Genomic DNA, 144,179 nt, shown 5'->3' with positions numbered 1-144,179 from the left:
AATGTTGTGATTATCTTCTTCCAAATAGCATTATTTTGGTAGCAATTCATTTTATTTTTAAAGCAGATATTTGATGCTCTAAATGTATCATTTTCAAACCACCGTATTCTATATAACATGTTATTAAGGGATCTAAAATGAGCGTTTATTGCGTTTCGACAGTATTTTTTGTGGGACATGAGAGCACCTCAGACCTATCGAATTGCATTCTGAATACGAAGCATGTCTTTCTGATATCAAATAATTTTCATTTTTGAAAATCACAATATAATACAAATTTTATGACAAATTATAAAAATTTGATATTTTTCAAATTTTGATATATAACAGTCCTCGAAGTAAATTATATAAATCTAATGACATATTCTTAAAGTGTATGTAGCAGGGAGGAAAAGCCGACGGTCAATTGAAAATTTTGACCTTTCATATTGAAGATATGGATTTTTTTCCCAAAAATACTTAATTTTTTTTTGGTGTTTTGGAAAAAAAATCCATATCTTCAATACGAAAGGTCAAAATTTTCAATTGATCGTCGGCTTTTCATCCCACCTACATACACTTTAAGTATAAATCGTCAGATTTATAAAGTTTACTTCAAGTACTGTTAAATATCAAAAATATCAATTTTAATGATTTGCCATAAAATGTGTATTGAATTGCGAATTTCAAAAAATCAAAATTATTTGATATCAGAATGACATTCTTCGTATTCAGAATGCAATTCGATATGTCTGATGTGCTCTAATGTCCCACAATAAATACTGTCCAAGCGTTCATACCCCAGCCCTTAACAAAATGGACTGTAAATAGTCCACTTTATTTTCATTTGAGCCTTATTATGGTAGTTGATTTTTTTGGCGGCAAACTAGGCTCGAAGTTTTAAAAAAATTAAGAAATATATTCCTTTGACAATGGTAGTGATGATGATTATGGTGATGATGATTATGGTGATGATGATGATGATGATGATGATGATGATGATGATGATGATGATGATGGTGATGATGATGATGATGATGATTATGATGATAATGATAATGATGATGATGATGATGACGATGACGACTAGAACGACGATGAGGATGATGATGATGACGATGATGATGATGATAACGACGTCGGTTGTAATCGCCTTGATCAAACTACATCAATTGTTGTATGTATGTACATGTAAAACTAATTAATAATAAAGAACGAACATTCTCCAGCAAGCCTATTTAGTTTTTCGCTATGCCATGTTTACATCTGATTTTTTTTTAAACCGTTACGATTGACAAGCATTGAAAAGCATGCTGCTAGACGATTTATCGTGCAATAATAAATATATTTTATTCGTTTCTATTAAGCGGTAAACCGTGCAAGATGTGTGCAGTTCCTTGAAAGTAAATCGAGTGTAAATCGTACAGGGTTAAACATCATGCAATAACCACCTTGAGTTTATATTTTGTAAAAGTGCGCGCATAGATACCGAATTCCTTGGTGGCGCAGTCGGTAAAGCGCTGGGCTAATACTCTTGAGATCCCTTGATTGGTTAATAGCACGTAAAAGGAAGGCCGGTTTATCTGGTGCCGATCGGAGAAAAGAAATAGCAGAAAATGGCTAAACATGACGTACTTCTACAAGGCAAAAAGCAACTTTTCTAGGCATTGTTGACATGGTGCCTTCGCGAAAGAAAGTTTCCTACTATAAAGACCTAACTTGTTAGATGGTTTATATGTTTGAAGGTGCAAAATGAACAATAAGGCGCCCGGTTATACCGCCGCGTTCAGCAAATTATCATCACAATACTTTTTATCTCTGTCTTTCATTATAGTAGTTGCTAGTGGCCAGCATACAACTCGACGCGGTGACGAGCTAACGGCGAAGGGCTCGTGGTCACCACAAAAGTGGGCGGCGATAATGTGCAGACTCGCATTATTGTTGGAATAAAAGGTATGATAATAAACAAATCACTACATATAATCTTTTAAAAATGTACCTACCAATAAGACAGCTTTTCTTCTTCGCTAAGTCAACGATTTTACGGGCTCATTATTTGAAAGGTCTCCACGCTCCCGGTCCACGCTTTATAGTATATAGCCAGACGGGATGCTCCGTTCTGTCGGTACAACACATTGCTGATCAATATCATTTTCTACTGCATGACATCAATTTTAATCGCCCCTAACTTTAACATGGATTTTTCTTTTTAACCATTAGGAATAATTCGCTGGTCCCGATTTATTGTCGACATACTAGTCAAAAGTGAATAAAAGTTGACATTGAAAACAAACATTTCAAAATGTTACCAACAAATCTTGTCAGATCCGAGGTCCACTAGAAAATATTCTCTCATGACATCTATGAGCCATATATTTTTTTATCAAATGAATAATAATTTAAAAAAAAACCCGGATCTCTAAATTAATCGGACAGACAGGAGCACCGTTAATTTATGATATAACTAAGTCACCATGATCGATTACCTACCAACGCCAGCTAAATTGGAGGCACGCGTGTACCGGGCGCGTGTGTTTTTATATTCATTTGGAATTTCATCTGCCATCTGTCACGTTTCATCTGATGTGCCAAGTGAAAACATTTTGTTCGGAATAATTTGAACTTTTGAAATATAACACTTTGAGTTTTTCAAGAAATTGGTATGTACCTTGTTGTATGGATTTAAAATATCAGTAGTTGTCTATCGACCACTCGCGAAAGGCATTGTTATCTTTTTGTTTGAGGGTTTGCAATTATTACTATTGGATTTTTACTTTTTCATTCAAATTGCGGGAAAGAAGTCGTATATCGTACCGAATGAGGAATAAAATACGCAGAACAAATTTGTTCATCTATCGACAACTTTATTTCGTAATTTAGTTTTAGTGTCTTTAAGAATTTTGTTTTGTTACAAGTGTACGGACACTATTTGTTATGCTTTTTCAGGCTACCGTTGATTAAGACATGAACGCGGCTACTCGCAAGCAGTTTGCGGAGGCGGAACATGCAACTGTTTACACCAAATACAGGCCTAAAGCAGATCCGAAGGTACTTGCAACAGTCATCAAATACCTCAAAGAAAAGGTTAGTTTCACAAATTACCCATAGTTTTTAATTTGATGCGATGGACTTGTCAAATAATTTGTGTTCTTTTTGTGGTTTCGTTTGTTTGTGTTTTAAGTTTGTTTGTTTTTCTTTTTTTTTTTTTTTTTTTTTTGGTTACTTGACCATTCGGAAGCTTTCCTGTAATTAATTGGTCTAAATTGAAAACTCTTCATTATTTTCACTGAACAAAACAGGATGCGCGCGCATATTTCCGGGGAAGGAACAAGGGGCATAATACAGACAAATTGTATGACAATTACGTGACATGCCAATCCAATCAATAGTGTGATCAGAATAGTACAGTCTGATCAGATCATCTACAGTATGATCAGTACAAGAAGTTCGATTTTTAATTTATTTTCTAAAATTAAAAGAACCACTTTTTAGTGGGAATTTGTGTTAGTTACACAGCTGAAGTTGTTAAAGGGTTAAAATAATTATTATGGCATAAGCAATAATATGAAGACCTGAGCGCATGAGGACCGTAAGTCCACTTGGCCCTTCAACATGTATAGACTAAAGTTACGTATAGTTTCTTAGGGTTTCATAATGTTTAATACATGTTCCAGGGTGACAATATCATGAAAGGTTGTGAATGATTTGCTTTGGCCACTGAACAATGTATAAAACATTACCAAGTTATACTAAACTATACGCAACTTTAGCGTATACGTGTTGATGAACCAAGTGGACTTACGGTCTTCTTGCGCTCAGGTCTTCATATGCTCTTTTGGTCTTTATTTCTATAAGCTGTACCCTTTACACGTCTGAGTGAATTGGTGTACCTTGCTCTCTTTTCTGATAAGCAAACATTAACTGGTGATTTGAGTAGCGTTCGAAAAGTCATTTTTTGGTTTATAACATTAATTTCTTAAAGATATGTTTATAATTATAACTAGGCAATTTTAAAGCTGCTTGCATTTTGTTCACAGAAACAAACACCTCTGAACCTGGCGGTAGATGTTGCTTGCGGATCGGGACAGAGCACGGTTGGTCTGGCGCCGTACTTCAAAAAAGTTATAGGCTATGACATCAGCACGGCGCAAATCAACGAGGGAAAACGCGTGAATACGGTGGAAAATATTGAATATGGGTAAGTCAATTCAGGGACAGTGGAATTTTTGGGATATAGATCATTTTGCTTGTACCTCAACCCGTTTGATGACGTGTAGGCCTCGATCACGTTGCTTTGTGAGCAAATCCCTTCATGACATTATTCTCGTGTTGTTACTATATACTAACTTCTGTTTTAACATTATTGCGACAGTCGCAACCCATAGTAGCGTACGTGAAGGACAAATATGTTAAAAAAAAAAAAAAAAAAAAAAAAAAAACCTCTCAATTTCCATCGCATTCGCTAAGGACGCTGTGTACGGGAGGGGTGGGATAACCAGTAAATCATTTAACAATATTCAATGTTTACACATTAAGGCCTAGTACGCAACCGAGAAAACTGCATATTTTGACAAAGTGACCATAAAAACGAATAAAAACATCCGTCTCTCACCACGCGATATTCAAAATTCCCGGGCGCTGAAAGTGTCCAGTGCACTGGACGTCCAAGTATACAATGAAAGCTGACGACAATTGAGCACAAATAACTATTACGTCATTGCACTTAGACAATATATATATTTTTCTTTAATTTATTCATTGATTGGTGAATGATCATTTTGTTACCTATATCAGATATATTGCGTTGTGGAGTAGCAATTTTTTTTAATAATATGGCCTCTTTTGCTCCTGACTTGTTATATTGATTTTATCTATAATGAGGTGTCACCGAACTTGGAACAGATGTGGTTTATCAATAATGAATATAATATTGTCCGTTGCATCAACATGATCAAGGATGGTCGTGTGTTTTGAGCTCGCCACCAAAAAAAGGTGGCGACGTTACATTTTGCCAAAGTCGACTCAAAACAAATGATGATATCTCTGTCAAGCAAGAAGGTATTGTCATGCTTGTGGTCTCATTTTATTGCTGAATAAAATGCACTTTCAACCCTGTAAAAAGAAATACTTGAACTTTTTTAATACTGACACTGTGCTTCATAGAAAATCAAAATCTTTTTTATTCCACCCTGTATAACGTGCAGGTCACCTTGTATAATGAGTTGAAATGTATATATTTGAATTGCTTATGCCTTCAGCTTTCCAAAAATGTATAATTTTGCTAGTTTAGGGTTGTTGATTGTCGAGATAATCTAATTAGAAACCCGGTTGGTGTAAAAAATTCATAATATTTGTCATGTAACGCTAAGGGTGGCGAGTTCAGGACACACGGCCGGATATCGTATAATTGTCCTTATTTATCGCTATATCACCATTACCAGATTATTGACCAGCTGGGTCAGTTTTTTACAACATGTTTAATGAGATTTGATATCAAAAAATGCACCTGTTGAAATTTTAATTAGAATAATCAATTGTTTTTACTCTCACGTATGTTACAACCAGGTCTGACTATTATACTAGACTAAAAACATAAACTTCTACAAGTAAAAATACAATGAGATAAAAAGAGTTCAAATAATTATTGTTTAGGCTACCAGAAGCGCTTGGTTGTGATTATTTCATGTTTTGTTAGAAGGTCAATATCACATAGTAGGCATGTCCACCAGAAATTGAAGTATTTTAAAATTGATTCAGACCTAACTTATTCAGGCCTATTGTGAGTGCCCCTGTGTTGTGTGCATACATGTAGTTAACAATAACTGCATGATGGTTTTATTTTAATATTCAATACCAACCAATTTCTTCCAGTACTGCAGATGCAGAGAATATTCCTCTGGCCGATAATTCAGTAGCTCGGGTAACATGTTCTCAAGCAGTTCATTGGTTCAACTTTGATGCTTTTTTCCGCGAGGTTGATCGCATCCTGACCCCAAATGGTGTGTTAGCTGTCTACTCCCGTGGTGACTATGTATTGGTACATGAAGATGCTGATATAGCCAAGGAACTGACAAAGATATATAAGGATGTAGGTATAGCGCTAGGAAAGCAGCAAGTTTAAAAAATCCCCCCTCTCCTAACTTTATGAGTTAATTTTTTTCTGCAGTGAAATCTTTACACCTGAAAAGTGATTTAAATGTACTTGTAAGTACATCCATAGTGATAAGACTTAATGCTTGCAATATCTTGTTTACATTGATTCATTGATTCTTTCTGTTAATTTATTATTTTATTCATTATTTCAGTGCACATGGAAAACATTGGCTGCTCATTGGAACGACCCAGTCCATGCCACCAGACAAAATGGTTATGTAGATCTTGCTATACCATATCCAGATTTTGAAAGGTATATATAACTAGTCATGACCAGTTAAGTTTTATACCATGCATACTTGTTCATTTACAATATATATGACTCATAGCATCAGACATTGATGCCAACGACATTGGATAAATCGAGTATCAAAATGCGCGTAAGTAAATCACCCTTCTTTCTATGTTGAAATATTGTGAAAACAATTATTAGTTCTGAGCTATAGGCGTATTTATAACAGCTGCGTTACTTTTTGTGCAGACTTTGTTATAAGTGTGACCCACTGTATAGGGGAACAAATTGAGCGACATGAACTATTCGTCCTTAGTGCCGCAGTATATATTTATTAATATGTCCACAGTATACTGGCAAACCCACAGCTACGTGAACAACGTGAAGATTATACATTTGCAGTAAGGTTTCTTCGCTCAAGTTATATCCTCTGTAATAATGAAATTTATTGAGTACATAATGGTAAAAATCTCAAAAGAAACTATACGTAACTTTAGTGTATACATGTTGAGGGGCCAAGTGGACTTACGGTCTTCAATTATATTTTACACAGAGTGACAATGGAATCCCAGATGGACTTAACTCTAACAAGTTTGACAGGATTTATTAGCAGCTTTACTGCCTATCAGCGTTTTCACAGGGAGAACCCTCACGATGACATATTAACTCCCTTACATACAAGGTAGGCTAAACATGAGTTAGGTTTATTTCGTCATCTATACTTGTTAGGCGGATTCTGTCAGTGGATCAGTCTATCCAATGGTCCAATGATGTCATCGCTCAGAACTTACAGAAAACGATTGCTTTGAACTAAGAATCTGGGCCAAGATATATTCAAATTTAGACCTGTCTATAATTATAACATAGCTTCCCAAGGCTGTTAACTGTTAATTGTTTGGCGTGAGACACTGTGGCACAGTTGAACAGTGGCGTACCAGAATTTGTCGTCTAGATTTTAAAAGCGAGTGGTTAATCACTCGCTAGCAAGTAGAGGATCGGCCTCAAAACGGTATTTACGTAGAATTTGTGATTATTTGAGCACGGACGCTCGAGAATCAAAAAGGTATGTGGGTGGTAGGGGGTGTAGGGGTGGGGATGTGTTTGTAGTTTGCAATGTTAAACTGCGCTATAGTGAGTGGCTGTGTATCCTGTGGAACACCTTCCTATAATGCATTGGCTGTACCCTGTAGTGGAAGCTTTCCCATAATGCATTGTTGAAATTATGCTACAGCTCATTTGAAAATAATAACCTGCAGTGAATTTAATAATGCATTGTTGACATTTTGCTATGCTATAGCTTCCAACCACGCCTTATCATGCCACAAACCCTATAAAGAAAGCTGATATACCCTGTAGTAGTTCACCGAGGGGACCTGTAGATTCCATCAGATTCCGAATTTAGAGCAGTGAATATTTGTTTTATATCCTTCATTAATATATTCATTGATTAGTTAAAGTATATTTTATCATAGACATATCGTCGGCAGAGTGCTACACTATCGGAAGTTCATTAGAATGTAACAGCTGCCTTTTGTAAAACACCTAGTATTATTGCAGCACATCCCCTCATTGTAAAGTGTTGATGTTCTGTATTACTTGCCTGATGGCCACTAAGCTAACCCAAGATATCACATCATTTACATGTAGTTACGGTAGGTGTTTTAATTCTACTGCACTTACGATAGTGTAGCACTCTGCTGACGATATGCTTAGGCATACACATAGGCTAGGCTGGATTTGCTTTGTTTTGTACATGTAGTCACGCAGCACGCACACAGTTGAGGTGAGTGGCTAAAGCTTACCATGAAAATGTTGTAACCTCGGCAATACCGCCGTGAGACGAGTAACCCTGTTCTCAATTTCGCCGTCAATATTAAGATACTGATTCTGATGTAACTCAGATTAAATGCCTGATGAAACCGCAATATTTTAGCTGCAGTTCTGTCTCGGAGTTCTTTGATGTTTGTGTGCTTCGCAAGACAACATGACTTTCTACACATTAATACCCCTGAACCGGTACTGAAATCTTTCGTATGTGGCGAGTTGCACTGACCACTAGCAACTGCGACGCGAAATGTGGTTATACGCGCTCAGCGGGAAATGGTAGTACTATTTCCAGGGGAAAAAGTACTTCCAAAAGTACCCCATTCCCTCATTAATCGGCCTTTTGACTGGTTATTTTGGTCACATGATACTCGTTTAACCAAATGAATAAGCATAATATTAATGAAGGATATAGGATATCTTGAATGGAACTTTAATATCTCTACTGTGTGATTTGCTCACAATAACGCCCACAATTTAATTCGAATTTCTACTTTTGCACGATTGTTCACAATCCAGGGAGTTTTGAACCTTAAATTATCAGCATGATCAGGATAGTTGGAGGTGTACTTACAATTCAAAATGATATCCTAACCACGAGAGTTACGCACATGTAATGTCTGCACCCACTTCGCACCATACACTTTGTCTCATCGGGAGATAGGATTCACGTCAGTGCTTTTACGCTTTTGCGCCGTTGGCTGACTGCACAACGTCAGTTTTAACTGCCTTTGAGACAAAGTAAATCATGTGTACACCAATCTTGCATGTGCATTGCATCTTTTGACATTTAATTATTGCCCTTGCATGCAGGTTTCTGCAAGCCTTAAATGTCCAAACTTTACCCGAGGAGACAACAGTGACAACAAGCTGCCCTATATATGCTGATTGGACGCAAAGCTGGCACCAATTGAAAACTGAAGATGCATGGCGATTATTCATTTCGTTCATTTTTGTGCCATTCTATTATTGTATAATTTATCTTTCTGCAGTCATGTAAAAATTTACTAGTTTAAGAACAAAGACAAAGACAAAGACAAAAAAAATTATATAGAAGTAACCAGAGTATTAGAGTGCATGCACAAATATATTGTCGTTAAAAACGAGCAAAAGAGATCGGGGAGGAAAATTAGGATAATTAACTGGGATTTGCCTTCAAATTTACCTCATTGGCAACTGTAATTAATGGCATCCAGGCGTTTCCATTTCCGAAATGTAGACCTATTTGGAAAGTTCGGCTTCGATGCAAAAAGTGGACTCCACCACCCCCAACCTAAATGAACCTTTGGTGGCTCTTTTATCATATCTTTTCAAGGAATATAACTTTGTGACTTTTCCCAAGTTTTGATCTTTTGCAGATATTTTTTCCCTGTTCACTAAGAACCATAACAGTTTTGAAGTAATGTCTCATATAATAGCCCTAAGTTGTGAATAAATGGAAGCTTCAAATATTATGATAAGCATTAACCCAAACACCGGCCGTGGTCTTTGCTCTAGGAAATTAAAAAAAAAGAAGACAAAGGAGAGAAGATGAACAAAGAAGTCACTTTGTACCCCCAGAATTCGAACCTTAGACCCCTCACGTGCCCTGCAAACACAACGTGTTTTACAGGAAACGTTTATATGTCGTGTATAAAAGGGTATAAAAACGTTTTAATAACATTCCAAAAACATGTTTGAAAACTTGACACAAAACATGTTATGTTGGGGTTGAGAAAATATTTTGCAAAAATGCTTGCCCAAAATATTTGCAATAACGTTTTAAAAACGTTTTCACGACATTTATATAACCGACATTTTAAATGTTATCAAAACGTTTTGCAAAAAAACATTTTAAGAACATTAAGAACATAGGCCTCAACGTAAGTAATATAGACGCATCCCAAAAAGAAAGTATCCAGTTTGATTTTAACCATAAATCAAAGAAGGGTGTCTTAAATGAAGACCTACCAAAAGTATGTTACAGATGAATTTATTCTACACAGTTTGATACCTCATTTGTCCAAATCGATGCAGAATTAATGACACAGTGATCTTTTCAATGCAGTCACTTCAATTTTTAAAGTTGCAGTAAATCCTTTTGATGTTGTTCGCCTGCTTCTCAAGATTCTTCATTAAAGGTGCACAATAACAGAGACGGTCTAAAGGCTGTTTGACTCCACTTCATGTGTTTTATACTCTTCCTTCCTCAATGTTTTCCCGTTCACTCTTCACAGTCCATACCTGGTATGTTTCCTTCTGCATCAATGATTGCCAGACATCTGCGGCCTATGCTCTTAGCGAGACTTCTGATGCGCCCTGGCCTTGATCTATCGCTTCCCATATTGAGTAGCACTACCAAATCAATAGGAATTTACTGCAACTTTTGAAATTGAGGTGACTGCATTCAAAATGTCATTGTGTCATCATTTCTGCATCGATTTGGACAAAGGAGGTATCAAACTCTGCGGAATAAATTGATCTGTAACATAATTTTGGTAGATCTTGATTTAAGACCACATCTATATATATATCTTTGAATTATGGACCAAAATCAAACTGGATACTTTCTTTTTGGGATGCGTTTAGTTAGATAATATAGCAACTGTCTAGAATAATGCATTTTCTAGCAATACCGGTTTTTGCAGGGCAGGACTTGTCCCCAGCCTCAAAGTGTTGCTTTCGTTGCAGTTATGGGTCTAATCATGTATGCAAAGGTACATGAGTAAATATGTGTAAAATGCATTATTTCGAAAAATGCATTTTAGATTTTGACTCATCACCGCATAATAAAGACAGGATTATTACTTTTTATGTGTGTGGGGGGTGTGTGTGTGTGTGTGTTTTAATATAAGACATTAATCCTTTGATGAAGGTAAAACAATTAGATATGAATATTAATCTATCATTTATCAAAAATGAGACCATGCCAGCTTGTTTAATAACATGTACACGTATATTTTATAACGTGACATAAATTCAATTTTATTGAAGTGACATAATAATCGGATTAACTACACGCGGTATCTATGCATTGATGTACTTGCAAACAAAAGGACTATGTATGAATAGATGCGACGGGATTACCTGCGGAAGTATCACATTATATATATTATTAGCTATTATTCTATTAACCCTCCTCGTCCTTGCATCTTCTCTAGGTGTTAGGCGGCTTTTATTTGCACAATTGCATGGACGCTCAAAACACCAGGTTGGTGCTAGCGGCTACCCAAAGATGTCCGACCAAATCCTGACCATGACATGGCTCGTTGGATTCAATGCATCCAAAATGTGACATGATTCGGCCTTGGCGGAAATGTTAAACTGCATTCCATCACCCGTTTTACACCTTCCGCGAAAACACAGGCAGACAAAAGAAGTTTACAACACAATACTATCCCTCATTTCAAATAATTAGTTTTGGTTTCTCTTTTGTTTAGAAACCAAAAATCAAGGGATTAAAAAGTAGAGCTGATCTGGTTTGCAATCATAACACTATTATGCTGGAAGGACACAGTATAGGGTATATAACCAGAAGTATACAATAGCCTATTGTGCTAACATTAGAGTCACGCGGTAGCTTGACCAGCAAGTTTAAAAAAACGACTGATAAAGAAGAATAAACAGATGCACCGCGGGACTATATTTACACGAAACAAAACGCTATTGTTCTATGATATTTTCGCTGGGTACAAAATATATCTAAAACCATGCTAAATCTTATTTACTGTCCAAAGTGTAATATTTTAATAACTCATTAATTCAAAATGTTACACCAATCTTACAGTCAATCCGATTGTTTGATAATAAACAAACATTCTTGCTTCATTTCACGCGGTATTTTATAGCCAAAATTAGTGGCAAATCATAGCTAATCATACTGAATATCCAGAATCTTTCGACACTGCTACAGCCATACATGGCTGTCACTGTCGCACTACCTTTTGAGATTCACTTCCAAATATACCCTAGCATTTTCCTGGATATCCTCCATACAAATTCTGGATCCCATTCGCCAAAAAATCAAGTTTTTCACAATTCTTTTATTCTTTCCGGACCACAGCATACATTCATATTAATAAATACTCCAATTTAAAAGTCGTTATATCGACACGTCCCCGTGGTGAAGCGGTTAAGGCCATGGACTTCTAATCCATTTATGACTTTTTGCTCAAGTTCGAAACTTCCCACCACCTTTTTTTTCAATGTTTTATTAACCAATTTATTGTCATAAATCAAGAATAACACCATTTTGAACACCCATTGGTATGGTGATATTATTTTTTTTTCATCAAACAAACAATTTATCAGTGGCTCTGTTCACAGCTCAGACTGAAATTATATTTGGAATAAATATTATAAATTGTCACAAATTAAAATCACAAACCGCGAAAAATCGCCAACAACTGCCGCTAAATATTGATATCCAACTAGATTTCCCCACAGGGCTATAAAGAACCACAAACCGCGAAATTTGGATATCCAACTACATTGCCCCGCAGGGCTACAAAGAATCACACACCACGAAATATGGATATATCCAACAAGCTTACATTATAAATTAGCTCCCGATAGAGGGCAGGGCTTGATAAGGGAAATTCAAATCACAAACCGCGAAAGATCGCCGACAACCGCCTTTTAATAGGGATATCCAACTAGATTGCCCCACAGGGCTACAAAGAACCACAAACCGCGAAATTTGGATATCCAACCAGATTGCCCGTAGGCCTATCTATTATAAAGAACCACAAACCGCGAAATATGGATATCCAACAAATTAAGACCACAAACCGCGAAAGATCGCCAACAACTGCCGCTCAATATTGATATCCAACTAGATTGCCCCGCAGGGCTACAAAGAACCACAAACCGCGAAATTTGGATATCCAACCAGATTGCCCGTAGGCCTATCTATTATAAAGAACCACAAACCGCGAAATATGGATATCCAACAAATTAAGACCACAAACCGCGAAAGATCGCCAACAACTGCCGCTCAATATTGATATCCAACGAGGTTGCCCCGCAGGGCTATAATGAACCACAAACCGCGAAATTTGGGTATGCAACTATTGCCCCACAGGGCTTCAAAGAACCACAAACCACGAAATATGGATATCCAACAAGCTTAAACTATAAATTAGCTTCCGATAGAGGGCAGGGCTTGATGAGGTAAATTAAAACCACAAACCACAAAAGATCGCCGATAACAGCCGCTTAATAGGGATATCACACTAGATTGCCCCGCAGGGCTACAAAGAACCACAAACCGCGAAATTTGGATATCCAAGTAGATTGCCCGCAGGCCTATCGATTATAAAGAACCACAAGCCATGAAATATGGATATCCAACAAATTAAGACCACAAACCGCGAAAGATCAACAACAACTGCCGCTCAATATTGATATCCAACTAGATTGCCCGCAGGGCTATAAAGAACCACAAACCGCGAAAGTTGGATATGCAACTAGATTGCCCCGCAGGGCTACAAAGAACCACAAACCGCGAAATTTGGATATCCAAGTAGATTGCCCGCAGGCCTATCGATTATAAAGAACCACAAGCCATGAAATATGGATATCCAACAAATTAAGACCACAAACCGCGAAAGATCAACAACAACTGCCGCTCAATATTGATATCCAACTAGATTGCCCGCAGGGCTATAAAGAACCACAAACCGCGAAAGTTGGATATGCAACTAGATTGCCCCGCAGGGCTACAAAGAACCACAACCGCGAAATTTGGATATCCAACAAGCTTAAACTATAAATTAGCTCCCGATAGAGGGCAGGGCTTACTGAAAACAACAAACCACGAAAGATCGCCGACAACCGCCGCTTAATAGGAATATCCAACTAGGTTGCCCTGAAGGTCTATACAAAGAACCACAAACCGCGAAATTCGGATAGCCAACTAAATTGCCCCGCAGGGCTACAAAGAACCACAAACATCGGAATTACTCTCTGTGTCTCTCTGGCATTGTCAACATTGGGTGTGTGTTGTTCATATTTACATTTTCTTTACATATTTACCTGTATTAAAATGTATATTAACATTACAGTCACGCGTGACGAGCAAGTTTTAAAACAAACGACTGATAAAGTTTTGTTTAATTTATTTTTATTGTCATGAATCAAGAATAGCAATCTCAAACATCTATTTTTCGTTTTATTCGTTTTATGGAGCACTTCGTAACTTGATGACTTTCCAAGCTTGGAGCTGATTGACTACATTCATAAAAAGAAAAGAAATCTACCAAAAAACGTTGACAACGTAAAGAAATCAGCAAGTTTAAAAAAACCCACCTCGGCTCACTTTTTGAAACTTGGTCCCATTTTGAACACCAACACCAAATCACTGTTTTTATTTTATTTCAACAGAATACAGCGTTTCCAACAAGATTACAAGCCTACTTGTTATTCGTTTAATTCAATCATTAATCATTATTATAAAACAAAACACAATAGGATATTGGTTTACCATGCAAGAACAAGATAATAACCTTTCAGGTCGTTTCATTTGCACATTAAAGATACATATAACACTACTGGAAATGTTTTAAATTTATATAAATATGATAAAGTTTAAATCAGTATCTTTTACAAATGGGACCAAGTTTCAAAAAGTGAGCCGAGGTGGGTTTTTTAAACTTGCTGATTTCTTTACGTTGTCAACGTTTTTTGGTAGATAAATATTATCATGATTGATATCGGAAATATATCCCGCGGACGACAGTTGATGCTCTCTGTCGAAGGTAGGTGGCATATTACACTCACGAGTTCTAGGCCTAGAAATCATATACATGCGCGTATATTGAAGGATGGGGCGGGGTGGGGGATTTGTTTGTTTGTATGAAACATAAACGATGCATGGAGATGATTTGATTATGAATTAGTTTATTATCCCCGGGAAGCACAACCCATACCTCTTTAAGAGGGGGCTCCCCTCCCTATATAACCACCTCTTCCCTAAATTACCCCTTTCCCCCTCCTCCTCCCCTACATTCGATATCTTCATCTCGAGTTCTCCTCCCCCTTCTCTTTCACTTCCAATGCTCTCTCTCATCTGTTTCTCTCTCCCGGCCCATATCCCCTTGCCCTCCAACCACCCCCCCACACACACACCACAATCTATTTTCCCCTCTATCTTCTACTTTTTGCAGTAAAAATTGCTTCAGTAAAAGTCATTAGGTTATTAGAGGTCATATAATGGCCTTCCATCGATTCTGGTACATGGGATTAAGGACATGAATCGATTTTGTTTATAGCACCTATACAATTACAATAGTGACCCCTTTTGTAATGTCGAATGCAAATATTTCGATGGTCTATATTTTTCACAGGTGAATTAGCCTAGACTTATTCGGTTTTGTAAACCACGTCTTTCAATGTAGATTACCATGCTCGATTTCTCTCCTCGTGAATATTGCACTGCGAAATTTAAACATTTCTTTTGTATACTTAGAGTAGGTAACTTCAAATCAAATAATTTTACCATCCACACCACTTATAAGAAACTGAAACCAAAACCGAAACTGACTGACACAAATGTTCGGTTTTAAACAAAAGGTAGAAACAATGAGTTCGATATCTTATGATTCAAGTGTTAGACAGGACAATAGGAAACCACGTGACCAAAACCAAAACCAAAACTAAAACTATATATTTGAAATGAGGCACCTCATTTCAAATGTTTAGTTTTAGTTTTGGTTTTGGCTTTGGTCAAGTGGTTTCCTATTGTCCTGCCTAACCACTTGAGCTCGAGATGAAGATATCGAATGTAGGGGAGGAGGAGGGGGAAAGGGGTAATTTAGGGAAGAGGTGGTTATATAGGAGGGAGCCCCTCTTAAAGAGGTATGGGTTGTGCTTCCCGGGGATAATAAAATAATTCATTATCAAATCATCTCCATGCATCGTTTATGTTTCATACAAACAAACAAATCCCTCACCCTGCCCCATCCTTCAATATACGCGCATGTATATGATTTCTAGGCCTAGAACTCGTGAGTGTAATATGCCACCTACCTTCGACAGAGAGCATCAACTGTCGTTCGCGGGATAGATTTCCGATATCAATCATGATAATAATTATGTTAGCACATTAGGCTATTGTATACTTCTGGTTATATACCCTATACTGTGTCCTCCCAGCATGTTGGTATGTCACAGTGGCTGCACAATAATTCTGCTACACTGTGCATGCAAGCATAACAGTGAATTGAAAAGGGCGCGCTTCAAATTTGGCCAATTTTAGAAAACATCCATGTCGATAAATGAATTTCTTCATATGCTTCATTTATCCAAATGGTTTAAATTTTTAATATATGATGTGTGAAGCCTTTCCGAGGCTAACATCGGGTCCTCAAAAATTAAAAATTGTTTTATTTAAGAGCTACTGCCTATTTTTATGGATTTTTGAAGATCGCTCATAAATCAGTAAATATAGACCTATTGAAGTAAAGGAACTACCACCATTTAGCTGAAATACTAATCTTTCTTAGCATGTAAATTAATTCCGTCGACAACAAATGAAACACTTCCCTAAAACTAGTTGAAGCAAAACATTAATCAATGTTTTTTAGGGAGTAATTTTCCAAACCACAATAGCTCTAAGCCATTGTGTGTGTCCAAGGCCATACTGTTTTTGTATACGCGGTACAGTAAAATTGCTGTTCATTTTACCGATTGTCCTCCCATGTTAATCCAGATGACAAAATGTGAATTTAAAGTCTCATTGCAACTGAATTTTAATTTTTACTTTTCGGACTTGGCTTTGAGTAATGGTGACACATACCATATTTACAGTAAAATGAAAATTATATTCCAGACACCGTCAAAATGTCAAACTTTTTATTTTTTTTGTATTGTTTTTAAATAATTAACTGCAGTTCATTTATTCAACCTTATAACAGGATCATACTTAACAAATTTATGATGAATGAACAGATGTTCATTAAATATTGAAAAAAACCTAAAAATTACTCATGCCTAATTTGCATAATAATATCATAAATACATTATTAGCTGTAATTACCTAATTTGCATAATTAATTACTTTTTGTGTATTTTTTGTTATCAATTGAAAGAACGTTGTATACATATGTGTGCAAACAATCCCGCACCTTTATATCATGTACGGTTTTCTATTGGCATCAATTTTGCATATTAATTAGCTGAACTTAGTCATTTTTGAGATTTAATTTGTCTGCAGATTGGCCGAAATGGCTAAAATAGTATATTTGGTTAATTTATTATGATTATTCAATGATAGATTTTTAAATTTTGTTTTCTGTAACGAAGTCAGGAAAGATAGGCATTTAACATGTGATATTTAAATTAACGCTGCTTTTTCAAGCAAGCGTCCAAATATACCTTCAAAATCTCGAAATGTGACAATTTTGTCATTACAGCCATTTGTGGCAGGATTTCATTCCATCTACGAGCATCTTTAAATTGACACTACATCACAATGCATTGACCGATTTCAATTCTGTTTTTTGATTTTTGATGCTTTAATAAAGCTCAATAATGTAGGAACGTTAAATAACGTGTTTCTGCTGCGATTATTTTTGAGGTGATATGCCTAATAAAAGTGTTATGATTGCAGACCAGATCAGCTCTACTTTTTAATCCCTTGATTTTTGGTTTCTGAACAAAAGAGAAGCCAAAACTAAAGATTTGAAATGAGGGAGTTCCAACAGTTGTGCAAATAAAAGCCGCCTTACACCTAGAGAAGGTCGAGGAATATTAGAATAATACAATAGAGATAGTTCCGCAGGTAATCCCGTCGTATCTATTCATAGATGTACAAATGGATGAACAAAAGGACTATGTATGAATAGATGCGACAGGATTACCTCTATTGTATATTATTATTCTATTAACCCGCCTTGTCTTTGCATCTTCTCTAGGTGTTAGGCGGCTTTTATTTGCACAATCGGGTGCTCAAAACCCCATGTTGGTGCTAGCGGGAAACCAAAGATGGCTGACGAAATCCTGACCATGACTTGGCTCGTTGGATTCGTCTATAACATACACTGTTTGTAGAGGTCACGCGTCAATGGTGAGAGTGCTGTGTATTATGTATAGAAAAATGGACAGTAACTGCAGCATGTAACAAACCAAATTATGCAGTGAGTAAAGGTTCAAAAAGAAATAAAGAGGCAGTGGACAGCCAGGACTAATCGTGGTTCCCCACACAAAATATTTATTGGTAGGAGTTATCCACATTCCATATGCAATGAGGAACATAGACGCTAGTCCACCCCGCCGGCAACGGCCAATAGGCGCTAGCCAGCAAATCTCCAAGTCGGTGAGCCCTGTCATATTTTTTCCTCGGTACGTATTTTTGTCCCGCTGATTTTGTCATCAAATAGCAATAACCGGTTATACATGAAGATGCAGTTCATTCTTGTATTGGACTGTTATTATGGGTTTGAGGGCCAATTTTATTTTTTTAAGAAGCCGTGACGTCACACCATTGCTGAAGAGACTGCAATTATTTGACTTGAAGATATCATTTTTTAAATTCCCGTATTTGGTCAACTTTTCTTGTGGTCCAGTGGTAGAATTCTCGCCTGCCACGCGGGAGGCCCGCGTTCGATTCCCGGTGGAGTAATTTCGGTAATTTTTTTTCACATCCATTTTAACTCCTAAATGTGACACGATCTGGTCCATGGGGGCCAAAGGAGGCATTTTTGACAATTGAGTTACAGTAATTATTACATCATACATACAATTGGTTATCATTTACTGAAAACACCAAAGGCCTACTGGGTTCCAAAGTTATGAATTTTTGATGCCTATTTTCTTATGTATTCTATTGTTTTTTACTCCATATTTTTACCTTTATTTCAGTTTCAAATTTGCCGCCTTTGGCCCCATGGACCAGATCGTGTCACAAATTATTTTTTTTATGTGAAATTGTATACATTGCATAGGGAAATATATTTTGTGCACTTTTTTTTCTGTAACGGGGCCAATAACAGCTAAAATCACACCTCGGCCCGGCTCGGGAAATAAATTACTTCCAACATATTATAGAGGGCGCTGTAAAACAAGACCTGATCTTCTCAAGCATGTTACGAAATATAAGAAAAATGTCCCCCTCTACAAAATTAATTAATTAATTAAAACTACAAGAATGAACACTTAATTTACAAAAATCATAAAATATGTTTAATGTACATAATGATATACAAAATTAAAAAAAATAAAAAAATCAGGGTCGAATTAAAACAAAACGAATGAGATTGTCAAGAATGATGGGCGTAGTGGTATGGTGACGGGGATACGGCAACTGTGCTGTATGTTTCTGGATGCCGATGCTGGACCATATGCAATTCACGCAATGATTGGCATGCTGATTGTGCTAATTATTCACGCTGAAAATATTCTCGTTTTCTCATATAGATCCATAAAGGGACGATATTTGATATTGTATGTAAGTTTGGAGACAATCCATATCATAAACCAATAGAGTGCTTGCTACTTTCTGCAAGGTCAAATATTGATCCATGCTTTGGCGATTTTGCTGGAGGACAACAATGCACTGAACACTGCACTGAGCAATAGGAGAAACTCAGGTTCATCACAAACTGGCTCTGGCTCTGGAAATATATTTTGTGCACTTTTTTTCTGTAACGGGGCCAATAACAGCTAAAATCACACCTCGGCCCGGCTCGGGAAATAAATTACTTCCAACATATTATAGAGGGCGCTGTAAAACAAGACCTGATCTTCTCAAGCATGTTACGAAATATAAGAAAAAATGTCCCCCTCTACAAAATTAATTAATTAATTAAAACTACAAGAATGAACACTTAATTTACAAAAATCATAAAATATGTTTAATGTACATAATGATATACAAAATAAAAAAAAATAAAAAAATCAGGGTCGAATTAAAACAAAACGAATGAGATTGTCAAGAATGATGGGCGTAGTGGTATGGTGACGGGGATACGGCAACTGTGCTGTATGTTTCTGGATGCCGATGCTGGACCATATGCAATTCACGCAATGATTGGCATGCTGATTGTGCTAATTATTCACGCTGAAAATATTCTCGTTTTCTCATATAGATCCATAAAGGGGACGATATTTGATATTGTATGTAAGTTTGGAGACAATCCATATCATAAACCAATAGAGTGCTTGCTACTTTCTGCAAGGTCAAATATTGATCCATGCTTTGGCGATTTTGCTGGAGGACAAACAATGCACTGAAATTGGCCCTGAGCAATAGGAGAAACTCAGGTTCATCACAAACTGGCTCTGGAAATGTTCAATTATCTCCAATTTATATTATTTTCTCACCAGAGGAATTTTTCAGAACTATTTCTTTAATTTTACTACAAAAAATTAAGATTTTAATGATGAAATTGTGTTTCAGAGACAAGATTTCCTGTCTCAGAGCATGACTTTGCATTGAACTAGTGTAGAAAACTTTACTTGCTTGGCCTCCACCACGCTTGACTGGCTTCAGCATATGTCACTTAGTTTGACCTATTGCCATAGATGAACTCCTGGATGGGGCAGCTTTAATTAGCATGAGGCCGCATTGATATGTAAATAGCGTATTGTTATTTAAATTTGTGCCCAGACGTATTGAGGGCGACAGTCATGTAATCCAGACGGAGAATGGCTGCATATGCCGGGCATGTCAATTTGCTGAGTGAAGGCTGATAATCACCTTTCTGTATAGGTAATAAGCTAGTTTATTTCGTGTACCAGTTGGTTATAACAAAAAATTAGTATCATATTAAAAATATTAAATGTAAACTTTGAAAGTTACATGAATTTGAAGAGCAGAGCTTCGAAATCTAGCTAAGTCAGGTGATGTGAAATTCTGCTGCGTGACCCCTCTGCGTGGTAGAATTATATTCATAAAACATTGAATTTAACAGATATCATGGGCAGCCAACCACGATTTATCAGCATTTAAAATATACGTTAATTAACAAAGATAAATAATAAAGAGCACAAATGGCAATTAACTAGTAAACAAGCCTGCAATCTTAAAATGTTGCCACGTGATTTCCCGAACACATGATATGTCACCATGTGACCACTATTCAGATTTACCGTAAATATTTGGAGTATGCTTGCACATCATGCTCATACACTGTGCATTTCTTTACCTCCGTATAAAATCAATAATTCATGCTGGGAGCCAAGTAACATTGTCTGCTCAGCGCAGATTGGTATTTTATTTTACTTGAGAGCATAATAGAAATACATGAAACGAATCATGGCGCCATGATGGAAGGTCAGGTCGGGTATCAAAGGTTATTATAACTTAAATACTACTTGTATTTCCCACCTTGCCTCTGTCACATATTTCCTTCATATTATTGACAGCAAGTCCTAATTTTGACTTTGCTACTGCAAAATGTCATTTCATATCAAATTAGTAGACTTTCTTTGAAAAAAACATATCACTGGTGCCTGATGGGAATACCCGTCCGCCATTTCATTAAACTGGATCGTTTTCGCCTGGTTTGTGCCCAGATGTATTGGGGGCGTGCTATACTCTCATTGAACAGGCAAAGTTCGCAAAACTAACAACGTTGTTATTTGCCAAACTCAATTAACATGATCCAAGGGGTCGAACATGAATTATTCATAACGAGCTATAACGGATCTATAACTGGCCTCACTTTCTAGCTAGTAAACCAGCTGAATTTTTCATAGATTTTGCGTTGCTAATAGAACAACCGTGAATTTAGTGTCACCCCTTGCTATTGCTGTGCAAGGGCCATTCACTCCCTTTAAAAGATCGACCACCCATGTCTGCCAAACATAATACCCTTAAACATAGGCGCCATGGCTACAGAGCGCATAGCTCTGTAGCCATGGCGCACCTACACATCCTAATCCGAAACCACCGCTGCTCACCACAACCCCAAAAACCATTGCTCATCTGGGTGTTTGAGTTTACTCGTTATCCGTGTTCTATAAGCTGCATATCCTACCAGCGACTCCTATACCTTGTTTAGGACTTTCAAAGGAAGTACATGCATGTGCAACCATGACTATTTTAAAATAGCCCGCCAAAGTCATGCAGGTAACTCCGAGGTCGTGCATTGAATTAGTTTTAATGAGGAATACTACGGGAACCATCGTCTTTTGTTAGAAGTCACGATAACCTCCATTGAAACATGGCACGCGTGCACCTTGAGAACAACAGAAACAAAAGGTTATTGTGACGTTTGCGCTGGACAATGACACGGGAGAGTGATTTCTAACTCGGAGTGAATTACACTATAATTTTGATAATAATGAATACATCGCAATTCCGCGCTAAAAGGAATAAAACGTTGACCTTATAAAAGTAAAATAAACGTTTAACGTGCAGCACATATGAAAGAGAACAAATAAATGTTTTGATTTCTTTTGAAAATGTAGTATTTAGTTTATACTATATCACATAGTCTATAGCGCAGTCGCAACTTGTTTCTAAATACATTAATCTATTTCTTCATATTTGGCAGTATATTCCACATTCCATCCGGCTTTGTCATCAATTTGAATAAACACTAAAAGGAATATCATATCACCAGGGTTAATCTTTACACGACACGGCAATGGCAACGAAGTGAAAACATTCACAAGAGTACCTGCATCAACTTCCAAGAAATGGGACTTCTTTGAACACTCCGATGAGGCTTCCAAGATCATACCAGACTCTGTTCTCCGTTCATATACGTAAAGACAGCTGCTGCTATCCAACGCTTTAGTGGTTCTGTTTTGCTGAAATCCACCTGTAAACTCTAAATGCCACGATGGGATGACCATGTAATCTGGTCTGCTGATTGGTTCAGTCAAAGAACAAATGCAAAGTTTGACGTCAACGCCTTCATCTGCGCATACTTTGTATTGATTGTAGCTGGATATGCGGTGGTAGTTGAGCAGACTCATATGGTTGGTTTTTGAAATAAGAACGGTAATAAAGAAAACATCTTCCCCAAGTACGTGAATATCTAGCTTCGTGGTTACCTCGTCCTGTGTGATGTTAAAAAAGTGAAGATTTTTCAATGAGGATTACCAGATTGGTAGCCGAATCCCAACTCCCGCCGCGCCGTTCCCATCCCAGCCTTTAATACGGAGCTTCTCGTACAAGAGGGCCCAGTTTTGATTTTCTTATGATTTCCATGTGAAATAATATGTTTGGAATTAGTCTGGGAGCAAGGGGTTTGAAAAATGGTCGAGTTCAAAACCCTTGTCTACCAATATTTGTTACCATAAGGTATAGACCCTCTAAATTACTGCTAGGGGGTAGTGGACTCCAATTATGGGTACGTTTTTTGCTAGAGGTAGAGGTAAAAAATTGAAAATGCTTCGATCTTGTTGAGAGATATATCAAATTACTCGACTGATGACAAGGATTAAAAAATGTATTGTCTGTGCTTCTATTGAGCAATAACCTCATTTTTAGGCTAAAGAACGTGTTTTACACGGTGAATAGAACCAGAAGAATAGTTTTGCCTATCTACTATATTCACTTACTGAGATAGAGTGCATACAATGTCAAAGGCCATCGGGTGAACATAGTTTTTCTCCTAAAATAGCTTCTGCTCATACATGTAAGGTCATCTAGTATGCAGCCCTCCCATCACAAAAGGGCATAACTTACATTGATCTTTTTGAGATAATTGACAAAAACTGTTGATTGCGCCCATAGACTTGTACATGTAAAACAATTTCGGAAAGCTAGAATGTATGGTTTTGGACCCCGCCCAGTTACGGCTTCTCGGCCCGACACACATAATGCACGCATTTGAACCAGTGGTGTGTCTGACGGGAGCAGGACCCCCCCGACAACTAAAAGCAGACAAATAAAAAGCAAAGAAAAACAAATATTCCTTGTTCTTGTACTGTTTAAATGCATTACGCACCTATTCTGTATACCCTGATTTGGGTATAAAAATAGCGTAAAATTACCAATTCCAACTTTTATTTCAAATAGTATGAAACGACGATTTTTGAGGTCTGATATCTCAGCAAAATTGGGGCAAACTAATGCGAACAAACGAAGGATGTGCATGTGATAAAATAGATGAAAAAGGATCTTATAATTTCAAGTTTAATTCATATGGGTTATCTTACCTTCTCATAGGTTTCGCCCACATTACCAAACCATGATGCTACTAGTCTCTGACACGAACCAAACCCAGTCGCTGCATCAGGATGTGCAGCTCGGAACTGACTCAGTATTGCATTGTTTATCTCTCCTAAAGCAAATTCTGCCACCATCATCTGCCTTGTGCCATTGACAACATATTTAGTATTATAGCTTTCACATATACATACATTAGGTTGAATCATTGGGATTGAATCACATGTTCTATTGACATCAATTGGTGCTAACAATCCCATCGGTTCAACATTATACTGAGCATGCTCCGCTGCCACTTCAATGCTGCCCCCTGGAGCTAGTGTATGGAAAGCGTAATGAAGATCAAGTATGCTGACGAGCCGATCCTGGTTAAGTAACAATGCCTTCATTTTATCCTCTCCAATTATTTGAGGCAAGTTCTTTGAGGCATGGATAATTAACATTGGATGGTGCATTTCAACTCGAGCTTCACCTGTTTTCTCAAATAATTCTCCATAATTATTGCCATGATCTGCAAGCAATATCGTCAACATATTATCGCGAGTTGATACTGAGTTTAAGTAATTAGCAAGGTCTTCATCAAGAGTTTGTATCCGTCGACCGGTACCTTCGTGCCCGACGTTCGTTTCCGTATAGTGAAAAAATGGCTTACCAGCTTTTTGTAACTGTTTTTGTAATTCATCTAGATGCGATAAGATGTAACTATGCTGGTATTTTCCGTTGTAACATTTTGCCTCATTAGTTTGAAAATAGAATCGACCTCTAAGAGCTTCACAACTAGATAATGTCATATCAATTCTATCAATACCAACTTCTGCGAGAGCTTTCTGTACACTTTGCCATGTCCTATTGGTTTCAAGTTTACTTACAAGTCCCCATACATTTTTCCGACATAAATCGCACGACCAATATATCTCATAACCCCCACTTTTATATCTTCTCATCATCCTTTTACTCTGGATGTTCCCTTCTTCTCCTTTGCTTATAACGCCTGAGAACAGCGCCCTCGCCGTTTGAATAGTATGGGAATACAACGCTTGGTATAAGTTGTAGCTAAACACATAACCAGTCTCCTGCCTCCTAATATTTTTTAACGATTTAATCGTAGCTGGCATAGAACGCATAAAATGGCTATGAGAAGTTGAATCTAACCAAATCAGATTGATGTTAACTCCATTGTGTGTTTTTGCGCTCGACAAGTTCGACGTGACTATCTGTGGTGGGAGTAGTAACAGCTGCGTCGCATAAGTTTGAATGTAATTATCTTCCTCTCGTGTGCCATTCACTACTTTTCCCTTTTCCTCGCCAATGCATTTGATAAAGCAAAACCCAAAGTGTGGTTTCTCTGGTGGCTGTTCCACAAGGCTCTGGATGCGGGCCTCCAAGTTGGTGGTGTTAGTAATCTGGCTCCATTCTAAATCTCCTGTGTTCCAATAGATGATGCCGAAGAGAATGGTGCTCTTACACATCGTATGGGAACATTTTGCTAATGGCGCACCCTTCGCATCCTGAGATTAGAAGAATGTGAAAACAAACAGTTAAATGGACAAAAAAATGAAAACCGTTCTAAAAAGCTTTTGGCACTAGGTCTTCATCAGAATTGTAAAAGACTAGAGAAATGAACAAGAAAAAAGAAAACAATGCAAAAATGAAAACCGTTCTAAAAAGTTTAGAAAGACGATGCAAACGGGAGACTGCAATAACGACATGACCAACCAAATAATTAGAACGGATACACTTACTGGTATTAAAGGAACTGTGATGTCAAACAAACTAGAACAAGCCTAAACAATGTATAGTACATGGCGCTATGGGGCGATATTTGAGTTAGCATCTAGCTTTCCTTCATTAGTGGAACCAATGTTTTAGCAACCTTACACCTCAAACAAATGATAAAATTAATAATAATATTAATTAGTAATAATATCAAAATGTTAATCGCATTGCTAGGAATAAAAAAAAGTCATTGTCATACTGCATTAGGGTGCTTAGGAGCTCTAGAGTAAATAAAGTGAAATGTCAAAATATCTCATGCACAGAAGCCAATTTTTTCCGATGCACCGATTCAATCGAAATTTGTAGAAAATGGGACAAAGTAAGTGAGTTTCGTTTGAGAATCTGTTATGCGCAGAGTAGCATAACTTAATATATTTGCAAAACTCAAGCGAGCATGCAAAAGAGATTCCAGTATACATGCGTTCTCGCCCTGAGAGGAAATTATATATTAGAACTTCATTAATTGGAAGTCTTTACTATGTTTTTATGCTAGCCTGGTGCCTGCATAACTATAATATAAAGTTCCGAAAGGTTATCATAGTATTTATATTATGTAATTTATAAAAATGTATACAGCATCACTGGATCCTATCGGGGAATGTTTCAGCTACCAGCCAAGTAATTCACGATCCAACATCTTTAAGGGATGGGGTATGAACGTTTGGACAGTATTTATTGTGGTACATTAGAGCACATCAGACATGTCGAATTGCATTCTGAATACGAAGAATGTCCTTCTGATATCAAATAATTTTGATTTTTTGAAATTCGCAATGTAATACACATTTTATGACAAATGATTAAAAATCGATATTTTTGATATTTAAAGGTACTCGAAGTAAACTTTATAAATCTGATGATTTATACTTAAAGGGTATGTAGGTGGGATGAAACGCCGACGATCAATTGAAAATTTTGACCTTTCGTATTGAAGATATGGATTTTTTCCCAAAACACCAACAAAAAAATAGGTATTTTTGGAAAAAAATCCATATCTTCAATATGAAAGGTCAAAATTTTCAATTGATCGTCGGCTTTTCCTCCCAGCTACATACACTTTAAGAATATATCATTGGATTTATAAAATTTACTTCGAGGACTGTTTTATATCAAAAATGTGAAAAATATCAAATTTTAATAATTTGTCATAAAATTTGTATTATATCATGAATTTCAAAAAAATACAATTATTTGATATCAGAAAGACATTCTTCGTATTCCGAATGCAATTCGATATGTCTGATGTGCTCTCATGTCCCACAAAAAATACTGTCGAAACGCTCAAGAGGCTCATTCCACATCCCTTAATATAACTTATACTTTTGTTGATGTCCCATACTTTTTCCTATGTAATGACATAGTTCCGAAAGGTTAACATAGTACTTCGGAATAAACAATACTGTTAAGATCTAAAAATAGTATTAATGGAATAACAATACTATAAAGATCCGGAAGGTTATCATAGTATTAGATCATGGAATTGGGTAATTCCCGTTTTCAAGGGTCCATAATGACAAAAAATTCAACATTGATTGTTAATCTTGAAATGTTTCTGCAACAGGGAGAAAGACTCATATTTTTTTAATCAGAAAGAATTTTTCATCTAAGAGTATTCAAACAGCATAGGATGCCAGCAACGACTAACCTGGACACGAAATGAGCATATATAACTCCCACTAAGGAGAAATAATAAGAAAAAACCTTAAAATAGTTTAACATGCATATTTGAATAAGATTGTGGACCCTTTATAATCATGATAATACAAAAAGCAGAAAATCTGGAAGAAATTTTTGACAACTGCAAAAATTAAATGTTAAAATCTGTCAGACAAAATCGGGAGACGAAATCTTTCAAAATTGACAAAAAGTTAATTTGTAAGCATATTTAGCTCTCAAATCCACCTATTTATACTTGAGAAATATTATCTGTCCTATTTTTCATGTGGAAATAGCCAAGGTATACACAAATTTCTATTTGATGGTCATTTCTTAATGATTTAATAAAGTATATATATGACCTACACAGCCTTTAGGATTGGTTTAGGTCCGTCATCTTACTAGAATGTCATCGTTTGCCAAGTTACTCAAGCAATATGCTTGATATACTCACCTTTATTACCTCACAAATGTTATTCGTTTTTTTTTGTGAACATGTTTCTGTGGGTTCGGAAAAAAATAAATCATCTGCTATCTTGCAAGAACCATTCATTGGCTTCAGGCGTTTGCATTGTACTTGTGGGTCTGGTTTGGTAGATGGGTCAAAACGTGGCACATTGCATTCTTGGTCAAGTTGATTAGTTGACACGCCCTGATGGAAAAGAAATGGCAAATTCGAAATTAATTTTCTGAGAATATTATAACTAATTTTAGAGACTTATTATATTTTATTTTAGAGAATCGCAATATTGCAATATTACAATTATGCAATTGCTTAATTATTTCACGTTAAATAAAATGATGTTTTTATGTTTTAACATCCGCTATGGAAACAGTAATCAGTAACAAAGTAAATAATAGCATTAGTCACGGCTGTGTCTTTTCATACTTCTTCTTCTTCTTCTCCTGCTACGAATAACATAGCAGAGTGACGCCACCTATACACATGCATCGAACTTAGCCAGTGTCTATTGTATGTTCACAGATTAGGTCATTAAGGGGTCACTGAATAAATAAATAAATAAACTACATTGTATTATATTTAGGTGTGTTTTTTTTTGTGTTTTTTTGTTGTTTTTTTGGTTTTTTTGATGCTAGTGTCAAAGAATAATACTGACTTACTGGATAACTCGAAATCGACTTCAATTCCGACTCCCTGAAATTAACGAAAATACCACTTTGATATATCTCGGTTGGTACTGTTGGTCTCAATGTATACCAGTGATAACTGCCTATAAACTTGACAAATAGGATGCCGCTAATGACGCTCAGGATCACCAGTAAATTGAGCATTCTCTTTTCTTCATAACCCTCATCTTCTCAGGAAAGACAATAGCGGTTGCAGCAGATTCTGTAAGAAGGAAAAGGTAACTATATATCGTTCATTCTAAGAGGTCTCATCTCATTTTTGAGAGCATGAAAGTACTAAAAGAGTCCCAACAATAATGTTATGTAATCTTAACCCCTTAGTGCGCGCAAGTGATCACAATAAAATGCCAATTTAGATTGAGAAAATAATAATGTTTATTTTGAACTCAGCGGGGATTAGCAATTCTCACCAGTTTTAATAAGACAATAATTATTGACACACACACCAGGAAGTTTCTCATGCAAAAGAATGAGAAAATTTAAATTCTTTCCATTTTGGCCGTTTCTCATCAAAATGTCCGTTTTCTCATCCAAAACTTCCTCTAGTGTAGGAGTTCGTGATCACAATCTTTATTTAACACGCCACGCTGGTAGATGCCATTGTTAAGCAGTGTTTGAGTTGGTGGTGGTGGTGGGAGGGGAGGGGAGGGGAAGGGGTGGTAATAGACAGTCAGTCGACAACCGACATCAATGATCAATTAGTTGCCAATATTCAATTAGATTGTAAAACCTAACACACAAATGATGTTCACAGACTCTAATGTTCAATCGCAGTCGCTAAGGATGATTGGGGGGGTAATATGTATATACTTGAGGGTGGTAGGGAAAAATCGATAATCGATAATCGACTATCGATTAACGATAATCAATCAATCATTTATCAATATTCAATGTTTACAAATGTATAGGCCTACGCAATCAAAAAAACTATATATCAGTAATATATGCAGTAATTTGCAAAATATGATATCTCTAAATCTAATGAAAGGTCTAAGCGCCATTACAAACTACATCCAAGGCTGGAATAAAACAAACAAAATACAAAATTACATATTACATATTTACAAAAAATGGTGGGTTTTAACAGTCTTTTTTAAAACAATAAAAGAAACAGCTTCTCTGATGGAGAGAGGGAGCCTGTTTCACAGCCGCGGTTCAATAACGGAAAAGGCTTTGTCACCTGTTGAACGATGAGTTTTGAAAATATGGAGCCTAGTATGATCAACCGATGAACAAATGTAATGATGAGAAATGCTTTGAGTGTTGTATAAATCAATATCAGAGGAGAGGTATGTTGGTAGAGAGAATATTGGTACATATAAACAAGCAACTGAAAATTAACACGTTGGTGGCAGGTGACCAATGAAGCTTTTCGCCAGGTGATACAGGGTGTCCCAGAAAAAAATACCGAGTGAATAAAATTGAACGTAAGTCGAGAAATATACATCAGATTCACACAACTTAAAATGTATCGCATAGCCTGTTTTATTGTGCATCACCTACGAAAATTTCATTTGATTCGATTGACTGGTTGCGAGAAATTAACGATTACACAATGCGCGCATCAATGCAGTTCATTCAAAGTTTGATCAACATTCGCTTTTTTTTTTTTCGCTTACCGCTGTTTAAAGTTAATTCATACATACTCACGATATAACGACGTTTCTAATGGGATTTGGGCCCTTTTTTGCTGGTTATAAATTCCGTTTATGACAAGTACGCAGGGCATAAACATGCTGCGTCACGCAGCGTTGGAACCCAATTAACGTGATCCACGGTCATTGACCTCATGAGCCGAACTGCTTACTCATTTTCTTCCAATTTTTGAAGGAAAATGGTATGGAAATGTTATTTAAACTTGTAAACCCTTATTATTTTCATTTGTATTGAATTGCTAACAATGTTCAGAATGTTGGGTATGTATGAACGGGGTTCATTCATAGGATTTCGGGCATGATCGTTGATGTTGTTATGTTATTCATGCTTTCATGCTTTCACTGAAGATGCATAAAAGTTTGTCCGAGAAAACTTAAATTACTGCAATTCGAAGCTTTCAACTTTTAAAATTCTTTAGGTTGTGCAAACATGTTATACTTTAACTTTCCAAAGAACATTTGAGCCAAGAATGACAATGACTAAGTGCTTATAGCTTTACGTGTGATTTTTGATACCATGCAACATTAATGTTGAAGTTTTAAAAGTTTTAAACTTTGTCGTCCGGCCAAAGCGTTTTTAAAATGCGTAAAAACAACTTGGTTTTAATGCTAATTATTGCATGTTCTAGGGAAGTCTGATTATCTTTACAAAATAGCAGAGTGGGCGGGTTTTCGCTGAAATATTTTTATTTAAAAAGTGAAGCATTCTATGTATAAAAGAATATATGAATATTAACTGCACAACATGCAGAACAATTCGTGATACCCAATTGTGATACAGTTGGTGTTAGGAGGGGAGAATTTTATTTCAATTTTATATACGTCAAAATATTTTTTGAATTTACTGAAAATAGACGCTCAAAAATGATGAAATATCTATGTAATTTTTACATAGAACCCCGATAAAGATTACTGTATCGTTTTTATGATAATCTAATCTTCCATTTTCTAAAAACATCTTGGGGGTTCTATGTGGAAATCTTGAATAAACTGGGGGGAAACCCAACGTCTATACTCCGGGGACTATACGCCGTAGAAGTGACGTAGTTAATCGGATTAGCTACCATAGCAATAGATGAATACAATTTTGACTATACCGCCCTGCACTACAACGTTAACGCGGTACCGATGCATTGAACCATATATATCAAAGAAAGACTTGCACCTTGCACCTGTAAGATAAGCTTCTTTAAAAAGAGTGGTATTGTATTCAATCTGTGTGTGCTGACCTACACAGGTGATTAGGTGTAATCTGCGTGTAGTGCGGAGCGATCTATTCAAAAATTGTATTCATCTATTGCTATGGTAGTTAATCCGATTATGACGTCACTTCTACGGCGTATAGGCCTACAAGAAAATAACAATACCCGAGAAATGTTGGAGTTGCCTATTGTCAAACCCGCGATTTGGTAGCCCAATTGGGCGACTTTTGAAGATATTCCCCGCGACTTTTGACAATTTCCTGATGTCCCATAGAAACCAATGGTTAAGAAAAAATTTGAGTGACTTTTCAACATTGGCTCCCGCGACTTCCGATAGTTTCCTGCCCCATAGAAACCAATGGTTAAAGAGAAAATTGGGCGACTTTTCGATTATTTGACCCGCGATTCGGGATGGAATCTTTTGGCAAATTCAATATGGCTACCAACAACTCATGTGGTCCAATGGATTAGCGCGCTGGACTTGGAGATTCTGTATGCAGCTGCGGCGTGGGTTCGAGGCCCACCTCTGCTAAACTGAAATTCACTTTTTTTTTAAATTTCATATTTGGGAAATGGGACTGGGAGAATTTATGTATGGCGAAGAGTGGTGTGCACTGGATCCTTGAATTTCCTAAATCAATAGATTGAGATATACCAAATTCTAATGCCGTGTAACTCGTGATATCCCAGCAAACACAAACGTTTTCGACATCATTCGCAAAAGGTTATAAAAGGTTGTCAGAAAACGTTTAAATGTTGGGTTATATAGAGGGTATCTGGGGGGTATAAAACGATTTCATAACATTAAAAATCATTTTTTGCTACTCTACTGCTCAGCAAACAAAATATGTTTTAGAGAAAACGTTTAAATGTCGGGTTATATAAAGGGTATAAAACGTTTTGATAACATTCCAAAAACATTTTTGAAAACTTGATACAAAACATTCTAAACAGAATGTTATTTGGGGGTTGAGAAAATATTTTGGGAAAAATGTTTGCCCAAAATATTTGCAATAACGTTTTAAAAAACGTTTCCATGACCTTTATATAACCCGACATTTAAATATTATTAAAACGTTTTGAAAAAATAACATTTCTGTATTCCTTGAGTGCAAATATTTTAACATAATATTATTTAAGTGCTGACAAAATATTTGGCAAAAAATGTTTGCAAAAATAGTTTACAATAACATTTTTGAAAACATTTTAAAAATATTGTTGTAGTGTGTTTTCATACAAAACGTTTTAAAACGTTTTCGTGACATTTATATAACCCGACATTTTAATGTTATTAAAACGTTTTTATGTAAACCAAAAGCCAAAACATAACTTATTAAAACGGGTTTAAAACGTTTTTGTGTTTGCTGGGATCATGTTTATCTATTTTGCAAAAACAGTGTTCACATAAAGTTACAATATCATTTTATTTTTGAAAGATACAATATCATTTTATTGTATGATTCTATCTTCTTTTCCTTTTTAATTTAACATTGTAAAGTACATTTCAGGTATAACATGACAGGGTGCACAGTGTCATCGCCCCGATATCTTCATGGCAGAAATCGCCATGGTAGGTTGAATCCACAGCCACGCATGGCCATTTTGTTCAGACCTGTTTAATAGTTTTGAGACGCATAATGAGCCGAGGGACATCCGACTAAGGCTACTGACAATAGCCTGATAATTAACCTCTATGTGTGTGAGTGAGCATGTATACGCCATGGGGTCATCTGCTTTTAGACTGCCTCCACGAGTGAGTGCAGCTAGCTACGCTGTGCTATAGTTCGGTACATATAAAATCAGAATTTTTGTCAGTTTTTGAGCTCAATTCGCACGCTTCTTTCTCAATACGCAAGCTAACGACTATCATATCCTTTCAACACATATGTTCAAGTGCAAGGAAAAAATATGGCTTCTTTAGAATAAAACAATTACGGGAGATATTCACCATTTTCTACCACGGTATCCAAACATGCGATGCCACTTGAGAAGGTCTGATGTAGAGACTTATCTGTTCGTTCATAGTTCGCATTATTTAGGTTTTTCCCTATAAATATTATAATTATTTGATATTACCTCATAAAATAATTCAGTTCCGGTGCTTTGCAATTGAGTACCTGTCTCAGACTACGTGACTCTTTCTGTACGGGTGCGAGTCATGGGTAATTACCAAGGACATGGAAAACAAGATCAATGCATTTGCAACAGAATCATGTTAAACATCAAGCGTGTGGATCGGATTCCAAATGAAACCATCTACAACCTGACCAACGCCACTCCACTGGTTGCCAGAGTCAAGATTCATCAGCTCAAATTTCTCGGCCATATACTGCGTCTTGAAGATGGCGAGCCTGTGAAAGAATATGCGCTTTATATTCCACCACATGGGAAGAGGAAACCGGGACGGCCACGCACACTGTACTTACAGTATGTCCAGCACCTCCTGGGAGATACTGAAGGGATGCTGCAGCCAACTGATGTTGATGACCTGGACAACTCACCCAAGTCCATACTTTGGCCAAAGATAAGCATAGAAAATTGTTGCGTATACATAGACCTACTTATAAAAGAACAACACTAAACCACCTTATACGAGGGTCTATTGATATCCAGGACTTGGGTGGTTTTTCTCACATATTATAGTGCAAACAGGGCAATATGGCTGACGTGCTAAATTGAGGTTTTTGCATCAGTAATGACGAAATAAGTGGTAAAAAAAAGCAGAACTGAAGCTGAATGGGCACAGAACAGAACAAGAAAAAAGAATGAGAGCAAAGAGTAAAGAATACACTAAATATGTGATTCAAAAAACAACCCATGTCCGGCATACAAAAATGACCCCCACGAAGTCCCCCAAATGCTAATCGTCAAACCTAATACAGTTTAACGCACTCATTTGCATGTAGAACACTTGCCCTATATACAAGGTAAAGGTAATTGAAGAAATTTAAATGAATTCTATGGGTTTAGTCTTTAACATGAAAATAGACTCTGAAATATTAAACACTGTGATTTATACTGCACACAAAGAGTATCCGAACACTTGAATTTTAATAGATGTTTGATCTCAATCTGCATATTTTGACACCTCTTTTGATCTACCTCGACCGTTGGAAGTAAAGTTACAAGCATTTTAGGATAAAGGTGTGATTTCAAAAGTAACAAACAGGCCTATAAAGAAGCGGGACAAAACGACTTGACATTTTCTTCAGAAAATAGTTATTGAAGTATTTATTAAATATTAATTTTCTCATGCACTGTATGCCGACTTCTTACCAGAGTAATATAATTTAAGAACATAAACCTTTATATAATTATTTCAGCATAATAATTATATAATATTGAATGGCTTTAAGTGTGATACAAGAATATTTTTCTATCTCGTGCAATGTATTCTTGTATCACACGAAAATAAGCCATTCAATATTATTATTATTATTATTATTATATAAACCAGGCTTTTGCTATGCGGTAAAATGAAAATTTAAGCTTACCTATCTACCGGGTTTAACCAATGTGTATTATAATGTAAGCTTACCTTTTGACCTTCTTGTTTTCTGCTCTTTACTCTCCAAAGACAATTTCGGAATAATTATATAATTATAGGTTTATTTGTAGATGTGGATTATGTTTCCTGAGGTTATGATCATCCAGAATTACCGCGAATTAAGTTTGTGATTTTACTTGTTTATACAGTACGAAATATCCAGTGAGCCGTTACGGTGTCTGTAGTGTATTGTTGTGCTGTTGTATCATGACGCGTGTTGGTGCTGTCACCCTGGTAACGCGCGACGCGTACGCGAACAATATTTTAAAAATATTGTATTGCATCCGGGTATTTTGCAAATATTGTACAATATACAGATTTATTGTATCGCTCAAAAGCCTGATATAAATAATAATATTGGTTATTACAATACCCGTTATAACCAAGTACTGTAAGCATTGTAAGCATAATGCCACAATCAATATAAACTCAACAGCACGGATCTTTAACACGTTTATCATCGAATATCGAAGTATTTAATTGATCAATTGTATATACTATTTTCTACACGCAACAATTGTTTGAAATGATATAATTTTTGTGAGCAATCTTTTCAACTATCTGTATCGTAATAGTTTATTACATTATTACTATATTTTTTGATGTATATCATCATAAATAACAATTAAAATAAAATTGTCAGAAATATATCAAATTTCGAATAAGTGGCTAAACAACCATAGAATTTAATTTTCTGACGTACTGTATACCGACTTCTCACCAGAGTTATATAATTTAAAAACATAAAGCTTTATATAAATATTTCAGCATAATAATAATTGTTAACTAGTGTGTTGTATTAAATATTGATTTTTTTAATCTTTGACAATAAATTGTTTAGCTTACGTATTTATTTTATATATTCAGACTTTCTCTATTTTTTTTGTTACGTAGCGTTAGTATGAATATTTTATCTTCACTTAAGGGTTCTAAAATGAGCGTTTATTGCGTTTCGATAGTATTTTTGTGGCACATGAGAGCACCTCAGACCTATCGAATTGTATTCTGAATACGAAGCATGTCTTTCTGATATCAAATAATTTTCATTTTTGAAAATCACAATATAATACAAATTTTATGACAAATTATAAAAATTTGATATTTTTCGAATTTTTGATATATAACAGTCCTCGAAGTAAATTATATAAATCTAATGATATATTCTTAAAGTGTATGTAGCAGGGAGGAAAAGCCGACGGTCAATTGAAAATTTTGACCTTTCATATTGAAGATATGGATTTTTTCCGAAAAAGACCTCATTTTTTTGGTGTTTTGGGAAAAAATCCATATCTTCAATACGAAAGGTCAAAATTTTCAATTGATCATCGGCTTTTCAACCCACCTACATACACTTTAAGTATAAATCATCAGATTTATAAAGTTTACTTCAAGTACTGTTAAATATCAAAAATATCAATTTTTAATTATTTGCCATAAAATGTGTATTAAATTGCGAATTTCAAAAATTCAAAATTATTTGATATCAGAATGACATTCTTCGTATTCAGAATGCAATACGATATGTCTGATGTGCTCTAATGTCCCAAAATAAATACTGTCCAAACGTTCATACCCCAGCCCTTAATAATCCAATATATTTTACAGTAATTCCTTTTTTTTATCTTTATTTATTCTCAGTTTGTTTTCGTTTTGCATTCAACATATTTGATCCATTCTTTTTTATTTCGTGAATAAATAACATCAATATAGGTATAGATTTTTCAATATCATTATTATTTTTGATTTGTAAATAGCAAAACATGACAAAACAATTACAAATGTTTTCCATTACTTTCAATATCCTACCCACATATTTTTTCAGGTTTATTTTAAACAAGTCGCAATTTTCTATTAATTTTGACAGATAAAGTTTGAAAATTTAATCCTGTATGCGTTGTTATTTGAACACATAAAGAAATGTTCCAAATTATATGTACTATTACAAATATCACACGTTTCTGAATTACTAAGAATTACTTATTCTGAAATTCAAAAATAGTAGACTATTTTTCTTTACAGGAGGACATCTTCACCTCTTTTTCCAGGTTTTCAGAAGCGCATGAATTAATTTGTGAAATTAAAAAAGCCTTTTGCATTTCAATTAAGCCAACGAATTAAACACAAACCAACAAGCTGTTTGAACCAATGTTGTGATTATCTTCTTCTATATAGCATTATTATTATTATTATTATTATTATTATTATTATTATTATTATTATTATTATTATTATTATTATTATTATTATTACCATCTAATATTCTAGCAATTCATTTTATTTTTAAAGCAGATATTTGATGCTCTAAATTTATCATTTTCAAACCACCGTATTCTACATAACCTGTTATCATGGTTATTAACAAAATGTCCACTTTATTTTCATTTGAGCCTTATATGGTAGTTGATTTTTTGGCGGCAAACTAGGCTCGAAGTTTAAAAAATTTAAGAAATATATTCCTTTGGCAATGGTAGTGATGATTATTTATTTATTTATTAATTTGATTAATTATGGTGATGATGATTATGGTGATGATGATGATGATGATGATGATGATGATGATGATGATGATGATGATGATGATGATTATGATAATGATGGTGATGATGATGATAATGATAATGATGATGATGATGATGATGATGACGATGACGACTAGAACGACGATGAGGATGATGATGATGACGATGATGATGATGATAACGACGTCGGTTGTAATCGCCTTGATCAAACTTATAAGAAATTGTTGTATGTATGTACATGTAAAACTAATAAAGAACGAACATTCTCCAGCAAGCCTATTTAGTTTTTCGCTATGTCATGTATACATCTGAAATATTTTTAAACCGTTACGATTGGCAAGCATTGAAAAGCATGCTGCTAGACGATTTACCGTGCAATAATAAATATATTTTATTCGTTTCTATTAAGCGGTAAACCGTGACAGATGTGTGCAATTCCTTGAAAGTAAATCGAGTGTAAATCGTACAGGGTTAAACGTCATGCAATAACCACCTTGAGTTTATATTTTGTAAAAGTGCACGCATAGATACCGAATTTCTTGGTAGCGCAGTCGGTAAAGCGCCGGGCTAATAATCTTGAGATTCCCTGATTGGTTAATAGCGCGTAAAAGGAAGGCCGGTTTATCTGGTGCCAATCGGAGAAAAAATAGCAGAAAATGGCTAAACATTACGTACTTTTACAAGAAAGTGTCCTACTATATATAAAGAATTTTTAGATGGTTTATATGTTTGAAGGTGCAAAATGAACAATAAGGCGCCCGGTTATACCACCGCGTTCATCAAGTTATCATCACGAGACTTGTAAACAAACCGTTCTCGAGTTTGATTGACAGATGACGTCAGACGCGATAAAATCTTTTTATCTCTGTCTTTCATTATTATAGTAGTTGCTAGTGGCCAAGCATACAACTCGACGCGGTGACGAGCTAACGGCGAAGGGCTCGTGGTCACCACAAAAGTGGGCGGCGGCGATAATGTGCAGACTCGTATTATTATTGAAATAAAAGGTATGATAATAAACAAATCACTACATAAAATCTTTAAAAAATGTACCTACTAATAAGACAGGTTTTCTTCTTCGCTAAGTCAACGATACGGGCTCATTATTTGAAAGGTCTCCACGCTCCCGGTCCACGCTTTATTGCATATAGCCAGGCGGGATGCTCCGTTCTGTCGGTACAACACATTGCTGATCAATATCATTTTCCACTGCATGACATCAATTTTAATCGCCCCTAACTTTGAAATGGATTTTTCTTTTTAACCATTAGGAATAATTCGCTGGTCCCGATTTATTGTCGACATACTAGTCAAAAGTGAATAAAAAGACAAACATTTCAAAATGTTACCAACAAATCTTGTCAAATCTGAGGTCCACTAGAATATTCTCTCATGGCATCTATGAGCCATATATTTTTTTTAAATGAATAATAATAAAAAAAAAAACCGGATCTCTAAATTAATCGGACAGACAGTAACACCGTTAATTTATGATATAACTACGTCACCATGATCGATTACCTACCAACGCCAGCTAAATTGGAGGCACGCGTGTACCGGGCGCGTGTATTTTTATATTCATTTGGAATTTCATCTGCCATCTGTCAAGTTTCATCTGATGTGCCATGTGAAAACATTTTGCTCGGAACAATTTGAACTTTTGAAACATAACACTTTGAGTTTTTGAAGAAATTGGTATGTACCTTGTTGTATGGATGTAAAATATCAGTAGTTGTCTATCGACCCCTCGCTAAAGGCATTATTATCTTTTTGTTTGAGGGTTTGCAATTTTTACTATTGGATTTTGCATAAACTATTTGACACAGGAACCAGGCGGTGATGGAAGCGATATCGCCAGTTTTGAGGTCGCCATTGGATTAACACATAATCATGAAATCTTCATAAACAATTCTAAATTTGTTATGTGGGGTCAAAGCAAAATTCTCTTACTCTAAAACCGTCGGGGTACGACCGTGTACCACACTGCAAGTATGTTAATTTTCCATTTGTAATTGCTAACCGTGTATTTTGAATGGGGCTGTCAGCCCTGTATCTTCGCCAGCCTCGTACGTCACGTGTTGCGCTTCCTATGCCGCCTGACAGGAACGCAATTTACGATGTAAATGGAAGAAGAACATTTGCAGGTTATAATTTTAGCAATTCTTAAGATATACTTGTATTATTATTAATGATTCAATTTGGTTCAAGGTCTTTTTATGTGATGTCATGCAATTCTTTTTCATTCAAATTGCCGAAAAGAAGTCGTATCGTACCGAATGAGGAATAAAATACGCAGAACAAATTTGTTCATCTATCGACAACTTTATTTCGTAATTTAGTTTTAGTGTATTTAAGAATGTTGTTTTATTACAAGTGGATTACGACATGAACGCGGCTACTCGCAGCTGGCATGATTCTGCCTGTAAAATAGGCAATTCCCGGACATCGTAGACTTCGAGGGCCAGTCGTAAAAAATAATGACGGTCAACCTATATATTTTCCCAGCCAGAGGGATCAGGCAAGGGCTGATTTCAACCATCATAGCTGTCGCTTAAAACTGAGTCGCTCCTGTGAAGAAGAAATGACGTTTTCTTAAGGCAAATTTAGCACATCTCTATAGGACTCTGATTTGGTGGTGTGAGATCTGCATTGGGCTGTTAAATGTAGGCCTATAAAGGGGGGTGAGAGATGGCGACCTTGGAGATTTGCTCAAAAATGGCTTGCTTTAGACTGAAGTGTTGACTTTATTTTTACCCTGAGCTGAGCTTGATCATGCTAAAGTACATGTAGACAGCTAGTCTAGAAAATTCAACTTGCACATGACATTAAGGCCTATAAACTGAAAAATCAGGGTTTTGTCGAGTAGGCTTGACTGCGTATGACTGAGTTCTGTTAGGTCTGTGTAGTTGCAGAAATCTGTCTGATTTCAATTTTGTTTTAGTTCAGGTGTGTGACAATCATGGCATCAGGGATAAAGTGGAAAAAAAATATCCTTTTAAGCTTTTGTGACTATTTACCAGCAAGATTAACAAAGAAAACCCTGAATAAAAAAGCCTTTAAAAAGGGATGTTGGTGTCCATGAGTAAGTTTAATTATGGTGCTGCCTACTTTAAAAATAAATCTGGATATATTAACATTTGTTTCAACTTTTACATGTGCCCTGTGACTCAATTGAAAACATCTAAAAGATTGAGATGTAAAGAATTAGGCCCTGCCTAATTATCATATCTTAATGTTGCTATCTTCAGTAGATAGCATGTGGTTAGCAATGTACATGCTGTATTGATTTGAGTCAGCAGCATACTTAAACTTGAATTATTTAACTTTTAATGGTCAAGATATGTTGAGATAGGCTGAAGATGATGTAAAATAATCCTTTTGACAAATATTTGCTCCCTTCAGATTTCACACCACCAAATAGAATTATATGGTTGTGCGCCCTTAATTTTACTTCTCAGAAAAAACCATGCGTTCCCAATTTATGCCTTAAAATGACCAGAAATTTGCATAATTTTGGTAAAATTTGGATTGGTCATGATTATTAATGTTAAATACTGCAAGTGTACCACAGATGGGAGAGATCGAATAACTTTTAATGATTTTAAGCAGCCTTTTCTTTACAGAAACACTGGCATGATTTTGCCTGTAAAATAGGCAATTCCCGGACATCGTAGACTTCGAGGGCCAGTCGTAAAAAATAATGACGGTCAACCTATATATTTTCCCAGCCAGAGGGATCAGGCAAGGGCTGATTTCAACCATCATAGCTGTCGCTTAAAACTGAGTCGCTCCTGTGAAGAAAAAATGATGTTTTCTTAAGGCAAATTTAGCACATATCTCTATGGGACTCTGATTTGGTGGTGTGAGATCTGCATGCGTTTGCGCCGTTGACATGCTGACTCGGTGTACTGCACAACGTCAGTTTTAAGTGCCGACGAGACTAAGTAAAGCCTGTGTAAACTAACCTTACATGTGCATTGCATCTTTTGACATTAATTATTGCCCTTCCATGCAGGTTCCTGCAAGCCTTTAATGTCCAAATTTTACCGGAGGAGACAAAAGTGACAACAAGCTGCCCTATATAATTATATGCTGATTGGACGCAAACCTGGCATCAATTGAAAACTGAAGATGTGTGACTATTAATGTTAATTTCGCTCATTTTTGTGCAATTATTTTATTGCTGAACCATGAAATGGTACTAGCATATATAAGTGTATGTTACTAGCTTACTAACTGACTAACCTTTTGGTCTGAAATGGACATATCTCGAAATACCACGCAGGTATGACCATCCGAGTGGTCATACCTGTCTATTGACCTTTTTCCCTCTATCCTACAATGCACTATTCCAGGGGGGTATGACGTAGTTCATCTCATCAACCTCATAGAACGTGTGTATCCGATGGTCTTGGCAATTATTTTGTCTTAATATGGGCATACTGATTCCATATAGGATTTTCGTAAAGGCCATAGATGTTACTAATTATGTTATCAATAAATGCACGATCGATGTAGTTATAGAGCGATGTAGAACATCTGTGTAAGAGATTGTTGTTTACGGTTTTGTTTGTTTTTCATCTCTGAAAAAAATGAAACGGACGCCGGCCGTATATCACTGCGTGTCCTGTTTAGTTTTTCACCTCCAGGTCTATAAAATGTGTAAAAAGTTAGGTTTCAATAACAGGAGACTTTTTATCCTGACGACTCAATATCAATAACGCATATAAATGTTGTTTTTTTGGACCCGGAACGTACGAGTAATCGTGCACCATTATTCGTGATTCTTTTTTCCGATGACGGCACAGGCCTAAATGTCCGCATTCCAGAATGTAATGAACATAACTCTGTACACACCCGGGGAGATGATGTGTTTTGCGACACTCGGCAGGCGGAAGTACCCTGGAATAGTGCATGATGGGAAATTGGTAAAAGGTCTATTTACAGACACACAAGGCGTTCTACTCCTAACAGTTTTAAAGTTGTTGCCTATTTTGGTTTCAATATAGAATTAACCAGAGTATCAGAGTGTACGCACAAATAAGATAGGGGAGGTAAATTAAGATAATATACTGGACGAAATGCAATTATAACTTACTATTCCTCATTAAAAGAAATAGCTGGTTTGTGGCTCTATGCAATAAAAAATTCATAGCTGATTTATTCGTTGAGATATTGATCTCTACCCAATAACCTTTATACGTTTAAAGGTCCGTAACTCGATCGACGGCAATATCTCCTAATTTTTTTTTTCTCATTGTTGATGAGTTTATTTGTCTCCAGAGGACGATTTAAGGAAGCCCCATCATGCACTGTAAAAGTGTTATCACGCGAGTTTCAACTGCCACTTAACTTCTCAAATCCCATTGAAGTCTGTGCAAAAGATGTTGTTTTAGAATTGCCCGTGTGTCATTATTACTTAGTCGATTTCAGATCTAAAGTGATGTATGCATGAAGGATAATTCACACCTTCTGTAGATAACATAAAATGTGAAATCGACCGACATTTTGAATGTGTTTTAATTGTAAATATATCAGTCCAAATTCAAATTTAACCATACATGTTTATGCAGTGGTCCCGGGCTGTGGTGTCATGTTCACTCACACAGCTGCTAACCGCAAGTTGACGCCAGTGGAGTGCTGGGAAGTGCTTAAATCATCCTCTGATTTGTCTCATTACAATCCTGAAATTTGACGATCCAATTCGATGTATTTCCGTAGAAATCATGAAAAAACAGGCTAATATTGGTATAGCACCTTCAACATCTGGGTAGGAAAAATTAATCCGTGAATTCGAGCCGTTTTACTCCCATACTACTAATTCACACCAACTGAAATAGGTCAAAAATAATAGAGGGTGCTCTTAAAACAAATATAAAGAAATACATAAGGGCGAAATAAATAAAAAGCAAGCCCTTATCTTGTCAAGCATGATTAGAGGAACATGAAAAAAAACATATAAGAAAGCATGCCCCTACTACAGAATGAATGAATGAATGAATGAATTATTAATGAATGAATGGATGAATGAATGAATGATTGAATGAATGAATGAATGAATGAATGAATGAATGAATGAATGAATTATTTAATTAATTAATTCATTCATTCATTCATTCATTCATTAATTTTGTATTAATTAATTAATTTATTTATTAACTCATTCATTAATTCATTAATTCATTAATTCATTAATTCATTAATTCATTAATTCATTAATTCATTAATGCATTAATTCATTAATTCATTAATTCATTAATTTATTAATTAGTTAATAAATCAATCAATCAAATAATTCATTCATTCATTCATTTATTAATTCATTAGAAATACAATTTTAAAAACATCATAAAATAAAATAAAAGTGTGAAATGTACATGATGATACACACAATTAAAAGCAAATATATCAGGGTCGAATTAAAATAAAAAGAATGGCTCGAGATATTTTTTTCACAAGAATGACAATACAAGCACCTAAAAAAGTAACTCCTCCCTAAAATTACATAACATTTCTTTACATAACTTGACATACACATTTTTAAAAACCTGTGAATAGAGGAATCTTTTTGCTACCTTCCCAAAGTTCTCTTTTTTTATTAAAAAAAAAAAAATCACATTTTTCAAAACTGATGCTTTCAGAAAAGTCACGATATAAATGTTTCAGTATAAAAGAATGATTCATTGACATGAATCTGACATGAATGGGATTTTCTTGAAGTTTTTAGTAAGGGATGGGTATGAACGCTTGGACAGTATTTATTGTGGGACATTAGAGGACATAAGACACATCGAATTGCATTCTGAATACGAAAAATATGCTTCTTATTTAACAGTACTCGAAGTAAACTTTATAAATCTGATGATTTATACTTAAAGTGTATGTAGATGGGATGAAAAGCCGACGATCAATTGAAAATATTGACCTTTCGTATTGAAGATAAATTATGGATTTTTTTCCCAAAACACCAACAAAAAAATTGGTCTTTTGGGAAAAAAATCCATATCTTCAATATGAAAGGTCAAAATTTTCAATTGATCGTCCCAGCTACATACACTTTAAGAATATATCATTAGATTGATAAAATTTACTTCGAGGACTGTTATATATCAAAAAGGTGAAAAATATCAATTTTGTATAATTTATCATAACATTTGTATTATATCGTGAATTTCAAAAAATGAAAATTATTTGATATCAGAAAGACATTCTTCGTATTCAGAATGCAATTCGATATGTTTGATGTGCTCTCATGTTCCACAAAAAATACTGTCGAAACGCCCAAAACGCTCATTCCAGATCCCTTAAGCCGGTGTTTCAAAAAATTAATGTTAATCCACTATAGGAGTAGAAATTAGGTGTGTAGTCTGATACTTAGTTCTTTCGTTGACACTTGTAAATGGTGGACTGACACAAACAGTTGTAAAGATCTAGAGCAACGATTCTCTTGGATAAAGACGTACAAGTCAAAGAACAGATGGTCATATAAAGAGTTCGGTTGAATTAAGAGGTTTCCTCCCTAGTGATTTTAACATTTTCAAACAACTGCTGCACACCGTCATCATCCCTATATCTTTGTGTCAAAAATTGCCTTGATAGTACGGCGAATCCTCTCGTTTTTCAATAGCTACGCATGGCGATTTTGTTCGAGATAGGCCGAACGACTCAGGCTAAGCACAGTACGACTATCATATGAGATACCATCAAGTTCTATTCTACACATTATTACGATTTGCGCATGCTCTAGTATCCCATATGGTGTTTCTATAACAAGGAAATTCGATTTGTTTTGAGGTAAACCAATGTTTTGTTTTAAATACACTAACTTGAAATTAAATACACTAATTAGCGGCCATCACTGTTTGCTCTGGATACATTTTTACTGCATTTTTGGCGTAACGATTTTTAAATCGAAAGTTAAAATTGTGATATATTTAATTTTGAGAATTACAATTATATAAAGGAACACATTTATGATCCAGGTGCGTGTATAATAGAAAATTCGATCACACGTGTACATCACAATGCATATGTAAACTGTCTTTATCTGTGTCAACAATAGAATATTGATCACCAACGGAGTATGGGGCTTTATGAAAAAAAAATATTTATAATATAGCGTGTTGACACTGTGTGCTGATTAAAACCTTTAAAAACAAGAAAACTTCATTAATGTCAAAACCAATTTCAACAAATCATTGTTTTGCACTGAATGGTTGGTTGCGTGGGTGACTAAGGGATCAGAGACAGAAAGGTGTAGGAAAAATAAAAACACAGTAAAATCAATTAACCTTTTTGAAAGCATCATTTATGAAAAATATGATTATTTTTGACCATTTTTGTATTTTTTTTTAAATAGGACAGCTTTGGGATGGTTGATTCCTCTATGAGATGTGTGTAAAGTTATACAAAGAAATGTTTTGCAATCTTAAGGGGGGGGGGGGTATTTCTTTTGAATCCTGTATGACCATAATGGACTCATTGTTGGGTCATATCGAGTCAACGGTGAGCCCATTTAGTGAATTGCCTTTCTTTTTTGTTGTGCGCATAATTATGGTAACCGATATCTGTTGAAGGTAAAATGAAATAGTTCCATAACATTCTACGACAGTAAACGTGAGTTTTTAGGGATTTTAGTGGATTTTGGGGATTTTGTCCGCCATCTTGGATTTAAGGAAAAACATTAGGCGACCCCTGCGCTTAATTTACTTCTTTCATCCAAAGTAGCATACATGCCAAGTATGGTTTTGGTAGATAAAAGCAGTAGTTTTTTCCTGGGATGGACCTGCCTAATAGCACCCGTAGATGTGTTTTATATCATAGTTGTCAGTTTAGAATGTGTTATTGATGAATTTCTTATGCGAAAGTGTTGCGATCATTTTCGCACGCGTGTATTGCCTTTTGCATCCCTGACAAATTCATTCCTTGCTGTTTTCAGTTGCAGATTCACGTTCAAAATCACCTTTTGTCATTTTAATAATAATAATAATAGGTTTTGTGCAATTCAGTATTATTTACTGGTGATTATGATACATGACACGGCCTTTTTAGGAATGTGTAGCGTGTGAGTTGGGGTAGCGCGTATATTTTTGTAGTGAAATTATTGTATGGCTTCCTTTATCTTATTGTTTATGAACGCTCAGGCGGAAAGCTAAATATGCATGTGCGCATTACTCGTTGACTGCCGATAAAACGCCCAATAAAGACTTAGTCACCGGACCGCGCCGGCCAGTTAAAGTACATGCCCTATCACACCACTCCACACCATACATAAATTCTCCCAGTCACATTTCCCAAATATGAAATTAAAAAAAGTCAAATTTTAATTTACTTCTTTTAAAGTTTGGCAGAGGCGGGGTTCGAACTCACGGCGCAACGCTTAGTACTCTATGAGCCTAGCGCCTTAGACCACTAGGCCACTTGTCTTCTTGTTATTCAGCTGAAACTTATTTAAAAATATAATCGCAACTTCAACATAGGCCTACCACGTGACAAGCAAAGGCATAAAACGTATTATATTTTGGAATTTTATCTGCTTAAAACATTAATGTGTATTATAATAGAGCTACCATTATTTATATTGTTGAATTCTCAAGCGCATAGAGACAATTAATACTATGATACATACACAATACATAAAATCGATTTTGATCTTCGGCATTACTCGGTGACCTCCGATAAAACGCCCAATAACGCCGGTCAGTTAAAAAAAATGCTTAAGTACATGCCCTATTGAGATAAGCAATCCTTTTGTGATATGTCCATTCATCCATACAATAATATAGCAATCAGATTTTTGGATGGATGTTTTACACAGTGATTGGAGAAGAAGCTATGTAAATAATCAAAAGTACATGTCTACAAATTGACAAGGACAACTCCTTTTGTCAAAATTGTTTTCACCTATTGCTCAGTATGTTAATTAATCCGATTAATTACGTAATTTCACCAGCGTATGATATATCAGTACTAATATGTAGGCCCAAGGAGGTTAGATATAGAAAGAAGAGGAAATAGATTACGTATCGCATATTGGTCCTTTGTGCCTATTAGAGTTTCCGCCAAGGGGAGGAAAAAAAAAAAGGAAGGAGGGGGGAGGAGAGAGAGGGAGAGGGAGACCGATGGAGTCACAGGGCTCTAAATTACATAGGCGTAGATCGGGGGGGGGGGGGATAAATGCCACAATATTTTGCCAGGGGGATGGTCAATATAATCACCCCCCAATATTGACGCCTGTGTATTGGTTTGTGTCGAAATTAACCTCATATTTGGCCATTTTATAGCCACAGAATGCCATTTTTAGCGCTTTGCGCGAATTTATTCCACTTTTGTCCCATATTTCACCAGTTTAGTTTCAATAGGCCTATGCTAAAATTTTCGCGCGCATTTGGTTCACTGTACTGGGTACTTTAAAAAAATCCTAACCTAACCTAAAACATAACTTTAACCCTTAGATTGGAGCTCTACTAGAAGTAAAAATATAGATAGTGAACGAATTTAGTATTTCTATATATCTATGTGAGAATGATACAATAGAGGCCCTGCATGAAAGTATTGATTGGCTCCAAACAAAGGTTTTCAACCGGTGTCCTTCACCGTAGTTATGGCGGAGTGCAGTCCATTCAATCAAATGTTGTCATCAACCTATTTGATCGTATAGTGCAGGATTATGTGTGTGAGACGAACTGTCACGGTAGATTGCAATCATGCTTTTGTTGAATGCATTTGAGTAGTCCGCCATATTTACGGGATGATACGTCGCATGCAAGGCCTCTATATGACATGATGAACATAGTCATTGATGCATCAGTTTTAAAATAGACTAGGCGGTTACCCATATTTGGCGGTTCTCGGCTGGGCGCGATTACCAGGCTGATGGTGACATGCCCATATGACAATTTTTACTAATTTGACCTCAGATGACCCCAGGGTGACATTGGATGACCCCAAAATGACCTAAACTTATAACTCTAAATGTTGACTGTACCTACCAAGTTTCATGCCCATATATGAGCTTGTACTAATTTGTCCTCAGATGACCCGTGGTGACCTTGGATGACCCCAAAATGACCTTCAAAAAATGCTGCTTTAAATGTTGACTGTACCTACCAAGTGTCATGCCCATACGACACTTTTTAGTAATTTGACCTTAGATGACCCCTGGGAGGGGACCCCGTGGTCGGATGACTTAACGAACATAGACATCTCCTTGCCAGGACAGAACTACACCCACCCACCGAGTTTGAGCCCCGTAGGACCTAGTTTCATGCCCATATGACAGTTTTAGTCATTTGACCTCAAATGACCCCTGGGAGGGAGCCCCGGGGTCGGACGACTTAACGAACATAAACATCTTGCCAGGACAGAACTACACCCACCCACCGAGTTTGAGTCCCGTACGACCTAGTTTCATGACAGTTTGTAGTCATTTGACCTCAAATGACCCCTGGGAGGGGGCCCCGGGGTCGGATGACTTAACGAACATAAACATCTTCTTGCCAGGACAGAACGTCACCCACCCAACGAGTTTGAGTCCCGTACGACCTAGTTTCATGCCCATATGACAGTTTTTAGTAATTTGACCTCAAATGACCCCTGGGATGGGGCCCCGGGGTCGGATGACTTAACGAACATAAACTTCGTCTTGCCAGGACAGAGCTACACCCACCCACCGAGTTTGAACCTCGTACGACCTACGACGGCCTCACATTAGCAGTCACAGACAAAACCTAAATCTACAGAATATATCCATTACTCGTCGATACTCGAAAGAGCTCAAAATAAATAACTTAGAAAATTTTCTTGATGTCCTTTAACATGTTTTCATAGTTAACCATCGTTAGCCATGGATATCTATCATGAGAACTGACCGGTGACTAAGTCCGATTTATTGGGACGTTTATCGGCAGTCAACGAGTAATGGGCCACGAGTCACGGCCAAAACCTAATGTTAGATAGTCATCTCTTTATTAATAAGATGTATAGGCCTACGTGTATGTACTTTTTTTTATTCATATATTAATTGAGAGTTATTGGTAAGTTGATGGTATGTGTTTATGTTTATGTCGACTCCAACATATATTGTGTTATAATATTTTACGTATGCATGTTTGCTTTTCAATGAATGTGCTTGAGGGCCATTACGTCGAAAGGGATAGAGGGCAACAACGTCGAAATGGGTAGAGGGCCACAACGTCGAAAGGGGTAGAGGGCCACAACATCGAAAGGGTTAAAGGGGCACAACGTCGAAAGTGCTAGAGGGCCACAACGTCAAAAGGGCTAAATGGCCACAACGTCGAACGGGCTAGTAGTATCGATGACAGTAGTAGGAAGAGTGTAATGATAGAGTTGCAGGCAGTTGTAGGATACGGGTGTGACTGTATCTTTTGTATATGTTGTATACGTGACTTAGATAGTGGGCCCATCGTCCCTATTCTTGTCGTCGAGTTCTCTTCTCCGAATTCAAATTGACTCCATGTGCGGTACAGTCCTTTCCAACATTTTAGAATTGTCACAGTCTATGACATGATTTATCTGAACTGCGTTTTCTGTTATGGCTGATTTTGATTGTTCGGTTTCAGACTGTCTCCGTGTTTTTCGCATGTAATTTTGCTTTGTCTTTTCCACCGTCGTAGGGACAATTCTAAAATGTTTGGAAAGGAGTGTAATGCAAATATAAGACGCATCAAGGAGTCCATTTAGATTCGGAGAAGAGGATCCGACGTCATGAATAGGGACGGCGGACCCAGTATCTAAGTCACGTATATGATCATCTACTGAGTTGCGATTCTACACCCTTTGTCGGTCGCAATTCGTCCAACCGGAAGTTCATGAAAACCGTCAAACTAGTGAGTATTTTTTGGTTTTGTTTATAAGAACCTGTATATTTATTTATCTTCAAACCTGATGAATCTATTCAGTGATATATAAGAATTCGTCATTAAGACATGGCTATAAAGTCTGCGATAGGGATCGACAAAAACATTCAGGTTGGATTATGAACAGTTCAGAGTTTATATTCCCCTTCTTTTGTTATTATCACTTAGTATGTTAGTATGCCGTTGCTGTTTGCTTAGTGATTAGTGATGTATCTACATTGATATGTTACCTTACAATTTGTTTAGTAAACATCCACACCGCTGCTTAGTCCATGTTGAATTAGTCCAAATGAGAAATTTGATGGCGTGTTTAAGACCAGCTGTAAAATTCAGCTAAAATGCAACTAATCCAATAATCAGTCTGCCTGAAAGTAACCTGGCCATCCTTTTGGTGTCTAACTTGGGTAAACACTGCTTTTTATGTTTAAAATGTTTACAAAACGTGTATATTTTATAGAAAAAAATTATTCAAAACAGCAATATAACTGATTGGGAAGATAAGACATCAGAACAGTAGCAGCACCACAGGGGGCATGAGGGATAAAGGGAGCAAATGTCCCCTTAGCTCCAGATGCCTGAGGTAAAACCCCCAAATTAAGAAAAGTTTAACTTCTTGCAGTAATTTACTTTATTTTGTGCCCCATACCCCCACCCACCCCGAAATTCCCTTTGACTCTTCCCCATTCCCCGAAATTACACCCCCCGATTTTATGGTAACTGCAGCAGAAATACCGATAAGTGATGTAGGGACGGTGGAAGCTCTATAGTCCGAAGGTTCTTTATTCCGAAGGTTCTTTAGTCCGAAGGTTCTTTAATCCGACGGTTCTTTATTACGAAGGTTCTTTATTCCGACGCTTCTTTATTTCGAAGGTTCTATAGTCCGAATTTTAAAAAGGTTCCCTAATCCGAATATTAAAAGAGGTTCTTTAATCCGAATTTTAAAAACGGTTCTCTAGTCCGAATATGAAAATAGGCTCTATAGGCCGAATTTTAAAAAGGGTTCTATAGTCCGAATATGAAAATAAGATAATAGTCCGAATTAAAAAAAAGGTTCTATAGTCCGAAATTGCAAAACGGTTCTATAGTCCGAAACGGATACCGTGTTCTTTAGTCCGAATTGGTAAAAAGGTTCTATAGTCCGAATTTTTATAACATTAACGCATACTACATTTTGAATACAGAACAAACAAACAAAATGGGAAAGGGACTGAAAAAATATCGAACGAAATCAAGAATGAAACAATGAACAAATGAATTAAAGAACAAACTAAACGACGAACAAAAGAAGAACATTCGGAAAAAGGTAGACGAAAGAAAGAAAAAACAATGAAAGACAGAATAGAAACGAACACAAAAAAGGGACAAGCAATCCCAGGGCCAGCCGCCACCACTGCCAATTGCATGCATGTTACCCGCTCGCATCCCTGATAAAAGCCAGCCAGGATATTTTACACCCCTTCAAATCGCAAGATAAAATCATACTATTCTGTAAACTAATTTGTTTTAGGCAAAAGCCGCAGCATTTACATGCATCGCAGGATAGCGCTATTAAAACTAGAGCTCAAATACACCGTAGAGTGTTGAGTCTCTTAATTGTTTTTTACTAGTATGTATACATACTATAACGGAATGAATAACAGATAAAAATGATGCAAATACCATCAGAATAAAGATAAACGTCAATGTATGCTACGGAAAATATCCAGAAAAAGCAACCATGTTGAACTTCATCGGATATGTATTTCAGTGTCAAATCATCAATTGTTAAAACAATTGATGATTTGACACTAAAACAAGTGATGAAAATAAAATTCGGACTATAGAACCCGTTTACCAATTCGGACTAAAGAACACGGTATCCGTTTCGGACTATATAACCGTTTTGCAATTTCGGACTATAGAAGCTTTTTTAAAATTCGGACTATAGAGCCTATTTCCATATTCGGACTATAGAACCCTTATTAAAATTCGGACTATAGAGCCTATTTTCATATTCGGACTAGAGAACCGTTTTTAAAATTCGGATTAAAGGACCTCTTTTAATATTCGGATTAGGGAACCTTTTTTAAAATTCGGACTATAGAACCTTTGAAATAAAGAAGTGTCGGAATAAAGAACCTCTTTTTAATTTTTTTCGGACTAAAGAACCTCTTTTAAAATTCGGACTAGCGAATGCTATGAACACATGTTCGGACTAGGGAACCTTCGGACTAAAGAACCTTCGGATTATAGAAGCGTCGGATTATAGAGGAGTCCCCGTAGGGACAGTGGTTGAAGGTTGCACAGAAAATTTACGGTCAGCCAAGTATAACACAGAAGCTCCTCTGATCGTCTCATCTTGTTTGACAGCTTTATTCTCAACAAGATAGCATTGGTAAATTTGTTTAACAATAAGATACTTATTTTATAACTTTTTCAGAAAAAAACACTAGGTTATCCCACCAGCTTATATTATTTTTAACACCCCATAACGTCACGCAAGAGAATCTTTTAATATTCCCCTAGGAAAAAGAGCAGTCATGTTAATTAAATATACCGTAAAACCTCGATAGTTAGCATAATTATATGCTTACTATCGAGCGCTTTTGAAAACATAAAATTTGACCAAAGTCCGGCGCTTTACCAACTGAGCTAATGGGGTTGAGACACATATTTGCAGGTTTACTTGTTCGTATATAACTATGTGTATCGATGATTTGCTCTCTCCACTATGGAGGATGGGGCTCATCATGTTTGCATGTTTTAAAAGCACTCGATAGTAAGCACATATGATAATATCGAGTTTTGACGGTAATACAGGATGATGTTCTTTACGTCACTGAATAACCAACATCCCATATACATTTTTTAAACTTGTGATACCGCCTATATCGGGTGATCCCTTGAACAGAAAACTCTGTTCCACCATATCCCACATCGAAACCAGTTGATTAACTAGCCCGGTATCTACTAAAGACGGCTGTACGTTGTAAACGAAACGCAACGGTGCAGTAAGCTTCCTGTACAGATTCTCATCGTGCATGTGTACGGACGCTAAAGCGCCATCAACGACAATAAAATGATTAAATGTCATTGGGTGACGCACATTGTAATGGAAATAATCAAACTCCTGTACCGCCATTCGAATAAACTGATCGTTGCTATTCCTTATCCACAGCGCGTCACCAATTGACACACTTTCTGCTGTCACTGGATCCGACGGAGGTTGATCACAGGGTGACTTATTGATGCAGGCATACACCAAGTGCTTAGGATGTAGAGAAAGGGACAACTCCTTCTCGCCTTCAAAGCCAAACACTAGTTTTATCAATGAAGAGTTGTAGTTATCGTGTTGATGTGTTATGAAGTACACCTCTGAGAATGTTACCGATTTGGTGTCAGGATCGTAGCTTTCAACTGACTCTCCAATCTTCAAATCCGCCAATCGCTTACTCGTGATAACGTCTTCCCCGTTGTCTACCGTTTTGATACGCACCATAGAATTGGAAGCAAAACATCCGGCTTTTAAAGAGAAACAAACACATTTAATAAGTTTGCGGGGACTCTTCAAGTTTGTGTTATTGACCTATTGACAGGTGTGAATTCCATGTATTATATTATAGTTTATGGGTATATTAATCATAATGTACTGTTCTATTCCAACTAAATCTTTTTCTCAGACTAACATTGGTGTTGAACAAGGTCCCAAAAATTGTATGTCTCAGCGCTTGTGAAGATCTTTAAATTAAATGTTGAATGTAGTATTGTCTCTCTACCGGACATGCTATTTTGGCGCTAAATATTACACACACAAAAAATCAATATATAGATTTGTTGCGGGTCCTTTGGTGATTAAAAGTGCCCGCTCTTTCTAATTATGCTATAAGCAAATCTTTTGACAATTCCAAACCGTCGTTTTTGATGAAAATATAATACTATGTTGGTACGCCTCATATTCACAGTATAAAATGGTTTCCGCTTTGAGATAATGTCACAAAGCCTTTTGGTGTAAATTAAGAAAGTATACGCATTTAGTAATAATCCGAGGTATTACATTACATAAGAATGTTTGAAATACTCATGAACAGGACAGCTCGCACAGTGTCATCGCCCCGATATCTTCATGGCAGAAAATGCCATGGTAGGTTGAATCCACAGCCACGCATGGCCATTGCATTCCCACCTGTTTAATAGTTTTTAAATGCATAGTGGGCTGAAGGACATCCGACTAAGGCTAATGACATTAGCCTGTGACTGACCTCTGTACGGTCAGCGAGCATACATTAGCCATTGTCATCTGCTTATAGACTGCCTCTCCGATAGTCTCCTACACAGCCAGTTTGTGTCAGTCGGTCTGACACTCGTCGATCCTGTATGTTCGCGATAGCCACAAACATTCTGGCCCGAGACTACCTCCACGAGGGTCTACGCTGCGCTATTTAAAATCTTGAATTTTGGTCACTTTTTCAGCTCAAGACGCAAGCTACTCTCTCAAAGCGCAAACTAACGACTATCATATCTGTTCAAAATATATATATTCAAGTGCAAGGAACCACATATGGTTTCTTTATACGAAATCATTTACGGGAGATATTCATCATTTTCCACCCCGGTATCCAAAGATTTATCGTCTGAATATCAATCGTGCATAGCACATTAATCGATCCCGTGTATTCATTTCAGTGTCTCTGGTTGTATAATGTAATTATTAACCGGGCGATGTCGATGTGGCTTGTCTTTTGATTGATTTAAATCCATATCCATTGCATCTATGAGGTTTGGGCCTAACACCGCCCTCTGTAGTTCTAACCATGGGCGAAAAGTGAGTGCTGAGTGGAGCTGAGTGTGTCCTATGGCCTATCGTACCATTATGTAAAAATAAGAAAGCTGTATTTACTTTTGGCAGTATCAGTCCACTACTTTTTTCAAACTTACCGCATTCATCCGTATTGCAACTAGAATCTTGCGATGTGGATCCGATGCAAGATCCACCGTAGCATGTCCTATATCGCCGCCTATAGCCACCACCGCATTCAACACTGCAGCTTCCCCATGGTCCCCAAGACCCCCAGTAAGCTGTTGCCAGGAGATAAAAGGTATGAATAAATTGTTAAGGTACTGTAACCAATTTTGTTCGATCTTTGTATCTTTGCTGCTTCGATACTTATTATAAAACAACTATCAACTAGTAAATCAGAATTAACGGTAAATTTGCATTGTTCAGTATCTGGAAGTGAGAGCACAATTTGGTATCACTAAAATAGGAACAACATCTCTTCTCTCTGGACGTACTGTCGGCATCAACATTTCCAAGGTTGGCCTCACCCTGGGCGGTCTTAGTAATTTTAAAGGATTGTGATCAGTGTGTGGTCCTTTGGTGTTGCTGCAGAGATTAAATCCACTTGAATAGATAACGTAGCTTGTAAATTTATTTCATAAATACACGCCATCAACCCCCCCACCCCAAAAAAAAGAAAGAAAGAAAGTCTCCGGCATCACAACATTATGTAATCACGACTATTCTGCCTTTTATATTCTATACTGTAACAAACTTATTACCTAAAATATTTCACTACTTTAAAAATACGCACAGAAGTGAATTTTGACCAACAGATGGCGCTATCACTGTACACATGATGTAATACAGAATATCCACCCCACCACGGCATTTTCCGTGCCCATACGAACCAATGTGTTACGTGTATATAATATGTGTGTATCGAGTGCATTACGAGCTGATCATAATGCAGAGAAAATTAGAAATTCGAAATAATGTTATAAAATGATTATTAATATTAACATTTTATAATTTAGATGCTTTCATGAAATCGTCGTACAAAGATGTAAAACTTACGGCAATAGTTCGTGTTGCAGCTCCCTGACGAGCTGCTAGATCCCGGACAGGAACCAACTCCTGTGCAGGTTCTGTATCGATTCCTCGTTCCGCCCCCGCATGATTTGCTACAGGGGCTCCACGCACCCCAAGAACTCCAGGAAGCTGCATAAAGAATAATTAAAAGTACGCCGTACATGTAGCGTTTTATCTTTTATGTAGTAGAACATGTATTATGCAAAGGCACACAAAAATTAAAATAAAGTCACCAGTAACAGCACCATCACCGGAACAACAATCACTATTGGAAATTCTTTCAAATGTTATGCGAATTGAACAAAAGAGTAAAATGTATTTTATGAGTTAGAGTTAGAGTTAGAGTTAGAATTAGAGTTACATGTTGTAGTTAGAGTTGCTCTACGGTTTGTGATGCATTAATGAATATGGGGTCTAATTGGATGCATGGATCGGATTAAATATTTAACTGGTATTTTCATGTTGAAAATTGCCCCAGCTTGCGTAGATTTCTGTTAAACATGGATATATATAGTAGGTTTGTGCCATCACGTATGACTAGAATCATTAGTGTTAACAAAGGCCATAATGCAAATCATTTTTCCAGTGCAGTGGATGGGTGTATACAGGTGTAACAATAAAATTTGTACAATTGCATTTTGACCTCTCAGGAAAAAACTAAAAGAGTTATGGCACAAATGTTATATGCATTTTAATCAGTGATATCTTGGCTAAAAGAAGACGTTTAGTTGGGTTCAAAAGTTATGTCCGATTAATTAAATCGTCCAGAAAACGTCTTGAGCCATTTTTGCCATGTTTGGGCATATCAAGTTTGAACCGCGTAGAAATGCTTATCGTGTATTAAAGAACTGACACAAAAGAATTATGAAAGTGGTGTTTCGTCATATAATTAACATGAACTTAATAATGATAATACGATATTTCTTTAAAATCTATAAATGAAGTCAAGAAATTTCTTTCAAAGTTCAAATAAAGTACATTAATTTCTCATATTCATGAGAACAGTTTTTGCATTCATAAGTACAAAACAATAAAATTTTGAAATTAAGTTCAGCTGGGCCTTTAGCTGGGGCGACCACAATTGCCAGCATTTCTGTTAACAAATTCCACATACTTCTCACAGTTATATGTATTGTATGCCTTGATGGAAGATGTGAGTTTGGAAAATGAGCTATAAACAATCCTATGGTTTCTGCTTGACTCCATGTGCTACCGAATGTCACAACCATAAAAATGCGGTCTTCCAACGTGAATTGGGATTGACTGTTGAGCTGTTGAGCTGCAGTCACGATTTCTAGTAAATGAGGTTGTTATGTCAGTGCTTAGTTGTGACTTTCAAAAACTCAAGGATTATGTAATCATTTCTACCACTTCGAATACACCATTGTTTGAATCTACCTAAGAGCACCATCCAACTGGTCCATGGTTCAACTCTATTCAGTCCCTTTTGTAACACTTAGACAAAAGTGGCCCAAGCGGTTTTAAGATTAGGTTACATAATTGGCCATATCTTCACTTGTATTCCATCAATTTTATTGGAACAACGCTTATTTGGTGGCTAAATATCTTGATAGACATATGAATATCAAGCCAAAAAATAATTGGCATCTTGTGTCATTCTATTTTCAAAATTGTACACATTTGTCATCGTTTTCCCCAATTCTCATAGTTTTTAACAAATAATTCCATTTTAAAATGTTCTCAGGTGAATGGCAATCTGGACGGTCTTTCAAATTTGGAGAGCATTATGTGTTGATAGCAATACGCTGGCGAAGTTAAATAATTATCGGATTAACTACCATAGCAATAGGTGAAAACAATTTTTGAATATATTGCACTGCACTGGTACGTTCAATTATATATTCAAAATTGTTTTCACCTATTGCTATGGTAGTTTATCCGTTAATCCGTCACTTCGCCAGCGTATAAAACGTATCATTTTACACTGTACAAAATATATGTTCAGCTACATTAAGGCCCCGGTGCTCAATCTCGCCGATTAACTCTGTGGCGTCTCGGAGTATTTCGATGGATCTCCTGCGGCTTGCAGTTTCAAACCACAGTACGCTGACGAATTAATATAGCGTAGCCATATCCCTGGTTGCAAAATCGCGAGCAGTTATGGGCATCGAGTTCACAACATCTTGCCATCTTCTTGTTCTGCGTTTTGTCATTCATTACTCGAAACCTTTATATTAATGTTTATTGTAGTACTTACTTGAGTTTACTCGCCGTGAGCAATTTGCGGATCAGTCGATATAATCCGGCAAAGAATCAACGCACTCAAGGACACTAATTTGTAAGGGTATTGTTGTCAAGTGTTATAAGCCGGTTGCGAGAAATGCAGGAGTTGGGCCGATCAAGCCGATGAACGGGTGACTGAACCTGGCTTTTCATCGAGCAGACACACATTTTGTTAGTACATATCGCAACAGTATTTTATTTCTCAGCATAATTGTGCATCGGCGTAGGCCTGCGGCTTAGATTCCGGGCACGCCGATGAGTTTATCGGCGAGATTGAGCACCCAGGCCTAAAACATAAGAAAACCTTGCAAAGATATTAGTTGCATAATATAAGTCGCACAAATCTTCAAAAAATCGTACAATCTGGACGATTTGGAGTTGGTTTTACGCAAACAATGGGTCAAGCTGCTGCTAAACTCAACATATCAAACTTATTTTTAACATTTGTATAAATTTCAGTGTTCTTTATTAAGCATTGTAATAATTACGATGACTCTAAAACTGTGGATATCATTTAGTGCCGTGCTTAATTTTTACTTAACTTACGACAAGCTTGTAAATTGCAAGTACTGGCATCGTCGGATGGTCCCGTACAGGCACCGTTGATTGAACATGTCCTGCTACGATATTTCATTCCATTGTCACACGTTGCGCTACAAGCTCCCCATGCACCCCAATCGGACCAGGAAGCTGTAAAAAATACAATTGACATTGACACTGCGTTAATCGCAACATTAAAAGGCAGGCAAAACTTTAAAAGTTCTATTTGCCCATAAACCGTTTTGCCGTTGCAACGGCTCTTCTGCCAGGAATATTATAGCCGCTACCACAAATATGTTGGCATCAGGGTCGTTTGATCGAATCGAGTTATACATTAAATTTTGTTATCAGGTACATCATGATCATCCTCCCCTAGCCTTTCCTGTCACTAAATTTAATTTACCATAATTATCACATTGACTATTACACGGCCTAAAAACGAATTATACAATGAAATGCTGTTTTTTAAGTTTTATTATTATTATTGCTTTTCTTAAAGGCTTTATTAGCTTCCCTCATATTTTCGACATTATTAAAGTACGTCATTGAGTATTCTGCGTTCATTCCTTCTCATGACAAATATCCCGAATTTTCCGATATATTTGTTGAAACAATATTTTAGACAAATTTTACCAATGCACGTGGACCCAACCCCGCTGTATGTAGCTACTTAGCCTGAACTGAAGTTAACATGAAAGACGCGATTAAGCTTGACGTATATCTTTGGTAATATATTTATGTTTAATCCGTGACGTCAGGTTTTGTCAAAATTATTTGTACGGTAAACGACAAACATTTGCACTTTTCTTTTCTTTACTGTCATATTATGAAGTCCCAAATAGCAAAGATGTTAGTTCAATATGTTAGGAAATATTTTTCCGATGACCCCATGTAGATATTGGCTAAATGAGCTGCATTTTTGTTCAAAAGAGTACCGTGATCGATGATTTTCCTTTCCGCTATTTTGAACTCCTAACTTACTAAAAAAAATACCGCTAATTGCGTATGGCTTTCCGAATTTTTCCGATCTTGATTTGATATTATATATTTGGAGAGCATTGTGGGTGGGTGTGTCTTTCTGTGGTGATGACCCTTTTAAGTGTATCTTTCACTGCTAAAAAAAACTTTGTAATATTGTTACAAGCTGGTCGGATTTGAATTCGCTCTTCGCACATTTGTATCAATTCTAGACCACTCAACTCGGTCATTTGATGTAATGTAAAACCGTATAATTTTTAAGTAAGGTTGAACAGTGATGGCGCTATTTATCTTAAATCGTGTTTGCACCTTTACAAGGGGTAGACACAAACAATTTTCACAAACTTTTTATCATGAAATGTAAGTCATAATTGTTGACTAATTTAAATTAAAACTATATGTAAATAGCGCCTTTAATTTGCACACAAATGTACAGTTTATAGAATAAAAATTACCACAAAGAAAAATGAATACTTGATATAAATTAGAAATTACAATCGATCTTAAAATAGCTTTAAAATAAATCTGTATCAGTGTGTGATAGCTGTTAGTATTCTCCGGGTCTAGAACTGAACATTGTATACTATTTCTTGTTAGAAATATAATAAAATGACCACATCAAAATAGTGGCAAACAGCGCTGCTGTTTTTAACATAACTTACGACAAGCTGGTAAAATGCAAGTACTGGCATCGTCGGATGGTCCCGTACATTCATCATCGACTGAACATGTCCTGCTACGATATTTCATTCCATTGTCACATGTTGCGCTACAAGCTCCCCATGCACTCCAATCGGACCAGGATGCTGTAAAAAACGCAAAAGATACACTATGTCACTACGTTAATCGTAACATTAAAAGGGTGACACAACATTCAGCTATATGATATTTGCCCCTAAACCTTTTTGACGTTGCAACGGATCTTCTGTCCAGCGCTACCACAAATATGTGACGTGTCATGTCAAAAGGAGACACTTTTGGGCAGGTTATGAATTTTGAGGTTTTTACATATCTTAAATATAGAGATATTTTGCTCCACAACGCCGTTTTCCCCAATGAAATCGGACATTCCTAAGAGAAGATATTGAATTCGGAAGTTATGGTATTATAAAATTGGAAATTGAGATATCGGCCTTTAAAAATATTATTGACAATGTTGAGAGTAGGAATTAACTTGAAAAATGTCTCAAAAAACACAAGATGCCAGTTATATTCCAGTCTGAAACTATCAGACAATATTTTTAACATAATAAGATCACATCGTCGCAACAAACCCAAATTGTGAAAAAATCACCCACCGGCAGATTTTTGACTATTTCTCCATTTACGATCCTGCCCAAAAGTGTCTCCTTTTGACATGACACGTCACATATGTTGGCATCAGGGTCATGTTGTGCCATCGTTAACATTATTGGAAGCTGTATTTTAGCTCATACGCGTACGCTTTTTATATTTTCATGTCCACTATTTTGACATCCTAGTTTATTTAGGAAATACAACTAACTGCGGGCGGTATTCTGAGCTTTTCCGATTTTGGTTTGAAATGGTATATTTGGAGAGTACTGTGTGGGTGATGTGTGGGGGTGTGTATAGTGGTGTGGGTTGTGTGGGGTGTGTGTATTGATACTGATTAAAACATAATATTTTACACTGTAAAAAAGGTTATAAGTAACAGCAATTTTCACAAAATCGTCACAAGCTGGCCGATTTGCAATTCATTTTACTACACAGCTGCAGTTAACAAGATTCTTTGCACATTAATCAATTTTAATGTTCTTAATTAATCATGTTAAAAATTTTGACATTCTGACAGTGTGGACCTTCTTTTTGCGCGGTGTTTATTTTGGACATGACTTACGGCAAGCTGCTAAAATGCAAGTACTGGCGTCATCGGGTAATCCCGTGCAGGCACCATCGACTGAACAGGTCCTGTTACGATATTTCATTCCATTGTCACACGTTACACTACAAGCTCCCCATGCACTCCAATCGGACCAGGAAGCTGTAAACAAACAAAATAGATACATTTATCAATTATGTGCATAAATTCCATCGTTAAAACTCAGGCAACATCTGTAGCCATATTTGCCCCTAAACCGTTTTACCGTTGCAGCGGATCATTTGCCAGGCATATTTTTAGCCGCGACTACAAATTTGCTGGCATCAGGGTCATTTATTATTATTGCCTTTCTTAAAGTCATTACTAGCTTCCCTAATCTTTAGACATTTTTAAATTACGTCATTGGGCATTCTGCTTTGATTCCTTCTAATGGCAAATATCCATTTGATAGTGATGAAACAATAATTTTAGACAAATGCATGTTAACCAATCACCGCTATACACAAGTATATAGCCTAAAAACAAATATACATGAAAGACGAGGTTAAACGTGAGGAATGTCTTGTGTAAGAGATTGATGTCTGTGAAGTCATTTTTATCAAAATGTACTGAAAAATGATAAACATTTGCACCTTTCTTTCCATGATGTCACATTGTGTAAGCTCAATACAATGTTAACATTGGCTAAATAAGCTGCGTTGTCTCTCAAAAGGGTACCGTGATCCATGATATTCTTGTCCACCATTTTTACCCCATAACTTATTCAAAAGTACTGTTTAAGGGATCAGGAATGAGCGTTTTGAGCGTTTCGACAGTATTTTTTGTGGGACATGAGAGCACATCAAACATATCGAATTGAATTCTGAATACGAAGAATGTCTTTCTGATATCAAATAATTTTCATTTTTTGAAATTCACGATATAATACAAATTTGATGACAAATTACTAAAATTTGATATTTTTCACATTTTTGATATATAACAGTCCTCGAAGTAAATTTTATAAATCTAATGATATATTCTTAAAGTGCATGTAGCTGGGAGGAAAAGCAGACGATCAATTGAAAATTTTGACCTTTCATATTGAAGATATGGATTTTTTTTCCCAAAAGACCTATTTTTTGTTGGTGTTTTGGGGAAAAATCCATATCTTCAATACGAAAGGTCAAACTTTTCAATTGATCGTCGGTATACACTTTAAGTATAAATCAACAGATTGATACAGTTTACTTCGAGTACTGTTAAATATCAAAAATATCAATTTTTAATCATTTGCCATAAAATGTGTATTACATTGCGAATTTCAAAAAATCTAAATTATTTGATATCAGAAGGGCATTCTTCGTATTCAGAATGCAATTCGATATGTCTGATGTGCTCTAGTGTCCCACAATAAATACTGTCCAAACGTTCATACCCCAGCCCTTAATGCACATGGCTTTCATATCTCGATTTGAAATGGACTATTTGAAGAGTATTATTGTATGTGTGTGATAATACCCGATAAAGTGTAATATCGATATATTGGTAAAACGTCGGTACTTTGTACTTCAGAGTAGACAAACTGTATGAGTGCGCTGACGATATGAAAACGTTTTGCCAATGATTACCCCCCTAAGTTTTCATTTTATAACAGTGGTCGTACTTACGACAAGCTGGTAAAGTGCAAGTACTGGCGTCATCGGACGGTCCTGTACAGGCATCATCGACTGAACATGCCCTGCTACGATATTTCATTCCGTTGTCACACGTTACGCTACAAGCTCCCCATGCACACCAATCGGACCAGAAAGCTGTAAACAAACAGAAACACAATATTAATATAATCACAACTTAGTTAATCGCATTGTTAAAACACAGGCTAAACAATAAGCTACTTTTGCACCTAAACCGTTTTTGCCGTTACAGCGAATCTGTTGCCATGCATAATTTGGCAGCTACCACACATTTTTTTTGGGCATTAGGGTCATAACGAATCGGGTTTATAATTATTTTATAATATTATAATCGTCATGAGGTGCTTCAATCTCCCCTGGTACTAACATTGATTTTTCATAATTAGTACATTGACTATAAGATCTAAAATGAACTAGACTTAGCTGTGGTCTAAGACCACGAACACAGCCGTGTTGTGACCTCTTAATGACCTTTGACCTCAAAATATATGAAAACACCATAGACATTGGCTAATGTCAATGTACATTTGCACGTGGCATCACTACGCTATGTTATTTGTGGCAGAAGGGGCATTTTGAAGGTTTTCGTCTCAGACCGGAAGTGACCCCTTAATAACCTTTGACCAAAAATAAAAAATACCACATATACACTGGGTAACCACAATTCATATATGAACATACCGTTACTGTCCTTTGTTTTGTTTTTCTTAGCTAATAAAAATTTTGAAGGTATTTCGTTTTATACCGGAAGTGACCCCTTAATGACCTTTGACACCAAATATGTGTACACTCCATATGCACTGGGTAACACCAATGCATGTGTGCAAGTGGCGTCATTGTCCTACGTAATTTGTGGAAGAAGATGCATTTTATAAGTATATCTTTTTATACCGGAAGTGACCCCTTAAATTAAGGCTTAATGACCTTTGACCCCAAATTAAAAAATAACACATATACACTGGGCAACCACAATTTATGTGTGCATATACCGTTACTGTTCTACGTTTTTCTTAGCTAATAAAATTTTCTGAAGATATTTCGTTTTTATACCGGAAGTGACCCCTTAATGACCTTTGACCCAAAATAAAAAAAATACCACATATACACTGGGTAACCGCAATTCATGTGTGAACATACCGTTACTGTCCTATGTTTTGTTTAGCTAATAAACATTTTTGAAGGTACTTCGTTTTATACCGGAAGTGACCTCTTAATGACCTGTGACCCCAAATTTGTGTACACCACATAGACACTGGGTAATATCAGTGCATGTGTGCTAGTGGCGTCGCTGTCCTACGTAAGTTGTGGGAGAAGATGCATTTTTAGTTGTAATCACGTTTTTGACCCATATGACCTCTGCGTGACCTTTGACCCCATGAGTTTCATGTAACATGTAGGGGCACGGTGAATGATCATTGTGACCAAGTTAGGTCAAAATCGATGTAAGCATGTGAGTGCTACAGCAAATTTAAAGATTGACAGAAAAAGAAGAAGAAGAAGAAGAAGAAGAAACGAGATCTGATTGCGTTCGCCTGCGACCGCGAGCATGCACAGCCAGCAGTGACAAATGAGTTATGACCCCGACATTAGAAAATCATATTGGAAAAAGCCAAGTGTTATTTATCTCTAATGAGCGACCCACATGTAGATAGGGGTCCAATAGTCATTTTGTTGATATAGGCCATTGTTCCCTTGTTTTGATATAGGGCCTAGGCCTATTGAAGTTAAATTCCCTGCATATTTTGCTGTGATGATTAATAAATTTTGAAGAATCACAGAAAATAGACACTAACAAAATTGTCTCTTGAGTTAAAGTCATTCACCCCCCCAAGAAACTGGCTTTAAAAAATAGAAAATCACATCAGATAAATTAATTTAAATCAAGTCAGACACCCTCTGATGTCGTTTCAAATCACATGGAGGCAAATTACTTTCAACGGACCGGAAGTGCAACGTCATTATAGTTCCTTAAAAACTTAAATATGAACATAATATGCGTGTATTTCCACACAAATATTTGTATTACATCATTTTAGGGAAATATATAAAAGTTGAAATATTCTAAGGCAGTCGGACATGATATGTCGTGCATAAACTTGGCGCATTGTTTCAATAACAAATGTATTTCTGAACGCCTCGTGGCGGCGTGTTTTTCCGTACCCCCCCCCCTTAAAAAAAGTGGAATTTGAATTGCCTTTGTTTTGTATTTTGTTTGCTTAAATATGGACAAAGTTTGATTTCTGTTGTTAATCATGCAAATAAAACACAGATGAGAGATATCAATTAGTTTTATTAACGTTCGACTTCTTTTTCATTAAGTTTGTTGTTTTACCTCAATTATTTATCTTTGCCTTGGTGGCACAATCGGTTAGCGCGCAGTAACGTGTTTTTTTTCATATCACGCGTATATCCCGGGTTCGAACCCCACCGAAGCCTTCTCAAATGATTTTTTTTTTTTCTTCTTCTTTTTTACATTTTCCCAGCTTGTGTTTTTGAATCATATAGAACTGGTCAAATTCATACAAAAAATGTTCTTTTTTTTCGGTTTGTATATTTAATTGGAGAATACTGTCAACTTTTTTCCTATTCGGATACAGCGCCGATGGCGGCTGTGCAAGAAGAAGAAGATTTTTTTTAAATTTATGATTGACCTTTTGACCCCCTTAATGACCGTTGACCTCAATGAAAAAAAAAAAACACATGTACACCGACAAAATGCATTGTTCCAATTTTAATTAAAAAATTCTACTTTGTTTAGTTGTTGAGATAAAAATTCCTAAAGTTATTTAGCTAAAAACAGGAAGTGACCCCTTAATGACCTTTGACCCCCAAAATAAAAATACCATGCATACATCAAGTAACACTAATTCATGTATGATGATTATATTACTCTGGTCTGTTTACGTTTTGAGATAAAATTTTTTTAAACTTTTCTGATAATTTTGGTTTTTGACCGGAAGTAACCCCTTAATGACCTTTGACCCCAACACTGTAGGCATCCTAAAGACCCTAGCTAGTAGCGATGCATGTGTGCTAATGGCGACTCTCTGCTATGTAATTTGTAAAGAAAGTGATTTTTTGAATATCTTTTACAAATTTGTCAGACTTTACCGGAAGTGACCCTTAATGACCTTTGATCCCAATTCTGTGAACAACTTTAGACACTGGATATAGATGATGCATGTGTGTAAGTGACGTCACGATGCTATGTAATATGTGGGAGGAGAAGCATTTTTAGTGAAAATCCAAGTTTTGGCCATTGACCGGAAGTGGATGACATTTGACCGGAAGTTGATCATGTGACATCTGTGGCACCACCAAACAGTTCTACTGACCAAGTATGGTCAACATGTCTGAAAGCATGTGGCTACGATGGCTGATCATAATGTTGACAGAAGAAGAACGCGGTAAAAGAATGCATAGCGCCGATGGCGGCTGTGCAAGAAGAAGAAGATTTTTTAAATTTATGATTGACCTATTGACCCCCTTAATGACCGTTGACCTCAATGAAAAAACAACCACATGTACACCGACAAAATGCATTGTTCCAATTTGAATTAAAAAATGTTACTTTGTTTAGTTGTCGAGATAAAAATTCCTAAAGTTATTTAGCTAAAAACAGGAAGTGACCCCTTAATGACCTTTGACCCCCAAAATAAAAATACCATGCATACATCAAGTAACACTGATTCATGTATGATGATTATATTACTCTGGTCTGTTTACATTTTGAGATAAAAATTTTTAAACTTTTCTGATAATTTTGGTTTTTGACAGGAAGTAACCCCTTAATGACCTTTGACCCCAACACTGTAGGCATCCTAAAGACCCTAGCTAGTAGCGATGCATGTGTGCTAATGGCGACTCTCTGCTATGTAATTTGTAAAGATAGTGATTTTTTGAATATTTTTAGAAATTTGTCAGACTTTTACCGGAAGTGACCCTTAATGACCTTTGATCCCAATTCTGTGAACAACTTTTAGACACTGGATATAGATGATGCATGTGTGTAAGTGACGTCACGATGCTATGTAATATGTGGGAGGAGAAGCATTTTTAGTGAAAATCCAAGTTTTGGCCATTGACCGGAAGTGGATGACATTTGACCGGAAGTTGATCATGTAACATCTGTGGCACCACCAAACGGTTCTACTGACCAAGTATGGTCAACATGTCTGAAAGCATGTGGCTACGATGGCTGATCATAATGTTGACAGAAGAAGAACGCGGTAAAAAGAATGCACAGCGCCGATGACGGCTGTGCAAGAACTAGACTTAGCTATGGTCTAAGACCACGAACCCCTAAGACCACGGACCCCTTAATGACCTTTGACCCCAAATCTGTGTACACCCCATAGACACTAGGTCATTACAATACATGTGTGCAATTGGCGTCACTGTCCTACGTAATTTGTGGAAGAAGATGCATTTTAAAGGTATTTCGTTTTTATACCGGAAGTGACCCCTTAATCACCTTTGACCCCAAAATATATGAAAACCCGATAGACATTGGCTAATGTCAATGCACGTGTCCACGTGGCATCACTTTGCTATGCTTTTTGTGGCAGAAGGGGTATTTTGAAGGTATATCATTTATACCGGAAGTGACCCCTTACTGACCTTTGACCAGAAATGTGTGTACACCATATAGACACTGTGTTATAACAATGCATGCATGCAAGTGGCGTCACTGTCCTACGTAATTTGTGGAAGAAGAAGCGTTTTAAAGGTATTTCGTTTTATACCGGAAGTGACCCCTTACTGACCTTTGACCAGAAATGTGTGTACACCATATAGACACTGTGTTATAACAATGCATGCATGCAAGTGGCGTCACTGTCCTACGTAATTTGTGGAAGAAGAAGCGTTTTAAAGGTATTTCGTTTTATTCCGGAAGTGACCCCTTAATGACCTTTGATCCCAATTCTGTGAACAACTTTTAGACACTGGATATAGATGATGCATGTGTGTAAGTGACGTCACGATGCTATGTAATATGTGGGAGGAGAAGCATTTTCAGTGAAAATCCAAGTTTTGGCCATTGACCGGAAGTGGATGACATTTGACCGGAAGTTGATCATGTGACATCTGTGGCACCACCAAACAGTTCTACTGACCAAGTATGGTCAACATGTCTGAAAGCATGTGGCTACGATGGCTGATCATAATGTTGACAGAAGAAGAACGCGGTAAAAAGAATGCACAGCGCCGATGGCGGCTGTGCAAGAAGAAGAAGATTTTTTTTAAATTTATGATTGACCTATTGACCCCTTAATGACCGTTGACCTCAATGAAAAAAAAAACCACATGTACACCGACAAAATGCATTGTTCCAATTTGAATTAAAAAATGTTACTTTGTTTAGTTGTCGAGATAAAAATTCCTAAAGTTATTTAGCTAAAAACAGGAAGTGACCCCTTAATGACCTTTGACCCCCAAAATAAAAATACCATGCATACATCAAGTAACACTAATTCATGTATGATGATTATATTACTCTGGTCTGTTTACATTTTGAGATAAAATTTTTTTAAACTTTTCTGATAATTTTGGTTTTTGACCGGAAGTAACCCCTTAATGACCTTTGACCCCAACACTGTAGGCATCCTAAAGACCCTAGCTAGTAGCGATGCATGTGTGCTAATGGCGACTCTCTGCTATGTAATTTGTAAAGATAGTGATTTTTTGAATATTTTTTAGAAATTTGTCAGACTTTTACCGGAAGTGACCCCTTAATGACCTTTGATCCCAATTCTGTGAACAACTTTTAGACACTGGATATAGATGATGCATGTGTGTAAGTGACGTCACGATGCTATGTAATATGTGGGAGGAGAAGCATTTTTAGTGAAAATCCAAGTTTTGGCCATTGACCGGAAGTGGATGACATTTGACCGGAAGTTGATCATGTAACATCTGTGGCACCACCAAACGGTTCTACTGACCAAGTATGGTCAACATGTCTGAAAGCATGTGGCTACGATGGCTGATCATAATGTTGACAGAAGAAGAACGCGGTAAAAGAATGCACAGCGCCGATGACGGCTGTGCAAGAACTAGACTTAGCTATGGTCTAAGACCACGAACCCCTAAGACCACGGACCCCTTAATGACCTTTGACCCCAAATATGTGTACACCCCATAGACACTAGGTCATTACAATACATGTGTGCAATTGGCGTCACTGTCCTACGTAATTTGTGGAAGAAGATGCATTTTAAAGGTATTTCGTTTTTATACCGGAAGTGACCCCTTAATCACCTTTGACCCCAAAATATATGAAAACCCGATAGACATTGGCTAATGTCAATGCACGTGTCCACGTGGCATCACTTTGCTATGCTTTTTGTGGCAGAAGGGGCATTTTGAAGGTATATCGTTTTATACCGGAAGTGACCCCTTACTGACCTTTGACCAGAAATGTGTGTACACCATATAGACACTGTGTTATAACAATGCATGCATGCAAGTGGCGTCACTGTCCTACGTAATTTGTGGAAGAAGAAGCGTTTTAAAGGTATTTCGTTTTATTCCGGAAGTGACCCTTATAATGACCTTTGACCCAAAATAAAATAATACTACATATAAACTGGGTAACCCCAATTCATGTGTGAACATACCGTAACTGTCCTGTTTTTCTTAGCAAATAAACATTTTTGAAGGTTTTTCGTTATATACCGGAAGTGCCCCCTTAATGACCTTTGACCCCAAATCTGTGTACACCCCATAGACACTGGGTAATAACAATGCATGTGTGCAAGTGGCGTCACTGTCCTACAGAATCTGTGGAAGAAGATGCATTTTAAAGGTATTTCGTTTTATACCGGAAGTGACCCTTAATGAGATTTGACCCCAAATAAAAAATACCACATATACATTGGGTGACTGCAGATCATGTGTGAACATACCGTTACTGTCCCATGTTTTACTTAGCTAATAAAACATTTTGAAGGTATTTCGTTTTATACCGGAAGTGACCCCTTAATGACCTTTGACCCCGAATCTGTGTACACCCCATAGACACTGGGTAATAACAATGCATTTGTGCAAGTGGCGTCTCTGTCCCACATAATTTGTGGAAGAAGATGCATTTTAAAGGTATTTCTTTTTATACCGGAAGTGACCCCTTAATGAGCTTTGACCCCAAATAAAAAAAATACCACATATACATTGGGTGACTGCTGATCATATGTGAACAAACCGTTACTGTGCTATGTTTTACTTAGCTAATAAAATTTTGAAGGTTTTTCGTTTTATACCGGAAGTGACCCTTAATGACCTTTGACCCCAAATCTGTGTATAATACATAGACATTGGGTAATAACAATGCATGTGTGCAAGTGGGGTCGTTGTCCTACGTAAGTTGTGGGAGAAGATGCATTTTTAGTTGAAATCACGTTTTTGACCCCTGTGACCCCTGTGTGACCTTTGACCCCGCGAGTTTCATGTGACATGTAGGGGCATGGTCAATGATCATTGTGACTAAGTTAGGTCAAAATCGATGTAAGCATGTGAGTGCTAGAGCAAATGTAATGGTTGACAGAAGAAGAAGAAGAACCTGTAAGAAAAAAGACACAGCCGTGACTAACGTCACGGCTGTGTAATAAAATGTTGTTTTAAACGTTATCATCAGTATTGTTATTAAGCTTTAAGACTTTATTAGCTTCCCTGATCTTTTAGACATCATTAAATTACGCCAATGGGTATTCTCCTTTAATCCTCCTTCTCATGCTCAATATCCAGTGGAAAGTTATGAATTGTCGGATAGATGTGTTGAAACAATGAATAATTTAAAGCAAATGTTACCAATGCAGCTGAACCGGCCATCACCGCTGTACTGAGGCACATTGCACACGCATGAGGCACTTCCTTCACTATCCGGGACACATGTAGCAAATGCATGACACTGTATCTTTTCGCAGGTTATACCAGTATTGTTTTGACATTTACACTCTTCAGAACAGTCTGGGCGTGTCCAGCTGCCTCCATACTGTTAAAATAATAACAATCCCTTGTAGTATATCGTCATTGGGCGGGAGAAACCGCATATGTACTTTTGCCCCTTGAGTGTAGACTTTATATTGAAGATGTTTCTTCACCCATGTTCAAGAGCCAAAAGTTCATGTAGGAAACACCCCATTTTTACTTTTGGACCTTGAAACGGATAAAGCCTTGTAGGTTTAGGCTTTACATTGAATGGTTTGCTTCATCCATGATCAAGGGCAAAATGTACATAATATGAGGTTTTCCCGCCAAGTGACGATATTGGTCACACGATTTACTAAATGGGGTGGGTGCATATCGAATTGGGAAATCCTAGTAATATGGATAAAATAAAGCCCACGTTGTTATTTAGCTGAAAATCGTACAACCATGCGATTTTTACTATATTTGGGTAACTATTATGGAAGTTTTAACTGCATAATAGTTTGCATCACCAACCCATGCCCGTATGCTCACCTTGAATACGCAGTAATCAACAGACCCTAATCAATGTTCATACTTTTCTCATGTCATACACGGACTCTTACAGTGACAAAACGTTATTATTGATTAAGCATAAGAGTAAAAGGTTGAATACCCAAAATTTCAACATTATGATGACCTGAACATCTTGTTTGTTTTAAACCACTGAAGTGAAATGACCCCAACTTTAAAGTGAGACGAGCTACGAGCATACTAGCTGGGCGAGAAAAGTGATGTGCATCGGTAAATATAGAGAACGTTTCATCAAAACTGTAAAAAAAATTGCTATGCACCTTGGTATTTTTCAGTGATTTTAACCACCTTTTTCAACGGTTGTTTGATGGGATCATTTATTGGTTTTCTAAACAAAACATCATGTACAACCAAAGTTTAGGCTTAAACAGCTAAAAGTGATATCATGCTAATGTATACAGATGCTTTTGAGTGATTCTCAACTTTAATTTCCCCTCTCTTACAAAATTTTTGACTTTTATAGCATTTTTTAAGCTTTTTCGAATAATTCCTTTTATTGTTTGATAATATATGTTTATAAAATTTCCTTGTTGCTTGTTTCACTTATTCCAGTTGTTTCAATGGCAGTATTAATCACCTACCCTTTGCAAATAAAGAAATATGATTTAGGTTAAATAGCGCCATCTATAGTTTGCATTTAGTTAATAATGAAGCCAATTCTATATACATCAAACAACCGTGTTTCAGATGCCAGAAAATTGTCCCTCTTGTTTGCTGAGTTCTAATTAGTGGTATTTTACCATATGAGGAGAACCATTTTTGAGTTGTTATTCTTACCGGAATAAAAATCTGGTTTGAATGGCAACCTACAAGAGAACAGAAAATAATGTTTATTCATTCATCAATTAGTCAATACTCTATTTTGCTCAAACATAAGTCACATTATTTTACACAAATGGTGAACAGTGCTTTTAATTATGTATATGAATTGTGAACGCTGACCCAAAATACTATCTCACACACGTTCATGTTTTATATTATAGCCTCAAATATTTTTGTTATTTAAGGGATCTGGAATGAGCGTTTTGAGCGTTTCGATACCATACACTTTAAGTATAAATCATCAGATTTATAAAGTTTACTTCGAGTACTGTTAAATATCAAAAATATAAATTTGTAATAATTTGCCATAAAATGTGTATTACATTGCGAATTTCAAAAAATCCAAATTATTTGATATCAGAAGGACATTCTTCGTATTCAGAATGCAATTCGATATGTTTGATGTGCTCTAATGTCCCACAATAAATACTGCCCAATCGTCCATACCCCACCCCTTAACAAATCAATTTCAAATAATATGCTTTAATTACGTAATATGCCCTACAATTGCTATGCTCTGACGAAAGGAATGACGTCGACTCACAAAGAAGCCTTAAAACCATACTGTAACGTTTGCAGAGGAAGACGGCCTCAATATTATTTTCAAAATTCTGTTTTTACAGGATTGTAATGTACTTTATTAAACTAACATACCCTGCTGAATCACGGACGTTTGGGGGACAATTACGATACCTTAAATGTCAAAATGTTTGTCTTACCATCTTTACACAAGCCATTCAGATGCAAACGAATCTCAATTTCATTGGCTACACACGTTTCAATGTAACTATTGATAAGGTGACAGACTTTGTCAATCTCAGGCAGCGTGGCGCATAAATTATTAACACATTCTTCAAATAACTTTTCTTCATCATAAACACCACATGGTATAGTTTCTAATGTGAGAAAAAAAAACAGGGAAAATGATATCACATAATAATTTATGGATTGTGTGTGCGGAAGTGTTAGTTGGGCGTCGGGGGCTATGGCTACATTCTCTCAGTCATGATGGTTCATCGGTACATCAAAGGTCGTCGGTATAAGAGGTTTGTTGCAAAACCCCTTGCATACACTTGAGCAAACCATCAATAAAGTACGGATATATGGGAGTTGTCAACAAAAGCAGTTTTTGGCTGGATGCTTGGGCAGGATGTACATCCCGCCAACAAATGCTTTTGTTGAAAACCCCCTTAAACAAGTGATTGTTTTGACGTATTCTCAAAATTACTTAAGTGGACGTAAGGGGTTTTGCAACAAATCTCTTCATGTGGAACGTGTGTACCGAAAGTCCAAATGCTGTCACAATCTGCGATATGATTCTCCCCTTTGGTCTGCTACAGTTCAAACCCAATCTTAATTTCGCCTTTTTTATGTCAAGCATATCTAGGCATTAACAACTGAAATCTAGGAGATAACGCTATCGAAACTTCAGCCAGGTGCAAGTGACGTGGCGAATTAGGGTCGCCATTTTTACAGGACAGGCAAGTGTAGCCAACGATCGGGCTTATTATCTTGATCGAAACCAACTGTATCGATGTTTTTAGTATCGGATCATCTATCCCGCCTTTTACCAGATGAACCACGGTGAGAGCGGTATTAGATTTTGTTTTTGGCCCTGCGGAGAATTGAACCCAGGACCTCTCGCACCAAAAGTAAATACCTTTAACCAGTGTGCCACGCAGCTCCCAGTAAAGTAATTCAGTAAAGTGTATGCCGGCACTGTGAGCTCTCTGGTAAACTAATTGGGATGTCACTGACGTGAAATGCATGACAAACACACTTCTTGTGCCTCAGGTATTATAATTTGTACAAAGTGTCAAAAATGTCAACCACTGCAGCACTACTATACTGTACTTGATTGCTCCATTCACGATATATGTGTTTGATAAATATTGCTTACCGTTATTAAATATTCCACACAGAAATTCCGCCTCTTTTAAATTATCGTGGTTGTTCTGACAAATTGCATTTTCGCAATCATGGCATAGGTTGCAGTCCATGTCAGTTCGCCAACTGTCTCCAAAATCCACAGCATTTGACACCTAAAAGAGGAATATGTTAGTGAGTTTGTAAGGATAAGGATTGTATGTTCACAGTTATCTCATAGGCTGCAGTCCAAGTCACATACTTGAAGGCACGGCGACTTAGCAGTCTCAGACTTGGACTTATAATTGCAAAGTAGCTCGAGGTCGTGTGTTCGAGTCACCGCAGCGTCAACGTGTTGTGCACGTGTGTAACCGAGTCGCTGTGGATGAGGTGTAGCGATTCCCCAAAGTAACATTATATGGATTAGTTTGACCCGATCGCTTAGAAAGAACTATGGGCACTTCAGCCTGTGAACACGTTTACGTCCCGCAATATGCTAGGACGTTAACCAATTGCGAAAATATAATATAAAACTATGCCCGTTTTTTAGAAATATATATATTTTTAAATATTGTGCAGCAGATATAATATTTTCGTGATTAATACCAATAGTTCACAATTTTATATTTAATGTGGACGTTTGGAGTTCTTGCAGACTTCATTTTCTAAGCTATTGTTAATGTGACATTCTTCGGTACTTGTCGCGCCCTAGGACGAACCTCGGAATGATGAAAAACCAGGATTGGTGTAAAACGTTTCCTGTGTAGATTGCGACAAAATATACGTGGGAGAAACGATGCGAGTTTTAGGAGAAAGACTGGAATAACACACTGCCGATACCACCTCAAATACATCAGCAATTGTAGGGCATCACAAACGCACAGGACATAATGCTGACACTGACAACGTAAAAGTTTTCTGCGGAGAGGAAAACTATTGCCAAGATATGTGAGAGAAGCGATTTTCATCCAGAAAGAGACCAGCCCACCCTTAATAGGGACGGGGCCAAGAACTTTCTAAAATCTATGATACTTTGCTTCTAGAAACACCTGACAAAAGGCCAACAAAGGACATTGTCAACAAGAAGTAAAGGTCATACATCAATTATTCACCATTCTTAGTCAGTGGGAGTGGTCTAGTTCGTAGACACATTTCTGATTGGACAATCGCATGATTTCGGGTGCCGTCTATCAGGCCGTAGACGACCCCACGTCATCATGCGTCTTGATAATTCGTAACACGCGTGTAGAGGTGCGCGTATGTATCGCGCTGGATGCGTAGACTAGTGCGGAATACGCGAACGCGCTAGCAATACGCGCAACAGAATACCTGAAGTTGTAAACAAGTTTCGTTCATTTTATAATGAGGGAGTTTTATGACGGTAACTTAGTTTTTGCTTAAAAATTTGTTTACAGTTATTAAAATAATATTTAACTGACTAAGAATGAGAATAAACGATAGGAATTTTTATTTTGCCTATCCTCTACCTATGATAGACGACAGGCAGGTCCAATATTTTTATCGTAGTGGATACGGCTGCGCCGGCATCCACTACTCAAAATATTGGACCTGCCTGTCGTCTATCACACGGTAGAGGATAGGCAAAATAAAAAATTCCTATCGTTTATTCTCTAATATCACACCGCTGATGACGGAGTATGGTTACTCTGAATAATTCGGACAAAAACGTGAGTGTTGTTGGCTGTGTCTTTTTTCTTACAGGTTCCTTCTTGCACAGCCGCCATCGGCGCTGTGCATTGTTTTTACCGCGTTCTTGCACAGCCGCTATCAGCGCTGTGCATTCTTATTACCGCGTTCTTCTTCTTGCACAGCCGCCATCGGCGCTGTGCATTCTTTTTACCGCGTTCTTCTTTCTTCTTTCTTTACACATGTGTCTTTTTTCTTACAGGTTCTTACACAGCCGTGACGTTAGTCACGGCTGTGTCTTTTTTCTTACAGGTTCTTACACAGCCGTGACGTTAGTCACGGCTGTGTCTTTTTTCTTACAGGTTCTTTCTTCTTTCTTTCTTCTGCCGACCACTACATTTGCTCTACCACTTACATGCTTGTACCGATTTTGACCTAACTTGGTCACAACCATCATTGACCATGCCCCTACATGTCATATGAAATTCGTGGGGTCAAAGGTCAAGCAGGGGTCATAGGGGTCAAAAACGTGATTTCAACTCAAAATGCTTCTTCTCTCACAGATTACGTAGGAGAGTGACACCACTTGCACACCTGCATTGTTATTATCAAGTGTCTATGGGGTCCTCACAGATTTGGGGTCAAAGGTCATTAAGGGGTCACTTCCGGTATAAAACGAAAAACCTTCAAAAATTTTTATTTGCTAAGAAAACATAGGACAGTAACGGTATGTTCACAAATAAATTGTAGTTACTCTGTGCATATGTGGTATTTTTTTATTTAGGGTCAAATGTCATTAAGGGGCTACTTCCGGTATAAAACGAAATTCCTTTAAAATGCTTCTTCTCCCACAAATTACGTATGACAGTGACGCCACTTGCACACATGCATTGTTATTACTCATTGTCTATGGGGTCCTCACAAATTTGGAATCAAAGGTCATTAAGGGGTCACTTCCGGTATAAAACGAAAAACCTTCAAAATTTTTATTTGCTAAGAAAAACATTGAGGGTGATGGTATATTCACACGTGAATTGTGTTTACCTATTGTACGTGTGGTATTTTTTCATTTGGGGTCAAAGGTCATTAAGGGGTCACTTCCGGTCTGAGACGAAAAACCTTCAAAATGCCCCTTTCTGCCACAAATAACATAGTAAAGTGGTGCCACTTGGACCCATACATTGACATTAGCCAATGTCTATGGGCGTTTTATATATTTTGAGGTCAAAGGTCATTAAGGCGTCAAAACACGGCTGTGTTCGTGGTCTTAGACCACAGCTAAGTCTAGTTTCTTCTTTCTTTCTTCTTTCTTTCTTCTTCTTTCTGCCGACCACTACATTTGCTCTAGCACTTACATGCTTACACCGATTTTGACCTAACTTGGTCACAACCATCATTGACCATGCCCCTACATGACATATGAAACTCGTGGGGTCAAAGGTCACGCAGGGGTCATAGGGGTCAAAAACATGATTTCAACTCAAAATGCTTCTTCTCTCACAGATTACGTAGGACCGTGACACCACTTGCACACATGCATTGTTATTATCCAGTATCTATGGGGTCCTCACAGATTTGGGGTCAAAGGTCATTAAGGGGTCACTTCCGGTATAAAACGAAAAACCTTCAAAAAATTTTATTTGCTAAGAAAAACATAGGACAGTAACGGTATGTTCACACATAAATTGTAATTACCCTGTGTATATGTGGTATTTTTTATTTAGGGTCAAAGGTCATTAAGGGCCACTTCCGGTACAAAACGAAATACCTTTAAATGCTTCTTCTCCCACAAATTACGTAGGACAGTAACACCACTCGCATACATGCATTGTTATTACCCAGTGTCTATGGGGTCCTCACAGATTTGGGGTCAAAGGTCATTAAGGGGTCACTTCCGGTATAAAACGAAAAACCTTCAAATTTTTTTATTTGCTAAGAAAAACATAGGACAGTAACGGTATGTTCACACATGAATTGTGGGTACCCAATTCATATGTGGTATTTTTTTTATTTGGGGTCAAACGTCATTAAGGGGTCACTTCCGGTATAAAACGAAAACCGTCAAAATTTTTTATTTGCTAAGAAAAACATAGGACAGTAACGGTATGTTCACACATGAATTGTGGGTACCCAATTCATATGTGGTATTTTTTTATTTGGGGTCAAATGTCATTAAGGGGTCACTTCCGGTCTGAGACGAAAAACCTTCAAAATGCCCCTTCTGCCACAAGTAACATTGCAAAGTGGTGACACATGCACCCATGCATTGACATTAGCCAATGTCTATGGCCGTTTTCATATATTTTGGGGTCAAAGGTCATTAGGGGTAACAACACGGCTGTGTTCGTGGGTTAGACCACAGCTTAGTCTAGTTACACAGCCGTGACGTTAGTCACGGCTGTGTCTTTTTTCTTACAGGTTCTTTCTTCTTTCTTTCTTCTTCTTCTGCCGACCACTACATTTGCTCTAGCACTTACATGCTTACACCGATGTTGACCTAACTTGGTCACAACCATCATTGACCATGCCCCTACATGTCATATGAAACTCGTGGGGTCAAAGGTCACGCAGGGGTCATAGGGGTCAAAAACGTGATTTCAACTCAAAATGCTTCTTCTCTCACAGATTACGTAGGACAGTGACACCACTTGCACACATGCATTGTTATTATCCAGTGTCTATGGGGTCCTCACAGATTTGGGGTCAAATGTCATTAAGGGGTCACTTCCGGTATAAAACGAAAACCATCAAATTTTTTTTATTTGCTAAGAAAAACATAGGACAGTAACGGTATGTTCACACATAAATTGTAGTTACCCTGTGTATATGTGGTATTTTTTATTTAGGGTCAAAGGTCATTAAGGGCCACTTCCGGTATAAAACGAAATATCTTTAAAATGCTTCTTCTCCCACAAATTACGTAGGACAGTGACACCACTTGCACACATGCATTGTTATTACCCAGTGTCTATGGGGTCCTCACAGATTTGGGGTCAAAGGTCATTAAGGGGTCACTTCCGGTATAAAACGAAAAACCTTCAAAATTTCTTATTTGCTAAGAAAAACATAGGACAGTAACGGTATGTTCACACATAAATTGTAGTTACCCTGTGTATATGTGGTATTTTTTTATTTAGGGTCAAAGGTCATTAAGGGGTCACTTCCGGCCTGAGACGAAAAACCTTCAAAATGCCCCTTCTGCCACAAATAACATAGCAAAGTGATGCCACATGCACCCATGCATTGACATTAGCCAATGTCTATGGGGTTTTCATACATTTTGGGGTCAAAGGTCATTGGGGGTTACAACACGGCTGTGTTCGTGGTCTTAGACCACAGCTAAGTCTAGTTCTTCTTTCTTCTGTCAACATTATCATAATCGGCCATCGTAGCCACATGCTTTCAGGCATGTTGACCATACTTTGTCAGTTGAACCGTTTGGTGGTGCCACAGATGTCACATGATTAACTTCCGGTCAAATGTCATCCACTTCCGGTCAATGGCCAAAACTTGGATTTTCACTAAAAATGCTACTCCTCCCACATATTATATAGCACCGTGACGTCACTTACACACATGCATCACCTATAGCCAGTGTCTAAAAGTTCCTCACAGAATTGGGATCAAAGGTCATTAAGGGGTCACTTCCGGTAAAAGTCTGAAAAATTTGTTAAAAATATTCAAAAAATCACCGTCTTTACAAATTACATAGCAGTGAGTCGCCATTAGCACACATGCATCGCTAGTAGCCAGGGTTTTTAGGATGCCTACAGTTTTGGGGTCAAAGGTCGTTAATGGGTTACTTCCGGTCAAAAACCAAAATTATCAAAAAATGTTTAAAAAAATTTATCTCAAAATGTAAACAAACCAGAGTAATATAACCATCATACATTAATTAGTGTTACCTGATGTATGCATGGTATTTTAATTTTGGGGGTCAAAGGTCATTAAGGGGTCACTTCCTGTTTTTAGCTAAATAACTTCAAGAATTTTTATCTCAACAACTAAACATGGTAGAATTTTTTCATTAAAATTGGAACAATGCATTTTGTCGGTGTACATAAGGTATTTTTTTCATTGAGGTCAAAGGTCGTTAAGGGGGTCAAAAGGTCAATCATAAATTTAAAAAAAATCAAAATCCATGTATAAGTTCCGATTAAGCTGAAATTCACCAGGAATATTCCTTATGACATCCTAAGCACTATGTAATATTTTTGCGGGTCAAAGGTAATTAAGTCTCACTTCCGGTTCTCACAGATTCATTTGTCACTGCTGGCTGTGCATCCTCGCGGTCGCAGGCGAACGCAATCAGATCTCGTTACACAGCCGTGACGTTAGTCACGGCTGTGTCTTTTTTCTTACAGGTTCTTCTTTCTTTCTGTCAACCATTACATTTGCTCTAGCACTCACATGCTTACATCGATTTTGACCTAACTTGGTCACAATGATCATTGACCGTGCCCCTACATGTCACATGAAACTTGTGGGGTCAAAGGTCACGCAGGGGTCAAACACGTGATTTCAACTAAAAATGCATCTTCTCCCACAACTTAAGTATAACAGTGACGCCACTTGCACACATGAATTGGTATTACCCAGTGTCTATGTGATGTACACAGATTTGGGGTCAAAGGTCATTAAGGGGTCACTTCCGGTATAAAACGAAATACCTTCAAAAAATTTTATTAGCTAAACAAATCATAGGACAGTAACGGTATGTTCACACATGAATTGTTCTTGCCCACTTTATATGTGGTATTTTTTTAATTTGGGTCAAAGGTCATTAAGGGGTCACTTCCGGTATAAAACGAAATGCCTTTAAAATGCATCTTCTCCCACAAATTACGTAGGACAGTGACGCCACTTGCACACATGAATTGTTATTACCCAGTGTCTATAGGGTGTACACAGATTTGGGGTTAAATGTCATTAAGGGGTCACTTCCGGTATAAAACGAAATACCTTCAAAAATTTCTATTAGCTAAACAAAACATAGGACAGTAACGGTATGTTCACACATGAATTGTGATTACCCAGTGTATATGTGATATTTTTTTATTTTGGGTCAAAGGTCATTAAGGGGTCACTTCCGGTATAAAACGAAATACCTTTAAAATGCATCTTCACCCACAAATTACGTAGGACAGTGACGCCACTTGCACACATGCATTGTCATTACCCAGTGTCTACGTGGTGTACACAGATTTGGGGTCAAAGGTCATTAAAGGGTCACTTCCGGTATAAAACGAAATACCTTCAAAAATATTTTTTAGCTAAACAAAACATTGGACAGTAACGGTATGTTCACACATGAATTGTGGTTATCCAGTGTATCTCTTGTGTTTTTTTTATTTGGGATTAAAGGTCATTTAGGGTCACCTCCGGTCTAAAAGGAAATTCCTTCTAAATGCCTCTTCTGCCACAAATAACATGGTAAAGTGATGCCACATGCACACATACATTGACATTAGCCAATGTCTATGGGGTTTTTTCATATATTTTGGGGTCAAAGGTCATTAAGGGGTCACAACACGGCTGTGTTCGTGGTCTTAGACCACAGCTAATTTTTTCTTGCACATCCGCCATCGGCGATGTGCATTGTTTTTACCGCGTTCTTCTTTCTTCTTTCTTTCTTCTGTCAACACTATGATCAGCCATCGTAGCCACATGCTTTCAGGCATGTTGACCATACTTGGTCAGTATAACCGTTTGGTGGTGCCACAGATGTCACATGATCAACTTCCGGTCAAATGTCATCCACTTCCGGTCAATGGCCAAAACTTGGATTTTCACTAAAAATGCTACTTCTTCCACATATTACATAGCATCGTAACGTCACTTACACACATGCATCATCTATAGCCAGTGTCTAAAAGTTATACCACAAAATTGGAATCAAAGGTCATTAAGGGTCACTTCGGTAAAAGTCTGAAAAATTTGTACAAAATATTCAAAAAATCACTGTCTTTACAAATTACATAGCAGAGAGTCGCCATTAGCACACATGCATCGCTACTAGCTAGGGTCTTTAGGATGCCTACAGTTTTGGGGTCAAAGGTCATTAAGGGGTTACTTCCGGTCAAAAACCAAAATTATCAAAAAAGTTACAAAATTTTTATCTCAAAATGTAAACAAACCAGAGTAATATACCCATCATACATGAATTAGTGTTACATGATGTATGCATGGTATTTTTATTTTGGGGGTCAAAGGTCATTAAGGGGTCACTTCCTGTTTTTAGCTAAATAACTTCAAGAATTTTTATCTCGACAACTAAACATAGTAGAATTTTTTAATTAAAATTGGAACAATGCATTTTGTCGGTGTACATAAGTTTTTTTTTTCATTGAAGTCAAAGGTCATTAAGGGGGTCAAAAGGTCAATCATAAATTTAAAAAAAATCAAAATCCATGTATAAGTTCCGATTAAGCTGAAATTCACCAGGAATGGTTATGAGGCGTCACTTCCGGTGTTAAACAAAATACCTTCTAAAATACCTGGCGGTTGTGCATGCTCGCGGTCGCAGGCGACCGCAACCATATCTAGTTTCTTCTTCTTTCTTCTTCTTCTGTCAACATCATGTTAATCAGCCATCGCAGCCACATGCTTTCAGCCATGTTGATCAAAGTTGGTCACTAGGACCATTGAGTGGTGCCACAACTGTCACATGATCATTTCTGGTCAAAGGTTATTCACTTCCGGTCAGTGGCCGAAAACGTGATTTTCACTAAAAATGCTTCTTCTTCCACATTTTACATAGCACCGTGACGTCACTTACACACATGCATCATCTATAGCCAGTGTCTAAAAGTTGTTCACAGAATTGGGATCAAAGGTCATTAAGGGGTCACTTCCGGTAAAAGTCTGAAAATTTGTAAAAATATTCAAAAAATCACTGTCTTTACAAATTACATAGCAGAGAGTCGCCATTAGCACACATGCATCGCTACTAGCTAGGGTCTGTAGGATGCCTACAGTTTTGGGGTCAAAGGTCATTAAGGGGTTACTTCCGGTCAAAAACCAAAATTATCAAAAAAAGTTTAAAAAATTTTTATCTCAAAATGTAAACAGACCAGAGTAATATAATCATCATACATGAATTAGTGTTTTCTGATGTATGCATGGTATTTTTATTTTGGGGGTCAAAGGTCATTAAGGGGTTCCTATCTGTTTTTAGCTAAATAACTTTAAGAATTTTTATCTCGACAACTAAACAAAGTAGAATTTTTTAATTAAAAATTGAACAATGCATTTTGTCGGTGTACATAAGGTTTTTTTTTTCATTGAAGTCAAAGGTCATTAAAAGGGTCAAAAGGTCAATCATAAATTTAAAAAAAATCAAAATCCATGTATAAGTTTCGATTAAGCTGAAATTCACCAGGAATATTCCTTATGACATCCTAAGCACTATGTAATATTTTTGCGGGGTCAAAGGTAATTAAGGGATCACTTCTGGTTCTCACAGATTCGGGGTCATAACTCATTTGTCACTGCTGGCTGTGCATGCTCGCGGTCGCAGGCGAACGCAATCAGATCTCGTTCTTCTTCTGTCAACCATTACATTTGCTCTAGCACTCACATGCTTACATCGATTTTGACCTAACTTGGTCACAATTATCATTGACCATGCCCCTACATGTCACATGAAACTCGCGGGGTCAAAGGTCACGCAGGGGTCAAAAACTTGGTTTCAACTAAAAATGCATCTTCTCCCACAACTTACGTAGGACAGCGACCCCACTTGCACAAATGCATTGTTATTACCCAGTGTCTATGTGGTGTACACAGATTTGTGGTCAAAGGTCATTAAGGGGTCACTTCCGGTATAAAACGAAAAACCTTCAAAAAATTTTATTAGCTAAGTAAAACATTGGACAGTAACCGTATGTTCACACATGATCTGCAGTCACCCAATGTATATGTGGTATTTTTTTTATTTGGGGTCAAAGCTCATTAAGGGTTCACTTCCGGTATAAAAAGAAATACCTTTAAAATGCATCTTCTTCCACAAATTATGTGGGACAGAGACGCCACTTGCACACATGCATTGTTATTACCCAGTGTCTATTTGGTGTACACAGATTTGGGGTCAAAGGTCATTAAGGGGTCACTTCCGGTATAAAACGAAATACCTTCAAAAATTTTTATTAGCTAAGTAAAACATGGGACAGTAACTGTATGTTCACACATGATCTGCAGTCACCCAATGCATATGTGGTATTTTTGTATTTGGGGTCAAATCTCATTAAGGGGTCACTTCCGGTATAAAACGAAATACCTTTAAAATGCATCTTCTTCCACAGATTCTGTAGGACAGTGACGCCACTTGTACACATGCATTGTTATTACCCAGTGTCTATGGGGTGTACACAGATTTGGGGTCAAAGGTCATTAAGGGGTCACTTCCGGTATAAAACGAAAAACTTTAAAAAAATTTTATTTGCTAAGAAAAACATAGGACAGTAACGGTATGTTTACACATTAATTGTGGTTACCCAATTCATATGTGTTATTTTTTTTATTTGGGGTCAAATGCCATTAAGGGGTCACTTCCGGTCTGAGACGAAAAACCTTCAAAATGCCCCTTCTGCCACAAGTAACATGGCAAAGTGATGCCACGTGCACACATGCGTTGACATTAGCCAACGTCTATGGGCGTTTTCATATATTTTGGGGTCAAAGGTCATTAAGGGGTAACAACACGGCTGTGTTCGTGGTCTTAGACCACAGCTAAGTCTAGTTTTAAACTTGTCTTTGATGGCTAATCTTCTATTGTCCTTCGTCTCTGTTCATGATGGTATATTGCGTCCTGGTTTATATCGCCTCATTTATCCACTGTTACATCTCTCTGCCTATGTGTCTACCTCGTTAAAATCTTCTACGTCTATAATACGATCGTTCTGCACATACTATGTGTTGGTAGATTTATTAACAATGGAATGTGATGCTTTGCGATGCCAGCATTTATAATAAACAACAACAGTGTAGAAAAAGGAGTCTGCAAGACTTCGAAACGTCAACAGTGAATACTGTTTTACTGGAATAAATCAGAACAATCTGCTATCATGTTACAATAACAGTCATGATGAACATGTTCAGTAGTGCTAAGTATGTTTTTAATATATACAATATTTTATTCTTGGATCTGCCGCTATGAGCAACGTTACCATTTTGAGAGCATCCTGGTAGATATACATGTAAGACGTAATTGAATACATGAATACAAAACCCACCCAAGTCCATGGGAAGTGATTTTGAGAAAAAAACCTGTGTATCATTTTAATTCCTTCAGTTAAATTTACCTGGTCAATATGGTAAGTTGTACGTGCAAATGAGTAGGTTAAACTGTATTAGGTATGACGATTAGCATTTCAGGGAATTCGTGGGGTTCATTTTAAATTCTGGACTTGGGTGGTTTTTTTAATCATATACAAAGACAATAATGTTGGAATGAAGTTACCACTAGTAAAATAATACAAAATAAAGCACACATGTATGTATAATGCTGATAAGTATTCTGCCATGCAATATAAACCACACACTTTCCTTGATTAAACTCATTTTTTTTCTTCAAAAGTCACTCTCCAGTAATGAATGTGTTACAAGTGGACTTTTATACATACTGGATTTCAATCAATGTGTTACAAGACTCAAATCATGGACTTTGGTGGTTCTTTCATACATGCTATTTTAACATGCTCAATAGACACAGAGGATGAATTTGAGTTGTTCTTTCATACATATGACATGCCTATGTATAGCAACAACTTCCCATGCTTAACTCAATTTGGCCACAGTATGGACTTGGGTGGGTTTTGTATTCGTATATTCAATTGCAAAAAGTGACACTTTTTAGAACTCATGGGACAGTAAAGCACAACGTCTAATTTAGTCCTAGCTATAACACTATCGGTGCCCGGTTTGGTACCAATAACTCTTTGTACCATTGGTGATGTAATAATTATTGTATCAAGCATAATAATTCATTTAAATATAACACCGAAAGCGCTATGTATATAAATGTTTTATGTGGTACTCAAGAAAGACCAATCAGTTCCTAACCGGGCACCGACAGGAGTACAGGGTTTCCCAGAAAAAAATTACCGAGAGAAATAGACATCAGAGTCAAAAAATTAAAATGTAGCGCATAGCCTATTTTATTGTGCATCACATGTGAATTTTTTATTTGATTCGGTTGACTGACTGCGAAGAAAATAACTATTACATAATGCGCGCATTAATGCAGTTCATTCCAAGTTTGATCAACAGTCGCTTTTTCATACTCGCTCACCGCTTCCTAAAGATTGCGTGTCAATAAATTAAATTCACATTATATATTTTATAATCCGACGGTGTTATGGTATTCATGCTCTCACTGAAGATGAATAACAGTTTGTCCGAGGAAACTTTGATTTCTGTAATTGGAAGCTTTCCAACTTTAATTCTTTAGGTTGTGCAAATGTGTTACATTTAACTTTGCAAAGAACATTTGAGCCAAGAATTACAATAATCAAGTGCTTACAGCTTTACATGTGATTTTTGATACCATGCAACATTAATGTTGACATTTTAAAAGATTTAAATTTTGCATTACAATTTCATATACATATGCCACAAACATTAATGTGTGTGAGAATTTGTTTAAGCCACCTGGAATACTTTATGCAATAATTCTTTATGCAACATTGATATCAACAGTACCGAGCATCATCTTACATACAAGCTTTCAGTTTCAATATCGTGCAGAATTTCAAATTTGAGCGAAACCTAATCAAATGTTTTGCAAGAAATAGAATGTTTAAAAAGAACGAAAAGGATTTCACAGAACAACATATGAAGCTCGCCCATTGACAGTTAGCCACTAGTGCACATTGTGTTCAATGATCTTTCTTTCAAACTTGGAATGAAGTGAATTGACGCATGCGTTATGTAATAGCTCATTTCTTCGCAATCGGTCAACCGATTCCAGTAAAATTAACATATAAGATGCAGAATAAGATGGGCTACACGCTGATTTTTAGATGATTGGATTCTGATGTCTATTTCTCGACTAACGTCCAAATTCATTCGCCCGGTATTTTTTCTGGGACACCCTGTATAGGACTAAACAGACGCGGTGCTTTTTTTTTCTTCAAAAATTGAATACCGATCCTCCGGCAAATTTGAATTTATACACCGACGCTGAGCGACGAGCGATTGGTTTCTAGCCATTGAGGCTTTTTGTTGCGTCGTTGTTCAAATACTAATCGCTCAGCGATGGAGTATAAATTCAGCTTAACACTTACAAGAGATTTGTCTGGCGTTGCTAAGTCATCATATCTGATCCCGTTATTATTCCCACAAAGACCGCACAAGATGCCACTCAACGTCTCTGTCACCTCCGGTGCAATTTCTATTACTGCTCTGAATGGTCGACTCCAATATATTGTAATGCCATTACTCATTGTCACTACCTAGAGGAGTTGTTTGGGAAAAGTACTCTTAAAGCTATATTGTGACATTTTCCGAATAGTTTTGTCAAAACCTTTACATGATTATGATTTAGGCAATATAAACAAATTAGTTCCAGCTTTCGATCGACCATCGATTCATCAATTGAATATTATTAATAATATCATAACATATGCATCTCTGCCTGTACTGATATTAAATAATATAAATTTAGCATTAATTATGATTAATTTGCTGTTAGTTCCTTATTGACAAATATCGAAGCAGCATATCCGGCCCAAGACCGAACAAATTTGGATCTTGTGCCTTACTTTAGCAAACTAACAAATATAAAGGTTTTATATAGGTGCTGTAGTTTTGACAAATTCAGGGATGCTGTGTATTAAACGGCGGAATATGTCGTTTAATTATTGTGATCAAAATATTAGTCGAACCCATATAACACTGTACGAACATGGCGTGCGGTTAGGTCAAAACACATAAAAAGTACACCTAACCATAAAGGTGTGTTGCGGCCCATTATGATTGCAGAAAGATAATAAGCTTGATGGACCTAAACAAATTTGGCCAGTATAGTTTACTAGTGTATTAAAAATGAACCACAGTACCAGCGATCGAGCCACTGTTAGCGTCATCTGACATAAGAATGGTAAACTTACCACTGCATTGCAGTATCTGTTAATGGTAGCACATGGCAACACGAAAGTATCAGTTGTCATTTTTGTCCCGTCAATGGTGACTCCGAAGGCGCCGTCCAATTCTATGTTCTAGTAATACAAAATATAAGCCCTAACAGGTTATGGATCTGCGTACCATATGGCATCCCAGTTCGATCAAAAATAGTGATGTGCGATGTTTTAGCACAATGGTAGATATTTTTAGGAACTGATCGATATTGGTAAAAACATGCCCATTGTAAAAACACTTTTGGTCACTCTCAAATATTACAATAGTCGATCCAAGGAGTCATGTCCTCCAGTGCTTTTGATACGAGGGGCGGTCAAAAAGTTCGTAGAACTCGGTATGCTACTTTGTCGCACGGTATTGAATTTGGTCTCATTTGAAAGTTTGTTCCTTCAAAACATTACTGCAAAGATATTAGATTTCTGCATCACTGTATGTGGGCAGGACACTCTTCAGAAGAAGCCTACCTCCATGAATTCACAGGTACTACCAGAAGTGAATACAGGGTCATTATGGACATTTCTCCGAACGGCGGTGAAAACTCAAATGAAATTTAACAATGTACGGTTGCGGTAAATGGTAATGAAGTCCTTGATATTCAACAGCAACGAAATGGTTCTTAGAGTTCAAGAATGGAATGAGCGTCCTTGAAGATCATCCAAGGTCCAAAAGACTTGCTGACGTCACCACTAACGATATACGTGCTGGTACAGTGGCATTGATAATGAATAAAGAGCCGAAAAAGAAACATGAGATAGCCACAAAATATGACAACTCTGATGAATGTGTTTTCAACATTAATCCATTAACATTGGGTATTCCAGGGTGTCTTCTAGATGGGGTCCCAGAATCTTTATGTACAAATTTGATACCAATTGACATATTCAGTTCCATACCTTCTATACACTTAGAATGAGTTTAATCTATATGTGGCTAAAGGTGATAAAACATACATTAATCACTGGAATTACGAGAGCATTCAGTGGAAGCACCTGGATCTCCCACACCTAAGAAGATCATCACTCGGTCATCATAGTGCAAGGTCTTCATCGCTGTTTCTGAGATCCAGGGAGAGTCTTGATGACAGATCATTTGCCAAATGAAAGTACAATTATAGGCATATATCATACAATTTTGATAGCAAAATTGAGGCAAGCCATCATGTGAAGAAGGTTGATGGTAGGAATGTGAGTGTTCTCGGATTGTGTCCTGTACGCTATTCTTAGTTTGTCAAGCTGCCATTCACTACATAGGGGTCAGTTAACTACAGTAACCACATTCTGGTTCAGGCATGGCCTCCAGTTAATGAAACCTATTTCAGAATTTTAAGTCCTAGCTTCATAATATCAGGTTTGCTGGTGATCAATGCTGGTGAGCCTTCACTGAAGAGTGGCTCAAGGAGCTATCGGAAGACTTCCATTTTGTCGACATAGAAGGTTTCAAGAAAAATTGCGACGGGTGCATTAAGGTTTGTAGTGACCATGCTCAAGAGTGAGATAGAAAGAATTTGGCTAGTACTCTTTCAAGTACCTTTAGTCCTGGCCCTAGCTAGGACCCGGCCTACACCGGATAGGGCAGAGATTTTGACACTTGATTTGGGTTATTGGACCTCTGAGGTTGATGAATCACGGAGGTGCTTTTGCGAAAGCGGCTGCGAATTCGAGAAATCCAAGATGGCCGCCGGCGGCCATTTTGAAAATTTTAAATCATAATATTTCACTAATGGTGCACATATGATACATCATTTCATAGGTTTTTGCATGCAAGAAATTGATTTATGGCATCATTTTCATGATTATAGGTCAAATAATATATTTAAATCCAATTTCAGACCAAAAAACATCCAAAATGGCCGCCAACAGCCACCAGAAAGAAGTAAATATTGAGCTCATTGTCTCTTTCTGATTAAGATGTGTTAATGTTAGGGCCTGCTAATACAATCTTTCTTACCGAAGTGTAAAATCTGCAGTTTGACCCAACTATTAACTAAATTGTAGAAATGGAACAAATGAGGTCAAAGGTTAAATTAGAACCTTCATCTGAAAGGAGAACGGGAAAGTGTGTATGCCCTCCTAAATTACATATATGTTGACGGGATTATCAACAAAGTGATGTGAATACCAATTAAAATGTTTAACTATAGTAGGCCTATACGATTGGAGTTGGAATGTCCTGCTTGGCTTTCCTTACAAATGACTGTAACATTCGTGTGGTTACAAGCTGTCTATTACTGCTCTGCAAACAATGCAACTACACATGATTGGGTGAAAGTTGATGCAGTCAATATTCACCATTTCCAGCAATATGGTAAGTTCATTCATTTTTCTAGATATTATATTATATAGTATTGATACCAAAGAAAAAATGGGGATGAGTTATATAATCATTTTGTACTCAGTCAAAGGTAAAACCATCACCCTTGAGCAATGTTGCCCAGAGCACATGGCATGGTAGGTCATGGGCATGGTTGACTGGTGTTATGCAATGACCTAGATGCATAGGTCTGTATAAAGAGATAAGAATCAGACATCAATAATTAATACAGTTATAAATGACTATTAATATTTGAGTCATATAAATGTCAAGACTTTGTGAAAAAAGCTTAGAAGATGTAATTAAGTACTTAAGATAAATGATTTACTTAAGCTTAAAGGGTCTACTGTCTGAATACAAAACTACGGAGAGCCGGATCGGACATATGGGAAAATAAATATTTTATTAAAATAGCAAACCAATTCAAAGTTAAAGTACACAGTAAATGTTTCAAAAGAGATCACATATTTAATAGTTGTTCTTTTTATTGCTTTTCCACCCCCCCATTTGATACCAGGTCACCAAACAAAATGTTCTATAGGCCTACCTGGCACAGATGGTTATCCAGATTTATTTATTTACCATGATGTTTGGGATGATGGGTGCTCACTGCTGTTTATTTTTATATTTCCGGTCTCATGAAAATGTTAATAAACTTTGTATTTTACAGTGCCTCCTGATTTTCTGCTAGAACGAGCTGAGAATGGCAGAGAGTAGTGGTCAAAAGTCAATTCCCCTGTTGGCACCTGTGCAACTTGGAGCTGGTAATTTGGCTGACTTTGATCCGAAGAAATGTATAATATGTCAAAGAAGTGGTAAGAAAAGTGCTAAACTGACACCACCAACAGAAAGTGGACATAATAGTATGAAGCGAGCAGCAGAAATACGCAAAGACATTGTGAGCAAAAGACTGAAGCTGACAGACGGACAATCATCATCATACAAGTATCACAACACTAATAAGTGTTTCAAAACATACACTCATAAGCGTAAACTTGAAGACTTAGAACGTGCTCAATCTCAATCTCAAGAGCAGATTGATACATCAGAAACAGCAGGTACATCCTCAGCACCAATGCTCCGCCGCAGCTCAGTAACACCAAGAGAAGTGGCAAATTCACAGTTAGATCCAAAGGAAATCAAATGCACTATATGCGCAAGTGACAGGGTTCAAGTAAACCGTGAGTCTATCAGAGACAAATTCAGAATAAGTGAGCGTGAGAGAGCAGAACATTTGTTAACTGCTTCTAAGAATTTGAAGGATGAAGTGTTCTGTAGAGTTGCTGAGCTCAACAGTGCTGAGGATGTGTTTGCATCAGCCAGATATTTATGTCCATGGGATTTGTTTCAAACGTACTTGAAAAAGTATAATCAAAATGTACAATCCCAGAGTAGTGATCATGTAGGAAGACCCAATCCACCCATCAATCCAACATTCTTTTTAAAGAAGGATTTATTCTTGCAGGTCTTGGAGCACATTGACCCTCTACTGCAAGCAGAATGTGGTTTTCCTGTTAGTGATATAGTAGATTGTATGTATCTATTAGATGACACAATAGATTTCGAAATATACAATAGAGATGTGAAAAAGTTACTTGTGGACCACTATGGGGAGAGTATCCAATTTGCTCCAAATCCTCGGCCAAATGAATCAGAATTGTTCTTTTCCGCCAGTATCACAGCTGCTGATTTAGCAGTGAAGATAAAAAATCTTGACACTCTCAAGCATGTCGGTGAAATATTAAACAAAGCGGCAAAGAATGTAGATTATGGTTTGGAAGACAAATTCTGTGATGCCGAGGAATTGAAGCATTCCTGGGAAAAAACTCCAATGCCTGAAGAATGGTTGACATTCTATTCTGCTCTGTATGGTATTCCCAAATCACTTATGGCTAAAATAGAAATGATGCAAATGTCAAAAGAAGTAGAAGATGAAGAATGGGTAGGTGACGACAATGATGATGACATGCTTGATGGCAAAGATATATGGTCTGCAAATAATCGGCACTCACAGCTAAATTTCCATTTCCAGATGGTATATTACCACATCCACCATGGAAAGAGAAGAACCCCCCTCCACACCATGCTAGGGCAGTACATATACGGGAAGACACGAAGCAGAGAAATTATCACAACACTTAACAGGGTGGGGGTCTCAACTAGTTATAATGAGGTAAAGAGATCAAGAAATCTCTTATGTTCATATACAATCCAGTCTTCCGAGGTCATTCCCATTCCAAGTCACTTCTCTGAAGATGGGTGGGCATTTGGAGCCCTTGACAATGAAGACTTTGACGACAAGTCGTCACTGTCGGGCACAAAAAGCAAACATTACACAGCACAGGTGCTATACCAGGAGACTACTCAAGGCTCAAACTCCAAACCATCCGTATCAAGCACTAATCTGTCAAAGTTTGCAAATCCCTCAAAGGAAAAACTTCCCTGTCAAGTTGTGCCACCTCATTTCAAACCTGCAGTGAGGCCTACATTGCCACCCAACTTCCCATTGGTAGAAAATACTCATCTAGACATTTTGTCAGATGCTGAGAAAGCTCTTGAACAAGCAGATAATTCTGAGTTCCTTATATCCTTCATTCGTTGTGGACTCCCACATTCAGCTCCTGCCTGTGGTGAGTTACCCCCGTGGGGTGGTATTCATGCCCTGATCACCACGGCTAATGTACCCTTGATGAGAGTTGGTTTCCTCCCTGTTATCCCTTCCCCGGTAACAGAATATGCCACTGTCCGGAAGGCCCTAACCAACTTCCAGGAGTGTCGTCAACAGTTGAATCAAGAAGCTATGGCTATCGTCTCTGATGAGGGTGTCTATCACATTGCCGTTGATATACTCATGAATGAGCCTGGTACTTTTGATGACTTGTTTCCGATGTTGGGAATGTTTCACTTTGCTAAGGTACTCTTACGATGTGCAGGAAGGTATTTAAGTGGCAGTGGTATGGTTGATGCTCTTATTGAAAGTGAAGTGTTTGGACCAAAGACTATCTCGACGGTGCTTTCTGGAGGTCATTATGTTAGGGCACTCAAAGGAATGTTGATTGTGTCTGAGGCCCTTGAGTCTCTGATGTGGAAAGCCTTCTGGGAATCAAATGGAGCTACATTTGATACCTTTGTTCAGTCAGCAATTGATCTCAAGGACATGTTGCAAAAGAAAAATCGTGCTGAGTGTGTCATGAAGTTTGAGCAGGTTTCCGCTACTGCTGATACTCTTCGTCGGCAGTTTGATGCCTTTACCCAAGAGTGTGAGCAGAAGTCAGAACTATGCAAGTACTTCAAGAACTTTCGCAAGATTGTGTCAATCATCAAGCAGCTGATTGTTGCAGACCGGGATGGGAACTGGCCATTGCACGTTGGAACAGTCAAGGCTTCCATGAAAATCTTACGTGAGTTTGACGCTATCAATTATCTGCGATATGGGTCATGGTACTTGGAGAGAATCCAGGTTCTAGAGCTTACCTACCCCACTCTGTACCGCCGATTCTGTATGGGCCATTTTGTTGTCAAGGACCGAGCTGGTGCAGTATTTGCTGCGGTGTCAGGGGACATGAAGTTGGAGCAGTCCCAGAACAGATTTTCCCAGGGACCAGGTGGACATGTCATTGTTGGAAGTTCTGGTGACGCTGCTGTCGTTGCAGAGTTTGGACTTCTGTTTCATGAGATCTTGGCAATCTCCAACCTTCTCCAACTCCTGACCACTGCAAAACAGATGGACCATTTAGAAACATCGATATAACATGAACTTGGGGGACGCAAGGGGCTAATCTTTGACCAGAATGTGGCGCGGCTGTTGGACTTTCTGAATGCGCGGGAAAATCCCTTCATCATCTCTGCACCAAATGTGACACTCTACAACTTTGTCACAAAGGAAATCGTCGCCGAAAGCATCAAGACTAGAATCCTGGACGTGTTGGAAAGTGGAGAAGCTGCTTATCAAGCATTTCGAAATGAGCGGTATGTTGCCAAATCCAAGAAGCTGAGTGATACTATTTCGAAAGTCAGTCTCCCAGCTCTCGAGTCACAGGGGACAAAGAAACCTACCTCAGATGTGACCAAGCACAATACATCTCCAAAGGCCATAGCATCGGCACAGAGGGATATGGAGATTGTAGCACTCCGGGGACTTCCACCTGAAGAGATATATGCACATGACCTGCTGCCATCTTGTCCACTCTTCTCTGGTGATTATACAACCAAACCAGACAAGTCCCAGTTGGTTGGTGAGCTAGAGAATAGTCTCAGTCCTGATGACTACAAGTATACCCATGATGAGGCTCAAACAACACATGTGGTGATTGACTTCATGTCGAAGATACGGCAATTTCCCAGTTCCCTCTTCAACAACTTTGGGGAACTGATTCAGGAAGTTCTGAAGAGCAGTCACCGCATTTGTCCATCATCGTTGACCCACCTGGTGTTTGATAGCTATCGAGAGCTCAGCATCAAGGAAGGGGAGAGGCCCAGAAGAGCTGGTGAGACGAGACCTATTGAGCTTGTGCGTGTAGATGAAGAAGTGCCCATTCCCCAACAGATGGAGAAATTTTGGGCTTCAAGCACCAACAAAGAAAATCTGCAGCTGGTTGCACGAGTAGTGGGAGAAAGGGACTTAGAGGATGTGATGGTCAGTGGTATGGTGATAAACGAAGAGTGTTTACCAGCTAGATTGAAGACAAGTCGATCACCTGCAGCAGAAGTGCCATCTCTTTGCAATTGGCAGGAAGAGGCTGACAGCCGCATCATACCCCATGTGAATTGGGCAGTTGATAGAGGTTGTGATGTTGTTGTGGTTGTATCAAATGACACCGATACTCTCATCCTCCTCCTTCACTACATCGCCGTGTTTATGGAGAATGGCCTTCAGCAGCTGTGGGTTCAGTTTGGGACTGGGGAAAAGAAAAGAATGATCCCAATCCACACACTGTACCACAAGCTTGGGAAGGACCTCTGTCGTGCACTTGTCAAGATACATATCTTGACTGGTGACGATGCCCTGAGCAAGATCGGGACTAAACACGCTGCACTGGCCTGCAATCCAACAAGGTTCTTATGTAGCTTCGGGGAGTCCCCCATACTATCTGATGCCGACCTACAACAGGCAGAGCAGTACCTTGTTGGTGTTTGGGCTGGTGCAAGAAGCAAGCCCACTGCCACAACATTTGACCAATACAGGCTTGAAGTGCACAAACATTCAGTTGTGCCACTTGAGAGTTTGCCCCCAACATCCAGCGTCATCCAAGCTCACTTGAGAAGGGCTTTCTATGTGGTACGGAATGCCGTCAGCCTTCTCTCTACACCTGAAGGTCAGGACACAGAGTTATATCCTACTCACTATGTTTGGAGCAACCAAGCTGGCATACTCTTGCCCCTTAAAGCCCTAAACCCGCTCCCTGCTAGACTCCTAACCCTCTGTAGCTGTGCTGGAAAGTGCAATGGCCATCGTTGTTCCTGCTGCTACGCAGGTGTGATGTGTACGATATATTGCCACAAGAAGATAAAGGAGCCTAAATGCATTAATAAGTAACAACAAAATCCTGACATTTACTGTGTTTTAATTTTACCTGTTTATCAATCATAGGTATGTGAAAGTACACAACTATGAACTTTATGTCCATCATGATAATGCTCATTCATGTAACTTTTTGTTCAATTGTGATTCTTTTCAAAAGAAGGCACTGAATAGGACAGTTATTTCTCTCTATGATATAGCCCTATAGTTTGGGTATGTTTAAAAGAACATCATTGTATCATCAGAATTTTGCTGGAATACTAGGCCTATACCATGTATTAAAGTTTTTAAAGAGCCTTGTAGAGTTGGTTCCGTAGCACATGTATGTACCCTTATGCAAAAATCTGAGTACAGGTAATAAAATGCAAATGCAAGGTATATGATCTTGATGATTATAGACTTATTATTTATTGTCTCCAATGATATATTGTGCCGTTAGTTTAATATGCTAATGGCTGGTTCCTGATATCCTCATATTTGTGAGGTCCTGAAATATCAGAAGCCAGCAATATAGGCCCATAACAATGTATTTTAGCAGAAAGTTTAGCAGACATTTTACAGATGTGACGAAGGCAACAAACGAATATTTGATCAAGAATCCGCTTGCCATTTTTGAAATTTAACCCTAAAAGTCAAATTTAAATGTTAATATGACCTTAAATCATAAATATGATGTCAGAAATGGGTTCCTTGTATGCAAAAACCTATGGAACGATGTATTACACATGAATATTAAGTGAAATCTAAAATTTAAAATTTTCAAAATGGCCGCCGGCGGCCATCTTGGATTTCTCGAATTCGCAACCGCTTTCGCAAAAGCACCTCCGTGATTCATCAACCTCAGAGGTCCAATAACCCAAATCAAGTGTCAAAATCTCTGCCCTATCCGGTGTAGGCCGGGTCCTAGCTAGGGCCTGGACTACTTGTTCTACGAACTTATTGACCGCCCCTCGTAATATAAAACATGGGTAAAAATTGATATTTATTCATTCATTCATTCATTTATTTATTTCCACAATTCACATATAAATACAAAATACGCATTAAAATACCATCAAAGAATCATGGAGGAGATGGCCGAAAGGCCAGTAAGGCCAGAGGTAGCCATCCCCTTTAACAGAAAAGTTACCAAACAGAAAATTCAACAGCAAATAATAAAAATTAAAAACAACAAACAAACAAACAAGAAACAAAAAAAAAAAAAACTACAATGCTCGTCAATTAATCATATTTTGAAATTAAGTGTCTTTTGTACACGTTCCGGAAATGTTTCACTGAATAAGACGCTCTTAAAGATTTTTGCAATGAGTTCCATAATATAGGACCAGCTGTACGGACAGCGTGATCGGTGAAAACCCTGCTATTTTTAGTCAAGTTATAGTTATTAGCGTTTCTTGTTTGGTAATCATGAATATTAGATCGTAGGGTAAATAAACTGTCAAATAAGCTCGGTAATTCATTAATACTGTACTTATACATAAAAACTCCCAATTCTAATTTATAGGTGTCATTGTTTGTTAAAATGTTATATTTGGCAAACAAGGGGGCTGTATGACTTCTGTAATGACTACTGGCAACTGTCCGTATCGCCCATTTTTGGAGTTTCACAATTTTATCCAAATATGTTTTACATGTGTTTCCCCAAATTAATATTCCATAGTTCAAATAAGGTTGAATAAAGGTACAATATAGAGTATAAAGAATGCGATCTGGTACAAAGAATTTGAGTTTGTTCATTACACCAATATTCCTTGAAATAGTTTTTGCTATACAGTTAATATGACACCTCCATGTTAAGTTTTCGTCTATGAGTACTCCCAGGAATTTGGTATTATCTACCCTTTCTAGAACGATTTCGTCTAAAATTATCTTAACATCTACATTACAGACAGTTGTTGTTGAATCAATATTTATCCAATTCTTGGACGTCATATGTGGTGTTCCCAGAATCATATAATTGGTTTTACTGGCATTTACTGATAATTTGTTTGCTCTGAACCAATTACTGACTTCCTTTAGTTCATTGTTAATTAACCAAAATTTGCTTCTTATATCTTTATGCGAGTATAGTATTGTGGTGTCGTCTGCAAACAGAATAAAGCTAAGTACGTTAGATGTGTTAACAATATCGTTTATATAAAGTATAAATAGTAGAGGTCCCAATATGGAACCTTGAGGGACACCGCATATGATATCTTTCATTTTGGATTCACACGAGTTATAATATACATATTGTTTCCTGTTACTTAAGTAATTCCTAAACCAGTCCAGTACAATGCCTCGGAATCCGTAGTGTTCTAATTTGTGGGCTAATATGTTATGGTCTATAGTATCAAAAGCCTTTGAAAGGTCTAAAAATACTCCAATAGTAGTTTCATCTTTTTCTACCGCATTATTAATTTTATCCACTAAATGTATAATGGCCATATAAGTAGAGTGATTGCTGCGGAAGCCAAATTGATTATCATTAAGTATTTTATGACTGTCAATATAAGCAATACATCTATTAAAAACCAATCTTTCAAGTATCTTTGAAAAACAAGGCAATACCGATACTGGGCGATAATTCGAAAACACTTCAGCGTCTTCTTTTTTGTAGATTGGTATTACCTTTGCTACTTTTAATTTTTGAGGGACAATACCTGTTGTGATAGAAAGATTGAAAATTGAGGCAAGTGGCTTTACAATTTCGTTTGCTACCCTTTTGATAATGAAGTTTCCAATATTATCGCAACCAGCACTTTTGTTCTGATTGAATTTATCTATGATTTTAATAATTTCTGGTTCTATAATAGGTTTCATATACATGCTACTAGATACGGGATTATCTAGATAATCAAAATAGTCTTTTCCCGATTTATGAATATTTGCTGCAAGTTTCGGACCTATGTTCACAAAATATTTATTAAAATGATCACATATTTCTTGGGGATCTAAAATAGTAGCAGTATTGTCATTATTGTCCGTCTTAAATTTATTCTTAGTTTGCTGATTTTTACCACGTCCAATAATACTATTAATTGTTTTCCACGTCTGTTTCATATTATTTTTTGCCCGTTCAAATTTGGTAAAAAATAGTTTCTTTTAGATTTGCGTATCAAACCATGCAGTTTATTCCTATAGGTTTTAAATTTTGGAGGCATTCCGTATTTGGATTCTGCAAATACTGTTTATATAAAGAATTTTTCATATTTATACAACGTAAAAGCCCTTTAGTTATCCACGGTGATCTTGGGTCTTTTTTTCTTTTACTTGAACATTTCTTCAATGGTACACATTCATCATATACATTGTTAAATATTTCAATAAACTTGTTATAATCATCATTTGCATTATCATTATCAAGACATTCTTGCCATTTAACATTAGCCAATTTGTTCTTTAACTTATTAATATTGTAGTTATTGTGTACTCTTTTGTATGTTGCCTTTTTACACGGAATATCTGATACATCTAGATTTGTAGACAAGATAGTAGGGAAATGGTCACTTATATCAGTAACTAAAATAGCAGATTGTACAATATTTTCATTATTCGTTAATATGTTATCGATTAATGTAGCAGATGTTTCTGTTATTCTGGTCGGTTTGTAAATAGTTGGCATTAAGGAATAAGAGTAAATTAAATCTAAGTAGTCATGAATAGGTTTTTCATTTTCCACTTTCAGGAGATCTATATTGAAGTCACCCATAACGTAGGCTAACTTTTTTTTTTTTTTTTTTTTTTGAAAGACAGGGTCTATATCTAATATAAATTCGTTTATCGCTGTATGAGCTCTGTACACCACACCAACAATAATATTGCGACTTTTTACATTTTCTATTTCAATGAAACATGACTCATAATTTGATGTTGCCTTACTCAAATCTTTACGTAGCTTATAAGTAAGTTTGTCGGAAATGTACATACCTGCGCCACCTTTCTCTTTTCCGACTCTATTAGTATATTCAAAATTATATCCAGGGATTTTGTAAAAGTCATGTGGTTTATCTTTCAAGTGTGTTTCAGAAATGCCTATAATGGTGAAATCATGGTTAACAGATTTAACACATTCATTCATTTTATCGAAATTTTTAGACATGCTTCTAATATTAATGTTCATAAAATTTAATTTGCCCTCCTTAAGGAATGAACATTGACTAGGTGTGGTATAATTACATTCATGATTACAACTAACATTAGCAACATCATCTTTGTCTCTAGAATTACTTCCAAATTGCAATGGATTAAAAATCATATCATCATATTTCTTAAGGTCTATATTTGGAATATGTGTTTCATTAATGAGTTGAGATATATCTGTGTTATTATCATCATCAATACTAGTATTTTCTTCTACCAATTGAATACATTTATTACATGTCCATTCATTACATTTCAGGCGTCGAATTTCATTCGGTTTTAGATTAGTACATTTTTGTGAACAAATCCCTTGCAATTTCTACATGTTATATTTTTATGACAATCTTTTACTATTTTTGAGCACGAAACACAGATATCTTTACATACAACAGACATACAATTATATAAATATCAATAATCTAAAAACAAACACCTGAAAAGAAACACTTCTTTCAAAATATAAGCGTTGTACCAAATGATAAGAAGTTTCTTTTAAGCAGATTTAATGATCAACCAGTCACTGCAGCATGTTATATAATATCATTATACATATTATTAGAGGTTCAACATAGGCCAATTAAACATTTAAACACAATATTAATAATAATAAAATCAAGATGAACAGCGAGACTGGTTTAACAGCAACCAGAATAATCATATTGATTTGATCAAATATTCAATCCGTTTCACTATTGATGTGACTTGCAGACTTGAATTATATTGATAAGAGTTTTGCACAAATTGCTGCATTCAAGATTTCAGTATTACATTGATTTGGTCAAAGATTTAATCAATTATCGATATGACTCGCTTATTGGTAAAAGTTTTCACACATTGCTGCAGTTCAGTATCAACCTTGCATAATAAGTAAATTATTGAATTGTAATAATGGAAGTTCAATACTTTTCAAGTAGTAAGTGAAAGAAGAGAAAACAGCATGGAAAATATTGAACAAAGACATACTATGATTCTTACAAAATGTACATTTTGCATCAAGCTGTACTTGAGCAAATAGATCATACACAAAAAATTACAATTTCTATGTACAATCATTTATTGAATGAAAAGTCTACTCTGCCGGCATTTCTCCATAGAGATGAATAATGTTCTGAATGTCCGACATAGATCTCATGATGTAGCGTGTTGGTCTACCAAGCTGCATAAGAACATAGATATTGCCTTCCCATGACCAAGCAGACTAAAGCAGTGTAAAGAAACACCTGATGAGCTATCACATCAATTCATGCATGCACGATCGATACTAGTCATTAGGCTTCTTAGACCAAAGGTTTGCTAGTCCGAAGATGTAATTTACCATTCGCTAGTCCGAATTCTAAAGAAGGTTCGCTAGTTCGAATATCGGGTTCTCTGATCAGAGGGTTCGCTAGTCCGAATAATGAATAAGGTTCTCTAGACCGATTATAGAATAAGGCTCGCTAACCCTAACCCTTCACCCTAACACTAACCCTTATTTTATATTCGGACTAGAGAACCTTCGGATTAGCGAACTTAATTGTTTTTCGGACTAGCGACCCTTCGAACCACGGATTACCGACCCTTCGGAGTAGCGACCATTTTCGGACTAGAGAGAAGTCACGGATTCAATAGATTAGAGCCATGCAAAGCATTTAGATCAACAGCCTCACAACATACTGCAGTTACTGTCCGTTTTCCTATACATAATACACAGTGCTCTTTCCCATTGACGCGTGACCTCTACAAATAGCCTACGTTAAAAGTATGGGGATATGCCTAGTTAACGTCGCTGTGTTAATTTTTAGTTAATTTAGATGTTTGGAAATATTCGCACTTTGGTGTTTTAGTTAATGTTATAGGTAATAGTACATTGCCTAGTTAACGTCGATGTGTGAAAAATAACCGGCCAATATTAAAAGTACTCTTCTAAAATTCTAGACAATATAGCTTTGTAACATGTCCTAAATTTTTAGCTAATTTAGATGTTTGGAAATATTCGCACTTTGGTGTTTTAGGAAGGATATGTAAACGACAGATAACACCAAAAAATATGAAGAAATTATTTCCAAACCGTGTTAAATCTGCAAACCACCATGTTTCTCATTTTCAAGAACGCTGGTTAACAATAAGCACGTATTGTCTCATTTCGTAAACAAAGACCACACACAATTGTTCTCTAGCGCTCGCTTTATAATCGTTCACCCAACTGAAACTATAATCCCAGCGCATTGCTCCATTGTACGTGTAAAAGCAGAAACATATGATGTGTGTATTTAACCAGAGAAGATATGATTTAATCAGTTGAGCTGTTTTCAATGAGTGTTATCTTGGTTTAATAGCTTTTAATGGGGTTTAAGTCCTGCAAAGGTCGAATTGAATTCTACTGTAGACATGACTGCATCATGATTCTAACGTCCGTCGATGGTCATGTATATACTTACCATTCCTTGACAGGTGATAAGCATCTTTTTAATCACAGAAAGTCTATGATGATATGCCAATCGATGAAATTCTCCGATGATTTCGAAATTCTCCAGACCATCGTCACAGTTTTTCACCAAAGTATAGCTGCATACTCCATGATATTCGAATTTCACACAATCAAAGGTGTTGATGTGAGGATCACCAGACGCCACACATGTATCTATATATATAAGTGGATTATAAAAACAGTAGCGTAATCAGTGCGGGAGCGGTGCGGGTGGCTTAATTTAATTTTGCGCACAACGTCACCATCAGGTCAATAATTACATTTGTTCAGACGGAATCACGTAGAAATGTAAACGCACCATCAAGCAAATGCAATTACAAATAAACTGGATTAATAAAATCAAATCTAGAGATATCTTTCCATTCCATTTAATGACAGACCGCACGCATTTGAATTCATACAATACATATAAGAGCTGATGATTTGAAAAGACCGCCGCTTGACGACAATTTTTTCACAGTATGTTGCAGCGTTAAAGTATTTCTGGTACTCATTCCTAGCTATAAGCCTAATGAGCTCCGAGTTACGCATGGTGGTGTTATATTCTTTTGATATAATTATATTGTCAAACAGCTGGATGCATCACATTATTATCGGTGAATTGAAAAACGTTTCGGTGGAATTGCCGTTAAATATAATGTGTTGAAAGAAAACGATAATCGTATCTTAGTTAATTGAACTTCCAGTAGGTAATTAAAAAAAAAAACTGACAGAAACTTCGATTTGTATTCTGTTGGGTAATATTACTCATATGAGCATGCGCAGATCGTAAAAACGTGTCATTTCAGCTAATGAATGGAAACGTTGTGGTATCTCATATCGTTCATGTGATGTGCTTAGCCTGAGTCGCTTCGCTTGGCCTATCTCCAAATCACCATCACCATCAGTAAAAGAAAATCACCTTGCGCAGCTGTATTTAAACAGCTGCGCATGGTGATGGATTCAACCTACCATCCCAGCAATTTTTGACAAGAAGATATAGGGACGATGATGATGATGATGACGCTGTGCCGCTGTGCCTGTAACCGTTAGGTTGAACGCGTTTGTTTTTTTGTTTTTTTTTTCGATGGGGTTGAATGAAGGGGATTAGATTTTCATGTGCTGCTCAGATTTACTTTTACAATTTGGTAAAATCTAAATACAAGTAGGGGTCATCAGTATCATTGTTATTAAATAGTATTATTATTGAAGCATATATATATATATATATATATGTATTTGATATCAAATACTCTTGAAGCGTCATGTCACATAACAGTATCATATTTCAGAGACGTCTCATAACTCACATACTCCCTAGTTACACAACCCAGTCGTAAACGATATTTAGTTATTTTGGTGAACGTGCCAGCGCAGTGGGAATAATTTTGTGAGTAGGCCTTATCAGGGTTGTAGCTAGCCCAAGTTAAGTGCCTACTAATTTTACTCTCCAATTCATGAATTAGAGGGCAGGCTCAGGTACTCTTGGGATTTTTTTTACTTCAAAGCATATTATTTTGGCCATTGTAATCTAAGTGTGTTCTGTGATTTGTCAGAATTTGGACAGATAGATATAATTTTTGCACAGGTAGATATTTGCTAAACATAGGAAGGCTTATTCTAATACACTCAGCTTCATTCTGATGTGCAGCATCGAGTGCCCAGCTGTCAACAAAGCTCGACGTATGAGATATCACAGACCCCCGTGTGTGAAATGCTATGAGAGAGGAATCATGGGGACTTAAGTTGAGATTGCCCGCGTACCGACTGTGAACTCAAGTAGTACAGTCATGTGGTAAGACTCTGGACCGGCGGGTACACCTTGGTCTGGGGCGGACATTTTAAAAATGAATTTAGAAGAGCATCACTTGCATTACAATCCAGATGTTAAATCTACATCATATGCAAAATTTCAGGAAATTCGCACGAGTCCGTTTTATTTTAGGGGAGGCCATTTGTCTATAACTGGTCTTTACATGTAGCCCTATGGAGAGAGTGCCCGTTGAGGGCGCTATAAGCCCTATTTTAGGAACAAAAATGTGATTAAAAAAAACGGACTCGTGCGAATTGTCTAAAATTTTCAGAGTATGTAATATGAACATGTAGAAATATAATCAAGTAGTTGCCCTACCTGCTCTTCTCCGAAAAAATAAAAAGTCCTATACCTCAATGATAATGAAACCTAGGTGGATAATCCAGCGACCGGGGTTCAATCCCCGCTGGGTCCTGATTTTTTCTCTCTCAATATTTTCATATGTCAGTTTGCTCGAGCCCCCAAAACGCAATTTAGTAGTATTATTAGTATTATTATTATTATTAACTATGTACAATGTAAATACTGTCCTGTTTATATTTATATTAACATTTCAGCAGGCCAACATGCTTCAACATGTATTTCATGTTCTGTTTTTTGGTAGTGAAAGGCCATATGTTGCATCTAATGGACGAGCTTGTAGTAACAAAAACATAGTAGGTAATTGGACTACACTTGTGGGCAGGTGCAGGATATGTAGCCCTTTAACCTACTTAATATTAATAGCTATCCATTAAGATTCCACATATGGCTGTAATTTGCAACAGATGTTCGTTTTTAAGTAAGGTATAGCCGCCAAACCATCTGACGTCAGTGCTTACTTCCTGACAAAACAGCAAATTAAATTACAAAACAAGAGACAAATAGGTCAGTGGTGTAAATTCGTCACACGCATTTTCAATTAGACTGGAATTGAGCATTATCGCCTCAAAATATGCCTATTGCACACCACCTTAAAAAATTGGATTCCAAATTGCAATAAATCGATACAGCACCAAGACCCTAATGATGAATAAGTTGCCCTGCAAAAATTTATCCAATGTCATATAATAAGATAAAATTAGCTGTTTCCAAGAGAAATCGCAAACACGGTTGTTTGATTTGAGCTTTTGTTAAATTTCTAACAAAACATTATCATAATGTTCAATTCTAGACCTGGACAATGCCAACAGCTATCACACTAATATACTCATATATTTTTTAGCAATTTTTAACATAGATTTAGGTTCCTATAATTAGCAAATTATTCATCTTTTTCTGTTTGTTTGTGGTAATTTTCATTCTATAAACTGTACATTTGTGTTAAAATTAAATGCGCTATTTACATATATTTTAAATACAGAATATTCGAAAATTCAAAGTTATTCCTGACATTTTATGATAAAAAGGTTTTGAAAATTATCTTGCCATCTGTCTTTATCTTTTTGATGCTCTCATACCATTAAACAAATGTCTACCCTAGTAAAGATGCAAACAATATTTAAGATAAATAGCGCCATCATTGTTTAAACAAAAGGTCAGAAGTCGATTTGCTTGTTTTGTATGGGTAAAAAGGTCAAAGTTGTTCAAATTTTTGTAAAAGTTGAGGCAATTTTTTCGCCTAGCTTAGAGGATTCTGCGATGTCTCGTTAGCATGGCAAAGATTCAAAAGAAATGTAGGATTCCTCAAAGCGCAATATCCAGAAAGTTGAGGGGGTATAGAGAAGGGCAAGTCATTTTACATTATCACGAGGCCGAGTACAAAGAAAGGTTAACATAACTAACTCTTTTTCCGTTAGGGTTTTAAAAGAGAATTATGTCGATCGTAACATATTTTTCAAGTGTAATCTGGGATTATATGACATCAATCTAGATGATTATGTAGGTTTTTAAATACTTTTAACAAAGAAAATCCCACAACCAGATGTTCTTCTGATCCTTTGTTGCTGGTAAATCAGCTTTCTAAAACAGAGTGCCACAATATGGGTTTTTTTCAGCGTATAGTGGCCATTTGGAAACAGCTCCCTTTTTGGAAAGCGGAGAACGTGGCGCATGAGGTTCCGGGTTCAATTCCCGGCGGTGGCAATTTGCTGGGATATTGCTCTTTCCATGGTTCATTTAGAATTAGGTAAATGAATCATGAGAGTACTCCGTTCTTCGGAGGGGACGTTAAGCCGTCGGTCCCGTGTGCAGAGAGCCATACCTGTACATGTATCTCGCAGCCAGTTTCGAAAAGAGTAGGGTGTTAACCCCTGACTGTTCCCAACCCGTACGTCCCGGTGTTCAAATGGACCCCATGGAAATAAGCTTCAATAGAGGCTTTCTTGGGTTATCCAGGGTTGTCAAAAACCAGAACACATCAAACCAATGGAGTATTACCAGTCCAGTCCTCGGTAGTAAAAACGTAAATAATGGGTGAGGCGCAGCCGAACCCATTATTTACGTTTTTACTGCCTTGGACACATTATTTTCGTGTAAAGGATAATGCATTACCCTTTATTTCTTAAATAATGTGTCCTCGTCAGTTTAAATAATAGCGCTTTCATTTATGGGCATTATTCGGGTATAAAGGATGTAACGTTACCCTAAAATAAAATAAACCCATAAACAAACTACAAGTGAAAAGTGCAACTTTGTTTTGCTTTGGCCACGAGTTTTGTAAATAGCTGTGAGAATGATAAAGGCTATACTATTACTGCACACATGATGTATAACTCGTCAACCTGGTTTTCAAACTTTAAGATTTCACATCACCAAATAATGTCTCTTGGACCTATATATCAATATTAAAAACAAAAAAATTGTGCAGATTTTGGGAAATATTTGTGCCAGATAATACATGTAGGCTTGAATCTGTCAAGATTGGGAAAGATTCTGGGCTTTTATTCAGATTTTTCATGTATTTCTCAAACCTGTTGCTTCTAGGTAAAATCACAAGTGCTTCTATTTTGACAATTGTGTGGAAAAAAGTGTATTGTATTCGTGGTCAAGAAGCTCGAAAATTCAATGGTCACCAATATATTTAATTTAGTTTGTTTACTTGCGTGTTTGTTTGTCTGTCAGGAAAACATCACTTTGAAAAATTGAGTCGCTTCGTAAGGTAGGTAGAGCCATTTGAATAGATGCCATTTTGTACACAAAGTAATGTATAGGGAAATTTATTACTATTGTGCACCCTCAAAGCAAGGTAATTGATCAAAGTTGTTTTTGTATTTTATGTGTACATAATCAGTGGACGCTAATTTGCCGGAGAAAATAAAGAAACACTCTGTAAATACCGTCAAAATACTTTAATAGGGCCTATTCGGAGCAGCCCCAGCTCCTTAGCTGCCGGAAATGTTCGCAATATTACAAAAACATCTCAAAAAGTAAAGAATCCCCCTTAAATAATGGCCATTATTCAAAAACGGGCTATATTGTATTACCAATCTGTAAAATGCGTTGGAATTAATTTCTGCGCATTTTGACACCTCATTTGATAGCCTAGAAAACAATAAAACAATGGTCAATTTAATGTAGTGAGTCCAGATTTGAAAGTTGCATTTACATACAATACAAAAACCCCCAGATATCACTACCAGTCTGCCGCCTGGACAACCAATTCTTTAGAAATGCTTAGTCGCGCTAAAAGTCGATCGATACATGTAAAAATCAGCACAATTCAGAGATACACCTTTTTGCTATGAAATTAATTTTCTCGGTCAAATATAAAGCAATATATTTTTTTCTTCAGTAATGTCAGTTAAAAACTTGGTGCTTGGATATACATTTTTTTAAATCCTGGTGTTAAAATTAAGCATCAAATTGTGTCTTTTAGTGTGATATTTTTGATTTTTATAGGCCTTGAATTCGCCTGCGAGCTTTTTACGGAATTCATGTTTTAGCGTCTCAAACTAACATAGTTTGCTAAGGAAAGATATTTCCCACCTCTGTAAAGCACATCGTGTGGGTCTATATGTTATAGTTTTGTCAGAATTTCCGTTTTTGTTTTACCCTATTTCCATTGATGCTCCGAAAATGTCAAACTAAGTAAAAGTAGGCAATGGTGAGTACTTTTATCTCGAGAGCAACCAGCAGAAATAGTCGATATTTCCTTTGTTGTTATCCAGGTCAATGTTTCATTGAAAGCAAATTGCCCGACCAGCGATTAAATTACCAATTGGGTGTTCTGGTTAAACATGATCAGTAGGAGCGCTATAGGTCTGGGAATTTCTTTGCTATATTGAAGTTCTGGCAACACTATAGCCATGCCGGTATTCCTATTAAACCCAGGGATATCGATCCACAATGCTAGTACTAGCCTTTAGATTTCACGTGTTGATTTAGAAATTTTTTCAGCCGACAGTGAAAGATGGTGAAATCAAAACGGAAATTCTGACAAAACTATGATATAATAGCTCACGGTGATGTGCTTTAGAAAGTTGGGGAAAATCCTTCATTAGCGAACTATATTACTTTGAAAAGCTAAAAGGTTGATCCAAGAAAAATGTCGCGGGCCGAGCTGAAGCCTATAAAAATCGAATATCTTACACTAAATGACTGAATTTCAGGCCTAAGTTTAACACCAGGATTAAAAAAAAAATCAGTATCAAGCATTATAGTTTTTCCAGCCATTTACTGAAAAAATGAAAATTATTGCTTTTCATTTGGCTAAAAAAAAAATTTTACACTGAAAAGGTGTAACTCAAAATTTTGCTCATTTCAACACCAATTTCGATCGTTTGTATTGCCTCATTAAATGACTGAGTGAGCCTTGCAGAACAAAAGAATCGGTTGTGCAGGTAGCTGACTGCTACACAGATTTCCTTCTATTACACTAAATACAAAATCAATACAATTTACTGCAACTTTCAAATCTTGGGTTACATTGATGTACGTTGTGACGTCAATATTTAGTCAATTGCTACAAATGAGGTAATCAAAATGTGCAGAAATAAATTCTGCTTCCATTTTACCGATTTTCAATACAATTGCCCGTTTTTGAATAATGGTCATTATTTAAGGGAGTTAGTTACTTTTTTTAGGTGTTTATTTGAAAGTGTTTGGCGATATAATGTAGTCATGAAAACAGAGAACATATTACACTATACTGATAATATATAAAGTAAAAAAATAAGCTAAAGAACAAACATTACCAGTACAGCCATGTTTCCTTGGCACGTTGTTCAGCGTTTCCATACCCTCTTCGCAAGGATCATTCAAGATTAGCAGCTCTTTCTTGGTTTGACCAAGTTCCCAATGTGCAAAGAATAGCAACACCGTCAGAACCACCACCTCTGTCCTCCACCTCAACGCCATGACTGAAAATAGATATGTAATAAAATGTAACGAATGTGTTTTACTAGTAAAATGAAAGTTTTAATTTGCTGGTAGACATAATAATAACATTTTGTTCAACGATTTATTCATTTCTCGATAAACAATATCAATATACTGTGCAATTTTTCGGTGCGCTAGTTTTCCTCATAACCATAGACTTCATATCAGTCTAATGATCTTAAAAGAACACCTCTTTTCCCGTTTGGAAGATATATTATACAATATGCCAAAAACACCAACCTTAAGTTATGGCTTATTGGTCGACTCCCTGCAGACTGTCAACCATATGGTAAAATACGGACATGAGTCAGTGTTTTATACCATTACCACGTGACTAAGATTATTAATACTTATGAAAAATTGTACTATCACACCGTACGTGTCTGAACCAAATTTGCAGAATATCGATTAACTATATTATACAATCACGCACTATGGTAATTAGTATCACATATAGCATTTAAACCAATTACTCAGTTTAGCGATATTCGAAACCCGATTTTTCACTTTTGAAATATCAATTGGATTTTTTAGGCATGCCGTATGTATTTACTACCTCATGAATAGAATGGTTGGGCTAAAAATAGAAAGGACTTTTTTCCTGACAAATTTCAGAGTCACATGCAGATATGACGTGTTTTCTATCACTATTTTAAGGTATTGATAAACATTCTCCCAATTCCATCTGCCATATATCGACTCTTGCTCCTTAACTTGTTTAAAGCAAAACCTCTTATGTAAACTATTCCAAGGAACTTATAAACTATACCGGGAATTGTCAGTCACGCTTGGTCGCACAAATTCCCGCGTCCATAGGTGGTATATCATGTCTATGAGCTCAATTGACATAGGTGCCATTTTGTTTCCTACATAATATTATTCCCGTGTTGTAATACTTGGATATAAAAACACATTTGTCAACATATTTACCATTTGAATTTTTAAGAAGATTATGCAATATATTCTATAATAAATTGATGGGATATGACGGTGATTGTTGAGGTATTATATGCTTCATAGAATCAGAACCCCGCATCAGACCATGATCAACGGATCTTGAAGATATAGATATACAAAACATTTCATTCATGTTCTATATAAACTGTTGTGCGGTACCACTATACATCATTATAATCATGTTCATGTACCTCAGTTTTGCATCGTGGGTTGAATATGAAAATAAGTCTAAAGCGAAATGTACTAGAAACGTTATGGATTTGGTCACGGAGGTGGTATATCATCTCTGCTCAGATCATTGCTCTTATGAACTCCCACCCTCCTGCCTATTCGCAGTTTTGTTTTAAACATTTTCAAGGGCCAAAGACACATAGGAGGGTTCGTACCCATGAACATCATATCGGAGTGTCCGTTTCATGTCCCCAAAGGGGGGGCGTTGTAAATGTGTAGTCTTTACACTTTAGTGGTTTGAAACAATAAAGTCTCAGGTCATCATAATGTTGACATTGCGGTTATTTGGGGATTCAACCTTGTACTCCTACTTGGTAATGTCTTGTATAGGGTTCTGGTATGAGCGTTTGCACAGTATTTTTGGGAGGCATAAGAGCACATCCGACATTTCAAATTACATTCTGAATACGAAGAATGAGTGCCCTTCTGATATCATCTTTTTGATTGTTTGAATATAATATAATTTTTTTTATGGCAAAGTGATATTTTTGACATTAAACAGTCCTCGAAGCAAAATGTATCAATCTAATGATATTGTATCAGTGCATGTAGATTGGAGGAAAAGCCAACGATCATTTTGAAATTTTCGTATTGAAGATCTAGATTTTTTCCCAAATGACCTAGAATATTGAGGCCTTTTGAGTTAAGTACATGTCATTTTACTTCGAGGTTTGTAATAAATTGCAGTAAAATTTGTACTATATCACTAATTTAGAGAAATTATAATTATTGGATACAAGAAGGACATTCCTCGTATTGGGAATACAATTTGATATGTCTGATGTCACACAAAAATACTGTGCAAACGTTGTTACCAGAGCCTTTAAGCATTTTAAAAGTATTGCCATTATAATATCACATTAACAAGACGTCAGTAGAAAGGATATTTTTGGTGATTTATATACAGATATACTGACTATGTTTTTGTTTATGATGGCAGCCTTATTGAAAGTTACAATCAATAGTCGAGTTCAAAATAGTGACTTACTTTCTCCATGATTTGAAAATCAACGTGATATCCTGTTTGTTTCATCAGGATGGAGCACTGCGGTTATAGTAGGGAGGCCACTTTGTGGCTACATACACTAAAGTGCAATAGTTTTGGACAAAGGTGCCTGCCGGGTTAGAATTAATCTTTAGAGTCTCCTCTATCTGTTCAACCCGGCTGTCGATTCTGCAAGGTGACGTGGACTGTGATAAGATATTTTGGTTGAAATATATATCAATGTATTGAGATCGACGTATGAATTTAAAAAGTCCACACTCAACATAATCATTTCTATGACCCATGGTTTTTGACCTATGACCTCCAGAAATCATTTCATTTTATCCGTGACGTGACGTGAGCAGTCCGGTCCGACTGCCTGATCAGAAAGTACTGTCGAATCAGGCAGCATGTTGCCGAGTTAGGCAACACAGGCTTCGGCAACCCTTCCGAATTCGACAGACTAAGGACTAAATTGTTCATGGTGATTTTATAAAAGATCGGGGGAAATTTTCATTTGACACACATGAGCTACATGTAAGTTGACAATTTTTCACCGGGCGAAAAAAAATTCCACCGGGAGAAAAATAATGTAAATAACAAAACAATTTCTAACGGTTTTTAAAAATTTGATTTAAATATGCAAATTAACTTTACTTTAACTAAAATTGATGAAAAATTACTACATGTACTAATTGTACATTCATTGATAATTTTATATATTTGACCTACTTCTTTACTCTAAACCAAGAAATAACGGTATATTAAAATTTGCTCTATTTGAAATAGAGCATTGCATTGTGGGATACCATACTGCCTGACTCGGCAACATGCTGCCTGTTTCGGCAGTACTTCCTGATCAGGCAGTCGGACCGGACTGGTGACCTGAGATATTTTGGGTTTAAAAACTCTAATGGTTAATTCTAACCCGGTTGGCACCTTTGTATTCAAATCTTACACAGAGCAGATAAAGCGACATGGCCTCGCTACTATTATAATATAATGTAAGAAAAAAAATACAGCCACATGTTGAATGTGATGTGAACTATACATAATGTTGTTAAAATAGGCAGAACGTGTCTGATAAACATATTTTGCCACGTTTTAGTAGCACTATGCCGATGATTAGTGTGGTTGAGGAATAAATCAGCTATCACATATTTTTTGAATTTTGACAATTGACTACTCCGTTCGTGAAATATAAAAATTTTACGAAACTCACTATTTCTCAAACCTTCCACGGATTCAAATATCAATGGTGATCTGTATTCGGAGTGCTAATCACTGCGCATCGTGAGCGCATGTGGCGTTTGTTGTCATTCATAGATATTTGACTCCGTGTAATGGGCTGAAAATGAGTTAGTTTCGTAAAATTCTTTAATTAAAAAAACGCAGCGGTCAAAATTCAAAAAGTATGTGATAGCTGATATAAATTTCTACCACATCAATTAATAGTTTAGTTTAGTTTAGTTTATGCGTTAAATTACACAAACAATTCAGTTTACGACGATTACAGTTACACACTGTACCGCTAAGAGATACGTCACAGAACACCGCCAATGGGACATATTTGCATATAATAGTAAAGTCTATACGAAAATAATACCCATCTAAACATTTTTTGGGTTTGGGCGCATCGTCCCAATTCAATGCCAATGTGTCTTATATTCTCAGACATAGGGGAGACCGTGGTAAAGTGGACCAAGGGGGTAAAACAAAACACCCAAATTAACGTATGTATATTATGCTGCCCTCAATATCTAATCTCATGTATTTAGAACACGGCACGGATCCAGCATTGTTTGTGATTGATGGGGACGTTTGAATGATGAGTCAGGTATGTGTCCTTTTTCACAGAAAATGTCATATGTTTAAAGCAATAATGTATAGAAATATATTATCAACAGCACTTTGCTTTTGGTGATGTACTTTGATAGCTATATTAATGACAGATGGGCTTAAGCTTACTTTATGCATGGTGACAGGACTAGCAAACATTAGCGTACTGATGCATGTTTGTAGAAATCTCACGTGATCGGGGGAAAATGGACAATAGTCTAAAGCGGATGGGGCAAAGTGGAACGAAGTTTAATAATATTTTCATTTTAAATTCCGTGAAATAAGAATGGAGATTCGTTACTTCATTATAGAATAGACGTGTAAAAACATTGTAATAAGTCGCTTCGATGTAATTTTTGAATCTACATACAATATTTTTGCGCCTGTAAATCAAATAGACATGATGAAAAAACACTATATTCATGTAAATAGTCCTTTCTGTAACATACCTGATAAATTAATTGCCCCATTATTCGTATTTAAAGGGTATTCCGTAAATCTACCAATCTACCTCTTATCGGGTAAATGTTAACACATCAGAACTGATGCACACGTGACAATGGGCTGATCCATTTGATATCCACGCCCCACTATTTATCTTCCTCCATTCAGTAATTTTGATATTGTTTTTTATTGTGTCTAAATGTAATGGTGAGAAGTGTGTAAAAGTATATACTTTTAGAAAATAATTGACGCAAGGAATCCTACTAGCATAACAGATTCCTGCAAAAATTAACAGTTTTTGAGAAAATGACATAATTTGATTTTAATTTACTGACTCGAGGAAGGTATGCTCTATAGAGAGTTTGCGAAATGCAGTTCAAAAGCAGAAACCTCAACGTTCAGAGGATTATAGAGAATTGTGTATTCACAACCACGCTATCACATTGTACACGACGTATTGTTGGTCGCAGCAGCCAAAAAGAAAATATATTTTAATTTTTTTAATGAACATAATTATTATTGAAAAAAACAAAAAAATAAACACTTTGATCTTTTGCAATAGTTTGTTTGATTTATTGTTGTTAATTAGTTACGTATGTTTTACAAAAGTGTTGTTGTTTCAGCCCTCTTCACAACATAACTCAAGACTCACAGGACCTACAAATGTATTTGAAATCATCAAACGTCAAACAAGGCAACATTAAACAATGTGGAGTCAGTACTCTTTGGTTCTACTAAACATGAATGCATACAATCAATGACATGTGCGTATTTTGGGGGGCTTTGGGGGCTACCAAAACGAAAGGGCGGCGGAAGAAGAAGTGGCAGCAAAACGAAGGGGCGGCGGAAGAAGAAAGGGCGGCAAATATAATTAGTAAAGAAAAATGGGCGGAAAAAATTTGAAAAAGTATAAAAAAATTTGAAAAAATTGTACTATATATCAAAATGTGTTGCTTTTAGGGCGCTAGCACCTATAATCCTTTTTTTTTTTTTTTTTTTTTTTTTTGCTTTTAACTTTTTCAAACCACCGAAAACAAATTGGGTCAACCTTTTTGGGCTGTTGAGAGGAAGAGGCGGCAAAATTGAATTTTCTTCAGCCCCCCGGGGTAGGAGCGGCCACGGTACGCCACTGAATGAATTACAATAATTTGCTATGTTTAACTACAGTGTTCTCCAATTTACTATGTTTAACTACAGTGTTCTTCTTGTTGTTGATTGTAAAGTTACGTTGCACTCCAGACGACTGATGTGTATCCTGTATATCCTATAACTTGACTTGCGCAATATATCATCTTTTGCGTAAAACATCCTTGCACAGATGATAATTTCAAAAACGCTGCTGACTTTACCATTCACTCATTTTCTTCAGGAAACAGGCATAAATCCGTTCTTTTTTCCACTTACAATGACAAATGTGTTGTTTTATCAACCAGACTACAGCATGTCACAGAAGAATATATAAATTATTTCTTTTTGGGTAAAGATGCGCTCTTTGGTGTGCTGTGAGTCTAGTTTGTTATAGCTGGATGATTAATAGCACATTAATGGTTATGCAAATTGATTACCCCACATGCAGGCATCATAGGACACGCAACACGTGACGTACGAGGCTGGCGAAGATACAGGGCTGACGGCCCCATTCCAAATACACGGTTAGCAATTACAAATTAACATACTTGCAGTGGGGTACTTTGTCGAACCCCGACGGTTTTAGAGTAAGATAATTTTGCTTTGACACCACATAACAAATTTAGAATTGTTTGTGAAGATTTCATGATTATGTGTTATTAAATCCAATGGTGACGTCAAAATTGGAGATATCGCTTCCACCACCGCCTGCCCTCATGTACCTTTCTTTGAAGGCAGTACTCATATTACTCAACCATTCAAAATCTGCCACGAAATCATGTTTACATTTTGTTATATACGAAACACGGGAAAGTCCCTCATTCTATAAATAGCTCACTACTTCACATCCACATTAAGCAACAGTTTTGTTTTTGACGCAATACAATATGTTAACATTGTGTCATATGGGGATTTCCCAATCCATAAATAGACCTGACTGACTTTGTTATTGTGATTACATGAGAGGGGATTCCCATCTTTCGTGGTATAGCTTTAAATGTAAACAAAGCTAAATGATCGAATTAAATTACTCAGGGCACACCCACACGATCAGTTTTGATAATTCCAAATCAAAATGTGTTTTCCTCTATATAATATTCATGTAAATATGGAACATTGAGGCGCTATGTTAGGGATGTTCATAAAATGTTGAAAGAGAATTAAATTACCTAGACAATAAGGGGTCAATCATGTTTCTAGTGCATATACTTTTGAAGTTACAGACAAAAGTAGTGTCATCAAATTGCCCAAAATTGTGTGTGTGAAATTGTGACAGCAGGCACATGTACAATGCACACTACTGTATGTGACCCCAGATGACCTCCTATTCTTTACTGTAAGAAAGCTGTTTTGGATGGTCTTGATTTACACACAAATTGCTTTTGAGCTAAATCGAGTGTCGACTTGGTGGAACATGGATTGCACTATGTGATAGTTTATGAATCCAGTATCATGCCAGTACCAACATAAGTCAACATCACTTAGGTTTTGGTTGTCAAAAATATTTTGTAGTGATTTTCTCCATTGAGCCCCACAGTAAAGCCATTTTTGGACCGTACATGCACATTCCACTTCCCTATGGACGAATAGCGCCACCTATAGTGTGTGATGTGAGCTAGCCTAGCTATGTTGCGGCAGTTTCAAACCAGTTGGAAAGTAATAATAGTTATCATTAATACGATGCAACCAATGACATTTTAGAAACCTGAAAACTTATTTGAAATTAAAAGCAATTATATTTTGAGAAAAACTTCATCAGGTTATTCTCTACCAACCCTTCACTGATAACATACAGCGTGTTTATAGTGGGAGCAAATCTACGGTGCATTGGCGTATAAATTCTATCCGGTCAGAATCGTAAATTGCCGACTATAAACAAGAGAATTTGACCATTTCAAATAAGGCTCAGAGCGCTTAATCATGTTAATACTACCGCTTGACTTAAACTACATTTTGAAGGTGCATCACAAAATACAATGTACAATACCTATAAGTACAAGTTAAGTGAAAAAATAAAGTTTTAAGACCTTTTTTAAACATATTTGTAGATTACGAATGTCTAGTTATATAGACAAATGAACCATTTTTGATGATGAGGTATTGGCGCTCATATTTTTACCTACACTCGTTTTAAAGGATGCATACAGGCACTATGGAGCTGAGCCGCCATTTTGTTATTGATCTGCCTTTAACAAGAACTTGGTTGAGCAGTTTGTCATGACAAAAATACCCATTAAAAATGTCCGGCTGATCAAAAGGTTCGTAATTAACTTAGGCAGGTAAATGCATCAGTGATTTCTTCTTCTAACCCCGTAGCCTCAAAGCTAAGATCCAGCAGCTTCTTGGCAAGGTTGTCATCTAAAGCGTTCTCATGAATTTCAGACGGATGAGCTAATTGACAGTTAGTGAAGTAATTGCCAGACAGATGGGTGATGGATTCCTCCACGGCACAGTATACTGTCGTTTGAGCGCCCATTTCCTCATTGATGCAGAACAACCTGAAATGATACGGGGAAATTTGAAACTATAATACACTACTCCAGCGGTTTACAAAATCAAGATTCAGAAATCAGATTCAGATTCATCACACTTGTTTGTATACTAGCGTATTACAATAGCATTACACAAATAGGCAATTTTGATATAACCTCATTTAAAAATCACTGAAAATGTAGACTATGCCATAGTCGATTTTGGATAAATAAAAGCATGTTATTAATCATGATGAAAGCATTCAGTTGAATTCGAAATTATACTGATATTTATTACATAAAAATACTAGTATAACATTGTGAAGAAAAAGTTTATATAATTATATTAGTGACAGTAAAAGTAAAGTGTACGTAGGCTTATATTATTGAATGCAACATATATCATAATGTCATAATTATATTGGCACTTCAATACTGAACAATTCTGATTTTAGAATCTACCAGTTTATTAATCGCAAAAGTCCAAGTTAAAAATCTCACCTGGGAAGCTAACAAACAGAGGGAGTACGGTGGCTGAAAAGATCAGTTGTGAAAATCTATCAATTGTGCACACATTAAAGTCATAATGTACGATCTTTTTTCAGAATTTACCTTTATTTTTTTCAAAACCAATTTTTTGGCATATTTGTAATACACATGTTCTAACTTAAATCTATGAGCAAACTGTCAAATTCGTCCTATTTGTAGTAAAACTGGACGATTTTCTGTTGGTCCGACATAAAGTCATAATTTTTTTAGATTATGACTTTATGTCGGCCACGATCGCAAACCGTAGTCTCCTACAAAACCACATGTGGAGGGAGCGTAACCAAACTGGCCGCGTAGGAGACTAACTCTGAGGCTGCACTCGCTGTCCTAATCCAAATAGTGCGAGATGTTTCGAGTCGGATAAAGGTGAAGTTTATGATGTTGTTTCTTTGCAAATTCCCAATGTTTTTCGCGTCCAAATGTATTGGGAACTTTCATAATGATTGCATATTATCATTTTAGAAGAAAAAAAAGAAAAATCTAAAAATTTAAAAAGATCGTACATTAAGGCTTTAATTAAATCAGAGTTTTAAGCTTAAATACAATATCCAGAGTATGCACAATGGGCAAGTGGACTACGGAGTAGTCTACTGACTGGCAACTGATATTAGTATTTTTCAAATCTCTCTCTTAAGGGATCTAAAATGAGCGTTTATTGCGTTTCGATAGTATTTTTTGTGGGACATGAGAGCACCTCAGATCTATCGAATTGCATTCTGAATACGAAGCATGTCTTTCTGATATCAAATAATTTTCATTTTTTGAAAATCACAATACAAATTTTATGACAAATTATAAAAATTTGATATTTTTCAAATTTTGATATATAACAGTCCTCGAAGTAAATTATATAAATCTAATGATATATTCTTAAAGTGTATGTAGCAGGGAGGAAAAGCCGACGGTCAATTGAAAATTTTGACCTTTCATATTGAAGATATGGATTTTTTCCCAAAAGACCTAATTTTTTTGGTGTTTTGGGAAAAAAATCCATATCTTCAATACGAAAGGTCAAAATGTTCAATTGATCGTCGGATTTTCATCCCACCTACATACACTTTAAGTATACATCATCAGATTTATAAAGTTTACTTCAAGTACTGTTAAATATCAAAAATATCAATTTTTAATCATTTGCCATAAAATGTGTATTAAATTGCGAATTTCAAAAAATCAAAATTATTTGATATCATAATGACATTCTTCATATTCAGAATGCAATTCGATATGTCTGATGTGCTCTAATGTCCCAAAATAAATACTGTCCAAACGTTCATACCCCACCCCTTAAACAAAGCTCAAATCAAGAGCAATCGCGATATTGCCAAGGCACATATTAGAGAGATTGCGATTTCCAAAAGTAGACATCGGACGTACGTTGATCTATTCAAAACCACTCTCCTGTATCAAAGCGAGGTCACGTATTTAGCTATTTTTGAAGATATTCCACGTGCGAAATCGACGTAGATACATCGTTGAAAATGAACAAAATTTGTCCATTTCACAATATGTTAAAGACAGTCAAAGATAATGAACATACGAAGGAAAGACTAATTATTATTATGATCCTTTTTGTTTGCAACAAATCATTATAATAAAGGTATAGCGATGTGTTAAAAATGGACTAAATTTAAACGCAATATTCATACGCAGAGATTGTCTATTGAAATGTGTGTGATACTTTGCGTATAAAGAATGACCTTGCGATTTGACATTTTGGACTCAACGTAGCATTAAAACGTACGTTCCACCATGGTTCCACGTGGAAATAGGCTGATTTTACCTCGAGTCTAGGTAAAGGAAACGTAGAGAACGAGTGTTTCTCTACGAATGTTATAGTCAAAATATCATGTATTTTTTGTACAGCTGAGGGGTGGTGCAATAACTTTGTGTATCCCCGAGGTGGTGAAGTATTATAGGGGGTGGGGGGGGGCAAAGATTGGTTGGCAGGTCAAAAGGGGGGGGGGGGCAAGCATTTTTTTTGCAGGTCGAAAGTTGGGTGGGGGAAGGCTAAGGAAATGGCTCAGGTATTTTAGGAACATTTTACACTACACATAAAAAATACTACTACAAGGGATTTTCAACATAAGAATCCAAACAATCAAGTACCAACATGCACAGTTTTGTCCTTATATCACTTTTGGGTTTATAACAAAATGTTTTCAAGCCTCTATCGTGATTGCATATCCGCATAAGACATCTCTTTGATAGCTGATAATGCCCATCTATTCACCAAGTGGCTATTAACTGATGAGCACTGTCATTATGCTAATATGAAATCATTGTTTATCAACAAAGGCGAGGGACTCGTCTGTCGATATGCTCAAACAAACCGCTACACTGTTCAATGGCTTTCTTGTACTATATATGAAATATGGTGGGCGATTTGAAATGCACGTGCCCTGAGCAAACTACGATGTGTACGCACACTGCAGGGCAAAGAACAATGGAAATTGTCATAATTAGCGCGCATACTGCCGGGCAATGACGTCACATGTCAAGTGGTTTATACCCGATCAATGTTGGAGTTGCCTATAGCCTATATGTTTAAAATTCAATATGGCTACCGAACTGTCATGTGGTCAAGTGGATTAGTGCGCTGGACTTCTGTATTCTGTATATAGCAGCGGCGTGGGTTCGAGGCCCACCTGTGCCGAACTGAATTTCCATTTTTTTTTAAATTTAATATTAGGGAAATGAGACTGGGCGAATTTATGTATGACGTAGAGAGGATTAAGATCCCTTTATTGATCCCTGACCCCACCGACTACCCCGGGCTGATTTCATGCAAAACAAATCACCAGATGACTGACTAATATAGGACATAGCGCCACAACACGAGCGTTGGTAAAGTACGTGGCCTCACTGCAATACATAGCTACGTAAAAACGTACGTGTTAACGTACGTAAAAACGTACGTCCTACGTCTACGTTTGGAAAATCGCAATCTCTCTATTATATCTTTTACGGTTAATGCCTGTCATGCCATTGCAGCCTAGCAAACACAAAATGTTTTATAGAAATGCCTATAAAGGGAATAAAACATTTTAATAATATCCAAAACATTTTTTGACAAAGTTACAAAACATAATGTAACATAATGTATTTAAGCAAACGGTTGCTCAAATGTTTGCCAAAAAGCATTTTTCAATAACAGTTTGTTTGTTTTTAAATTGTTTTATACAAAAACGTCATGCAAAAAAGTTTTGACCAAAACCAAAACACGTTTGCTTATAGGTTGACACGCATATATACAATTTTAGACTGTTTTGTCAGTGTTTGCTGACGACAAAATGTTTATCAAAAACAGAACTTACCAAATGAATGGATACATTAAATTTCTTAGTGTAGGTGAGAGAATGTTGTTCCATATGCCTGTGTTGACAAAGCCCGGATGAACTGAGTAAGTAGTGACCCCGGTTCCTTTGAGCTCTTTCGCTAGTTGTCTTGCAACCATAATATTTGCCTGTTTACTCCGGGGGTACCCATACAAATTTGGATACCGTACGTTGTTTTCTATTTTGGGTAGTAGTGCCGACGAATCAAATGTTGGTCTAAAAGAAAACAATGATCATATAAAATATTTTTACTGTGGATTCGAGTGTCTGCAAGAGATAAGCAGCTACTGTTATGTTTACCGCATACAAAGTGAATCACTCTTTATCATGTTTGTTCACATCATTATCCAAACAATACATAACATTTCACATCACTCATTGAAGAGGCAATTTATGCTGTAACGTGTTAACTGGCTCTTATGGTTATTCCTATGTTCGCCGTCGTAGTGTGACGTCAAAATTGATATGCTGCAGGTCAACTGGAACTCTGTTAAGAGTAGTGTTTTGAACCATAATCGAAATGATCATAAACAAATGTCAATGGATTGCAAACCAAGCGTAAACCAGCAACTAAAATATGACGTATTCACTTCGACGACGAATATAGATCGAATTTTTTTTAGCAACTGTATGTGGAGCGTGTTTCCACTGAAGCAAACTTTACCACATTATTAAAAAACGGGCGATTGTATTACACATCTGTAAAATGCGTTGGAAGGAGATTTCTGCGCATTTTGACACCTCATTTGTAGCAATTGTCTAAATATTGACGTCACAGCGTACAGTTAAACCAATGTAACCCAAGATTTGAAAGTTGCACTAAATTCTATTGATTTGTATTCAGTATAATAGAAGAAATCTGTGTAATGATATCTTAGTGTTTTTATTGTTGTAAGTGCAACTTTCAAATCTGGATCTCACTACATTAAATTGACCGGTGTTTTATTGTTTTCTGGGCTATCGAATCAAATGAGGTGTCAAAATGCGCAGAAATAACTTCTTTTTTGAGATGTTTAACTATTATGTTACATCGAATATTCTACATTCACTAAAAAGTCTGTAGGGCCCTTTATACAAGGAGCAACGCTCAAGTACTAGATAATGAAATAATGTCAATATTATATCAATGATAACAAGGGACCAACCAAGTTGAGTCAAGGGTATTATTTCTCGCTTTAAAAATGGAATCCACCAACAAAGAATGATTTACAATGAGTAACATCAGATTCTTTGTATATAAATATATGGTAAAAATAATTTTGTGTAAAGATTATGGTTGTTTAAACATTTTGAGTCCAAAATCGTACGATTCTCTCTTTCAAGTTCCCCAACTCTGAATTCTGACGACTTTACGTCCGTTTGATTCCACACGTATTTACCCATGGAGTTACCTAAATTGGCAAAAAAGAAATAAATGTGACCATTCCTGTTTGCCTAGAAGTAACTTTACACCCTGTTTTCTAATCTTCTGTGAATACAAGAATGGAGTTTTTAAAAGCAAGCGAAATTCGCATCATGTAGCATAGATTAATTATAGGTTAATGAACAAGTATTACTTGTTGGGAGAGAAATTAGACAAAATAATGCACGTGCGATTATGTTGATGCGTCTAATGCACGAGCCCCGAAGGGGGAGTGCATTAGACGCATCAACATCAGCAACAAGTAATACGCGTTTATTAACCTATTTCATACACGAGAAGAAATAAAAATCGTGATTTTTCTGTTTTTATAAAGAATTATCACTAAATATGTCGGAAAATAGAAAGAAATATAAATGCATCAACCCGCCCGACAAATGAATCAATCCTACGCGAAGCGAACGCGAGCGAAACACTGCGTGTAGTACGCGGAGTGCACAATGTACACAATCATTGCATGTTTCGTATTGCTCTGATTGGTTCTCGCTATCAAAGAGTGTATGAATTCAGAATAATCTAGTGTTGACATTTCAAACGCACAGATAATAAAGACAATTTTAACAATCGCTATTCTGTGAAAGTATAAATAACAAATATATACAGGGTGTATCAAAATAAAGTATACACTCATAGAAATTGTTCGTTGGCATTACTCAGTAAGTTGATGTAAGTCGTTGCGTCAACTCTCCATATAATGCCAACACGTACAATTTTGAGTAACGCTGACTCGATATCATTATGTTGATCGCACTCATTTGCACTTACTTTATTGAGTTGTTACAACTCAGAAAATGAAAATAGCCTAGCATAATTTTCTAGAGGTGTGCTATAGTATACAAAATTTTGCACTGATTACAAAAATAAATATATGAATACTGCTAATTGTGCAGAAAATGATCCAATTACGTGAATTAAGTAACAAAGTACCAAACCGGAATAACTCAAAACAATAAGTACCAGTAGCTTAATATGAACGAGTTACATCAACTTACATGTTGAGTTACAATAAATCAACTAATTGGTTCTTTGAACCTTGTTTGCTTTTCTAAGTTCCCTGAACTTGAATTCAGAAGTTGGCATTACTTAAAAAGTTGACGCAGCGACTTACATCAACCTTTTAAGTAATGCCAACAAAGTTGATTAGTTGACGGAACTTTTTGAGCTTTTTCAGCATTTTTTAAGTTCGGATAACTAAAATGAATTTTGTTTTGGCAACTTTTACACTATTTTTGAGTTGTCCAAACTTACTCCTTTTGAATTGCGCCAACAAGGCGAACAAGTCATTTCTATGAGTGTACAGTTTGAAATATGCCGCTAGATTAAAACAGTATGAGGTCTTTGGTCAAAACTCTCTAGTTGATGACTTAATCAACATTATAACGATGCAACCAACAATTAATCAAAACACACAATAATAGACGTATAATTGTAGCAGAAACGAAACCAACCACTGATTTTGCTTGCACGGTATACCTTGCGAATTAGAAATTCAGTGCAACCCCATCGCCTAAAAACTGGCTAGAATTTGTTAATATAAAAAAGTACAATCAAACGAATGTTGCCTATAAATTATAATCCTTTGATTTGTTTTGTCTGTCTCATTACAAATATCAACTATCTATATATAAATATATAGATAGTATGTATATATATAAATATCTCTATATAAATATGTATGTATTTACTTAAGCTGTACCACGCAGTTATCACCTTCCCGAAATAACTAAAATCAAGGTTACAAAGGCCAGCACATGTCAAGGAGATCTACCCGCCCTTTAAAGGGCAGGTCTATTGCAAAAACAACATCATATCATTGGCAAGCTAATATTATAAGGACAATGAAAATGACTCTTTTTTGAGAAAATAAGACGTTTAAAATTGATATTCCGCAAAAACCAACTTAAGCGGTGAGTTCCTTCGAACGATACAGATTTGGCCTAGAAAAAAGTGACGTCATGAAATGAGATGTGTCCGCTTTGAGAAAAGGGACTATACGCTCTTAATAGACAGAACGTATACTGTTGTTGTTCACAGAAAAAAAAACCTCTAAATTAAGTATTACAAATTTAATGGTTTTTGAATTATGGATAAAATCAGCCGCTTCTTTTTTTTTATATATATTAGTAAATTGTAATGTTACAATTCATATGTATATCAATATCATGAGAAATATTAGGCCTAAAAATAAATAAATAATTTGAGATTAGAATTTCATCTGAGACTAGCATATAAACCGTGTTTAGTCCACAAACTCATGTATCTGATTTCCCAGTGCGATATTCAGCAAACACAACAAAGCAAACATCTTAGTAACAATGCTGCTTAACAATATGCATATTGTTATGGTAAATAATAGTACAACTCATTGTTGCTAATATCAAACTTGTCAAAGTGATTATGATTGTATGATGAGAGCATGATATAGTGTCCGCGTCATTTACCTACGTTATCAGCCAAACGGGGAGAAGGACACGTACGCTTTAAACGGGGGAAGAACACGTACGAAGCTGAACTTTACCCACACAATTTCTCCTTTTTCCGGAGAAATGCGCATAAAAAAACGAGTGTCAACTTGTAATGTAATAATTATTCTCTTCGAATAGAGATAAACTTATTTTTGCAATAGATCTTACCTTTATAGGCTACGCAACACATCAAAAGACAATCCGTATCAGTCGTTAATATTTAAATATATTGTGAAATATAGTGAGCAGAAGTAACTGAATTTGTCCTTGTAAAGAAACAAACCACATTATTTACATATAAGACTGGCTTTACAATCTATCTGCTAAAATTTGGTTCACTAGCCACAGTAGTGGATGTCGCGCACAGCGTACACTCACGCGTATAAGAGCGGTTTATTGGCACGCTTGCGGCGCAAACGCGAAGACGCATAGACGTCACTACCATACTTGAAGCGAATCAATGTATAACTGACCAGCGACTCCCTGGTGGCAGAACCAGCGATTGACGATGTGTTATACTGCTCAAAAAAAAAAACACTACGCAGCTTAACCTCAGTTCTGATAGGGCGCTTCTATACACTGTAAATTTGGAATGAGATTTCTTTCAAAAACGATGAAAATTGGACACAATTATAAGAATGTGAACAATTTCTCATTTGTACGAAATTTTAAACAATATGAGACTGATCAAAGCTTGCTGTATATTGCTAAACAATGCTTACACGTTAATTAGTATTTCTCATTTATTTACATGAGAAAGCATGCTCACAGGATTGAAAGTTTCATAGAAATGAAAATACTTTTCAATTCTCATAGTTGTGTCCAATTCTCACCGCCTTTAAAACAATTTCCACCAAACAACACAAAAATGTGTTTTAAACGTTATAAATGTGTTATTATTGCTGGGCCTGGTGAATATGTTGTTGTTCGATTTTGTTCAATACCTTGCTATGTCACCTTTGTGGTCGCACGATGACAGTGTAACTATCCGACTAGGTGCAGATTCCTTGAGGCGATCTACAAGTAACATGGTCAGCAGAAAATGGCCAAAATGATTGGTGCCAAATACCACGTCAAATCCATCAGATGTAGTCTCACCTCGGGAACCAAACGCTAATCCTGTTTTTTTGTTAAAGCAGAAAAAAATACCGTTATCCATCATGTTACACCATTAAACGGAAGTGCTGCTACAAGTGGCCTATATGATGGGGTGTACATGGATTCTGGCCGGATACCTATAGGTATATGCCTGATCAGAAAAAAGAAAGTGTGTCTCCCACATCACAGATCCTGCCCACATCAAGGTATAAAATCCAAAATATATATCGGCACATATAAAATCAGAATTATTGTCATTTTTTGAGTTCAAGCTTCTTTCTCAAGACGCAAGCTAACGACTATCATATCTGTTCAACACATATATTCAAGTGCACGGAACCTCATCTGGTTTCTTTAGACGAAATCATTTACGGGAGATATTGATTTTCTACCCCGGTATCCAAAGATTTTCGTCTGAATATCAAAATCGTGCATAGCACATTCACTTCACGTCTATCGATCCCGGGTATTGGTTTAAGTATCTCTGGTGTACCCAGTAATTATTAGCCAGGCGATGTCGGTGTGTGACTCTTGCTGGGGATATCATGATCTAAACGTTTCTTCTAGTCCCACTAGGGATATCAAATCTTTAGTCACAGTCTCTCTACTGGTATATCCCAGTATCAAACAATATCTCGGTACTTTTTATGGGCATTAACGTCAACCCGGTTTACAGGTGGCATTCGACCTGAATGGGCTAAAAAGAAGAAGAACAACAACAACGGCACTAAATCGGTGACGCCCATGTTTAGGGTCTACATCCGGGTTTATTACTATAAGGAAATTACTTTATGAAAAAGAGCCTATTGAACAAGAATAACTTTCCCTAATATTGGCAGGTTTGGGTATAATTGATTCATTGAATCTACATTTATGTTTCAAATTAATATTTTCAATATTTCAAACCCTGCCAATATTAGTGAAAAATATTCTTTTTCAATTGGGTTCATGGACTTCCTTAACCACATATGTACGTAGTAGAAAGTATACATTGGCCATTTTTAAGTGATATCCTTCCGAAAAATATGCATTGCTAGTGAAGGTTAAACCCCCTGAGGATATACAGCATATAAATCACATGGAACTGATAATGTTACCTGCATTATTAATAAGAATGTCCAATCTGGGCTCTTCTTGTAAGAATTCCTTGGCAAAGTGCTTGACAGAATCAAAACTTGAGAGGTCTAACTTCTTGAAGAATATTTTCTCGTTACCAGACCGTTTCTTTATCTCCTCAATAGCGGGTTGTGTCCTCTCTTTGCTGCGACAAGCGAGGACAACACGAGCTCCCCGTCTGGCAATGTCGACCGCTGTTTCTTTGCCGATCCCAGTATTGCCCCCTGCAATGTTATGGAAAATATATGCATGTTTATAATAATTATATAAATCTAATGATATATTCTTAAAGTGTATGTAGCTGAGAGGAAAAGCCGACGGTCAATTGAAAATATTGACCTTTCATATTGAAGATATGGATTTTTTTCCCAAAAAGACCTTTTTTTTTTTTGGTGTTTTGGGAAAAAAAATCCATATCTCCAATACGAAAGGTCAAAATTTTCAATTGATTGTCGGCTTTTCATCCCAGCTACATACACTTTAAGTATAAATCATCAGATTTGTAAAGTTTACTTCGAGTACTGTTAAATATCAAAAATATCAATTTTAATGATTTGCCATAAAATGTGTATTAAATTGCGAATTTCAAAAATCAAAATTATTTGATATCAGAAGGACATTCTTCGTATTCAGAATGCAATTCGATATGTCTGATGTGCTCTAATGTCCCAAAATAAATACTGTCCAAACGTTCATACCCCTTCCCTTAATAACAAGAAATAACAACATAACCACTCTTTGATTACCTAATTCGCAAGTGGATATATCAAAACAACTATATATTTTGGTAATTGTCTTTTTTGTGATTTTGTGTAAACGACATATTTATTATTTATGATCTTTTGAATTGTTTAATCAGAAAAAAAATATTTGAATACTTTTCAGATTTGTTAGATAGCTTAAATTATGCGCATATGGTACATTTATATATTTAATATTACATTTTTATTATTAATAAAAAAAAGAACATAATGTGGCCAAATGGCACATTGACGTCTGGCTACGACTATGTTAATTGTACGCACCCTTCGAACTTTTCAGTTAAATAATGAATGAATGAATGGCTAACAGACTGACTGACTGACTGACTGACTGACTGACTGACTGACTAACTGATTGATTGATTAATTGACTGACTGACTGACTGACTGACTGACTGACTGACTGACTGACTGACTGACTGACTGACTGACTGACTGACTGATTGACTGGCTGACTGACTGCCTGACTGACAGATTAAGTGCCTGACTACCTGACTGACTGACTGACTGACTGACTGACTGACTGACTGACTGACTGACTGACTGACTGACTGAATGAATGAATGAATTAATTGATTAATTATTGAAGGTACTACTCCCAAATCCATAAAAAACAGCACTGTTTTTTTTATTTGAAAATATTACCATGTTTAGCCAAATAAAACGTTTCTAAATTCTAAACCTAAATTAGTTTATACTACAAAATGGCAAGGACATTGCTCTTTGTCCAAACATTAGGCAAGACAGCAAACAGAAATTCTATACCATTGTTCACACTGATGTGGCAGTGGCGTTCACGCATTGAAGCAGCTGTTGTTCGCCAGCGCTTTGAGGGAACACTTAGCATTAGCATTTCCAAATGTACTGATAGCCTACCTGTAATGATGACTGTTTTCCCCTCCAGAGTAACACTACTCTTACAAACTCTCCGCGTTCTGTGATATCTGAAATAGCACACCCCGTACAGCGCTGACACAGAGCCTACCAAGGCAGCACCAGTAACTTTCAGCCAAGTCATTTTCACGAATAAATGCTGATATATCTATCTTATAACACAATGATCCGTTACCCAAGATTGTAGAGACAGAAATAACTATACAAAGGTTGGGAAATACTTAAATGAACACCCTTGGCATTGGTTCGCTGTAGATTATGAATCGAACGGAGTAAATATAGATTATTAACTGGTATTATAAGATAAATAGAAACAAAAGTCTAAGAGTTCAATGGCTGAGTACGAACGTAGTCACGTAGTGGTGCTACTATTCCCGATATCAGATAATTGCATATTGTTTTCAAACATATTATATTCCGTTTTGCTAGATGAAAGTGAGCTCAATCCTATTTGTTTAGACGTAACTGGGACTTCTCAAGGCCCCACACACAACATACACAAAAAGAAAACATCACACGCTGTATTTATGCGGTCTAAATCTAGGCCGGTATTATTGCGGCAGCCAGACGCGCGCCATGAAGTGAAAATAGTTATATTTATATTAATGTTGGACCCTTGAATACGTTTTGAGATACTGGCCAAACTGTTTAATGAATTGTAACTCTAACACTAACCCATAATACCATACCATTATTTTGTTTTGTTTTGTTTTGTTTTTTGATCGCGTTGCTTTTTAACCTCTATACTATGCACGTAAAACCAAACTAATCACATCCGGACGCATCTTATCTTAAAATAAATACAAAATATTAATATAAACTGATATCAGAAAGCAAACATATCGTTCCGTACACCGACGTAAACAATTCTATCTATTTATCGCATCGCAGACACTGCACTTAAGGGTCTATTTTTGTATAAAATGTTACTAAAATTGCACAAGTGGTGGCCAGAAATAGCTTCAGTGTATAGAGTTCGTTTATATCAGGGGCAGGTAACTTTTTTAAAAACTCTACGGGTCAGAAATAACCAATGAAAAATTACCCGAACCACAGATTAACTTTAGGACACACTAACAAAGAGGTGTAGGTTTCAGAGTCTGTTCAAAAGCCGAGACAATTCTGTTCTTCGAAGCGAACTAAAACACTTTCCGGGCGTGATGACTGAAGTAACGATTTCAAGTAACGTGTTTGACGTAATTGCTCCTTTTGTGTAGGTCTAATAACCTCTGGGCCGAAATATTGACATGATCATTCAGCGTGTTTATAGTGGGATCAGATGCGCGATACATTACGGTATAGCCTACATGGTATAATTTCTATCCGGTCAGAAGTTATCCGGATACTTGACCACTATAAACACTAGCAGTATATACGGTACATCAATATCCTTCTCAACCGAAGGGTATTATCGCGTAATTTTTGCACTATAAACACACCAGCATAAATTATGTGCGGTATTACCGAAAGTAGGAGCTACTTATGCGTAGAATGCACGCAGGACATTCGGAACGATTCTTATCCCCAAGATTTATCAAAACAGAAGCTACATGTTTGCCGCCAAGATCACATTGTAGAATGAGCTATTTCTTGACAACTAAATGGAGTAGAAACTTCATATTTGGTGTGCAGAACACATGTCACACGGATATTCCTAATATGCGGACAAAACATCGCTTAATTAAATGCATTAATTGGTAAAAATGCCATTGTTGGTGATTTTTCTTCAGTTTCAACCAAAAAAAAACCCAATTTTTTACAGGGAATTTTTTTGAAAAATGATTTATGCATCAAAGGTGTATCAATTTACTAAGATAGATGTTTGAATCAAAAAGGTCGATCATAATATTTTTCTGTGACCTATGGATTTTGACATGATATGAACTCTTGGAATTCAAATAGGCTTAAATGCATGTTTTTAGTGATTTTGGTCATTTGGGCCCAAATTGGACCCTTTTGACTATTTATAGAAATGTCTTGCACTATAAAAGGTTTGATTACACTTTAAATTATGGATTTATATGTCTTCTTTAATTTTAAGCTATTAGGAAAATTCAAAGAAGAGACAGTTTCCATGGAAATGGCCATTTACACCCATTTTTGTATATTTAACTGAGAAATTAACTTTATTTTATTACAGTTGATATTTGCTTAAAAATTAGTATCTATGAACGTTGCCATGGAAACTGCAGTTAAGTGTAATTCAAACTTTTGTGATGCAAGACATTGGTAAAATGGGTAAATTTTTGTCCAAAATGACCAAAATCACTAAAAACATGCATTTTATAGTGTATCAATGAATTCCAAGAGTTCATAGGTCAAAAAGCATAGGTCACAGAAAAATGTTATAGTTGACTTTCAGTTTGATCCAGACATCCATCTTAATAAATTCATACACATTCCAAGATGCATATTTCATTTTTTTTGGTCAAAACTGAACAAAAATCACTAACAAAATGGCAATTTTACCCATAAATTAAATAAAATGAATTAAGGGATGATTTTGTTCATATATTAAAAAATACCCATGTGACCTGCGTTCTGTACACCAAATTAAAAAATTTTAGGTAAAAAATAACAAAAATTCTTAAATAGAGTGATCGTTGCCATGGAAACGAAATAAAACGTGCGTGTTACAAATTTGACAACATTGCAGAAAAGATTCTCCAGACTCTTCTGAACGTTTTGATATAGACGAATCCAATTTCACGCATTCCTATACCTCAATGGCAGCCATTAGCTGGGTCCCCGTCGGCTTTATCTCACCCAAATGTGAAATGATGCGGCCTTAGTAATAACAACAGTTATTTGTAATATACGTTTTATCTTGTCAAAACCAGTTATTTACTGACCTGGCAGTTTTGATCATCTTGTCAGGACAGTAAATAACTTTTGGTTTTGACAAGATGAAATGCATATTATGAGTTTCTACAAACCTAATGAACCTCTTCAAGAACAACAATTTGGCTAAACCCCTAACGTGTTTACGTTACCGTGTATTTACTGTGTACCTTTTTTTAGATATATGATTGTCACGTCAGAACTCGCATTTTTTTAAAAATATATTATTTCTGTAAATGCCCAGCGCCGTCTGATTCACTTGATCATTAAGTTTTCAGGCATAGCGCCACACGCGGCCAATATTTTCGTATTTCCTTTGTAAGTTAATCGGACCACCTGGATTTATACCGGGATTTTTAAATCACAATGGAAGTATTGTGACCCGATTTTAACGTGCGCATTGGAAGAGCGTTTTCATTTACTTTCGATATAATTTCTGCGGTGTAAAGTCGTGGGTTCATCGCCACCGCCTTGGTGGTTCACCTTTATTAATGGGCGCGGTCACAGTACCTCTGTGAAATTAATTACTCAGTTTGGCAATTGCATGCGTAGTATGGGCAATTGAGGTCAATTATGTATTTGACGATGAGTAAAGTTTCCTGGTTTTGAGGTTAGACCGGCGCAGGTATATTTAAAGACACTTGAGACTGTGATGGCAGTCCTGGACGTGGGTGTTCTCAAGAGACTACCAGAGCGATGCATGCAACGCCGCATAAACTATATCTGAAGTCAACGTAAGTAAAATATATTGTTTTGTATATGTAATTAATTTGGGCCTAATTATGGCGAAATATTTAATTTGGAAATTTGGAAAGTTTCTTCTAGCATGTTTGATCTCAAACGTTTGTGTTGGAAAATTTTAACCAATTTTTGGAAAGGTAATTATTTGATTCATCAATTTACCAATTCTTGAACTTGAAAGAATTTCCCACGTTTAAAGAAATGAATGGCTGGGAATGTCCAAAATGTGGGTTGGAAGAAAAATTCAGCTAAAGAAATTGTAATTGAATGAATTAGAAAAAACGGTTTTGTGAGAATAGTTCTTCCGTAAAATGTTGGGAGTCTATAATATCGTTGCTGTGTTTATATTATTGTTTGTATTATTTGTATATATGTAGGCCCTAATTTACAATCGTGAAATAAGAATTTACGACATTGAGAAATATTTATATAATTTTGGTAAATTGCGAAAGCAACTGTTTTGGAAAGAAAATGTATTGTTGTGCAAATAAGGAAACAAAAGAGATGCACCTGTATGTAAATTAGATGACGTCAGTGCCACGCCCTTGTTAATTAAATAGGGGTTTAAAAGTGGTCGTGTGCATCAATTTAAAAATGAAAGTGCGTATTTATTGTTTTGGTATTTTGTATTAAAATCTATTCAAATTGCGCACGTATTTTCAAATTTTGGGTTGTTTGTTTGTTTATATTCCAGTCCATATTTTCATTTCAGGAACTGGATGGGTCGAGGGGTTTTTCCACCATATTTTCGTTTGCTACTGGTTACCAACGACTGGAATCACTTTCACCACTTGAACTTCACCTCGTACACAACTTGACGACCCGGTCTTCAATTGGAGATAAAACATCATTTTCTACCGGTTTATGAACTTTCGCGATCAGCGTTTGGCATTTTTACATCGTCATTTACGCATGAACTTATCGCGAATACATTATCGGTACCAATTCTTCGGATCAGCTTCAATTGAACGGCCGTGGGTTTGTGTATACTTTTGTGAGGTTGTGTATTATTAAACAGGTTTATACATATTAATTTTGGGATTTCAAAACACATCTAAATTGCAAGAAACTTGGATTATAAATCGGTCAAATCAATTTATATTAAATTTTGGATTTCACTTTCAACATGGCGCTTGGTTGAAGCGAGCATTGATTGACCGTTACATTTGGAAGCCCTTTTTGATTAATCATACACTTGGACTTTATTGAAATTTATTGTTGATCATTGTTATTATTATTAAATTCAAATCTGAGTGGATGATTTTCAAATTCTAAAATAAATACTATTGTGTCATATACTTAATATAACTACTGGTGTTATTGAAATAGATTATTATATTTTTGTACTCGAATTATTTGTATTGGAGTTGGAATCAGGTTTAAAAAAAAAAAATCTGATACATTTATTTATGATAGATTACGTATACACTTTGTCTGGAGTATTCATTGTATAGATCTAGTGTCTACCGCATCCCAATAACTTGCTTTTGTTTCAGTAATCCGGTCATTGTGATCCCCAATTCGGGTTTTGGTCACAATGATCGAAAAAAAAATGCAAATGAAGTACTTAATAATTATGAAGAGTTTGCCTCCAAAGGGGATTACATCCAATTTGTATAATCCAAAATAAAATCAACGTGTATTTTTTCTACATTATGTTGCACTTTGATCAAGTTTATATCTGTGAAAGATATTAAGGTTAGTAATTATTTTAAACTGTTGTGATTTGGTAGTTCACAGCATCTTACGAATGGTAGTGAGCATTGGCAAAAACTGCATTGCTCAATTCATAGCGAGTGTGTAGAAGAATTAAAATATCACAGATATACTTTTATAGGTGCTGCGATTCTTGAGTTAAGTTGTAAAGAGGGCTGAAACAACAACACTTTTATAAAACGTAAATAACCAACAATAAATTAAGCAAGTTTGCAAAGTATACGATTTGTAGAATGAACTTTTGCAAAACATCAAGGTGTTATTTTTCAATAATATATTGATCTAGATAATGAGAATCGATTTTTAGGTTGCTTCGACCAACAATACCTCGTCTACCCTTAATATGTTGAAGCGTAAAAACCGGTTTTGGCTCATTCCATTATATGTACTGTATTATTTTTAATCCAAAGTTGATTTAATCCCTATTGGAAAACAAACAGATTTGACCAATATTTAGCAAACTAATCTATCAGAAAATGTTTATTTAAACATTTGATACACCTGAAATAAAAAAAAATAAAACATTTAAGGGATGGGGTATGAACGTTTGGACAGTATTTATTGTAGGACATTAGAGCACATCAGACATATCGAATTGCATTCTGAATACGAAGAATGTCCTTCTGATATCAAACAATTTTGATTTTTTGAAATTCGCAATGCAAAACAGATTTTATGACAAATGATTAAAAATTGATATTTTCGATATTTAACAGTACTCGAAGTAAACTTTATAAATCTGATGATTTATACTTAAAGTGTAGGCAGGTGGGATGAAAAGCCGACGATCAATTGAAAAGTTTGACATTTTGTATTGAAGATATGGATTTTTCCCCAAAACAAAAAAAAAAAAAAAAGTAGGTCTTTTGGGGAAAAAATCCATATCTTCAATATGAAAGGTCAAAATTTTCAATTAATCGTCGGCTTTTCCTCCCAGCTACATATATATACACTTTTAAGGATATATCATTAGATTTATACAATTTATTTCGAGGACTGTTATATATCAACAATGTGAAAAATATCAAATTTTAACAATTTGTTATAAAATTTGTATTATATCGTGAATTTCAAAAAATGAAAATTATTTGATATCAGAAAGACATTCTTCGTATTCAGAATTCAATTCGATATGTCTGATGTGCTCTCATGTCCCATAAAAAATACTGTCTAAACGTTCAATTACAGATCCCTTAAATTACTTCAAATGTGCAATCAAAAACCACCTGGCAATAAGTGGGTTGACTTTGAAAAGTACATCAGTCATTTAAGGGCTGGGGTATGAGCGACCTTGAAGTACCGGTATCTGGAGAGGGGAAGCAATGAGTTACCCCAAATCACAGCGGCAGGTAGTGACTGGGCCGCCGAGTGCTAATATATATTTATTTTGGAAGGTTCGTGTTTGTTTTAAATTTTGGGGCGTTTTTCCAAAATTTGATATTTTTGGTGATATTTCAAAAAAGCGACATGCCAAAGACAACTCTTTGGGCACATAGTTTGTTATTGTTATTGCAGTTCTTTTCCACATACCTATGTTAACATTCGATTGGGTGATTTACTAATATTATATATTTTATGACTGCAATTTGGCGTTTTCAATGCGTTTTACACGTATCTTGAAATTAACGCAAATATCTAGTCACGCTGCTTTTAGAATTTTTACCTGATCGTCGGCTTTTGCAGGCAACAGAATGCAGATTGGCTCACGATAGATGTCGTATTCCTCTATGTGGTTCACTTATTGATAAAATGAGTTTGCATTCCTTGTAACAACACACACATTGCCGTCTGGTAACCGGGTCTGGTACTGATTTTGGGACAGCCATAGACTTCAGCGCCGTATCAAATCTCATAAAAACCACACGACTGACGACTATGCGTTTATGTTTCCCGCACGAAAGCTTGTGTCTACATCTATTACTATACTTCTTTGGAAACGTTGACCTTTGACCATTCTTTGTATAACGCCCTGATATGACCTTGATATGTTCGCTTGATTGGGTACGTTATAGCATCCATTTCATTGAGTTGTTAGGACTTGGTCAGTAGATAATACTATACAGGGATACAATAGTTTAACATGGTGTGTGAGCATGGTGAAAGACTCATTATTGATTAGGCGCGGACATATTAAAGGCACAGGTCCTTTGCGTGTATAGCAGAAAATTATAATAGAATGTGTGAATAGAATGTTTGGAATTTTGCAACTAAAATACTAACTGCATTCTGCATTATGTATTTATTTATTTATTTAGGCCTATATATATTTATTTATTTACTGACTTATTTATTTATTTTATTTATTTGGTATATTAGTTAGTAGGCCTAGTTATAGACTACCCCGTAGTCCACTTGCCATTTGTGCATACTCTGGATATTGTATTTAAGCTTAAAACTCTGATTTAATTAATGTGTGCACAATTGATAGATTTTCACATCTGATCAGTCACCCTACTCCCTCTGTTTGTTAGCTTCCCAAGTGGACTACTGACATTGCCTTGCGGTTTTTAACACGGGACTCTATGGAGAGTTAGGCCAATTTCTGGCCTAACTAAAATTGGCAATGATGTAATGTATCTTTAAATGGATCTGTCTTGTGATTGGTCGCCCATACCTCGCTATGGTTTAAATCGTCTGGGCCCGCGCCATTACCATTAACTACACCGTAAACAACTGTCTGTGGTATTTACGGCGCTTTTGTGTTGACGCGAAAGTTAATCTCTCATCAAACATCTAGCGCGTACTTGTGGTTAATGGACTGATAAACAAGTATGCTTGACAGTGTGTTTTAGAGAGCAAAGTCCAGGGGTAAAGTTCTGCTTACAATTCAAAGTTCATAGTCGAAATTTCGGGGTTCGCTATCAATAAACTGGTAGATTCCAAAATCAGAATTGTTCAGTATTTAAGTGAGCCGTTATAATTATGCAAGATAATGTTGCATTCAATTACTTTTATTGTCACTAATCGTCTGGTATTTTTAACTCTTTATGACCATTTTACTATTGAATACTTTAATTTTAATAAACATCAGTATAATGTTGAGTTCAACGAAATGGGTTCATCATGACTAATAATAACATATTTTTAATAAAATTCGACTATGGCATAGTCTAGCCTAGTTAGTAATATTCCATGATAGGCCTACGTCGGTTTATTATTGATTGTTGATAACTTGACAACTTGATTGATTGATCGATTGATTGTCATTTCACATTATATTCCTAGTTTATAGGCCAATTTGAATAGCATCGTATATTAGATAAATAGACCTATCAGTATTGATTTATTCTATTCAGCAATATCAAGGATTACTATCAAACTTCTCATAGCTAATTGTCAGTTGGCTCAGTGATAACGCAGTAGGTTTTACAACACGCAGGTCCCGTGTTCGATTCCCACCTCTGCCTATTTTTTGCAAGGCTGAGAAAAAAATGAAATTTCTGGACTGCAAACTTATTTGGCGCGCGATCTGAGCTGGTCCTTTTCTGGTGGCTGTGTCTGTTACAGGCACACTCCCTCTGCATCCAAACCAGATTCACGCTCATTTCACCTCCCTTAATATTAACTTACTATAACCCCTTTTATAACTTGTACTTGTACGTGCAATTCAACAGTAGTAGAGCAACTTTTTTAATTGTTATGTTTATAATTATATTTGTTGTCCTTCAAATCGTATTTTTTAAAGTGTAATTTTTAAGATGTAAAAAATTGTGCATTATTATTATTGATTTATTATGATTTGTGAAAATGCTGTTATTTCAAATAAATTTAATCAACCAAGTAAAAAGTCAGTAGCTCTTTAGGGATAATTCTACAAGAGCGAAATGATAATCTTGTGTTGTACTTTGTAGGCCTCACCACCTTCATTTTGGATGGACGATACTGCCCCCGCTAAGGTACTGGGGTAGACATGTTATTACTAAAATGAGCGCAAGGGATAGATCTACGATTAAATTATGTCGTTTGGGCGTAAACACGCGCGGTGTTTTTTTATTGGTGACGGATAAAAAATCAGAGGGGAAAACCCCTCCCCCCCCCCATCCCTTCGTAGATTTTAATTAAATGCTTTTCAGATGTGTTAGCTATCCAAAATTGCGCGCATTTAATACATATACATATACATACAAAAAATTCTTACAAGGCGCTTCTTACCGAGATTTAGTACCTATATTTAATATTTTATTTTCATTATTAATAAAAAAAAAACAGTATTAACGCTATTTAGGATAAATAGCGCCACCTATAGTTTGCTACTGGTACAGGCTACAAATGTATTGCACTCGCCCGTCGAACTGTTCAATTATTCCTAGAACTACTGAGCCATATTTTGTAACACAAACTACACAACAACCCCACCCCTCCTATTTTTAATTATAAACTTCATATACCGTTATCGTTGGTACCAATGTATAGCTATGGGTATCCTCTATCCAGTCATACCAAAAAAGTAAAAATATTTCCCACATAATGTCGCTATGACGTCATAATGTCAGGGCGCCCAAGCAATTTTTTTACAAAAATGCGATTTTTACTGAACTTTCTCCTAAGTATAAAAAGAAATGACTATTTCAACCTAACTGACAAGTAAAAAGTCAGTAGTTCTTAATATAATTTTATAAGAGCGAAAATCATTGATTTTACTGTAGAAACCAATGATGGGCCTCATCAACCCTCCCTCTTTTGACATCTTTGATGGCCGGTTTTACCCCCGGGTAAGGTGTTGGGGTAAAAATATCTATCACTGGAATGAGCACAACAGATGGATATACGATTAGGTTAGGTTGTTAGGCGTAAACGCGCTCAACTGTTAACTGACTGACTGACTGACTGACTGAATTAATAAATAAAGGATAAACAAATTGAATGCACAACATAAAATTATACCTAGTACAACTCTTTGGGCCTGCTGCACAGTATAATAAAATGCGCTCCAAAACCTGTTGCTTTTTAAACGTTGACATTTATTGCCAGTTATTAATTACACAGCGAGCACTGGCCATTTGAAGCTGCTGATGTCACTGCCACATCAGGGTAAAAAGAAAGTGTTTAAAAACATAACAAACTGTTTAAACCTGGCACTTAAAAAACCGTGTTTGAATTTTTTAACAGTTGTTCTAATTATATTTTTTGCAGTGTAGAGGATTAGGAATTAGCTTTTTTTATTTGACAAAACCGGATAATACTATTGTCTTACCCCCCCCCCTCCCCATGCATGCTGGTTAGCAATTATATTAAAATTGTTGCGATTTGGTCATTCACAGCATCTTGCGAATAGTAGTGAGCTTTGGCAAAAATTGCATTGATCATTTCATAGCAAGTCTGTAGAAGGATCCAAATATGACAGATACTATTGTAGGTCAGTCACCTGGTTCTTGAGTTATGTTGTAAAGAGAACTGAAACAACAATACTTTTGTAAAACGTACATAACTAAATTTCAAAGTATATAATTTGTAGAATGAACTTTTGCAAAGCATCAAAGTGTAATTTTTCAACAATTTGATTTAGATAAAGAAAATTGATTTTTTTGACTGCCTCGACCAACAATACCTAGTCTACCCTAAAGCTTTTTTTTAAAGCAGTGCTAACCTAGGGTTGATTTAGATAATTAACTGATAGCCTACCTGTAATGATGACTGTTTTCCCCTCCAGAGTAACACTACTCTTACAAACTCTCCGCGTTCTGTGATATCTGAAATAGCACACCCCGTACAGCGCTGACACAGAGCCTACCAAGGCAGCACCAGTAACTTTCAGCCAAGTCATTTTCAAAATTATTGCTGAAATATCGTATATTAAGCACTCTGGATCCGTTACGAAAGATTGTAGAAACAGAAATAACCAAATAATTTCGCTATTATAAAAGGGTATGGTTGAATGGTATTAATCAAATTAATAAAAACAAAAGACTGAAAGTTCAATTGATAGACTTGGCACAAGAATCTGAATCCATGTGGACTGCTGTCTGGTAGGTAGGTAGGTAAAAGTTCAATGGCTGAGTGCAGACATAGTCACGTAGGATACCGTACTGATCCAAATATCAGATACATACAGAAGTATTACTGAAAAAATATTATTCCGTTTTGCTAGATGGAAGCTAGCTCAATCATATAATGACTCAATCCCTTTAGTTGGTCCTTTAGAAGGACCGAATTGGGAATAAAATACAAATAAAATAATTCTATTACCGCACTTTTAACTATAATGTATCGAGACACCGAGGTTGGGTGAGGGGGGTGTTATACAGTTCGTTTATATCAGGGGCGGGCAACTTTTTTTAAAATTCTGCGGGCCAGAAATAACCAATGATAAGTTACCCGAACCGCAGGTTAAATTTTGAGACACACTAAGAATAGTGAGGTGTAGGTGTCAGAGCTCCCTGTTTAAAAGCACAGACAATCCTTAACTTTGAGGCTAACTGGGCCGAATTATTGACAGGATCATTAATGTTCTGCATGCTATCAATAGGCTTCAGCGTAAAAATGTTTTTAGGTATTTTCTCAAAATATCAAGAACAGTCGTATAAGAACCACTGAACCACTACTAAGCTTGATTGTATTCATTTGAATCATCAGGCTGATTCCAAATAATGATCATGCAAATGTACAACTTTTAAATTTTAGTGATGTGAAGTGAGCTATTTAATATGTGACCATATCTAATCAAGCTAAAGTTAGCAATAATATAAACAAAACCCATAAAAACATTAGAAAATTGACATATAAGAGGGTTGTAACTTTGCAACTAAGTATTCAAGAGACCCTGGGATTTAACGTCGGTAAGTGTAGGTACTGAGCAAGATAATAATGGTAGTTACCCATTGTTTCAACATTTCCGACTTTGGCCCAAGTGAATCAGATACACACCATGAGGTGCAATCATACAAGTTTCATGAAAATCGGTCATTGTTTTTTACACTCGCTAGTAATAATATTTCAGAAGTTGAGATGGCGCTGTTTATTAAAGATAGTTGACGATAAGCAATTTTGGTTAAAAATGTACAATTTTTTCTTACACGTTTGGTTTAGAGTATAAGATCCGTTAACTATCACAAGCCTTTATGTAATTTGGTTAGTTGTGGTAAAAATTCACAAAAGTAAAGGCACATTGACAGATTTGATAGGGATAGTAAACTGAAATTGTTAGAATGTCAAAATTTGGATCCAAAGATCGATCAAATTTGTTTAGCAGCATGATTTATGAAAGTTTTAGGATCGGGTCATTTTTATCGCAACCAGTGATTCCCAACTCAGAACGCTAGGAAATTTTTGGAATATTTTGGGTACTGTAATGCCACAACGAAATAGTTCCTGTGGGTTTGGGATTTTATGTTCCTACATTAGTGAAACCATTTTTTTTTTGGCATCCTTAAACAAGAAGCCCCGCTTGGCTACTTCTCCACAGCAGAACTGACAATACACCAGTTACTTTGATGACAGATAGAACAGAATTTACATGGATTAATTTTAACCTGGACTAATAATTCCCCAAGGAACTCGAATCAAAATTGGGGCTTCCAGTTGAATAAAAAAAATTTGATCGGTTCCATTTTTATACGCCTACGCAGTGGGGCCATCATAGTTTCATCATGTTGTAAGGTATCCTCTCATCATATCACAAGGAATAAAAAACAGTCCACTGTCATAGGTTTATACAGTGTTCAATTCAGGAGTTATAAGATCAATTAGTTCAAATGTCGACAATTCATACAGAGAGGTTAAAAATAAAAAAATACCGATTTCATCGAAACTGGTGTGAAATTACGCCCCTTAAAATAATTTCTCATTTTTTTTTCTCCCAATTTTGGTTTGTCGAGAGGGGTTATTGGTTTGTCGAGAGAGGTTATTTAAGACTAAGAGCTTCTGTACATGAAATATTTGACATTTAACCTTATTTACTCTGTAACTCATGTACTAAACACCCTAGTGTTTTTTATTCCTATCAATGAGAGGAACAATATAATATGGTATATTACAACATGACAGAAAGAATTTAAAATTGTGGCCCCATGAGAAATTCGCGAAATCAGTGACTTATTCACTCACTAACAAGTTTCTTTTTTTTAGAGTAATGAGTTCTCAAGAATCCTTGGTTGAGTCCTCTGTCGAATCTTCAGCTTGTCAAATCTTCAGCTGTTTAGCATATGCCTCCTATTTATGTCACATCATTTGTATTTTAGAAACATATAATTACTGTAAATCCAAAACCGCCAGTCAGAGTTTCAGCGTGAATATATCTTGTATTGCATCTGTACCCTTCTCTGTATTTGCATTCGCGCCACAGACAGAAAAACAACATGCCCTAAAATTAGCTTAAAGATAGATGTTTACACTAAAAATGTGTTAATTTGGTCAAAATTAAAGTTCTTTATCAACAGTTAAAAGATATTGTCGGCTTTGATTTGCTTTTTATTTGATGCAACCCAAATGTGACATGGCATTCAAAAGTCACACTTGATTGAAGTGAAGTCATTTCGCGAATTTAATCATAAAAAAATATAATATACCGTAAACGCTCGCCTAATGGCGCTATGGAGTTCATGGAAATGAGAGAGCACCATCCCTGTAAAAGCCGACTATTATCACTGATCATTAAGGGTACGTGTAGTTAAAGGGTGAAACCTATCGACACATACAATTATGAACAAGATCGAACAAACTTGTTCATGATAATGAGGTAATTGTTCACCTGATACGTTGTGGCCTAGTGAGCAGAGCATTAGACAATAGTGCGAGGATAAAGAGAACTTGTGGAGAAGATTGATGGTTTGAATCTCATGTAGTAATTTCTGACAGATTATGATGTCTGTCAAGGTTTTTTTTTCTGATTTGAGGAAATTTTATTCTCTATTTTCTTGATTTTATCTTTAACATTGTTTATATAATTTTATAATTTTATCTTGTATGT

General features: G+C 36.5%; 3 protein-coding genes across 3 annotated transcripts; all 3 read right to left on the bottom strand.

Annotated features, from left to right (window-relative positions):
* Window positions 1-22,639: 22,639 nt before the first annotated feature.
* LOC140171650 (uncharacterized) lies at window positions 22,640-25,759 on the bottom strand. Its single transcript, XM_072194944.1, has 2 exons — window positions 24,281-25,759; window positions 22,640-23,176 (listed from the first exon to the last, which is right to left on the bottom strand). The coding sequence occupies exons 1-2, from the start codon at window positions 25,757-25,759 to the stop codon at window positions 22,640-22,642; spliced, it is 2,016 nt and encodes a 671-aa protein (XP_072051045.1).
* Window positions 25,760-53,003: 27,244 nt separating this feature from the next.
* LOC140146390 (uncharacterized) lies at window positions 53,004-110,621 on the bottom strand. The gene is made up of 16 exons (XM_072168225.1): window positions 110,521-110,621; window positions 110,097-110,261; window positions 103,141-103,343; window positions 88,743-88,850; window positions 87,918-88,085; window positions 75,020-75,161; window positions 73,839-74,015; window positions 73,075-73,103; window positions 71,605-71,788; window positions 63,772-63,915; window positions 62,141-62,284; window positions 60,945-61,088; window positions 59,311-59,454; window positions 56,506-56,649; window positions 55,587-55,727; window positions 53,004-54,173 (listed from the first exon to the last, which is right to left on the bottom strand). The coding sequence occupies exons 2-16, from the start codon at window positions 110,257-110,259 to the stop codon at window positions 53,488-53,490; spliced, it is 2,721 nt and encodes a 906-aa protein (XP_072024326.1). The 5' UTR covers window positions 110,260-110,261; window positions 110,521-110,621; the 3' UTR covers window positions 53,004-53,487.
* A 4,896-nt stretch (window positions 110,622-115,517) lies between these two features.
* On the bottom strand, window positions 115,518-130,140 carry LOC140146389 (retinol dehydrogenase 11-like). The gene is made up of 5 exons (XM_072168224.1): window positions 129,959-130,140; window positions 128,303-128,545; window positions 127,052-127,226; window positions 122,202-122,438; window positions 115,518-118,362 (listed from the first exon to the last, which is right to left on the bottom strand). Exons 1-5 carry the CDS (start codon window positions 130,098-130,100, stop codon window positions 118,131-118,133), a joined length of 1,029 nt encoding a protein of 342 aa, XP_072024325.1. The 5' UTR covers window positions 130,101-130,140; the 3' UTR covers window positions 115,518-118,130.
* Window positions 130,141-144,179: the final 14,039 nt, after the last annotated feature.

Source organism: Amphiura filiformis, chromosome 2 (genome assembly GCF_039555335.1).
Source record: "Amphiura filiformis chromosome 2, Afil_fr2py, whole genome shotgun sequence".
Lineage (NCBI taxonomy): Eukaryota > Metazoa > Echinodermata > Ophiuroidea > Amphilepidida > Amphiuridae > Amphiura > Amphiura filiformis.
This window is presented reverse-complemented; position numbering and strand designations above follow the sequence as displayed.

Excerpts from the sequence above, each read along its gene's own strand:
- LOC140171650 (XM_072194944.1), bottom strand. The coding sequence starts at position 25,759 with ATGTGTAAGAGCACCATTCTCTTCGGCATCATCTATTGGAACACAGGA. Across the intron at positions 23,177-24,280 it reads TGGGCGAAACCTATGAGAAG|GACGAGGTAACCACGAAGCT; the intron begins GTAAGATAACCC and ends AACATCACACAG.
- LOC140146390 (XM_072168225.1), bottom strand. The coding sequence starts at position 110,259 with ATGGCGTTGAGGTGGAGGACAGAGGTGGTGGTTCTGACGGTGTTGCTA. Across the intron at positions 88,851-103,140 it reads TTATCACCTGTCAAGGAATG|AACATAGAATTGGACGGCGC; the intron begins GTAAGTATATAC and ends TTGTATTACTAG. Across the intron at positions 63,916-71,604 it reads TGGCCGGTTCAGCTGCATTG|CTTTCTGGTCCGATTGGTGT; the intron begins GTAACATTTGCT and ends GTTTGTTTACAG.
- LOC140146389 (XM_072168224.1), bottom strand. The coding sequence starts at position 130,100 with ATGACTTGGCTGAAAGTTACTGGTGCTGCCTTGGTAGGCTCTGTGTCA. Across the intron at positions 128,546-129,958 it reads GAAAACAGTCATCATTACAG|GGGGCAATACTGGGATCGGC; the intron begins GTAGGCTATCAG and ends ATAACATTGCAG. Across the intron at positions 122,439-127,051 it reads CACAAAGGTGACATAGCAAG|ACCAACATTTGATTCGTCGG; the intron begins GTATTGAACAAA and ends GTTTTCTTTTAG.